Genomic DNA, 131,196 nt, shown 5'->3' on the forward strand with positions numbered 1-131,196 from the left:
ACACCGCCCTGCCCCACAGCATGCCTGGCAACCCCAGCCAGCGTATCAATGCCTCTTGCCTAGAAAGCCCAAGCTAGCGCCCCTCCGGGCGGGCATCTCCCCGTCTAGCCCCCCAACAAACATATGAGTGGCCCACTATCCACACCCTGCCCGGCCGGCCGCCTGTAAGAAAAGGAAGAGAAGAAGAAGAAAAAAAAAAAACATACCCCCAACATCAATATAAAAACATACCAAAACACAAAGAAAAAACCAACAATCAACAATAAGCAGTCACTTATCCCCCACCCAGCACTTCACGCAACCAACAAATGAGGGCGAACATACAACCGAAACCTCCTGGATTCCCACCTCCCAATACGCTTAACCGCCGCCTCATCCAGACCCCACCGGACCGCCTCAGTGGCCGCCCCAATGCGGAAGGAATGTGAGGAAAACTTTTGCCCCCCCAAACCCAAGGCCTGCAAGCATCGCTGAAAAATTGCAGAAAACTGGAAACGCGAGAGAAATTGCCCATCTTGATGCACCAAAAATGGCCCGGGGATAGCAGGGCGAACCGTCAAAAATTTTCGCACCAACCCAATCGGGCACAAAGGCGAACCCGGCAAGGCAAACACCTGCACCGACTTGCCCTTGCCCTGTTGATCCGTTTTTGAGCGGCATACCCGGATGGACAGCCTGTCCACCTCACACACCACCGCGTCCCAGCCCAAACCACCCTGCCGGCTCCGCGATGGGCTAATCAGCTCGCTAACCCGCAAAGCCCCAAAAAATGCCAAAGCAAAAGCCGCTCTGAACAAAACCACCTCGTATGTAGACGAACAGGCCCCCACCACCAACTCCAACAACCGGCCCAAAAGTTCGAACGAAACCGGGCGCCTAGAATCCCTCCGGACCTGAGAACGCCGATAACCCTTCATGGCCTGACTGACCAAGAAATCCTTTGTCGCGTCCGGCAAACCCTTGAGCTTGAACCAAAACGCCAACCCAGCCAATTTTTTAGTAAGCCCGGACGCAGACACCCCAGCCTCAAAGTTCCTGGCCACAAAATAAGCAACCAACAAGCGTAGATCCTGTTCCTCCTGACCCCCCGTGGCCTGCTGCATGAACGCAGCCCACTCACTCCACACCCTGCTGTATGCGGACCATGTCGCCTCGCTCACCGACCGCCGTATCCAGCCCGTTACTCGTCCAAGACAATCTTCCACAGCCATTCCGGACAAGGGACCCGTTGCTGTTCCGCCCCCGGTGCCAATTCCCGAAACCTGTCCCACTGGAAGCGAGACAAAGCATCAGCGATGACGTTTTCAACGCCTGGAAGGTGCACAGCATAAATAAACACATTCAACTGTAAGCAGCGCAACACAAGGTGCCTGAGCAACCGGACCACCGGCGGTGATGCCGCCGACACCTTGTTGATCACCTGCACCACCCCTAAATTGTCCCCATGAAAGCGCACCTTCAGATTCCGGAAAGCCTCCCCCCACAGTTCGACCGCCAAAACCACCGGAAAAAGCTCCAGCAGCAACATGTTTTTAACCAGGCCTGCCTCCTTCCACGCAGCCGGCCAAGGCCCCGCGCTCCACTTGCCCTGAAAAAAGGCACCGAAGCCCGCCGACCCCGCCGCATCCGTGTACAGTTCCAGATCAAAGTTGCTGACCGGGCCCGACATCCAGCAGCGATTGCAGCGGCCTAAGTTGAACCTTGCGTAATCCCAACATCCCGCGAATCTCCGCTTGGAGCGCCCGCAGTTTCTCCTCCGGCAACCTACACTCCATCCTCTCCGAGTCCAGCACAATGCCCAAGAAGCTCAACACCGTCCGCGGGCCCTCCGTCTTGTCCGGAGCCAAGGGAACGCCAAACTTGTCCGCAACGTGTTCCAGTGTAGCCAACAGTATCGCGCACAACTCCGAAGCAGGCGGGCCCACGCAGAGGAAGTCGTCCAGATAGTGGATCACTGAGTTCAATCCCGCGACGTCCCGCACCACCCACTCCAAGAAAGAGCTGAACCTCTCAAACAGAGCACACGATATGGAACATCCCATGGGCAGGCATCTATCGACGTAGAACCCCTCCTGCCAATGACAACCCAGCAATCGGAAGCTGTCCGGATGGACCGGGAGCAGCCGGAAGGCCGCTTCAATGTCAGTCTTAGCCATCAATGCCCCCTTCCCATACTTCCGGACCCAAAAGACTGCCGCGTCAAAGGACGTATAAGACGCCGCGCAAATCTCAGGGTCAATAGCATCATTCACCGATCCCCCTTTTGGATACGAAAGATGATGAATGAGCCGAAATTTATTAGGCTCCTTTTTGGGCACCACACCCAAGGGAGACACCACCAAATCTGGAATGGGCGCCGTCGGGAAGGGGCCGCTCATGCGCCCCAAAGCCACCTCCTTTTCCAGTTTTGCAGACACCACCTCGGCGTGAGCCAACGCCGAACGCAGATTACGAGCCAAAGGGGGTGCCACCCCCAGTTGTGCCGGAATATGAAAACCTTCCGCAAACCCCCGGGCCAGCAACTGCGCCGCTTCCCGATCCGGATACCTATCGAGAAAAGGCAGCATCTTTCCCACTTTCACCGGAGTTTTCCCCTTTTCCAGCCGCATCACCGGACTTGCCCTTTCCTTGCTTGAAACAGCGGGACGAAGGGTGACCCCCACCGCAGCCAGTGCATTCGTGCTTGTACTTGCCCGACCCCCCCCGAACCTACAGGACCCCTCGTTAACCGCCAACACACCCCTTTATTCTTTGTGGCCGGTTGTCCGGGGTTAGTGGACCCACCGGCCCCGCCTGGAAAAAACTGGCCAGTCGACCGCGCTGAAGTCATCAGGCGCATCCAAAGACTGATGTCCTTATGATCCCAACGTAAGGACGGGCGAATCGCCCTCCGCTGACTAATCTGTTCGTCGTAACGCAACCATGCCGTTCCCCCGTAGACCCGATAGGCTTCTCCCACGGCGTCCAAGTAGCAAAACAGCGCCGAGCAGTGCTCCGGGTTCCTCTCGCCTATCACACTAGCCAAAATCGCGAACGCCTGCAGCCAATTGGTAAGCGTCCTGGGAATGAGCCTGTACCGACGCTTTTCCTCATCCTCCTTCTTGTAATCCTCCGGCTTCACCCTATCCAGATTGAACTTCTCCAGCGGCAGCAGGGCGAAGATCTCCACATACTCACCCTTCCAGATCTTCTCGCGGACCTCAGGCTTCAAATGAGCCCCGAGGGGCCCCTCGAAGCAAACATATACCTCACATTGCGCTGCATCTGCTAAACGGACCAAGTCCTGTTTTTTGGAGGCCTCCGAAGCCGTCCCACCCCCAGCGGGTGCCGAACCCGCCCCAGGTCAGCCTCCGCAGCCCTCATCGTCGACCCCCCCCGCCCCCCAACGTCCACCCGGTCCCCCGTTCCCGGGGGCACCCAAGCCGACACCGGGGCCCCAGCCCCGCCCACTCCCGGTTCGAACCGATGGACCAGCTCCTTCAAACCCGCCAGAAAACCTCTCAACCCCTCATCCGCCGCCGCGCGGTCCGTGACCGCCGCGGTCGACGCAATGGGCGCGGCCCCCTCCGGCCGCCCCGCAACCACCCGACCCCCACCCGCCTTCCCCCCCAGATTGCCAGACATAGGATAACAAACATAAGCGGACTCACCGTGTTGCCTGGATGGAGTCCCACCAGCCGAGGGTCCCGGGTCCACTGCCGTCGGAATGCTGTGCCGTCCCTCGTCCTTCGACTGCGACAATTCTTCCTCCGAGCGGACGTCCGCCAACTCCGCCTCGCCTGCCGGCTGCCATCCATCAGAAACGTCACTGGGTGCCGGGGATCCGCGGAGCTCCCTGGTCTTCTGCAACCCGCCAGATCCGCCTGCCGACTTCCGCGAGGACTTGCCAGGGCCAGCTTGCCTTCGATCGCAGTGCCGCCCCAGACCACTGCAGGCAGCCGCCGTCTCTCCGCCGTCCGCCACAGCCCGCCGTCCCATAGGAGGGGACGGCTGCCGACCATCAACCCCAGGAGCGCCACCTGCCGTCAGTCCCCTGCGCCCGGCAGCCATCCTCCCGGGCGTCCCCGATGCCAGCCCCGCCCCCGCCGTCTCCAGGCCATGAGGTGGGGCCCTCCGCACAGTCCTGGGCCTCCTGCTCCCGTCCGCCACCGGCCGTGAACTTCCAGCACCCCCCCCCCACCTGGCTCTCACCAGCTCCATGGTCCCCCAGCTCCACAGTCCCCCCTGGCCGCTCCGCAGGCCGCGCCGCGCGTTTCGCGGGCGGGCCCGAGTGTCCCCTGCCATCCCTGCTGCTGCCTCCATGTGTCCCAGGTCAGGGGGGGGAAGGGGGGTCCGGTGCAAAGCGAGCCGGCGGCCGGGAGCGCTGTGCTCGCGCCCGCCCGCCACCTTCCCGCTCGGCCACCGGGGGTACCTCACCCAGCGCCGCCGCCAGCCTCGCCTCAAGCCATCCCGGTCCGCGGGATGCCGATTCGGCCTTCAGCCGCGCGAAAAGGTCCTCCACGGCCGCCATGTTGCAGCTCCCAGCCCAAGCTCGTTTCCCTGCAGACTGAGGAGGGGAGGAGCTGCCCACTCTAACACATTAACACTGCTCCTCCCCTCCCAGCCTCTGCATGGCAACGCCCCTTCAGGACACAGGACGTCTTCCCCAGTTAACCCTGTCATGCCCGCCCTCCGCCTATTTCTCTGTCTTGCTGCAGGCTCTCTTGTAGTTAAACCAGCAACTGTAGAAGGCAGCCCCATTTGAAGACTAAGAAGCAGCAAAACAATCTTCTAGGAACACTGGAAATGGAAACGGAAACAGAGGTGCCACTCTAAGTGCTTTAATAAAAACTTTAAATTTAGTACTCACAAAAGTACACTAGCAATAGGCGTGTAAACAAGAAATTACCAAACATCCATGGAGTGCAATCATTCTGTGAACTGGAGGACGGTGATATTCAGTAGAGCAAGCTGGAACATACACTGCTGACACTTCCGGTCAGTGGAACGCATGCCGACAACCAGGGGAATGACGTCACTATCAGAACCGGGCCATATGGCCAGGAAACGGCCCTGAATCACGCCTATTGCTAGTGTACTTTTGTGAGTACCAAATTTTACGTTTTTATTAAAGCACTCTTTTAATACTGGACTTAGAGTGGCGCCTGTTTCCATTTCCAGTGACGCTAGTTCTAGTGAACCTCGTGACAACCCCTCACTTGGAAGGATAACCTGTCTCTTGCTGTTTTAGCTATAGGACAGGAAGTGAAGGAAAGTCTTGCCAATGGGAAACAGATGGCAAAACAAACTGCCATTCCAAAACCACATAAAGATCCTCTGTTCTGTGAATTGTACTGTCCTATTTCTTTAATAAATTCCCATGTTAAAATTCTAGCCAAAGTTCTTGCCCATAGATTGAATGAGGTAATCTCTACTATTGTATGAGCCCAGGAAATATTAGTAACCTTATTCACACCTATGAGTTTTTGCGTGCAGGCACAGCAGCCCATTCAGCATATTCAAAGAAATGGGCTGCTGTGCCTGCGTTTCCGCAAAAAAAGTGCACGCACCATTATAAAAACATGGCCACAGGGAAATTACATAGCCTTCTTGACCATGTGATTTTCCTGCGTTTCCCGCACATGCACTGCAATTTTAAATGCTTGGGGGTGCCATTCAGAATGAATGCCAGCCCTGTACGTTTCTGCAGAGCAATGCATTTTCACTGTGGGTGCTTGCGATTCCCACAGCCACGCGCAGAAGTATGAACCTAGCCTTATGGATACTATAAGCAACCATGCTGATGCACATTACGCAGGGGTGGCCCACCACTGTCACCATCCAGAAACCTATCTTAAAGTGATATTAACCACCTTCAGACCGGACCATTTTGCTGGTAAATGACCAGAGGTCTTTTTACAATTTGGCACTGCGCTGCTTTAACTGGTAATTGCGCGGTCATGCAATGTTGTACCCAAACAAAATTTGCGTCCTTTTCTTCCCACAAATAGAGCTTTCTTTTGATGGTATTTGATTGCCTCTGCGATTTTTATTTTTTGCGATATAAACGTAAAAAGACCGCAAATTTTGAAAAAAAATGATATTTTCTACTTTTTGTTATTAGAAAAATCCAATAAACTCAATTTTAGTCATACATTTAGGCCAAAATGTATTCAGCCACATGTCTTTGGTAAAAAAAAAGTCAATAATTGTATATTTATTGGTTTGCGCAAAAGTTGTCACATCTACAAACTAAGGTACGTTTTCTGGAATTTACGCAGCTTTTAGTTTACGACTGCCTATCTCATTTCTTGAGGTGCTAAAATGGCAGGGCAGTACAAAACCCCCCCAAATGACCCCATTTTGGAAAGTAGACACCCTAAGGAAATTGATAAGTGGCATGTTGAGCCCATTGAATATTTTATTTTTTTGCCTCAAGCGATTGAATAATGACTTTTTTACACAAAGTTGTCACTAAATGATATATTGCTCACACATGCTATGGGCATATGTGAAATGACACCCCAAAATAAATTCTGCTGCTTCTCCTGAGTACGGGGATACCACATATGTGGGACTTTTTGGGAGCCTAGCCGCGTACGGGGCCCCGAAAACCAAGCACCGCCTTCAGGCTTTCTAAGGGCGTAAATTTTTGATTTCACTTCTCACTACCTATTACAGTTTTGAAGGCCATAAAATGCCAAGATGGCACAAAACCCCCACAAATGACCCCATTTTAGAAAGTAGACACCCCAAGCTATTTGCTGAGAGGCATTTTGAGTCCATGGAATATTTTATATTTTGCCACAAGTTGCGGGAAAATTACAAACTTTAATTTTTTTTTATTTTTTTTTCACAAAGTTGTCACTAAATGATATATTGCTCACACATGCTATGGGCATATGTGAAATGACACCCCAAAATAAATTCTGCTGCTTCTCCTGAGTACGGGGATACCACATATGTGGGACTTTTTGGGAGCCTAGCCGCGTACGGGGCCCCGAAAGCCAAGAACCGCCTTCAGGTTTTCTAAGGGCGTAAATATTTGACTTCACTCCTCACTACCTATTACAGTTTTGAAGGCCATAAAATGCCAAGATGGCACAAAACCCCCACAAATGACCCCATTTTAGAAAGTAGACACCCCAAGCTATTTGCTGAGAGGCATGTTGAGTCCATGGAATATTTTATATTTTGCCACAAGTTGCGGGAAAATTACAAACTTTATTTTTTTTTTTCACAAAGTTGTCACTAAATGATATATTGCTCACGCATGCCATGGGCATATGTGAAATGACACCCCAAAATAAATTCTGCTGCTTCTCCTGAGTACGGGGATACCACATATGTGGGACTTTTTGGGAGCCTAGCCGCGTACGGGGCCCCGAAAACCAAGCACCGCCTTCAGGCTTTCTAAGGGCGTTACAGTTTTGAAGGCCATAAAATGCCAAGATGGCACAAACCCCCCCCAAATGACCCCATTTTGGAAAGTAGACACCCCTAAATTTAGGGGTACACTAGTGAGACTAGGTAATAAATGGCGGGTGCCCTGAAACTATAAAAAAAATAACTAACCAACCAGCGTCACCTGTAACAGTTATATGGTGATCACTGGTGAAAGGGTTAACTAGGGGGCAATCAGGGGGCTTTATGCGGTAGTATATGGGGGTCCCTGGCGCTATAAAAAGCTGCGGCGAACCTAAATACCTACCTGCCTAACAAGCGTCACCTGTGACACTAATACAGTGATCAGAAAAACGATCGCTTATTAGGCTGGGTTCACACTGGAGCGATGCGGGAACGCCACGAATCCGCGGCGGGTTCCCGCATCACATGCCTCCCGGCGGCAGTTCACACTGCCCTATGCGAACTGCTGGGAGTGTCAGTGAAATGTTAATGACACCCCCAGATCAGTTCGCATATCGCAGTGCGATCTGCAAACTCGGATCGCATGGTGTGAACACCCATGCGATCCGATTCTGCTGCGGACCAAAAAAAGGGTCCCGTGCGAGTTTGCGGCGGGTGCGGCGGGTGCGACACGAATTCAGCCATACTATCTGTATGGCTGAACTCGAATCGCACAGAGATCGGATGTGATTTGCACTGCAGTGCGGTGCGAATCACATCCGTTCTCATAAACCGCTGCAATGAGAACCCAGCCTTAGTGACACTGGCGACGGGGGGTGATCACGGGGTTAAACCTTTATTGGGGGGGTTAGGGGGGCACATTAGAACTAAAGGGGGCTAACCCTAACTGCCCTAACAGTTACTACAGTCACAAATGACACCAAAAAAAAAGCAATTGGTGTCACTGTGACTGGGGGGGCAGGGGTAATTGGGGGGTGATCGGGGGTAAAGGGGGGGTGTGAGTGTGCCTGGCATGTTCTACTGTATGTGGGGTGTGTTGGTGCAACTCACCGAACCTCTCTCCTCGGTGCCGGAACGAAAACTACCGACACGGAGGAGAGAATACATCACTTCCTCTCCTGTGTTTACATTACAGGAGAGGAAGTGATGTCACCGGACATTTTCATTCGCCGGGAGCGATCGAGAGGGGGTGGCCATGAATGAATGGCCGTCCCCTCGTCCGGGATCACTCCCGAACGAATACCGACCGCCGCAGGGCAGGCAAGGAAGTACATGTAAGCCCTTATGCCTGCCCGTGCCATTCTGCCGACGTACATCGGCGTGCGGCGGTCGGCAAGTGGTTAAAGTTCATTTTATGCACATTAGCTATTTTCCTCTGGAACATTTAAATGTTCTACTTTGTGGGCTGAACTTGGAGTCTCCTATACAAACTACTACTTCCATCTCCTACTCCGCCTTACGGTTGCAGTTCAAATTAGGTTGCAGGATGTCCACCTTAAGCCTGAGCTTGAAACTGCGCTGATAGAAGACAACCATTCTCAGTTGATTTCTATTGATTTACTATTATTCTCTACACCTGACATGGATAAACTTAAAGCAGAGCTCCACCCAAAAGTGGAAGCCCTGCTTATCTGCTTCCTCCCCCCTCTAGTACCACACTTAGCACCTTTCAGGGGGAGGGGACGTGGATACCTGTCAAAAACAGGTACCCGATTCCACTTCCGTGTAAGGCCGCTGCGGCAACCCACATCATTTGCCGCTCCTCCTCATTCCCTCTGCCGCCTTCTGGGAGACACACAGCTCCCATAAGACAGCGTGACCACAAGGCTTCACTTCCTGTTTCCCTTGATAAGGACGTCGGCACCTGCCCCCGAAGCCGATGGATGGGTCGGCTTTGGGTGCCGACATCGCAGACTCCCTGGATGGGTAAGTATCCTTATATTAAAAGTCATCAGCTACATAATTTGTGGTTGCTGACTTTAATTTTTTTTAATACAGGCTGGACTTTCCCTTTAAGACTCAATGGCAAGAAGATATTGTGGCATTACAGGACAACACATGGGCGGAAGTGGTAGGGAGTCAATTATCTGGAGTTATGGCAGCTGGGGATAAGGTTATTCAACTAAAATGCCCACAGAGAATCTATTATACCCCTTTAAGATTATATATAAGGGGTAGGCTAGGCTCCTCGGGGTGTTACAGATATCATGAGAATACTGGTGACTTTTTTCATAAGATATGGGCTTGTCTCAGTGTAGGATGTTTCTGGTCCTCTATCGCTACTTTTAGGAAAGAAAAATTAGCTTTACCTAACATTTGTACCCCAAATACTGGTATATGTCTCCTAGGAGACTTAGAATATGAAGAGCTCCGAGAATCCTGAAAATCGACACTGTTCCAGGTTTAATTTTGTATGTTTATTTAAATTTAATAAAATTACCTTTAAGAAAAAAAATCTATTTTATTTTTTTGGCAAAAAAAATAAAATAAAATAAAAGATGGTGTACTTACAGTACCTGCTCTGCAATATTGCACAGAGTGACCCCTTACCTCCACTGGGTCTGTCCTTAGCTCCCAACTGTCCCTGATTTCAAGGGTCTGTCCCTGATTTGGAGCAATGTCCCTCTGTCCCTCATTCGTCCCTCATTTTAGTCTGATCCATATAGTTGTATACAGGCCCAGACTGGCCATAGGGCAGACCGGGCATTTGCCCGGCGGGCCGAGGCCGCCCGCTCCATAGAATGTTGCTGTTTAGGCCGCACAGCGGGAGGTAAACGGCTACCGTGGCCTGAACATGGTTAACACAGGTCGTGGCCACCGCTACCGCTATGTGGCCATTCCGTGTCTCCTCTGGCGGAACTGGCGGCTGCATGGGCTGAGCTGTGTGTCTCTCTCACATACAGCTCAGCCTCAGCGCCGCGCTGACAGTTCCGCTCTCTGCTCACAGGGGCTGCTCCTCCTCCTCCAGCCAAGGTGTCTGCACGGTGAGGCAAGGGGCGGGGCTGCTGTCAAGACGTTTCCCCCGCTCGCGCCCCCCTCCCCTTCTCTTGTCAGCAGCACATGTGAGGAGAAAGCTTCCCTCACCATTGGCCACAACAGAGGGCCAATCGGAGACCTAGAGGGGCATCATGGGAATTGTAGTCCCAGAGAAAGGTAGCCCAATTGTTTTCAGCAGGGAGCTGACTACACTCCCCAGCATGCACACTGCTGGGAGGAGGGAGATAAAAACCTGGAGACAAGCAGAAGTGCCTGTAGCAGCTACTACAGGAGACATAAAAAAATGAAAGAGAGGACTGTGCTGGGGAACTAATAGCCCCAGCACCACCAGAGAGAGCCACACTGCACCACACCACCAGAGAGAGAGCCACGCTGCACCGCACCACCAGAGAGAGAGAGCCACGCTGCACCGCACCACCAGAGAGAGAGAGCCACGCTGCACCGCACCACCAGAGAGAGAGAGCCACGCTGCACCGCACCACCAGAGAGAGAGAGCCACGCTGCACCGCACCACCAGAGAGAGAGCCACGCTGCACCGCACCACCAGAGAGAGAGCCACGCTGCACCGCACCACCAGAGAGAGGGCCACGCTGCACCGCACCACCAGAGAGAGGGCCACGCTGCACCACACCACCAGAGAGAGAGCCACGCTGCACCGCACCACCAGAGAGAGAGAGCCACGCTGCACCGCACCAACAGAGAGAGAGCCACGCTGCACCACCAGAGAGAGAGCCACACTGCACCACCAGAGAGAGAGCCACGCTGCACCACCAGAGAGAGAGCCACGCTGCACCACCAGAGAGGGAGCGCTACACTGCACCGCACCACCAGAGAGGGCCACACTGTACCGCACCACCAGAGAGGGCCACACTGTACCGCACCACCAGAGAGAGAGAGCCATGCTGTTCCTGCACCACCAGAGAGAGAACCACGCTGCACCACACCACCAAAAAGAGAGCAGGTCAGTGTCACTGGGCAGTGTGGGCACAATAGGAGACAGACAGTACTAGCGTTGTATGGCCACAATAGGACTGGGACACTGTAATATAAAGGGGACTGCACTGTAAAGGGGCACTGTAATTATTGCAGTGCCTCTTTACAGTGCAGTTCCCTTTATTTCACTGTGTCCCTGCACATTACAGTGTGGAGGACCGACACCAGCAACCCCCGCCAATGTCTACCAAAACCCCCTCCCGGTCCCTGGAAAAGTTGGCTGCCCAGTCTAAAATGCCCGGGCCTATTTTTTTTCCCAGTCCAGGCCTGAACGGATGAATACATTTCCATAAATATGGTGTATATCAAACACTATAGTAAGCGCTTAGCTATGATATTTAGCGAACGACATTTGGGATCAAATCTCACACGCATGTAAATTTAGTTTTTGGCCTCAGAACAGTAAAGGTTCTGAGGGGTAATTGTGTAGGTAGGCCTTAACACCAGCCTGGCCAGGCTATGTTTGGAAGTTCTGCCTGATTATGTGAACGGTGAGGTGCACATGACAGGCTAGAACCAAGTCTGGTTGGATGTTTAGGTATTGGCCTTCTCGGAGCCAACCAGTGGGAGTGCCAGGGCCCGCTGAGGAGTCTGGGAAGGGGTACTTAACCCCCCTGGCGGTGTTCCCGAGTCTGGCTCGGGGTGGAAGTTTTGTACCAAAAGCAGTAACCCCGAGCCAGACTCGGGACCACATCGCTGAATGCATGGAGAGGTTACTTACCTTGTCCCCTGGATCCAGCGATGTCCCCCCGCTGTACGAGCGGCTCGTCCTCCGCCAGATCTATCATGGAGCCAATCTCCGTTCCCTGTGAGCGTTGCGACGCACGGGGACGGAGATCGGCTCCAAATTCAAAAAGTGAAACACACAGTATACATACAGTATAATGTAATATTTCTGTAATCATAGCTGTATGTAATAATTTCACATCCCCTTTGTCCCTAGTGGTCTGTCCAGTGTCCTGCATGCAGTTTTAAATCATAAAAACTGTTCTTTATGCCTGGAAATTGGAGATTGTCCATAGCAACCAAAACTGTCACTTTACATCAAAAATGATTTTAGACCAGCTAGAAAACAGCGATAATAAATTGGAATCACTCGCAGAATTGAGGGATAGCGATTTGTGCGGAGATCCGTCATCAAATATTGAAAAGTAATGACAGCGACAATTCTGCAACTGAGCAAATTTCAGAGTTTTTGATTTGATTACATTATTGAATAATTTTTATTATTCAATACTAAGCAATTAAAGGATCTCATTGCGACAATACCAAGCCACCTACATTCAGAACTCATCAATGCAATTCCGGATAATCCAGAAATTGGAGACTTCTACATGCTGCCCAAGATTCACAAGCCAGGAAACCCAGGCAGACCCATTATAACAGGTATGAATACACTTACCGAGCATATCTCAGGCCTTGTAGAAAACATGTTAAAACCTTTAGTCATGAACACTGCGAGTTTCCTACAAGACACCACTGATTTTCTGAACAAGCTTAACAATATACAACAATTACCATCAAATACACTTCTAGTCACCATGGATGTAGAATCTCTGTACAGTAACATCCCTCACAAGGATGGGTTGTCGGCATGTCACAGATTCTTATCATCCTCACCATACCAGAAATACACTGCTGAGGATGTGACACAGCTCATCGAATTCATTCTTACACACAACTACTTCACTTTCAATAATGACATCTATCTCCAGTGTATGGGTACTGCCATGGGTAGCAAAATGGCACCCCAATATGCAAACTTATTTATGGCTGACCTGGAGGACAAATTTCTGAACAGCATACAACAAAAGCCATACAGATATTATCGCTATATTGATGATATCTTCATGATATGGACTGAAGGTGAAGAAAATCTAAACCAATTCTTCTCATTGATCAACACTTTTCACCCATCTATTAAACTAAAATTGGAGTATTCAAACACACATGTCAACTTCCTAGACACTACAGTATACATCAGGGACCACAAGCTTCACACTTCGATATACAGAAAACCGACTGACCGATGTAGCTATCTTCACAGTTCCAGTTTTCACCCGCAACACACTAAACGGGCCATCATACACAGCCAGGCCATCAGATACCACCGAATTTGTTCAGACCCAGAAGACAGAGATAAACATCTCAGAACACTGGCAGACTCCTTCCACAAGAAAGGTTACAAAGAGAAAACCATCAACAACAGCATAAACACAGCCTTGAAAACCCAAAGAGAAAATCTCCTCCAATACACAGAGAAAAAAACAAATAACCGAGTACCTCTAGTCACCACATACAACCCAACACTAGAAGGGATCAAAAAGATAATCAAAGATTTACAACCCATTATAACAGAGGATGACACTCTGAAAGGAATATTCCAACAACCCCCATTATTGGCTTTCAGACAACCACCCAACCTCAGACACAAACTAATCAGCAGGAAACTTCACTCTGATTATGATGACACAAATAATGGAAGCAAACCCTGCAATAAAAAGCGCTGCAAACTATGCAACCAGATCAATCCATCCAAAAGTGTCACACACACAAATGGGACCTTCAATATCATGGGATCTTACAACTGTACCTCCAGCAATGTTGTATACCTCATCCAATGCAAAAGGTGCAGCAAAGGATCTTATGTTGGTGAAACAGGACAGAAGTTGCAAACGAGGATGAATTTACACAGACACACCATCAAGGAACATAAAGAAGACAGTTTATGTACACCTGTTGGACATCACTTCTCACAACCGGACCACACTATAGAAGACCTCAATGTTTTAGTTCTTAAAGGGAATTTCAGAACTATCCAGGAAAGGAAAACCTTTGAACTAAGAATGATAATTCTTTTTGACACAAAAAATAATGGCCTGAATTTAGACATAGGTTTCCTCACTCATTATACTAAAGTTTTACAACCCCCTCTGTGACTAGCAACCCCCCCCCCTCCATTCCATAGCTCTCCCTCTGTCTTATCTCACTAACTCTTCTCTTATCTTTATTGCCCCATTGATTTGTATGTGTTTTTTTTTTTTTTTGTTTTCTCTCTTCTTTCCCTCAGAGGTGTTTTTTTTTTTTTTTTTTGTTTTTTTTTTTTGTTTTGGTTTTACATTCTGCTTAAAAATTTGTAAATCAGTACTGCTTGGACCTTGAAGAAGGGGACATACCCGAAAGCTTGTCCTGAAAAATTGTATGTTAGTGCAAATAAAAAAAGTATCACGGACAGTACTCAATTTTCTCTGTCACAATTGCACTAATACGGCTACTATCACATTAAGTATTATTGTTATATTATTATTTGGTATAATTATTTACAGGTCAAATTTGCAGCCACAAAATAATTAATAGCTGTGCAAACATAGTCCCACCACATGGCCAATGACATAACACATGTATGAGGTGAATCTGGGATCGACAACTACAAGCATTCTTTTTTTATATGGGAAATTGTTGTGACAATTCAGGACTGTGGAGCGCATGAAGGCAATGGAGGAGAGGGAAGGTCAGGGTAGGCAAAGAGGGTGCAGGAGGTGATCACCAGCAGCGTAACATACAGCAATGACACCTGCACCGTGATAGAGTCATCTGACAACAGCACCGTGATAGAGAGCACTGACATCAGCAGCGTGACATAAAGCACTAACACCAGCACCGTGACATACAGCACTGACAGCAGCAACGTGATAGAGAGTACTGACATCAGCACCGTGATATACAGCACTGACACCTGCACCGTAAGCAGCCCCAGGAGGAAATCAGCATAGCACAGGGATGGTGGGAGCCCCTCATAATGAGCATAGCACAGGGATGGTGGGAGCCCCTCATAATGAGCATAGCACAGGGATGGTGGGAGCCCCTCATAATGAGCATAGCACAGGGATGGTGGGAGCCCCTCATGATAAGCAGCCCCAGGAGGATGTCAGCATAGCACAGGGATGGTGGGAGCCCCTCATAATAAGCAGCCCCAGGAGGATGTCAGCATAGCACAGGGATGGTGGGAGCCCCTCATAATAAGCAGCCCCAGGAGGAAGTCAGCACAGCACAGGGATGGTGGGAGCGCCTCATAATAAGCATCCCCAGGAGGAAGTCAGCACAGCACAGGGATGGTGGGAGCCCTTCATAATGAGCATAGCACAGGGATGGTGGGAGCACCTCAAAATATGCACAGCAGAGGTACAGCCCCAGGAGGAAGTCAGCACAGCACAGGGATGGTGGGAGCCCCTCATAATATGCACAGCAGAGGTACAGCCCCAGGAGGATGTCAGAGGTCAGCAGTAGTGCACCTCAACCCTATGTATTGTGGACCTATACCAGTCCTTATAGAATAGCAGACTGTACCTCACTCAACCAGGCATGTACTGGCCATTGGGACTACCAGGAGTTTCCCGGTGGGCCGATGGCTCAGTGGGCCACTCTGATGTAAGGAGGTGCTGATGGGACACTCTGATGTTAGGGGGTGCTGATGGGACACTCTGATGTAAGGGGGTGCTGATGGGACACTCTGATGTAAGGGGGTGCTGATAGGACATTCTGATGTAAGGGGGTGCTGATGGGACACTCTGATGTAAGGGGGTGCTGATGGGACACTCTGATGTAAGGGGTGCTGGCGGGACACTCTGTTGTAAGGGGGCTGGTGATGGGACACTCTGTTGTAAGGGGGCTGGTGATGGGACACTCTGATGTAAGGGAGTGCTGATGGGACACTCAAACTGTAAGTGGGCCGGTCTGGATGAAGTCCTCGGCCAAATTTCTGTCCCAGTCCTGCCCTGCACTCAACCCTATGTACTGTAGTACCCTATACCTTACCAGTCCTTATAAGGACCTTTGTGGAACAAGTAGGTTGTGTGTGAGTGATTAGCAGACTGTACGTCAGTCCCTATACCGATGAAGGACTGCTGCAGTATAGGGCAGCGGTCAGCAGTAGTGCACCTCAACCCTATGTATTGTGGACCTATACCAGTCCTTATAGAATGGCAGTCTGTACCTCACTCAACCCTATGTACTATACCACCCTACACCAGGTTATTACCAGTCCTTATAAGGAGCTTTGTGGAACAAGTAGGTTGTGAATGATTAGCAGACTGCAGCAGAAGGGCAGCAGTCAAGTATAGTATTCTTTTTATATTTGGAAGAAAGAATATTATACGTGTACAAGCCTATTACCATACCACTGATACCAGTCCTGAAAAGAACCTTTGGGGACCTAATATAGTAACAGCTACTGATTAAACTGACCCTCACTGCCTCACACACTGCTTCCTGCCTGTCCCTATATACACTGACAAAACAGAGGCTACTGGAACAATAACTGGAATAGCACTTTTGTGGACCTGATAGTAACAGCTAATGACTAAACTGACTGTCCCTACAGTAGACATACCGTCCTGTCCCTTTCTCTAAACTGACAAAAGACACTCAGACTGCTGCAACAATCAGTAGCACAGCAAACCTATATCCTGAACTGTGAACTACACCTAACACCTATACCAGTCCTGAAAAGAACTTTTGTGTACCAAATAGCTAGCGATTTGGGTCACTGCAATCTCTCCCTGCTCCACACAGTAACCTCTCCCTATAGTGACAGAAGAAAAAATTTAAAATGGCCGCCGGATCGGGTCTATTTATAAGTTAGGGGGAATGTCCAAGTGTCCATGTGCTGTAATGTCTCAATTGGCTGTCCTGTACCCCATGATGGATGTGTCATCATAGGTCACACAGTAAACACGGAAGTCCGCCGGGCGAACGGCGCCAATAGTCCACCGAACGGGCGGTCCGCGAACAGCCGAAATTCGCCACGAAACGACCGCCAGGCGAACTGTTCGGCCATCACTATCCGGGTGTGCTCTCGGCTTGGAGGGACACCACAGCTCGTGGAAGTGACCGGGGGAGGACTCTTCGGAGGAGGGCCGGCTAGTGGCATCCTGAGAAGTGCCTGGTTACTGACTTGGGAATAGGGATGGCCTTGCGGTTCGCCCGGGGGTCGGTTCACGGCAAATTTTGCGTGTTCGTGATTCGCCAAACCGGTGGACTTCTGCCACTGTTTGTGTGGCGGACATATGCATTTACATTGTGAAAGAACTTTGACCCATGATGACACCTCTATCATGGGGTACAGGACAGCCAATTGAGACATTTCAGCACATGGACAATTGGACATTCCCCCTACATTATAAATAGACCTGATCTGGCGGCCATTTTACATTCTGTCTTTTGTCAGTGTAGGGAGAGGTTGCTGTGTGGAGCAGGGACAGACTGTAGTGATACAAATCGCTAGCTATTAGGTCCACCAAAGTCCTTTTAAGGACTGGTATAGGTGTACAGTATATAGGATTCTGGTGCACTGCTGCTGACTGCTGTGCTGCTGATTGCACTGCTGACCGATTCTGCAGCTGTCTTTTGTCAGTGTAGGGACAGGACGCTGTGTGGAGCAGGGACAGTCAGTTTAATCACTAGCTATTACTATTATGTCCACAAAAGTCCTTTTAAGGACTGGTATAGGTGTACAGTATATAGGGTTCTGGTGCACTGCTGCTGAATGCTGTGCTGCTGATTGCTGAGTGCACTGCTGACCGATTCTGCAGATGTCTTTTGTCAGTGTAGGGACAGGACGCTGTATGGAGCAGGGACAGTTAGTTTAATCACTAGCTATTACTATTAGGTCCACAAAGGTCCTTTTAAGGACTGAATATAGGGTTGTACACGTATAATATACGTTCTTTCAAATATAGAAAGCCTATTATACTTGACTGCTGAGCTGAGTGCTGACCGATTCTGCAGCTGTCTTTTATCAGTGTAGGGACTGAGGGACAGTCTGCAAATCACTAGCTACTAGGTCCGCAAAGGTCCTTTTAAGGACTGGCATAGGTGTACAGTATATAGGGTTGTACGCGTATAATATACTTTCTTTCAAATATAGAAAGCCTATTATACTTGACTGCTGAGCTGAGTGATGACCGATTCTGCAGCTGTCTTTTATCAGTGTAGGGACTGAGGGACAGTCTGCAAATCACTAGCTACTAGGTCCACAAAGGTCCTTTTAAGGACTGGCATAGGTGTACAGTATATAGGGTTGTACGCGTATAATATACTTTCTTTCAAATATAGAAAGCCTATTATACTTGACTGCTGAGCTGAGTGATGACCGATTCTGCAGCTGTCTTTTATCAGTGTAGGGACTGAGGGACAGTTTGTAAATCACTAGCTACTAGGTCCACAAAGGTCCTTTTAAGGACTGGTATAGGTGTACAGTATATAGGGTTGTACACGTATAATATACTTTCTTTCAAGTATAGAAAGCATATTATATATCACAGTGCTAATGTCAGTGCTCGCTATCATGGTGCTGGTGTCAGTGCTCTCTATCTCGGTGCTGGTGTCAGTGCTCTCTATCTCAGTGCTGGTGTCAGTGCTCTCTATCACGGTGCTGGTGTCAGTGCGCTCTATCTCGGGGCTGGTGTCAGTGCTCTATCTCTATCTCAGTGCTGGTGTGGTGTCAGTGCTCTCTATCTCGGTGCTGGTGTCAGTGCTCTCTATCACGGTGCTGGTGTCAGTGCTCTCTATCACGGTGCTGGTGTCAGTGCTCTCTATCTCGGGGCTGGTGTCAGTGCTCTCTCTCTATCTCAGTGCTGGTGTGGTGTCAGTGCTCTCTATCTCGGTGCTGGTATCAGTGCGCTCTATCTCGGTGCTGGTGTCAGTGCTCTCTATCACGGTGCTGGTGTCAGTGCTCTCTATCTCGGTGCTGGTGTCAGTGCTCTCTATCACGGTGCTGGTGTGGTGTCAGTGCTCTCTATTTCGCTGTTGGTGTCAGTGCTCTCTCTCCATCTCGGTGCTGGTGTCAGTGCTCTCTCTCTATCTCTGTGCTGGTGCTGGTGTCAGTGCTCTCTATCTCGGTGCTGGTGTCAGTGCTCTCTATCTCGGTGCTGGTGTCAGTGCTCTCTATCTCGGTGCTGGTGTCAGTGCTCTCTATCATGGTGCTGGTGTCAGTGCTCAGTCTCTATCACGGTGCTGGTTTCAGACAGTGAGGGAGATAGCAGCAGAGAAGCCAATCAGCAGGCAGTGCCAGCAACATGACTGAGGATCAGCACTGGACTGGCACCTCCGGACCACCGCAGTGGAGCCCTGCATAGGTGGGGGTAAGGGCCGGGCAGAGGGAGGGCTCAAGCACAGGTTGGCACACTGGGACACTGGCACAGGACTGCACTGCCCTCACTGTGGCACTGATCATCTCCTGCACCCTCTTCATAGCCTGCCCTGGCCTTGCCTCTCCTCCATGGCGTTCATGCGCTCCTGAATTGTCAAAATTTCACAGATAAAAAAAGAATGTTTGTCGTTGTCGATCCCAGATTCACTTAATAGTTTTGTTATGTCAGTGTCCATGTTGTGGGACTATGTGTGCACAACTAGTAAGTTTTTTGTGGCTGAAAATATGACCTGGAGGTTTTTAAGGTTCGCCTGCCATTAAATTCAATGGTGTCCGCAGCGAACTTTGCTGTTTACAAACTTTTGGCTGCGTTCGCGGTTCGCGTTCACGAAACGTCCTGTCGGAAGTTCATCCATCACTAGTTGGGAAGGACATTGACAAATTCACAATTTTCTAGTACCATAAAGGAGACAGGAGACATTCCAGGTACTGAGGAAAAAGGTTCCTGTTCACTCTTAGAAGGTTCTACTGCAAAATAAAACCTTTTTAAAAAGACTTCATCTGTGTCAGTGTACAAGTCGTTGGGTATCAACCCTGGGAACCCCTAGAAGTGGAAGAGCAGGCCAAGAGAAGGTGACCTGCCCGTGATAGAAAGCAGGAGACCGGGAGGCTGCCGCCGAGCAGGGGAAGCTGCCCGTGATGGAGAGCAGGAGACCGGGAGGCTGCCACCGAGCAGGGGAAGCTGCCGGTGGTGGGGTAAGTGCTACCAACGGACCGATGGGGGGGGGTGGCATACTGTTTGCCACCACTGCCTAGAAGCACTGATTACACCCCCCAAAAAAGGCCGTCACTTCACCACTTTACTCACTGACAGTACTTGTCTTTACCAGCCGAGACCCATTTTATCTTGTTCCGCCACTGGCTCTACACTGATTAGACACAAAAGGCGGGAATTATTATTTCTCCAATCACAAGCAGGTGAGGGAGATTGGGCCTCTCCAGACATTCTTGGCCAGGACAAGTACCGTCAGTGAGTAAAGCGGCAATGTGACAGCCTTTTTTGGGGGCATCAGCTTTCCCGGGGGGGGTTTCATTCTGGGACACTGCATTGTCCTGGAATGACCTGCAAAATGCGGGACTGCCCCGGGCAATCTGAGACATGTGGTCACCCTAGTTCCACCACTACCAAGTTTTCTAATTTGATAGAACGCCTGCAGTCAGAAGGCGGCGGCAGCCATCTTACTACACCCAACTAGGGCTTGAATTTCAGAATAATTTAGCAATAAAGTGAGCGTATATAAATAAATATAGTATATTGATATCTGTGATGCTTTTTTTATGTTAAATTTTGAAAGAAGCTGGACACCAGCATACCTTCCAACTTTTTGAGATGGGAATGAAAGACACCTATCAGCAAAAGTATGTAGGTATAGGACACACCCCTTACCACGCTCCCTTTAGGAGAATTAAACAAAAAACAAGATTGGTTAAACCCACAAGTGCTTTTTTTTACCACTAATATTCCTTTATATTGACTTTTGGAATGTGCAAATGCAGAAATTTAGAAATCAGATAGCTGTAGGAAGTGGCGGAGGCCATGTTGGTACACCCCGCATTACTCTGCACTAAACCTTTAGGCTTTCAAAATTAAACATCCAAACAGCATTGCAGATTTCAACATAAAATATTTATTTATATGCGCTCAGTTGATTGCTAAAATTACTCAGAAATTCAAGCCGTAGCTGGGTAAGATGTCTGATGCAGCTGTTCTGTCAGATTAGCAAACCCGTGGAATGAATACGTTGCTGACGGAACGTCCCTTCCGTTCGCCGATCTGATGGGTTCGCTAATCTCATAGAACATTGGCTATTGATTGGTCTGCTATGTAATACCACGCTGAACCACTTGGTGGCAGGATGTAGCAGTCCGATGTTTATGTTGAGGAGAGATTGTCTTAGCCCGCTAGTCAATAGAGTACTATGTAATACCGCGCTCAACCGCCTTGGTGGCAGGATGTTAGCAGTGTCAGAAAGGAACTGATGATAGAGTGCAGTTCATCAGTTGCTTCCGGCAGGAGGCGGGGACATTACACAAGCACACATGATTGTCGGCTGTCGTGAAATGGGCTAGAACGATTTCTTATTGGTCGGAAAACACAGAGGGGAGTATTATCGTGCATCCTGCAAGAGTAAAGTGTCCTTGACAGTGAGGAGTAGAGATGAGTGGCATGGAGCCCCCTGTGATCGATGGCTTCACCCCCGGTGCCCGGGTACAGGAAGAGGGTTTCAGGGGAAAGTTCTCGAGGAAAGTGAAGGAGAATCCCTTTGTACCGATCGGTAAGTAGGCGATGCCCACATGAGACGCGTGCGATTTGCAGTATAAACCAGGCGATCAGATGTTTTAGAGCATAGCGCCAACATATACCATAGCACAGTCTTTGCCACACTGAAGCTTACCACAGCTGTCAGTATTTTAAAGTAATACAAATGAATGAAGTGAGCAGAAGCCTGTAATATAAGTCCTACTTAGCTGTCCATTGTGGAGGGACATGGGAGAGCTCCACTCAGCTGTCATGCAGAGCCATGGCTGCTGTTGGTATCACTTTGGGATATGTCAGATCTGTGTGCCCTCTGGGGATCCACCTTGCTGTGTCGCTTACTACCATGTCCCCGGTGAGCTGTTGTGACCCCCATGTTGTGCAGCTGGGGACACAGATGCCTGACACAAGGCAGCGACAGTGCCTGTATCCAAAAGAACGCAGATTGGCGCTACCGCCTAGCAATCCTCTTCTTTTACAAGCTGTTGGGGATTTTTCTTTTTTGTATTGTCAAGTGTCAGGGTTGGAAAGTACACCTGCCGCCCCCATGGGTTCAGTTGTTTCTGACCGACCACAAGCAGACGCTGCCTCTGTATATTCCACAGCAAACAAAACTGGCATTTAAAGGCCTAGTCCACTTTTCTAAACAGGTTTGCTTTACACCTTCATTTAGGCTGTACCAGGAAGACCCTCTCCCACTTACATAAATTGTGGGGTATTTCTCCTTGGAGCGTCCTGTTGATATATATGAATTTGGTGGGGTATACACTACTAATTTTTTATATTTTTTTCCAGTTCAACCCATGGGTTGGACAAAAGAAAACTGTCCACTCCGGTTAGAGCCACTGTACTAACCATGGTTAGTTCAGCGATCATCCCCCCCCCCAGCATGAATGTCCGACAGAAGCTGGCCAGCTTCTTTTGGACAGACTGACTGTCTGACTATCTGGCTGTTGTCTCCTAACATTTGGCCTGTGTATACCAGGCTTTATGGTGGCTCTGCCAGATTGCCCTACATTTCTCACCACTGCACCCCTGTCCAATTTGGCTGCTGGGAGTGAAGAGAAATACCTGATACTTGTGGGTATAGGGGAGTATGTGACTCACCCCCCCCCCCCTTCCTCTTATGTGACAGTGCTGGAGCTTGGCAAGTGACTGCTGGAGTACTCCCCTTCCTCGCACGGGACAGTGCCAGAGCTTGGCAAGTGACTGCTCGAGTATGTGATTCACTCTCCTTCCTCCCACGGGACAGCGCCAGAGCTTGGCAAGTGACTGCTGGAGTACTCCCCTTCCTCGCACGGGACAGTGCCAGAGCTTGGCAAGTGACTGTTCGAGTATGTGATTCACTCTCCTTCCTCCCACGGGACAGCGCCAGAGTTTGGCAAGTGACTGCTCGAGTATGTGATTCACTGTCCTTCCTCCCACGGGACAGCGCCAGAGTTTGGCAAGTGACTGCTCGAGTATGTGATTCACTCTCCTTCCTCCCACGGGACAGCGCCAGAGCTTGGCAAGTGACTGCTCCAGTATGTGATTCACTCCCCTTCCTCCCACGGGAAAGCGCCGGGGCTTGGCAAGTGACTGCTCTGGCACTGCCACATGGGGACAGGGAGAACTTAGTCCTGTGTAAAGCCCTAGGTTGTCTTGTCATTTGCATAAGGCTGCTTCTTTTTTTACTTCCCTTGGCAAACAGATCGGTAGGCTGAGTGGAGAAAAAGTAATCATAAGCACTTGCTGAGGCCAGTAATAAAATGCTACTGTGCGCTCCATGGGAAAAGCACAGGTTCACTTTAATCCAGACCCCATGATGGTGATGTAACCAAATGTAGCAGCACAGTAAAAATGTATGGCAAGTAGGGCAGGTATTCAAAATGTCCCATAAAGTATAGTGTCTTGTATGTGTAGATTTCTATGTACACACCCACAAGCTGGTGCTAACTTTGAGGTAGGTGTAACCGGTATAGAAGAGTAAACATTTGGAAAGGGTCTTTCAGAAACAATACTGTGAAATAGTAGTGATTTCTTTTTAGTTTTTTCTTTACTGATTTCTACTGTGATTAAGCATATTTTCTTTACTGGTAAGAGTGGTCCTCAAACTGTGGGCCGCAGGCTAAATGTGGCCTTTGCCTTTGATCACCTGTTGGGGCACTATTCCTGCCAACTCTATCAGGTTGAACGGCACACAAACACAAATCTTCCAAATACAACACTTGCCCCAGTGGCAATTATCCAACGGGTGATTTTTCTTTAGTTTGGAGAAGTCCTTTTACTTCCTGAGAGGGTTCTTAACCATACACTAGTCTATCCAAAACCTAAAAACAGACTGGCTTTACACTTTACTTTAATTTTCATATCATTAGTAATAATGGGAAGTATTAGTTTAGGGCCCCAATTGAATTTTAAGCTTAAATACATTGCAGGAGCTTCAAAACAAAAAGGTGCTCTATGTCTTGCAGTTCATTTCCCCCCCTAAAACAACTACAGCCCAAGTAGAAAAGTCTGTCTCCTGTCAGCAGCTGCAGAGAAGGACCTTTGCTGTCTGTGTGGAAGCAGTGGTCTCCCTACAGAGGTCTGATGCACCCCCCTACTATGTCAGAACCAGTGCTGTCAGAAGGGACAATGAGCTGTGCTGAGCAATTGGTCTGACTCTGCAGGGACACTGAAGGTAAGGCTGTAGTTCAGCTATAAAAAAAAAAAAAAAAAAAAAAAGTCCTAAAATAATTTTTCAGTTTAGACATGTTGCGGAAGTGCTTGCTTTGTGAACCACTGTGCAGAAAAAAAAGATGCATGTGGGCAGGCTTATATAAGGCAGTTCAAGGTGAATATTACCAGTGCTGTGATCTTCATTAGTAGTCCAGCACGACGGGTGGTGGAGCAGTGGACAGAAGCAACGGATTTCCAGATCTTCACTGGAATACAATCTCCACCAAAAAAAAAGTAGGGTCCCAGCAGCTTTTAGCCATAATGTACTAGTATGCAGATTTCCCTGGCTAGTGATCCCCTCCAGCACTGTGTTGTCAGCTCTCCCACGGGTCATGGGTGCTGCCATCTTCTCCTGGTCTTCCCTCTGGGTTCGGACTCTTCAGGCACTTGATTTGGTGGATTGCAATGATGATACACACATGTGCCCAGCAGTCACAGCAAAGTGCCACAGCTCGGTGTATACAAGTGTTTATAGGCCAAGAGAAGGGTTTATGTCAGAAGAGATCAGTGGGGTCTCTTTTGTGAAAAAGATAAATTTTAAAAAAATAACGACCTTTCGTGTGTGTGTGTGTGTGTGTTTGTTTTTGTTTTTTTCTCTTCTATTATTAATGTTTCAGCAGGTAGAGAAATTGTATATTTAGCCTTCTAACTTAAGTTGACCCTTACCAATAATTTTCCTTTGCTGTCTCCACAGGGTGCCTTGCCACTGCTGGTGCTTTGACGTATGGGCTTATTGCTTTCAAGCAGGGAAAAACCCGCCAGTCCCAGCTTTTGATGCGCACCCGTATTGCTGCACAAGGATTCACAGTAGCAGCCATTATGTTTGGAGTCTATATGGCTGCTGCAAAATCCCCACCTCATCCTAATTGAAGTCCTGATATGTTGGTTAAAAGAAATGATACTTTGGCTCATCCCAAGGGATGGAGGACCTTATGGGGGGCAAGCTGAAGCCTATGGAAAAAGAGTTGGACTTTTTCTATTACCGGGTTATGGGATAAATGTTTGTGATCATAATAAATATCTACACTAAGTATACCTGAATCTTCATTGTGATGGTGGATATTATACAGCTACTAAAGCCAACCTACTTAGATGTGTGGGAATTCTGCATTCAGGGCTTTCTAGGTCAGAAGGGTATAACAAGGACCCGGGTGCTTCCAAAGTGGAGCGTATCATGGTGCAATGTATCCCTAAGTGATACCTTTTGAATTTGGTTTACGGGTTGTTTTCTCCTGGAGGGAATCTTTTTAAATCTTACATCACTGGTTTTGCTGGTTAGTAAGCATATATTGTCACTATATTTTTATTTTTTTTGTAAATAAAACTCAAAAAAAAAGTACTTTTTTTGTTTGTTTTGAATATAAAGAAACCTTAGGCTGGCCATACGTGGTCGAATTTCGAAAATAACTTTCTTTTGAATATCATAAAATTTGTGCGTTTTTGTGATCCGATGGTGCCACCATTGATTTTGAAATTCAGCCAACCAAGCCATCAAGTTCACCTCCTGTTACAGAAAAGCATTTTCGTGGCTGGGAATCTTCCTTTCTTTCTGGGAATTTTCTTTTTTGAGTTAAATTTTTCGCACAATTCTCCAATGATTGATTAGAAAATCGTTAGTTTTTCAAAAAATTTCCAACACGTCCAATTACTCAAATTTGATGGCCGTGCAAAAATCTGATGGTGCGAAATCCAAATGAAAATTCTTAGATAACATTTTTGAAATTCGACCCATGTATGGCCTGCCTTAGAGTATGAATGTATTAGAACTTGGGAGTCATCTGATCCTTTGTTACAGTAGATAACTGAATTCATAATGGCTTCTGATGAAGTCATATACCTACATGCTCTGCAGGACATCAAGTTGACCTGCATACATATCCATGACTGGTCTTACATGGATATTTAATACAGTATCATGGCTGTTACTCAGATTTTAACCTTGCGGACCGCCTGCCCACAATGTATTGCAGATGGGTGGCCCAAGCAGGCAAAGGGATGTACCCATACCTTGCTGCCTGCTTCCAGGTTTAGGATGTGCACCCCGCCCCCCACCGACACAATCACACTGGGATTCTGTCAGCAAGTCCTGGCCAATGATTCATGGCCAGGACCAGATGGTCAGCTGTGTATAATCACAACCTAGAGCCCTGTGTTGACAATCAACACAGGGCTCTGTACAGAGGGTGAGATCTCAGTTTTTTTTTATTCCTGCAATGCAGGCATAAGAAACTAAGACATTTAGTAAAAATCAGCACACATTTAACCACTTCGCCCTAGATGCTAACCCCTTCCCAGACAATGTCATTAGTAAACGGGCAGTGTATACTATTAGCACTGATCACTGTTTTGTGGCAGTCAGTTCCTCTCCCCCCCCAGAATAAGTTAGTTTTAGATTGCCCACTGCACTATCGCAGTTCCATTATAAGTCACTGATCACCACCATTACTAGAATAAAAAGTCCAATATATATCCCATAGTCTGTAGATGCTAGAGCTTTCACACAAACCAATCAATATACACTTACTGAGATTTTTGTTTTTACCAAAGATGTAGCAGAATATATTTTGGCCAAAATTTATGAAGAATTTTTTTTAAATATATTTTATAGCAGAAAGCAAATCTATATCTATATATATATATATCTATATATATATATATATATATATATATATATATATATATATATATACAGTGGTGTGAAAAAGTGTTTGCCCCCTTCCTCATTTCCTGTTCCTTTGCATGTTTGTCACACTTAAGTGTTTCGGAACATCAAACCAATTTAAACAATAGTCAAGGACAACACAAGTAAACACAAAATGCAATTTGTAAATGAAGGTGTTTATTATTAAAGGTGAAAAAAAATCCAAACCATCATGGCCCTGTGTGAAAAAGTGATTGCCCCCCTTGTTAAAACATACTATAACTGTGGTTGTCCACACCTGAGTTCAATTTCTCTAGCCACACCCAGGCCTGATTATTGCCACACCTGTTCACAATCAAGGCATCACTTAAATAGGAGCTGCTTGACACAGTAAGGTCCACCAGAAGATCCTTAAAAGCTACACATCATGCCGAGACCCAAAGAAATTCAGGAACAATTGAGAAAGAAAGTAATTGAGATCTATCAGTCTGGAAAGGGTTATAAAGCCATTTCCAAAGCTTTGGGAATCCAGCGAACCACAGTGAGAGCCATTATCCACAAATGGCGAAGACATGGAACAGTGGTGAACCTTCCCAGGAGTGGCCGGCCGCCCAAAATTACCCCAAGAGCGCAGCGACAACTCATCCAAGAGGTCACAAAAGACCCCACAACAACGTCCAAGGAACTGCAGGCCTCACTTGCCTCAGTTAAGGTCAGCGTTCATGCCTCCACCATCAGGAAAAGACTGGGCAAAAATGGCCTGCATGGCAGAGTTCCAAGGAGAAAACCACTGCTGAGCAAAAAGAACATCAAAGCTCGTCTCAATTTCTCCACAACACATCTTGATGATCCCCAAGACTTTTGGGACAACATTCTGTGGACCGATGAGACAAAAGTGGAACTCTTTGGAAGGTGTGTGTCCAAGTATATCTGGCGTAGAAGGAACACTGCATTTCAGAAAAAGAACATTATACCAACAGTAAAATATGGTGGTGGTAGTGTGATGGTCTGGGGCTGTTTTGCTGCTTCAGGACCTGGAAGACTTGCCTTGATAAAAGGAACTATGAATGCTGCTGTCTACCAAGAGATCCTGAAGGAGAATGTCCGACCATCTGTTCGTGTACTCAAGCTGAAATGAACTTGGGTTCTGCAGCAGGACAATGATCCTAAACACACCAGCAAGTCCACCACCGAATGGCTGAAGAAAAACAAAATGAAGACTTTGGAGTGGCCTAGCCAAAGTCCTGACCTGAATCCTATTGAGATGTTGTGGTATGACCTTAAAAAGGCCGTTCATGCTCGAAAACCCTCTAATGTAACTGAATTAGGACAATTCTGCAAAGATGAGTGGGCCAAAATTCCTCCAGGACGCTGTAAAAGCCTCATTGCACGTTATCGCAAACGATTGGTTGCAGTTGTTGCTGCTAAGGGTGGCCCAACCAGTTATTAGGTTTAGGGGGCAATCACTTTTTCACACAGGGCCATGATGGTTTGGATTTTTTTTCACCTTTAATAATAAACACCTTCATTTACAAATTGCATTTTGTGTTTACTTGTGTTGTCCTTGACTATTGTTTAAATTGGTTTGATGTTCCGAAACACTTAAGTGTGACAAACATGCAAAGGAACAGGAAATGAGGAAGGGGGCAAACACTTTTTCACACCACTGTATATATATATAATCTCTCAACATATTAGGTATTTTTCTTTTATATATCGCAAAAAAAAAAAAACGTGATGATCAAATACCACCAAAAGAAAGCTCTAGTTATGTACAACAAATTACCGTATTTATCGGCGTATAACATGCACCCCAAGTTTAGGAAGGCATTTTAAGGAAAAAAACTTGCATTTAAATGCTCATCAATGCAGCCTTGTGCATCATTGCAGAATGATCAGTGTCCATTTGCAGTCTTGCCCAGTGTCATTTGCGGCATGTAAATAGCCTTGCACAGTGTCATTTGCGGCACATTTATATTTCCCACCGCCGAGATAGACAGAAAGAGCCTGTGTACTCGTCTCGCAGTCCAGCCCAGTTTGCCGAGCCGAGTACACGGTACACTCGGCTCGGTCTTTTTCAGCAGCACTCGCTCCAGATACAGCAGAGAGGCAGGACGGCGTGACTGCGAGCGGAGCCGAGCACTCGGCTCGGTCTTTTTCGGCGGCGCTCTGTACTTTTCAGCGCCGATTGCTCTTTTTTGGCTCACAGACAGTGGGTATCGGCGTATAACATGCACCGATGATTTTCCCCCAATTTCAAAGGGAAAAAATAGCGTGTTATAGGTTGATAAATACGGTATATAAATTTAATTCGGGTACAGCATTACATGACCATGCGATTATCAGTTAAAATAGTGCAGTGCTAAATAGCACAAAATAGCCTGGTCATGAAGGGGAAGTAAAACTATCCAAAGCTCAAGTGGTTAAACAGATGCGTTTGCTTGTGGTTATTTCAGATCCATAGCTAGACCATGGATCGTTCCTCCATTCTCATTATGTCATTAAATAAAGCCAATTAACCTTCCTGGCGGTATGATTCAGTCTGGAATTAGGTGCTGGAAGTGGTACAATTATTTTGCATGGAAATCTTGCGTTTTGTTTTGTAGTCCTGTAATTCTTAGGAATAACGCTCTTAAATCTCTTCAAACCAGAGTCTAGCAGACATCCCGGGTATGATAAAGTTTATAATATAATAAAGAATAATAAAAATTATTCAATAATGTAATCAAATCCTAAAACACTAAAAAAGGGACACTTTCTGGTTGCTATGGACAATCTCCAAATTCCAGGCAGAAAAAACAGTATTTATAATATAAAAGTGCATGCAGGGCATTGCACAGACCACTAGGGACAAAGGGGGTGTGTAATTTTTAATACAGCACTGTAATCTGTAAGATTACAGTGCTGTGTGTGTTTTGTGTCTTTTTACTTTTTTGAATTTCCCGCCGTTCTCCGCTCCCGTGCGGCGTAACGTCGCAGGGAACGGAGCTCGGCGGCATTCGGCACTGTGAATCAAGCGGAGGACAGCTCAATCAAACAGCGCGGAGGACATCGCTGGATCCAGGGGACAAGGTAAGTAAGTCTCCCTGTGTCCTCCCCTGCATCCAGCGGTGCGATCCCGAGTCTGGCTCGGGGTTACCGCTCCTGCTAGTAAATTCCCAACCCGAGCCAGACTCGGGATTATCGCTAGGGAGGTTAAGGATGGAAGGTGAATGGGAAGATCCAGACGGGAAATGATTGAGAAGTGGACCCAGGAGCCTGGACAATGGGGCAGCGTCTGTGAACAGAGATAATGACTCTCCATAGAGTTCATTGTAGATGCTAAAGATCTAATGCCAGAAAGGAAAGATCTTGCTACATTTCCATCATATGTGTATGTAGGTACCTCCTGAATCAAATTCAATTTGGAACAATAGCATCATTTTCAAAATGCATCACACAGGAGCATTGAATGGCCCAAGTGGAGAAACATGGAAATCACAAGTGGTGAACCCACACACACGGGACAAAAGTATAACACATTATGAAAAGAGGATAATCTTTATAGATTATAATGTTATAATGCCAGGTAAAAAAGGTACTGGTGCAGTCTATACACTAGATAGGCAAAAGTTTAGAAGCATATTGATAAAGAGATCTGTATAATTGAATGTGCTAAAACAGGTAAATATAGACATGTTATCAGTGGATATCAAATTTTGAATGAAATATAACATGGGGGATACCCCTTTAAAATAGCAATAGAAATATCAAACAAGCAGACCAGCGAAGGGCTGTGTGTCAGGGAGACAGCAATGTTAAGAGGGCCCCATGCCACTAAGGGGCTCCATCAGGGTTTCCAGCCTCAATAAAACCAGGGACAGTATGTAAAAATCTGTGTTTATTTAAAAATCCCAAGATTATAGCTGCCCCACCTCTCCAGTACCTTTTCAGTGTGCGTATGTGTATACTGTGTGTGTATACTGTGTGGCCCCATAATCCTATTGCCCGGGGGCCCCATGAGTTGTGAGTCCGCCCCTGGATAGGAACAACTTTAATTATTCAAGGACCTCTGCAAGGCTTGTTTATTCTTAGGCCTCTTTCACACTGAGGTGCTTCTAAACTGCCAGTAAAACATTTGTTTTAGCGCTTTTGAAGAGCTTTTCAGGCACTTTTGAAGAGCTTTCCATTAATTTCAATGGAGAGGGGCGTTTTCTCACCGCCCTGCCAGCCCACTTCCCTAGTGTGAAAGCATTCATTGATTTTAATGGAAATAGGTTTTCGTGAGCTTTTTAGGTGCTTTTTTTTTAGCGTGAAAGCTCCTGAAAAGCGCCTCAGTGTGAAGAGGGTCTTAGAGTGAAGTTGCCATTGTCAGTTGGGTAAGTTGAAAGTTAACCCAGTAGTTGCAGGTTTCAGAGGCCAGTCAAGCAGTGTAATGTTAGTTCTCAAGTTCCGTAAAACAGTGGATTTACCTTTGTGGAAGCTCGGAGTTGAAAAAGGGAAACCCCATTGGTATTTGACGTTTTTAAAACATCTCAGTTATGGGTCTGGGCACTTTACGTAGGGTCAGGGTTTGATACAAGAGGTCAGGAAGGAGTATGACGGGGGTTTAGTTAAATCAGATAGTGTCCTGGGTTTTTGGCACTTGAAGTATCTCATCTTTAATTTTGTAGAAATAGATTCTGCAAATGATAAAAAGGATTTTTGGGACCTAAAGCTCTCTTAGGCTCAGTTTCCACTATTGCAACCCCAAAGTCTCGCAATTTTGCCCTTTTTTTTGCCGCGATTTTATCACAATTTTTGCCATGATTTTGATGCGACTTGAAGCAATGCCAGTGTATTTTTGAGGTCTATGGACCTCACGTCGCATCAAAGTGGGACTAAAGTAGTGCAGGGTCTACTTTGAAGTCGCACAGATAGGAATGGTACTCATTCCTATAAATGGGGTAAAACTTATCATGCGACTTTGCAATCCCAAGTCGCATGACAAGTCGCAGTAGTGGAAACCGAGCCTAAATCTCATAGTTACATAGTTGGTGAGGTTGAAAAAACACACAAGTCCATCAAGTCCAACCTATGTGTGATTATATGTCAGTATTACATTGTATATCCCTGTATGTTGCATCATTCAGGTGCTTATCTAATAGTTTTCTGAAACTTTCGATGCCCCCCGCTGAAATCTCAATAGGGTTTTTGGAGAAACTGATTGAAGATGGCCATGGTGGCAGAAGGTAGGTGTTTCATGTCAACCGATTCCGGGAGACCACAAATCCTTATTTTATTGTAGTGGTTTTGGTTCTCAATATCATTCTACTGGTATAACAGTTGATGTATAAGGACAGTGTGCTCATTCAGTGAAACCTCATGTGATTTCAGTGCTTCATGACATTCCTCTGAGGTTTTCCATTCTGGCTTCCATATCTATTTCAAGTCAGCAATCTCTTGTTTGTATGTGTGCTCTAGCCTTGTAATATAGGACTGAAAATCCCATATGGTGGGCAAAGATTTTATATAACTCTCCAAATCCCAGCCCTCTTTAGAGCATATTGAGGCTTGAGACATGCGCCTAGAAGAGCAAGATGACATTCTGTCTGAGGGTTAGGACAACGGCACTAGGAGCTCACCTGTACAGCTGAATCTGAGTGTGCTGGAGAAGATGGAGCCAGTACAATAAGATGGAAAATAGGAACAAATGAAAACGGGTTTTAACTTGTCGGGTGCTCTAAAGTGGAATTTCAGCTTACAGTTAGGTAGGCTTAAAAATGATCCCTTCTAAAACCTATGCTAACTGACCTGTATAAGAAAGATGTATATACTTACCTATTGTCAGACAGCATCAGCTGCAAGGGAGAGGAGAGAGCGCTCCAACAATGGATAGTAAAGCCTGGAGTGGTGATGTCACCCATAGGTTTCAGTGGCCCATCTGTTGTTGGGCTCTCCCTTCACTCACCTTGAAGCCACACTAGCTGGCACAGGGGAGCCAGATCACTGAACTAGAGCAGCCTGAAAATTGCATAGTATATACACTCACCTGCAACTTTATGAGGTACACCTTCTCTGTACTGGGTTGGACCACTTTTGCCTTCAAATCTGCCTTAATTCTTGATGGCATAGATTCAACAAGGTGTTGGAAGCATTCTCCCATTTTGGTCAATATTGACTAGGGGTGTTTAATATAATTGCAGCATTGATGCATTGCGATTCAGACATTCGTGATTCTGCATCGATGCTGAGAGTCGGGCTGACTCTATCGCCGATGACTTCATCCAGAGCTCTGCGCGGTTCTCTACCTCTCCTGGAGACACACAGAGGCAGAGCCTGATGAATAAAGCCCCTCCCCTTCCCTGCCCACTGCAGTATGCAGTGAGATGAACACTGAAGCAAAAAGTCAGCTGATGAGCTGACAGCCAGTAGAGTGAAGAGGGAGGAGCTTGAGGAGACCCCACGTCAGGAGAGGCATCACTAGCGGAGGGGGAAGAGAGGCAGAGACATACTGATCATGGAGGAAGGGGAATTGACTGTAACTGATCCCATCCCCCCATCACCATCCCTCTGCCTGATCCCAACCCTCCACCACCATCCCCCTGCCACCAATACCATCCCTCTGCCACTGATCCCTTCCCTCCACCACCATCCCTCTGCCACTGTTCTCCCCATCACCATCCCTCTGCCACTGATCCCATCCATCTCACCATCCCTCTGCCTGATCTCATCCCTCTCACCATTCCTCTGCCTCTGATCCTATCCATCCCACCATCCCTCTGCCTGATCCCATCCCTCCCACCATCCCTTTGCCACTGATCCCATCCATCCAACCATCCCTCTGCCCCTGATCCCATCCATCCCTCTTACACTTATCCCCATCACCATCCCCCTCCCACTGATCCCCCCTATCACCATCCCTCTGCAACTGCCCCCCACCCCCATCACCACCCCTCTGCCCCTGATCCCATCCATCCCACCAATCCTCTGCCCCTGATCCCACTATCCCTCTGCCACTGATCCCATCCATCCCACCATCCCTCTGCCACTGATCACATCCATTCCTCTGCGACTGATCCCATCCACCCAACCATCCCTCTGCCCCTGATCCCATCCATCCCTCTGCCACTGATCTCATCCATCCCTCTCCCACTGATCTCATCCATCCCTCAGCCCCTGATCCCATCCATCCCACCATCCCTCTGCCACTGACCCCCCCATCACCATCCCTCTGCCACTGCCCCCTTATCACCTTCCTTCTGCACCTGATCCCATCCATCCCACCATCCCTCTGCCACTGATCCCATCCATCCAACCATCCCTCTGGCACTGCTCTCATCCATCCCTCTGCCCTGGGTCCATCCATCCCACCATCCCTCTGCCCCTGATCCCATCCATCCCTCTGCCACTGATCCCACCATCCCTCTGCCACTGATCCCATCCATCCCACCATCCCTCTGCCACTGATCCCATCTATCCCACCATTCCTCTGCCACTGATCCCATCCATCCAACCATCCCTCTGCCGCTGATCTCATCCATCCCACCATCACCACCCTCTGCCACTGACCCCCAGCCAATCACCAGCCTTCTGCCCCTGGTTCCACCATCCATCTGCCCCTTATCCCATCCATCCCACCATCCCTCTGCCACTGATCCCATCCATCCCACCATCCCTCTGCCACTGATCCCATCCATCCACCCATCCCTCTGCCCCTGAACCCACCCATCCCTCTACCCCTGATCCCATCCATCCCTCTACCACTGATCCACCCATCGCCATCCTTATGTCCCTGATCCCATCCATCCCATAACCCTCTGCCACTGATCCCACCATTCCTCTGACACTGATCCCATCTATCCCACCATCCCTCTGGCACTGATCCCAACCATCCCTCTGCTCTTTATCTCATCCATCCCTCTGCCCCTGATCCCATCCATCCCTCTTCACTGATCTCATCCATCCCTCTGCCACTTATCTCATCCATCCCTCAGCCCCTGATCCCATCCATCCCACCAACCCTCTGCCACTGATCCCATCCATCCCACCATCCCTCTGCCACTGATCCCATCCATCCAACCATCCCTCTGCCACTGCTCTCATCTATCGCTCTGCCCCTGGGTCCATCCATCCCACCACTCCTCTGCCACTGATCCCCCTCCATCACCATCCCTCTGCCACTGACCCCCTCACCATCCCTCTGCCCCTGATTCCATCCATCCCACCATCCCTCTGCCACTGATCCCATGCATCCCAGCATCCCTCTGCCACTGATCCCATCCATCCACCCATCCCTCTGCCCCTGATCCCACCCATCCCTCTACCCCTGATCCCACCCATCCCTCTACCCCTGATCCCATCCATCCCTCTGCCACTGATCCACCCCCCCATCGCCATCCTTATGTCCCTGATCCCATCCATCCTATAACCCTCTGCCACTGATCCCACCATCCCTCTGACACTGATCCCATCTAGCCCACCATCCCTCTGCCACTGATCCCATCCATCCAACCATCCCTCTGCCCCTCATCTCATCCATCCCTCTGCCACTGCTCTCATCCATCCCTCTGCCCCTGGGTCCATCCTTCCCACCACTCCTCTGCCACTGATCCCCCTCCATCACCATCGCTCTGACACTGACCCCCTCCCCATCACCATCCTTCTGCCCCTGATCCCATCCATCCCTCTGCCACTGAATCCACCATCCCTCTGTCACTGATCCCATCCATCCCACCATCCCTTTGCCACTGATCCCATCCATCCCACCATCCCTCTGCCACTGATCCCATCCATCTCCCCATCCCTCTGCCACTGATCCCATCCATCCAACTATCCCTCTGCCACTGATCCCATCCATCCAACTATCCCTTTGCCACTAACCCCCCCATCACCACCCTTTGCCACTGTCCCCATCACCAGCCTTCTGCCCCTGATCCCGCCATCCATCTGCCCCTGATTCCATCCATCCCACCATCCCTCTGCCACTGATCCCATGCATCCCACCATCCCTCTGCCACTGATCCCATCCATCCACCCATCCCTCTGCCCCTGATCCCACCCATCCCTCTACCCCTGATCCCATCCATCCCTCTGCCACTGATCCACCCCCCCATCGCCATCCTTATGTCCCTGATCCCATCCATCCCATAACCCTCTGCCACTGATCCCACCATCCCTCCGACACTGATCCCATATAGCCCACCATCCCTCTGCCACTGATCCCGTCCATCCAACCATCCCTCTGCCACTGATCTCATCCATCCCTCTGCCCCTGAGCCCACCTATCCCACTATCCCTCTGCCACTGCCCCCCATCACCATCCCTCTGCCACTGCCCCCCCCATCACCATCCTTCTGCCCCTGATCCAACCCATCCCTCTGCCATTGATTCCACCATCCCTCTGCCATTGATCCCACCATCCCTCTGCCATTGATCCTATCCATCCCACCATCTCTCTGCCACTTCATCTCCTATACACTAGGACAGTGTGAACACAAGCAATACCACCTGGAGCGATAATTACCTTGATCTCTCTGCCACTGATCCCATCCATTCAACCATCCCTCTACCCCGATCACATCCATCCCTCTGCCACTGATCTCATCCATCCCTCTGCCCTTGATCTGATCCATCCCACCATACCTCTGCTACTGCCCCCCCCCCCCATCACCATCACCATTAATGCCCATAAAAACCATGGGCATTAATCGTGATGTATTGTGGAGTCAAATTGAATTTAATCATTGACAGGATAATCGTGATCAAATTGAATCATGAGACCAGTGACGACGGGCACCCCTAATATTGACATGGTAGCATCACGCAGTTCCTGCAGATTTGTCGGCTGCACACCCTTGATGCAAACCTTCCTTTTCACCACATCCCAAAGGTGCGCTATTGGATTGAGATCTGGTGACTGTGGAGGCCATTGGAGTACAGTGAACTCATTGTCATGTTCAAGAAACCAGTTTGAGATGATTTGAGCTTTGTGACATGGTGCATTATCCTGATGGAAGAAGCCATTAGAAGATGGGTACACTGCATTCATAAAGGAATGGGCATGGTCAGCAACCACATTCAGGCCGTGGTGTTTAAATGATGCTCAGTTGGTACTAAGGGGCCCAAAGTGTGGCAAGAAAAAGTCCCTCACATAAATACACCACCACCAGCAGCCTGAACTGTTGATACAAGGAGTGGAATAGCTAGCACCTCTGACACCCTCAAGAAAAAATGGTTTGTGGCAATATAGCAGAAGGGCCCAGGCAGGCTCATTATATGCAGACTCTGTGCTCATCATATGCAGCCCCTGTGCCAATCATATGCAGCCCCTGTGCCAATCATATGCAGACTCTGTGCCCATCATATGCAGACTCTGTTTCCATCATTTGCAGCCAACTGTGCCCATAATATGCAGCCTCTGTGCTCATCATATGCAGCCAACTGTGCCCATTATATGTAGCCTTTGTGCCCCCTCCCCGCTCACCCGCTGTCTGCCTGGCACTTACTTCATCATGGTGGGGGGTCAGACAGTGGGACAGGCAGCGAGCTGTGGGATGGTAGCATGGCGATGGCTCCTGTGTGTCCTCCGACTCCTCTGTGCGTGCCTTCTTCCTGTATTCCTTGGCGTCAAATATTCATTTGCTTTGCTAACACACCTGGGTGCACTGCGAGCGCAATGGATTGGGCTCACAGGTCACCTTTTTTGACACCTATTAGAGCCTGTGGCTCTAAGCAGATGCTTAAACCCCCCCCCCCCCACTATAATTTAGATACCTGCCACCCGAAAAGGGGCCAGACACCTGAATAGGGGGTGTATACAGTGGCCGTGGATAGATTCATGCAATGCATGAATCTATCCATAGTACACAGAGGGGGTGGCTGGAGAGTGCTGCTAGTGTCCCCCACATGGCTTCTCATGGCAAACTGCAAATGGGCCTTCTTATGGCTTTCTTTCAACAATCGTGACCAGTTGTGAAGGAGAGAGGACATGTACGAGAGCGCCCCTGCTTCCATGCTACCAAATCCCTGGTAATTCTGCTGAACTAGGCACCACCCTGCTTAGCAAGGCGCTGCCACAGGGTTAGGGACTCCCCCCCCCCCCCCCCCAATCCATCGTTGCCGTCCAAGGGTTGTTCAACCAAGAAACAGCCGCCTTCTAAGGCTCTGAGCTCCCCGGCCATCTTGCCTTCAGGGCAGGATGGGCTGTTTCGGGTGCAGACGGACCTGTGGCTGCTGATGGACATGGAGCAGGATGGAGGAGACATTTTGCAGCCTACAGGTCTGGAGCAGCCGGTGGCTACAGCCTCCACCTCAGCCATCCTGGCGGCCATAGAAGTGAGCAAACCCTGCCAGCTTTGCTGAAAAAATTCTTTGAGGATATCCTCACTTTGCAGCAAGTCTCCTCTGCATACATCATGGAGCGTGCCCATAGGATCCCAGCAGGCCCGAGGCAGCAAGATTTGACCCCAGGAGGTTCCTAGTTCACTTCCTGAACCATTGTGACAGAGTCCTCACCCTTGCTGAAGCTAGGAAAAAAAACATAGCTCTGATTTGAGAATACTAAGGTGCATTTCTTCCCGGATTTTTCCCTGGAGTTGCAAAAATGTTGACGCACATTCGTGGAGGTACGGGGCTAAAGGGGCTCACTTATGGCATGTTGTACCCCAGCAAGCTCGAGTTGAATATCGGGGCTCAGTAAAATTCTTTGAGGTTCCCTCAGATGTCTCCGATAGGGTGGATACCCTGAATGAATTTTTCTTTGGTAGGGAAAAGGTTATATTTTTTTTTGCTCTTATGGTCCTGTACCGGAGAGGCCAAACACATCCTTGCTTGCATGTTCCTCAGAGTTTATGGAGTGAATTTTCAAGAAGTACACTCCAGTTTTAAGTTATTTGTTTTTGGGATCAAGTACGCCTGCTGGTTATTGTTTTTATGTTTTTTATGCAAAACAGGGGCAAATGGACTATTTGTTGGGACTGTTCGAGTTTCTATTTTTTTTTGTTTTCTCCTTTTTTGTTCTTTTTAAAAAAATGTTTACCACTTCTGAGCAAGTGGTTTTGGGGTACCACCATGAGTTCCTCCCTGCTTATGGGAATGGTGGCTTCCAGAGACAAGCATTATTTCAATGTTGTATATGTTATTGTTTTACCTGTATTCTTCAGCATATTGTGTGGTTCTGTGTGACTCTGGACTTCAATTTTGATCCTTGGCTCCCATCTTGTGGCCTTTTTGAGAATTACAGTCATGTCTTTAAGGCTACTTTCACACACTTTACAGGCGCTATAACGCTAAAAATAGCGCCTTGAAAGAGCCTCTCCTCTCACTCAAGGGCTTTCACACTGGAGCGGTGCGCTGGCAGGATGGTAAAAATGAAAATCAATGGGCAGCGGCGCCGGGAACCTCTGCAAAAACGACAGTAAAGGGCTGCTAAAAATAGCGACGCCTTTCCGCCGATGCCCCCAATGCCCCAGTGTGAAAGTAGCCTAAATGTTACAGTTATTTCCTAGAATGTCAGGGGATTGAATTCTAAATTTAAGAGGGCCCTGGTTTTAAAATACTTAGACTCGTCACCCTCTCATTATGTTCTACACATTCAATGTTTTTACTTCTGTGCCTTGATGCACAGAGCCATACATGCCACATTTTCTTCCTATGCTAGAGGGGTGTCAATACTGCTACATAGGTTATTGCCTGTTCCATAGAGGAGGTAATTATTGATCCTGGAGGACGATATCAAGTAGTATTCATTGACGTTTACTCACATCGCTTAGCCTTGGTCAATATGTATTTTCCTCCTTTTTCTGGTAATATCCTTTATGAGGTACTGGAGAAACTGGCACCTCACAACCCGTTTAAATTGCTAGTGGCAGGAGATTTCAACAACATCTTAGACTACGTACTGGATGCTTCAAACCCACATAGGACCCCTAATCTTGATTTATTGCACTGGGCAGAGGCTACGGGTCTTACTGAACTTTGGTGGTGGAAGCATCCTATGGAAAAATGTTATTCATCTCTGTCTCCTGTATTTGCTTCCTCCACCAGGATTGATATGGCTTTTGCTAATGAGGCCCTTCTGCCCCTGGTATCTGAGACTTCATATCTCCCTGGGGGTGTCTCAGATCACACCCCATTAAAGAATATTCTGTAGTTTGGGTCTCATGGGTCTAGGGGGACTTGGTATCTATGCCCTGGTTGGGTGGGGGAACCCACTGTGGAAGAAGTGTTGAAGCCACACATAGACTCGTATTGGCAGACTAATGAGGGTTCTGCCACAATGCAAATAGAATTGGATGCCTTCAGTATTACTACCAGAGGGATGTACATATCAGCAATTAAAGCCCTTAGGAAGGAGTGCAATAGTATAGGGATAAATCTTCAGGATAAAGAACAGGAATGTGCACGGGTTCATGCTGACTCGCCCTCCCCAGATATGTTGGCTCAGTTGCAGTTTGCCATATTATCAAGACATGGCTACCTGTAATATGAAACAGAGTGCGGCACACATTTTTTAAAAAGGAGACAAAATATAGTAAACTACTAGCTCTATTGACGGCAGTGGATAAATCCATGACCGTAGACCCATGTATCTCTCCCCCATCGGGAATAATATTAAAAGACAGGGAGGCTATTATGTAGACATTTGTATCCTTATAGTGCTTTATGATGTGGAGGAACTTTTGGCTACCTTGGAGGCCTTGCATTTGCCTACGCTGCCTGATGATTCTAGAGATCTTTTAGATGCCCCATTTAGAGAGGAAGAAGTAGTTTCGGGCATAGGGTAATGGCTCCCGGCCCAGACAGTATTTCAATAGAGTGTTACCACCAATACTCAGAGGCCCTTGCACCCAGATTGTTACAGTTATATTTAGACTGTTTCCAGAAATGGAGCCTCTCTTCTTCCTTCTATGAGGCACACAGTGCTTTTGGCCAAGCCAGACAAAGATCATTTTACAGTGCTCATCATATAGACCTATATCATTGTTAATTATGGATTTCAAAATACTGACTAAATTGTTAGCTACCAGGCTTATGTCAGTCTTGCAACATGTTATTTCCCCTGACCAGACTGGTTTTATGCCTAAGAAGGCCACGGATATTAATCTACATAGGGTTTTTACGCATACTCAGGTCCAGATATTTCCAGTGGAGGGATATTGGTCTTCCTTGATTTTGAGAAGGCTTTTGATTCAGTTGATTGGAAATATATGACTACGGTGTTGGAAGTGTTTGGGTTTGGCCCTCACTTTAGAAAGTGGATTGACATTCTTTATCATTCCCCAACTGCAGCCATTAAATTGAACGAGAAGTTATCAGAGCTTTTTTCGGTGGGTAGGGACACTAGCAAAAGATGCACTATCTCACAGGGTCTTTTTTCCATAATGATTGAACCCTTGGCTGCTGCTTTAAGGGCTTCCACTAAGGTAAAGGGGATAACTGTGGGTAGTCTGAATGAACAAATAGCTCTGTATTCTGATGACATGGTTCTTTTTTTGCGTGACCTTACATGGATATATCTTTGACAGCGGCAATAGACATTTTAAATTCTTCCGCCAATTTTTCAGGACTGAAAGTAAATTGGAGTAAATCCCAGATTCTCCCACTCAGGACAGCGTCCCCTAATTGTACGGTTCCTGCAGACTGCCCCCCCAACAGGTAGAAGTTATCAAATATCTGGGTCTGTATATTTCCAACTCAATGTCAGACTTTATTACATTAAATGTCACTCCACTTTTGTCAAAGCTCAAATGTAGGCTACAGGCATGGCAGAATTTTATTTTTAACGCTTATTGGTAGGGTGAATTTATTAAAGATTACAATTTTGCCTCTTATTTCTATATATATTTTGGAACTCACCTGTCTGTAAACTGAGCTATATATTTAAATCGATTGATCAGCTGGTTACGACTTTCCTGTGGCAAGAGCGCCACCCTAGGATTAAACTCCAGGTGTTGCAATTGCCTTGGAAACCAGGCGGGGCAGGCAGTCCCTGATTTCTATCCTTATTTTCTGTGTAATAAGACTTCAGTTGCCCAACCTAAATAATCTTTAAAGTGAATCAATAAATCGCTAAATAAAATATAAATAAATATAGATGTGAACACAAAAATAAAAATAAATGAGCAGGTCAGCTGTTTTTAACGCAGACTGTTGGATGGGTTAATTTGGTCAGTTGGCAGACTGGTTGGTGAGTTGAGCTATGGAATGTTCTGTTTTTCTGTCTTTCATCCGTTTGCTCTTCCATGTGCTCCTTGCTGTGAAGGCCAGTTATAGGTGGGGGTAGGGGCCCTTTGTTACTGGTGTAGATGTGGTCTGGGGACACACCGGACACCTTTGCTGCCACTGCGCTACATGCTGGGTGTCCAGTGTGCTCTTGTTCCATTAAGGGGATTGGGCTGCCTCCAGGCCCTTTTATACAGGTAACAAGCTGAGATTAGGAGCACTCCCTTTAAGAGTGTGCTCCTAATCTCAGCTCGTTACCAGTATAGAAGACACCTGAGAGACAGAAATCTTGCTGATTGATAGGGGATCAAATACTTATTTCACTCATTAAAATGCAAATCAATTTATAACTTTTTTGGAATGCGTTTTTCTGGATATTTTTGTTGTTATTCTGTCTCTCACTGCTCAAATAAACGGACTATTAAAATTATTGACTGATCCTTTCTTTGTCAGTGGGCAAATGTACAAATTCAGTGGGGGGTCAAATACTTTTTTCCCTCACTGTATCATTTTCCTTTCACTTCACAATTATGTGCCACTTTGTGTTGGTCCATCACATAAAATCCCAATAAAATACAATTACGTTTTTGGTCGTAACATGAGAAAATGTGGAAAATTTCAAGGGGTATGAATACTCTTTCAAGGCACTGTATTTTCGTATTCACTACATTACTAGTTGGACTTTAATTTTATTATATATTTTTTTTGCACTTTTATATTCATCACCTAATTGGGATATCACATTTAAAATCTAGCGCAGCACCTTTTATTGTTTGGGTATGCAGGAACCAGCATTAGGTCTCTGGAGATCACGCTGTGTAAGGCCTCATGAACACTGGACGTTTGCCCAGCTCTCCTGAATGCCTTTCCCCTGGCAGGAGAAAAAGCAGAGTCAACAACGTGCAGAGTCAACATTTTTGTAAACTCGTGAAGCGCTTGAGACATTTCATTGGCCAGAATTTGGTTATTGAAATGAATTAACGTTCAAGCACTAAACATGCCTTTGCGTTAATGAGTGTTTAGAGGTGTTTGTTTACATGTGTTTAGGGCGCATTAAGTATTTTTCTACTGCTGCTCCTGACCTGAACGCGCTGACAGTGGGGTTTTATTTCTGCCTCTAAAGACCTGTAAATGCCTATGTGTGCATGGAACATTGAAGGACGTTTAAAGACAGAAAAATGCCAAACTCTCCTAAACATGGCGTTTTTAACACCCCATGTGCCTGAGGCCTACATGAAACAATTGTGATTCCAGCAAAACTCAAGCTGAAACTACAATGACTACTGCTGTTTTCTCAACTTACAAATCACATCAGCTCTGCAGATTTGTAAAAATCTCTGACCTTAAAGACATTCACATTGTGATGTAGATGCTAATAAAAAATGCTAACATAGGAAGGGGTTGATACAACTAGGAGAAGCATAAGGACCCAGGAGAGCCAAAAATGCTGGTTTTAACATTTATCTAAACCTCAAAACAAAAAAAATGATATATTACAGCTTTCCAGTAGATATGGTGGCTGCAAAAGTTTTCCTTTTTAAGCTAAGAATATTTTCAATAAGTACAGAAAATACCTGTTGATTTTGGCAGAAATTTAATATTCTTGTCACCTCCAGTGAGCTTAAAAGAAAGCACAAATAGTCTTATCTTTATTGTGTAAACTACAAGTCCCATCATTTTACCATCTAGTGGAGATGAACAAAGGTAGATATGTTTGAAGCCCAGCCTATGTGACATCCATAGATACAATGGAGAAATTAGTGTAGACATGAAAATACATGAACTAAGTTATTTTGCAGGAAGACCAGGCGAAAATAAAGAGGAAAAAAATAATCTATGGAGTGGTAAGCTGTAATATATATTTTTTTTTGTTTTTGAGGGTACATCGCAGATGTCATGTACTTTTGCAATTATAGATTACATTTCTTTATGTCACAAAAACACCACAACAAATTTACAGTTTATCATTTTAGATTTATTGATTTGGAAATGCATTGTGCACAGATCATATGTGTCCTTTACAATGCAGTACTTTCCCCCTGCTTTAAACTCTTGTTCATTATATAGTGAATCCAAATTGTATTGCCATAGCTATAAACAACATTCCACCAAGAGACAGATTGCCTTGATGATCTATAAGAGGATGTGCAACAGGAATCCTTTAAATACCATTCAGCAAAGCAGAACAGAATGCTTACATTCAGCATTATTGAACAGAATTGGAAAGATATAGTCCTCCACAGCAGCTGCTGCTGCATTTGCAAGTTGGCTTTAGAGAAGACCTGTCAGCATTTTTAAATGGAAGATATGAGATGAGACTGATAGGTATGTATCACTAAATTCTATTTGCGTCTGTCTGGCGGAACGTGTGTGTTGTGCATTATATTGTTCAGTTCTCCTGCAGCTGCATCTGGTTGGGTGTAGGAAACCGTGTACCTTATTGTATCCCATAAATATTTTAGACGAGGGGGTCTCCAAACTTTTTAGTGCAAGGGGCACATTGTGTATTTTACAAATATTTGTAGGCTGAAATGAGTCCTCCCTTATATTAGGGTTCCCATCAGGGTCCCCCTTTACATCGGGGTCCCTGTCACAGCCCCCCCTACTTTAGGAACCCCATTAGAGTCCCCTCTTACCTCAGAGTCCCCATCAGAGTGCCCAAATATATCAGGGTCCCCAACAAGGTTCCCTCTTTATATGATAGTCCCCATCAGAGTCCCTCTTACCACTGTAAAGCTTACAGGAAGACTGTAGCTGCAGGGCAGGAGCGGACATGCAGGGCAGGTCTGGACAGAGATAGTTCCTAGTGGTCCTAGCAACCAACAATGGGGATAATGACAACAAAACAGAGGGGGAAACCTGTCCTGGAGACTGGCGGAACCGAAGGCAGCCTCTACTGACCTGAATCCTCAATCTTGAGGATACACCACTGACTCTAACTGCGGCCTGGATATAACCTATGGGCTGTAGTTTGGAGACCTCTGTTTTAGACAGGGAGAGCTGGATGAAGTCTGGATCTAGAAGTACACAATGCAAAATTGTATATGGGCAACCACTGCAGGGAAGGAATCCTTGTTGATGGATAATACATCAGCATTTTACTTGCAATATATAGCATTTCAGCACTGCAAAAACAGACATGACTGAAAAAGAAGAACTACACCAACAAATGCAGCTCCGTAGTTTGATCCAGCAATAAAGACTTGTGCCAAATTATACTTAAGCGATTGGACAAAACTGCTGCTTTTCTAAAAGCAATACCGAAACATATCTGTAAATTATATGCAATATTGATAGTATCTCTCCCTTTAGAAATGAAAAAAAAGTCATGTTTGTTGACATAAAAATAAATTAAAAGATAATTTTAGAGACCGCATTTAAAATACTGGAATGACTGAGAGAAAAACAAAAAAAACCTCACAAAAGCCTTTGTTTAAAATAATACTGGATTAGAACAATTTTATGTTTTAATACTACCAATAAATATAGCAATAGGATAGATGCTTGAAAGATGTATTGTGTATTATTAGTTTTAAATTACAGCAATTTTTTTCTTTTTCCATTGAAAGAAAAAAGGCTTTGTAGATCCCAAAGTTGGTTTAATTGAAATCTGTACAAAGGCTGAATAAGTCACCACTACAGGTAACATACAAGTCAAATACTTCTCATATTACAACAGGTAGGTAGGATCAAAAATATAAGTGTTCTATAAAAGGCAAAGCCTAGTACACACGGCTGAGTGTCGGCCGGCAAACTGGTACACCGGTTCGGCCAGCTTCTGACAAAGGCTCATGACCGAAAAAGTTCTGCCAACCGTCTCCCGATCAGAGCTCTCAGCCAATGTCTGAGAGGGCTGACCGGAGTGTTCTGCCGGGGGGGCCCGTCCCTCTGTCAGAACACAATAGCACAGCAGGGGAGATCGCTGTACTAACATCAGATTGTTAGTACAGTGGCTCCAACCTGAGCTGTCACACTATACGTAGTGTATACGTGTACGTGTACGAGGCTTAAGTTTCACCATTCTGCTGAGGATTCCTCTAGCTTCCAGCTAAGTGTCTCTAGAAACTGGTGCAAGTCAGCCATTCTGAAATTGTTCTGTTACTGGTTATGACAGAACTCTCTCCCTTAGCTGCTATACAACTGAGAAGACCAATAAAGAAGATTGGTCTGTCAAGATACAGCTTACACATGTATTAAGAGACCAGTTAGATAGAAGATAGAGCCGGACAGAGAAACTTGTGCAGTCTTACTGGAAGTGTTGTACAACTAAAATATTACATTTTCTTTAAATAAAGGATCAGTTTTGTTAAAGAATGAACTTATTTGATGTTGGCTAACATGTTTCTATCAAGACTTTTGTCATAATGCCTCTGTGCAGTTTTTGTATCCTATTTAGAGGGGATTTACAGTACTTCGCACCTTGCCTCACAAGCTTTACTTTTCTCAGTTTATGACCAATATACAAGCAAGCATTCTAAAAAGACAGGCACACAGAAAAAAATCAAAATATCTCATAAGCTGCTCATCTACCCACCACATGCTTCTGTAACAACAGTCAGCATTCTTAAATTATCAAATCACAACTCAAAGCTGAAGTGGTGACGCTGTACTGTGAGTTGTAGTTTGAGTTCATTAATAGGTGTCTTAATGAGGGGACAATGCGGGATTGGTGCCTTGGTCATGTTTATAACATAAATGCATGGGCCTCCGACCAGTGTGGATGGATTCTTTGGTATAATGTGAAGCAGGGAGGTGAAGTGAGGTTGGATAGGAAAGGTTAGCGAGACAGAGGTGTCTGTTTCATGGAGATAAGCACGGATCTCATGCGGGACACATCTTTTGACTGCTTGCTGCTCTTGGGGTTGAAATCGCAAAGTCGGGCAACGCGTTCCCATTCAGTGCCGGTATCCTCATCCTTGGTCTCAGAGACAAGAACCTCATCTGATGCTCTGGTAGAAGAACAATAGAGAGGTTAGCAACAATACCTGTGCAGATTACCAGTGAGCATGCTTACTTCTAACATCTGCACATGTTTAGGTTAAATCTTTTCCAGGAAAAATATGGGAGCTGCCACTGTTAACCCCCTTCTAAAAATTCTACTTACCTAGCTGTTTTGCAACCAAAGTGAAACAATATGCAAAGGGACACAGAGGAAGATTTCTTTAATAATAAACATAATAAGCGCCATGTGATACCTGGTGCTATGTAATACTTTTAAAAGTTCAGTACAGGTATCGCTTGTGCTGGTGTCTACTCTCTTATGCCGCATACACACAAGCAGAATGTCTGACAGAAAAAGTCCAGCGGAATCTTTTCATCGTATATTTCTGATCGTGTGTGTGCATCATCTGACTTTTTTCATGAAAATTCTGGCGGACTTAGAAATAGAATGCTCGGAAGCAAGTACGAGATGGAGGCTATTGGCTATTGAACATTCTTTTACTAGTCCTGTCGTACGTGTTGTATGGCCCTGCGTTCTTAAGGATCGGACTTTAGTGTGATCGTGTGTACGCACGACAGTTTCAGCGGAACTCTGTCGGAAAAACCTTCGGCGTTTATTCCGACGGGAAAACCAGTCGTGTGCATGCGGCTTTAGTTGAACTCTTCTGCCCTCTGTCTCCCTCCCCATTCCTCTGCAGCAGTAATCTTCCAGTGCTGTGGGGGTTAATAGGAGCCACTGGACCTGTCATGGGTACTCATCAAAAGAACTGGTTATGCTGACCCTTTTGACCCACCTCCTTTATTCAAAGAAGCTGCACTTTAGATTCCAGCAATGAAAAGTGCTCTATGATCGGTCTGATTCCTCCATTCACAATTAGATTTTCACTGCTGGAAGCTAAAGTACATCTTCTGTAAATGAGAGATGGGTACAAAGAGGGCAGGTATAGACAGCACTCTTAATGAGTGCCTAAAGCTCACATTAACCCACCCCACAGCACCAGAAGATTACCGCTGTGGGGGTATGGGGCAGCAAAAGATGGAAGATTCCAACTAAGAGAGCAGCCACCAGCACAAGGAACACTTCTCATTTAATGAAAGTAATGTTCCTTGTTCTTGTATAACCTTAGAGAAATTAAGTCTACCATGTGGAGTTAGTGGTCATGTTGTCTCTTATAAACGATCAGTATTCAAGCATAGTTACTGATTGGCTGGCTTTACACAAAAATAAATGTCTCCATTACCCTTGGTAGAGACCACATGACTGGGGTTGGAAAGGTAAAGAACTGTAAGGGAACTTTCACACTGAGCAGCGCCGCTATTTTTAGCGGGTCTCTTTACCATCATTTTTGCAGCGCTTTTTGGCCGCTAGTGGGGTGCTTTTAACCCCCACTAACAGCTGAAAAATGGTTAAAAGCGCCGGCAAAGCGCAGCTGCCCATTTATTTCAATGGGCAGGGGCGCTTTAGGAGCAGTGTATACACTGCTCCTACAGCGCCTCAAAGATGATGTTTGCAGGATTTTTTTGAGCGTCCAGCCAGCGCACCGCTAGAGTGTGAAAGCCCTCGGGCTTTAAAATTGCAGTGAAAGGAGAGGTGCTTTGCAAGTGCTATTTTTAGCGCTATAGCGCCTGTAAAGCGCCTCAGTGTGAAAGGGGACTAAGTATGCCACAATGTTTTTCATGTTGGTCCTTTGCGTTTCTTAATTTTCCTAAGGGTAACATAATGCTTACTTTACAGTACAGGTCCACTGCCATGTTTTTTATGTCTATATTTACAACAGGATTCCCACACAAAATGAAGATGATCTAAAAGAAATGAACAACCTAACATTTTTTTGTTTTTTTTCCATTTAATAAATAGATCAGCTAGCATCATTAACTGATGTTCATTTAAGAACCAATGTTGTGAAAAATATTGCATTTTTATGAGTGAGAAATTAAAAAAGGAACCCATCTCTTGAATTCTATCACTGTATATTTTAACCCCAAACACCTATATACACAGATCAGTCACAACATTATGACCACTGACAGGTAAAGTGAATATCATTGATTATCTTGTTACAATGGCATCTGAATGTTGGTGGGATATATTAGACAGCAAGTAGGCATGCTATCCCTGAAGTTGATTTGTTGAAAGTAGAAGCAATGGGCAAGTGTAAGGATTTCAGCGACTTTGACAAGGACCAAATTGTAATGGCTAGACAACTGGATCAGAAGTCAGAGCATCTCCAAAACTGCAGCTCTTGTGGGATGTTCCCAGTCTTCAGTAGTCCGGACCTACCAAAGGTGGTCCAAGGAAGGAAAACAAGCGAACTGGCAACAGGGTCATGTGTGGTCAAGGCTCATTAATGTACGTGCAGAGAGAAGAATGGCCTGTGTAGTCTGATCCAACAGACGAAATTGCTGAAAAAGTTAATGTTCATAGTATCATAGTCAGTAAGGTTGAATAAAGACACCAGTCCATCCAGTTCAACCTGAGTGAGTGTCAGAATGTTGGTTCTGATAGAATAGCGTCAGAACACACAGTGAATGGCAGTTTTTTGTGTATGGGGATGTGTAGTTGCAGTCTGGTCAGGATGCCCATAATGATCCGTGTCACAAAAACACCTACAATGGGCAGGTGAGCATCAGAACTGGACCACAAGAGCAATGGAAGAAGGTGGACTGGTCTGATGAATTCACGAATGGTTTGAGGAACACAATAAAGACTGTGAGGTGTGCTGGAAAAACAAGTCTGATCCCTTTAGGACCCACCTCGCAACTTACAGAACTTAAAGGATCTGCTACTGACAGCTTGGTGACAGATACCACAGCATACCTTCAGAGGTCTAGTGGAGTCCATGCATCCATGGGTTTTGGTGAGTGGTCATAATGTTATAGCTTATCGGAGTATACAGCCTGCCATCCTCTCTTTTTCAAAATGCTAGTTGGACAAATCACTGCTTTGGAATAAACAAGCGGCAAAAGAAATCTGAGTAATCTGCCAACTTCATTTAGGTCAGTGTCTCCAAAAGTGTTAAAGCCACTGGATTAAATTGACAGGCAGGACACAAGCATTTTCAGAAATGAGTAAGCTTTGGCAACCATCATGTTTCTCTCATAACCACATCGTGACATTCTTCTCATGATGTGCATCTCTGCTGGGTCACATTCTTCTGAGCCCCTGAAAGTCATAAAAAGGGTAGGGCTAGAGCAGTGATTCTCAACTAGGGTTCCTCCAGAGGTTGCTAGGGGTTCCTTCAGTATTGAGCAATTTCTGCCTCTCAGATAAGTTCCCAATGACACCATTGATCTTTTTAGCTATCTGTAAGGAGGAAATTCTTCCCAATGACCACAAGTGTAAGGACCATTCCAAACACTGACCATCATGTTGTAGATTTCTAATTTTTAGCCGGGGTTCCTGAAGCCTGGAGAACTATTTCAAGGGTTCCTCTGTGTTGAAAAGTTTGAGAAATGCTGGGCTAGAGTATTCTATTGAACTCCACACATACCTGAGATAACCTTTGAAATAAATAACACTTTATATCAATTTATATTTGAACACATGAAATGTAATTTTACCTAAAATGCCAAGGAAACGAATAGGTTAAAAAACCGGGCATCCAACAGTAATATCATATAAATCCAGATGTACTACTACAGTATATACTATACTAGACAGACATACAAAGCTATGCACAAGAACCCGATTATAACATATGACCACTATACTGTGATATTGGTATTGGTTATCTAATCAGCAGAAGAAATATTACATCAAGAATTAAGAGATAAAGGATAGAATAAAGAGAACATACACGTAGCCAATGACTTCAGCATTAGGCTGGTGGTAAAATGCTTTGTCCGCAATCCTGGGTTAACAGCGTGCAAAAGACAATAAGAGAGAAAGACGTGAAGAAGAAAACAGAGAGTTAGTGCACACTAATGTCAAGTTAAAGCAGCTGTAACCAAAAGCTGAACATAGACTTTAAGGACCCGTTTTGCCTCTTATAGCATCAAAAAGCACATGTAAAATAGCCCCCTTTAAATGCTTACATCTGTGCACTGCATTTTTATACACTGCTCTGCGCTAGCTGCACCTTCCATTATAGTTAATGAAAGTGCACGAAAAAACTCAAAATTATTTTTATTAGTCCTTTTTTTGGAGTTATTGTCCATTTTTCCCAGGTGACTGAGGGAGAAAAACGCATGCAAAATGCATACAAAACACAAAACCCACTATAAAAATGTGACATGCAGTTTCAAGAAAGTGAATATTGCATTTTTTGGCAGCAAATTTTGATTTAGTTTCAGTCTTAGCACTAAAATTAATTAATTAAAATTACATTTTAGTTTTAGTCCCAATTTAGTCTTCTGCAATTGTTTTAGTTTTAGTCGTATTTAGTCGACTAAATCTCCAGTACCTTTTAGTCGATTAAAACTAATTTGAATCGTCTGAAATCGAATGGGTGTAATTAAATTGTAATGCATTAGTTAACATTTCTCAAAAAATTTCCAAACTCATTATATCCTGCTGGAGTGAAAAATCTCATATGTTATTATTTAAGGTATTGAGGTATGAACATGCACTAAAGGCCAGTGTTAATTTTGAAGTCAAATTTCAATTTAGTTTTAGTCTTAAGCCCCATACACACTATCACATTTTCTACTGATTTTTTCCTTCAGATTTACCAAAACCATATAATATGATATCAAACCTTAGGAGTTTTAGTGTGGATTCAATCAGGCAGGCCCTTGCACTACATCGTTTTGGTAAATCTGAAGACAAAAAACAGCAGTAAATCTGATAGTGTGTATGGGGCTTTAGTCTTTTGACTAAAATGCCATTTTAGTTTTAGTCGTATTTTAGTCGTTTCAACTGTTTTAGTTTTAGTCCTATTTTAATCAACTAAAATAGTATTAATTTAGTCGACTAAAATGTTTTAGTCATTTTAGTCGATGAAATTAACACTGTTTAGGTGGAGGCATCAAAATAATGAGACATAAAATATCAAAGTTTTTATATATTTCATTATCATTTAAATAATTATCTGAGCCATGTGACTATTCCTTTCCTTACCTATTGTTAGACTTGTTATTATTGGCTCTATCCACAGTATCTACAGTAATATATATATTTTTTTTTAGATTACTGAATATCTGACCTTTTGCTTGCCTATTCCCATTTGTGAAGTCTGTAATACAAAGGCCTTGCTGTATTATACCAATGAAACAATTTGTAATAAAAACGCAATTTAAAAGAAAAAAAAAATGATAAAAGATTTAAAGAACACAGCATATAAAGGCCTGCAGGCTTGATTGTATTCCCTGTGCCCAATATACATATCTATGTTGGGTTTTTGGTTGTAGCTGCTTTTTCAAATGTCTGAATGTGGGACGATTAAGGGGAATCCTACCCACAGACAATTAAAAAAAAAAAATTGATATTAAAGTTATACCGCTGACCAAATGTTACTGATTTGAACAAGAACAAGTGGTGATTTGCTAAAACTGGTGTACACAGAATCTGATTCAGCTGTGCATAGGAACCAATCATTTCTAAATGAATATTTGAATGAAAATTCTGAATACATTCGATGACCTGATGAATGTCGTTTGAAAGTACTAGTAATATAAAGTAATATATTTGCTTTTAACATTTGATTTTGGATTTTGGAGTGAACAGATTTTCCCAAAAACAAAGACTACATACACTGTTAGAAGATACCGTATATACTCGAGTATAAGCCGAGATTTTCAGCCTCTTTTTTGAGGCTGAAAGTGCCCCCCTCGGCTTATACTCGAGTCATCGCTGTCTGCCCGCTCGATCAGCGTGTCGAGCAGACAGACAGCGGCCATTCTATAATTCAAAAGCCGCGCCTCCGGCGCCGCCTTCGCCTGTGATAGGCGGAACACTGAATTTCCCAGCAGCCTGTGTTCCGCCTATCACGGACATCGTATCATCCTCGTACTACGGACGAGGATGATACGATGTCCGTGATAGGCGGAACACAGGCTGCTGGGAAATTCAGTGTTCCGCCTATCACAGGCGAAGGCGGAGGCGCGGCTTTTGAATTTTACAATGGCCGCCGAGGCGCCGACGAAGAGGGCACGGGACGGAGGCAAGGGAAGGCACGGCACGGGACGGGACGGAGGCAAGGCAAGGCACGACACGGGACGGAGGCAAGGCACGGCACGGCACGGGACGGAGGCAAGGCACGGGACGGAGGCTCGGGACAAAGGCTCGGGACACAGGTAGGCTGGACACACACACACACACACACACACACACACACACACACACACACACACACACACACACACACACACAGAGACACACACAGGGATGGATGGATGGATGGAGACACACACACACAGGGATGGATGGATGGATGGATGGAGACACACACACACAGGGATGGATGGATGGATGGACACACACACACACAGGGATGGATGGACGGACACACAGGGATGGACGGACACACAGGGATGGACGGACACACAGGGATGGACGGACACACAGGGATGGACGGACACACACACAGGGATGGACAGGCATGTCCCACCCTCGGCTTATACACGAGTCAATAAGTTTGCCAGTTTTTTTGGGGGTAAATTGGGGGCCTCGGCTTATATTCGGGTCGGCCTATACTCGAGTATATACGGTAGTTTGTTTGAAAAATGCAGTGATTACCTGTGGATGGCTGGCCCTGGACGCAGACAAACTGCATCCAGGGTCAATAATTTGCAAGTTATCGCTGCATAAGTGATTACATACGATTGGCCGCGAATAGCTGTCAGCCTCCCATTGCTTTCAATTGGGCTGTCCACCCACAGCTAAATCGCAGGGAACCCACAATATGTCCCCTGCAGCTAATTACAGTCAGCTGTGAATGGGGGCTTAGGCAGGCCATACACAGAGCGAATTTCTTTCCTGTAACCACGGGTTGCAGGAAAGAAATTTGCTAGATTCCCCCATCAACACTGACAGGGGAATCCCTCCAGCTGATCCATTTTATTCTCCCAGACAGGGGTCAGGAGAAGCCACCCCACTAGGAGAAGACAGTTATTATTGTTGGAGAATTTTGATCAGTGTAATGCCCCATACACACGGTCGGACATTCCGACCACAAAATCCGTCGGATTTTTTCTCACGGATTTTGGCCGAAACTTGTCTTGCATACACACAAAGTTGTCGGAAAATTCGATCGTTCGGAACGAGGTGACGTACAAAACGTATGATGGGACTACATAGACGCCAGTAGCCAATGGCTTTATTCTCCAAATTTTTTCTGAGCATGTGTTGCACTTTATGCATTGGAATTCTCTACACTCGATCGGAAAAAGTCAGATCAGATTTTGTTGTCGGAACATTTTAGATCCAGCTCTCTTTTTAAGTTGGAAATTCCGTCAGAAAACATCCGATAGAGCTCACACATGATCGGATTTTCCGACAACATAATCCGATCTCACTTTTTCCGTTGGAATTTCCGACTGTGTGTATGGGGCATAAGACCAGCTTTAGTTGGACAGCATGGTACAAAACAGTGGAGCCTTGACAGGTTTACAGCACTGCCCCTTCCACTCCCAGACCAAATGCTGCTGAAGAGGATTACAGGAGGCTGTTATTAGCTGAGATTCTGGATGTTTTGCCAGCTCTGTGTAGAAATATGTTTAATGATCGTTCATGAAACAATAATTGAATTAAATAATGTCTTTTTATATCTGCTGAATTTTCCGCTGACTCCTGAACTGGACTGAATCCAAATTTCTGCATTAATTCCTGTTCAGCTAGTTCCAGTTGTCTTCAATTTAACTCTAGTGACCTCAACACCTACAGTGCTCCATTATGTACATACTGACTTTAATTAGAAGAATGGAACCCTTTTCTGCCCCTTACTACTGCCCAATTACTCATAGTGAGGTGCCTGAAAATGATCAAAGCCATAACTTGCTTTTATTGTTTGATTAAATATGATTTCCAAGGAAAATAAAAGTCCACCCTTACAGTGGGGCTACCTTGCTTAGTGTAGGACAGGGGTCTCCAAACTTTTCAAAGGGCCAGTTTATTGTCCTTTAGAATTTAGGAGGGCGGATTGTGGTCAGTGGGTGGAGAAAATGTCCCAGGTCCAGCATCAGTGAGAATAAATATGGCCTCAGGGTTGGTGGTCATTAGGAGGAGTAGTGCCCCTATCAGTAGGAGGAATAGTATCCCATCATTGGTATCAGTGGAAGATATAGTGCCCCTTTGTTGGTGTCAGTAGGAGGAATAGTGCCCCAAGGGCCGGATAAAGGATAGCAAAGGGCTACATCTGGCCCTCGGGCTGCAGTTTGGAGACCCTTGGTCTAGGACAGTGATGGCGAATCTTGGCACCCCAGATGTTTTGGAACTACATTTCCCATGATGCTCAACTACACTGCAGAGTGCATGAGCATCATGGGAAATGTAGTTCCAAAACATTTGGGGTGCCAAGGTTTGCCATCACTGGTCTAGGAGATGGAAAAGCCCTTTTAGTTATTTGGTTCTTCACTTTCCCAGTAGATGGTACTCTGGCAGTGGACTGTCCCTCAATATCCTCACGTCCAATGTCAGAGGACCTTATCCCAGACCACCAGAGTGCAGGAGAAGGGGCCAAAGGGATCAGTCTAGCAGCACTGCACATAGGATCCTGGGGGATCGAAGGATCAGGTAAGTAAATCTGCTTTTCTCTGTGCCATAGAGTGCCTTGAAAAAGTATTCATACTCCTTGAAATTCTCCACATTTTGTCGTTATAGCCAAAAACATAAATGTATTTTACTTGGATTTTATGTGATAGACCAACTCAAAGTGGCAAATAACTGTGAAGTGGAAGGAAAATAATAAATGGTTTTCCATTTTTTTTTACAAATAATATATGAAAAGGTGTGGCGTGCTCCTGTATTCAGCCCCCCTGAGTCAATACTTGGTAGAACAACCTTTTGCTGCAATTACAGCTGCAAGATTTTTTGGGATGTCTCTACCAGCTTTGCACATCTAGAGAGTGACATTTTTGTTTCTTCTTTGCAAAATAGCTCAAGCTCTGTCAGATTGGATGAAGAGCATCTGAGAACAGCAATTTTTAAGTCTTACCACAGATTCTCAATTGGATTTAGATCTGGACTTTGACTGGGCCATTCTAACACATGAATATGCTTTGATCTAAACCATTCCATTGTAGATCTGGCTGTATGTTTTGGGTTGTTGTCTGCTGGAAGGTGAACCTCTGCCCCAGTCTCAAGTCTTTTGCAGGCTTTAACAGGTTTTCTTCTAATGCCGCGTACACACGGTCGAACTGTTTGACGTACTTAGTCCGTCATACAATCCGACGGACAATCCGTCGTACTTTCCACTGAACGGACTTGACCACACACGGATACCCAAACAGTCCAACGAAAGTTTGCGCGATGACATACAGCACGTACGACGGGACTAGAAATAGGAAGTCCAAGACACAGCAAAGCCCTGTAAATCCTTTCTGGGCATGCGCCATTCTTAGTCCGTCAGACTAGCATACTGACGACCGTATTGTCCGCTGAAACCAAAGTACGACGGACAGATTTTTGGAAAAACCGAAATTCTTAGTACTCCGGACTGCACGCTGAAAAAGTCAGCTGAAGCCCACACACGAGCGGATTGTCCGCTGAAATGTGTTTCAACGGACTAAGTACGTCAAACAGTTCGACCGTGTGTACGCGGCATTAGATTTCCCTGTATTTGGCTCCATCCATCTTTCCATCAACTCTGACCATGTGATGTGCAGTGTTAGTTTTCTGCCACACATAGCTTTTTGCTTTTAAGCCAAAAAATTCAATTTTGGTCTCATCTAAGCAGAGCACCTTCTTTCACACGTTTGCTGTGTCCCCCACATGGCTTTCCACAAACTGCAAACAGGACTTCTTATGGCTTTATTTCAACAATGGCTTTCTTCTTGCCACTCTTCTATAAAGGCCAGATTTATGGAGTGGGTGATTAATAGATTCTCCCACCTGAGCTGTGGGTCTCTGCAGCTCCTCCAGAGTTACCAAGGGCCTCTTGGCTGCTTCTCCAAATGATGCTCTCCTTGCCCGACCTGTCAGTTTAGGTGGACAGACATGTCTTGGTAGGTTTGCAGCTGTGCCATACTCTTTTCATTTTTGGATGATGGATTGAACAGTGCTCTGTGAGATGTTCAAAGCTTGGGATACTTGTTTATAACCTAACCCTGCTTTAAACTTCTCCACAACTTTATCCCTGACCTGTCTGGTGTATTCTTTGGCCTTCATGATGCTGTTTGTTCACTAAGGTTCTCTAACAAACCTCTGAGGGCTTCACGGAACAGCTGTAATTATACTAAGATTACATTATACACAGGGGGACTCCATTTACAAATTATGTGACTTCTGAAGGCAATTGGTTTCAGTAGATTTTAGTTTGGGGTATCAGAGTAAAGGGGGCTGAATACAAATGCAGATATTTATTTGTAAACAATTTTGAAAACCACTTATAATTTTCCTTCCACTTCACAATTATGTGCCACTTTGTGTTGGTCGATCACATACAATCCCAATAAAATAAATTTACGTTTTTGGTTGTAACATGACAAAATGTGGAAAATTTTAAGGGGTATGAATACTTTTTCAAGGCACTGCAAGTACAAACAAGCAGTTAACCCCTGAAGTGCAGGTGCAGACTTTTAGTTTTTCCAGAGTTCCAGTTTTAAAGTGGAACTTTATTCAGAAAATGAAGCCCCGTATGCAGGTATAGCTGCAAAACATTACAAATAAGTGTCTATATTGTTTAAAATCAAATAATACACCTCGCTCTGCACATGCTCATGTGCAATCTATTTTTGACACTGTGCTAAAAATCAGAGCCACAGGAGCAGGCAGGTCCAAACTTTAATGTGGCCCCACTGGTAATTTGGATATATATATATCTTTTGTGGCCCCCAACGAATGCCCAAGCGCCGCATAGCGCTCTGGGATTCGTTGAGGGCCCACAAAAAATATACAACGTATTTATCGTTCTGGCAGCCTTGGAGGGGACAGGGAGGGGGCGGAACGAGTGCCGTCAGTTTACATACAGGAGAATCTCCTGTTTACTCGGAGGCCTCTGTAATAGGAAGTCCCATCTCCTGGGCTGGCATTGGACAACTGTTCTGTCTATCATAGGAGATGGGACTTTGTATTAAAGAGGCCACAGAGTAAACAGGAGATTCTACTGTATGTAATCTGGTGCTCATCCCGTCCCCCTCCCCGTTCCCTCTGAGGCTGCAGATGGGCATGGATCAGGCTGCACTGATGGCAATGGTGTGGCTGCATTCATGGCAATGGTGTGGCTGCATTCATGGCAATGGTGAGGCTGCATTCATGGCAATGGTGAGGCTGCATTCATGGCAATGGTGTGGCTGCATTCATGGCAATGGTGTGGCTGCATTCATGGCAATGGTGAGGCTGCATTGAGAGCCTGCATTCATGGCAGTGGTGAGGCTGCATTCATGGCAATGGTGAGGCTGCATTCATGGCAATGGTGTGGCTGCATTCAAAGGCTGCATTCATGGCAATGGTGAGGCTGCATTCATGGCAACGGTGTGGCTGCATTCAGAGGCTGCATTCATGGCAATGGTGAGGCTGCATTCATGGCAATGGCGTGGCTGCATTCAGAGGCTGCATTCATGGCAATGGTGAGGCTGCATTCATGGTAATGGTGTGGCTGCATTCATGGCAATGGTGAGGCTGCATTCAAGGCAATGGTGTGGCTGCATTCAAAGGCTGCATTCATGGCAATGGTGAGGCTGCATTCGTGGCAATGGTGTGGCTGCATTCAGAGGCTGCATTCATGTCAATGGTGAGACTGCATTCATGGCAATGGTGAGGCTGCATTCATGGCAATGGTGAGGCTGCATTCATGGCAATTGTGTGGCTGCATTCAGAGGCTGCATTCATGGCAATGGTGAGGCTGCCTTCATGTCAATGGTGAGGCTACATTCATGGCAATGGTGTGGCTGCATTCAAAGGCTGCATTCATGGCAATGGTGAGGCTGCATTCATGGCAATGGTGAGGCTGCATTCATGGCAATGGTGAAGCTGCATTCATGGCAATGGTGAAGCTGCATTCAGAGGCTGCATTCATGGCAATGGTGAGGCTGCATTCATGGCAATGGCGAGGCTGCATTCAGAGGGGCTGCATTCATGTCAATGTGGTGAGGCTGCATTCTTAGCAATGGTGAGGCTGCATTCATGGCAATGTTGAGGCTCTATTCATGGCAATGGTGAGGCTTCAGATTGGCACTGATTAGGCTTCATTAATGGGCACTGACCCTTATTTCGTTCACAGTCCTTTATTTAAAATTGAATTTTTTTTCCTGAAACTTCCCTCTTAAAGTGAAGGCGCATGTTATACGCCGATAAATACGGTATATGCAAATAACACGCTTGAGCTCAACCTTAGACTCTTCACCGCAAACAGCCACAAAGGCAAGATAATTCTTGTTGGGCAGTGTATTAGTTCATATACATTTCATTTTAATGGTTCAAAAAATGTCAGGCAAAATGGTCGGTCCTCATGCATGTTCACTTCATCAAATCTGGCCCTCTTTGAAAAAAGTTTGGACACCCCTGCACTAGAGGCTGATCTGCTGACAGCCTAAAGATTTACTGCTGCTCAGGCGCTCTGGCTTCAGCAAAATGGCAGCCTCCGGTAAAAAGAAACAGGTGCAAATCTGAAAATTTACAGCATACACTAATTTTGGTGGCATAATTATTATGGAATGTATGTTCCTGGCTAAAAAACATGATTTTTTTTATCAAGTTGTTACAGGTAAAGTTGTGCTTTAACTTTTTTTTTTAATTAACATTTGTAATAGTCTTTCACTATTATTCTCACTAAACTACAGCCTGCATTACTGAAAGTACATTCAAGTTTATTAAAATAAATGTAAACCTAATCACTAAAATCTTATATTAGCTAACATACATTTTTATAAGTCATTCTCATATTTTAAATCTGTAGCTTTCATCTAAATAATACCTAGCAATCCTATCTTAAAGGTTCTTGTTTACACATTTCCTGTTATAGGGCGACAATGCCATTTCCCTGTTTCCCAACTGCACTCTTACATTGTCATCCTGTGCTTTTAGACAGGGGACTGTATACAAATGGTTGTTTAGATACATTATGCAGGTATAGTCCACTGTTTTGACCATCAAGAAACCCACCCTGAGAAATGCCATGCATCCATTACTGAAATACACGCAAGCAGACATAAAGTGGCTGCAAAAATGGTGTAGCAAATCAGCAGTAAGACTGGCCATACATTATACAATTTTCTTGTACATTTTTACTTTCGATTTACCAAAACCATATAATATGAGATCAAACCAAAACACTTTCAACATGTATGCAATCAGGCAGGCCCTTGCACTACATAGTTGAAGGTAAATCTAAAGGAAATTGAATAGTAAAATTGTATAATGTATGGCCAGCTTTAATCATGTGGAGCCTAGGTTCAAATTGGCCCAGTTTGGAATGCGATTTGACATTTCAAATCGCATGCCAAATCGGTGGCTTTTGCCGTCATTGGCACTGTCCTAAGCCTGTGCCACACTGATTCCCAAAAGGAGTTCCTGTACTACTTTTGGCGACTTCGGGGAGGCGATTAGTATAGACATCTGTGCAGCAACCCCCACAGATGTCTCTGAAATCGCTCCCGAAGTAGGAATGACATGCGGGTATGAAATTGTGTGAGTTCAGCTGAATCAGCATGATTTCCAACCTGTAGTCAGTGTGAACCTGGGCGGAATGCAACTTTACAAAGTTCCTGCAATCTATGCTGCTTGGCTAACTCTTTGATCATGCTTTTACTGCATATACAAAAATGGGTGTTGCCTTACAGAACAACTGACTTTAGCTTAATGATTAACTCTGGCGTCTATTAGTGTTAGTTCATTGTCTCGTACACACCTTACTACTACCTAGTACAAAGTACAAACAAGACAAAAAAGGAGCAGAGTGCAAGAATTATACCGGCCATACGCAGCAATCTTCAGGCAATTGAAACTTCTTCCATCCACCTTATAAGCACACAATGACAGAACATATCAATGCGACCTACCACCAACAGTTTAGATCATTTCATGGCTTCAACTGTAACTGCTGGAGGAAGGTTGCATTGATCTGGCACAGTACATTTCAATGATCTCAGCATGATCTGAGCGGGAATCTGTCACATCTTCTTGGATGACTGCTGGAATAAAGGCTTACATCCCATACACACCATTAAATTTTTGTCTTCAGATTTACCAAAAACATATAATATGTGGTCAAACATTAAGGCTCCATACACACCATTAGATTTTCGGCCGATTTTTATCTTCAGATTTACCAAAACCATGTAGTGCAAGGGCCTGCCTGATTGCATCCACATTGAAACTCTTATATGACTGCTGGAATAAAGGCTTACATCCCATACACACCATTAAATTTTTGTCTTCAGATTTACCAAAAACATATAATATGTGGTCAAACATTAAGGCTCCATACACACTATCAGATTTTCTGCTGAGTTTTTCCTTCAGATTTACCAAAACCATATAATATGAGGTCAAACCTTAGGAGTTTCAATGTGTATGCAATCAGGCAGGCCCTTGTACTAAATGGTTTTGGTAAACCTGAAGGAAAAACTCAGCAGAGCTTTGCCTTTGCTGTAACAGAATTATCGATCTCCATGGTGTAATAAGAAACACTGCAGCACCTCTGCTATGATAAATATTTAAAGCTCTAAGATGAAATGTGCAATGCAGTCTATTTAATGACACTGCCAGGGATGCCCTATACCAAACAGGATGCTTTATGTAATTTAGGGTGTGCACACTGAGACGCCCATCCATTTGCGCTAAAGCAGCGCTTGCTGTAACACTGTTTAAGTGGCGCTTTTTAAGCGGGGCACTTTTAACTCCAAAAAAAGGATTAAAAAAACTCCTGTTTTGCAGCGCTTTCAACGCACTTTAAAGGCGATTTGAAAGTGCTGCCCATTCCTTCCAATGGGCAGGGCGTTTGGGGATTGTTAAATACAGCGTTTGCGAACGGACCCCAAAGATGCTGCTTGCAGGACTTTTTGGAATGTCCTGCAGGAACGGGAAGCGCTTTGCAGAGGCTATTTCTAGTGCTAAAGCGCATGAAAACCGCCCCAGTGTGAAAGGGGTCTTACTGAACTGTGCCCGAGTTTGATTTTCTCCCCTCCCCACTCCCCTGCTGGTTTTCACTCTCACCCGACTGTAAGGAAGTGTTGCCATGAACACCTACAAATGTTTCCAGGTACATGTAGGGTTGCCACCTCATCTATTTAAACCCAAACACATATGAATTACACAGGTTCTGTGGCTGATTAACCTCCCTGGCGGTATGATTCAGTCTGGAATAAGGTGCTGAAAGCGGTACAATTATTTTGCATGGAAATCTGGCTTTTATTTTGTAGTCCTGTAATTCTTAGGAATAACGCTCTGAAATCTCTTCAAGTCTAGCGGACATCCCGGGTATGATAAAGTTTATAATATAATAAAGAATAATAAAAATTATTCAATAATGTAATCAAATCCAAAAAAAAACTGAAAAAGGGACATGTTTTGGTTGCTATGGACAATCTCCAAATTCCAAGCAGTAAAAAACTGTATTTATAATATAAAAGTGCATGCACGGCATTGCACAAACCACTAGGGACAAAGGGGGTGTGTATTTTTTACTACAGCACTGTAATCTGTAAGATTACAGTACTGTGTGTGTTTTGTGTGTTTTTACTTTTTTGAATTTGCCGCCGTTCTCCGCTCCCGTGCATCGTAACGCCACAGGGAACGGAGCTCGGCGGCATTCGGCACTGTGAATCAAGCGGAGGACAGCTCGATCACACAGCGCGGCGGACAAGGTAAGTAACGATCCCTGTGTCCTCCCCTGCATCGAGCGGTGCAAACCCGAGTCTGGCTCGGGGTTACCGCTATTGTAATGAAATTCCCAACCCGAGCCAGACTCGGGATTACCGCTAGGGAGGTTAAGGTGGTAATTCGACTTGGTGCCTTATCTGCATTAAATTAGCCTCAGAACCCATGTACTTCATATGTGTTCGAGTTTAAAGGCATGAGGTGGCAACCCTAGGTACATTCCCCTGCCAACAAGCCAGCTAGACAATCATGACTCTAGGCCGAAATGGAAAGGTGATTCTGCTAACATTAAAGTGGAGGTCCGCCCACCCCTGCAAAAATTAAAAGTCAGCAGCTACACATACTGCAGTTGCTGACTTTTAATAATAGGACACTTACCTGTCCTGGAGTCCAGTGATGTCGGCACCGCAGCTGCCGTTTCCATTAGCTGTCGGTGCTGCCGCCACAAATAGCCAGTAAGGGAACCCGGTAGTGAAGCATTACAACTTCATGCCGGGTCCCTACTACGCATGCGCGAGTCACCTGCTGCGATCTCCAACTGGCCTGGCGGCGGGGGATGGAGGAGGGAGCCCAGCGGTGATATCATCAGCTGCGGTCGAGACTCCCGGAAGTGGGCACAGGATACCTATCAAAGACAAGTATACGCTCCCTATGAAAGGTGCCAAATGTGGCACCGGAGGGGGCAAGGAGACTAATGGGTGGAAGTTCCACTTTTGGGCGGAACTCTGCTTTAAATAGTGAATTGGATTGTAGAGCAATTATATAATTTTTTTAAACAAGCTTTGTTTTTCCTTTTAGTTTAAAGGCTTCTATGGGGGTCATACTCAGAATATATACAGCCCCTTAGAAGTCCATGGGAAGCTAGAATTCTACATGGTAATATATGGAGAATATTCCCTGGGGAGGAGGAGAGGCAGGAAACGTGACTGTATCTGATTTAGGGAGAGCTCATGGTGGGTGATCAATCTTTACACCACTCCATTCAAAAGTCAAAGAGCTTTAGATGGAGTTGCTATTTAAATGTAAATACAGGCATTTGTAGAAAAGAATTAGTGAATAGGCAGTCAGGCTACTGACCTGTTTGTAATCTTATTCTTCTCTATCTGCTCGCTCTGTCTCTGGTACCACTCCTCCAGATCTTTCTTGGCTTTCTCTCTCCATTCCTGTTCCGTCACCTTGGCAGCCGCATCTGTTACATACAAGTGACAAACATAATGGTAAATTGTGTAAAAGGAGACAAGAGCACTTAGGAAAGTTGGCTGGATTATTTTATTTGCTGAAAGAAAAGAATGTTAGCATTTTAAATCAATTTAGCTTTTCTATTTTTTTTTATCTGCACTGGAAAATATTATGTCGACTTAGATAAGCTGACAATGTATATGTTCCAGAGTAGGGGGAACATATATGTAGGGGGGCAATGCATACAGAACCTGGATGACAAGATTGTTTAACAATACTTTTTTTTTTATTGGTCCCGGATTAAAAGAAATATATTGCCAATGTTTACTTACATTCTCCTTGATCCAACGGTGCCCCCGATTTCCCCCTCTGTCTAACGCTGGCAATCTTTCTCTGGGAAGGACGACACTCTGTCCTGTCATTCAGCCTATTTCCTGTGAGCCCAGCCTATAATTCACATGCCCCCCCCCCCCCCTTTTCCAAGGGACACAGGTATTTACGAAAGTGGAAAGTGCATTTGAAATTGCACTGAAAGTGCACTTGGAAGCACAGCCACTGTAAATTTAAGGGGTAGAAATGAAGGGAAGCTCTGCTGATTTTATTATCCAATCATGTGCAAGCTAAAATGCTATTTTTTCATTTCCTTGCATGCCCCCCTCAGATCTACAGCAACTTTACTTCCAAGTGCACTTTCAGTGCAATTTCAAGTGTACTTTGCACTTGTAGTGCAAAGTGGATTTGCCTTTAGTAAATAACCCCCACAGCATCACACAAGCTGGGCTTACATTACTATAGGACCAAGCTGCGCTCATGCATTATTACAAGAGTTTAACTCAGTCCTGAAAAAAAGGCCTCCAGCAAGCTGCTGCCACAAAAAAAATAAGACGCTAAGGATGATGTCCCAGGATGAGCAAAAAGATATCAGGAAAAAAAGTTATAAGGACTTGGGGAGGGGTACCAGGGGAAATATTGGAGTTCCACCTTAAATAGTGTTACTAAGTTGATATGATGGATTCATTCGTAGAGTAGAAATGTACCTAACATCACAACTATAACGCATAGAATCTGCAACTAAAACTGGGTATTTACTAGTAAAACTTTGAATGAAAATTTTTAAGACAATTCTCAGTACATGCAAATGTCGTTTAAAAGTAGTTTAAAGTGTTACTAAACCCACACCAGTAAAATCAGTGTGTATATGCTGTAAAGCAGGCTTGCTATACTCACTGTGGAACTTAAGGGGTTAATCCTTTGCATTGTGTAGAAAGGCTATTTGAGCCTGTCTCCTGATCCTCCTCTTCTAAGCCCACGTACACACGGTCGGAGATTTCCACAACCAAATCCGACCGTTTAGTCCGACCGTGTTGCATACACACGGTCGGACTAAGTTGTCGGAAAAATCCGATCTTTCAGAACGTGATGACATAATTTCGTTACGATGGGACTACATTCAGGCTAGTAGCCAATAGCTTTGATGTAGGAATTTGATCTGAGCATGCGTGGCACTTGGTCCGATCAAAATTCTCTACACATGATCGGATTACGTCCGACCGGCCCAGTTGGTCGGGAAATATTTCCAACATGTTGGAAAATTGGGTCCGACGGAGATTGGGACGGAATCAGTCCGATGCATACCACACACAGTCGGATTATCTGACGACACGGTCCGATAAGACGCATTCCGACGGATTCTCCGACCGTGTGTACGCGGCATAACATTGTCTCAAAAAAATAACTTGGAATTTACAGAGCCAGTGGATGGGCTGCACATGCACAATTTGGTTTGTATTGCTAGAGTGTTTTTTTCTTCTTGTGATCAGCATGTGATCAGCACAGGGCCAATCAGCACTGTCCAGACAGAGTATCAGGGGAGAATGAAAACTCCTCCTACAAGGTTTACTAGGAACTGATAGAAGTCACAAGGATGCTATATACTGCTGATGGGAAATTATATTTAGCAATTTATATTTACTAAAATAATTTAATTTCCATGTTGTGTTTACTGTAGGATACCTGATATAGTGAATGCAGGTTCTGGATTTAGTAACACTTTAAAATTTCCTTTACTTTGGACTTTACCAAACGAAAACCACATACACTGCTAGAAATAAGTACATCCCAATACATAAATAAGTACATTTTCTCGCCATTGCAGTTGAAAACTTTTTTAATCTGACCCCACTAATGATTAGAAAAATGAAATTCTGCTCGTGTATATCTAGTAAGTAAAGAGAACACTGACACACAGTTGCAATAATAATTTATGTCGAGCTCATGTGAATATGTGAAGTATTATAATGAGACAGTATTGAGGAGTATTTACTAAAACTGGAGAGTTCAAAATCTGGAGCATCTCTGCATAGAAACCAATCAGCTTCCAGGTTTTATTGAACAATGCTGAAGTTAAAAGCTGATTGGGTACTATACACAGCTGCACCAGATTTTGAGTGCTCCGGTTTTAGTAAATCTCCCCGTGTTCCATGCAGTTCTCTGCCCAGCATCCCCCTGCAATATTGTAGCCTATCCTATTCCCTCCAATCTGTTCACCGCTGGGAGTGAAGAGAAATACCCAGTATTTCCAGGTATTATTAGGATCATGCAACTCAATATGTTCCTCCAGTGTGACAGCCCTGATGTTTGCTGGTTCAGTGCTGAGCATGAGGGCCCTGTGTAGTACCCAATTGGCACCTGACTTGGGGCCTGTTCACACCAGGACACGGGTGTGCGCTGGTTAGTGTTCATCTGCACTGCCATCATCACATTAAGTCCTACATGCCACAGTGTGATGCAAAGTGGTGGATTACATTGCACCATGCTGTGCTGAAAAAAAATCTGCCACCCTTTTTAATAGGGCACATCATTGCAGCAAGGGGGGGGGGGGGGATTGGGTTGTGCAGTCCCAACATATCGGATGTGATGCGGCCCTAAATCTTACATGGGATTTCTTCTCCTTTCACCCAGCAGTGAAGGACATGATGGGGGAGTTGATTTCTGATGCAATTTTTACAGTACTTGGTGAGTAGAAAGTTTTATTTACAGCTATGGTACCATTAAAATTTGAGAATCCTAAAAGTGGTGATACATTACTTATTTAGTATGGAATGTATAAATAAACTGTGCTGTTTTTCGTACAGTCCATCAGTCTATCCAATCATCATTTTCCAGTACAGATTAAAGAGAAAACAAGTTGCTATGGGCAACAGTGACAGTTCTTTCAGGCAGTTTCAGAAATCAGAACTGACACCATTGTGACAAGTTTATAAACTAGAGCAGTGGTCTCCAAACTGTGGCCCTTCGCTTGCCTTAATCCAGGTTTTGGGGCACTAATCCTCCCATTGATACGAGGTACTAATCCTCCCACTGATACCAACTGGGGGACATTATTCATCCTACTGACACCTATGATGGAGCACTATTCCTCCCAGTGGCACCATTCCTCCCACAGACACCAATTATGGGGCACCATTCCTCCCACTGACACCAATGATGGGGCATTATTCTTCCCACTGACACCAATTATGGGGCACCATTCCTCCCACTGACACCAATGATGGGGCAGAATTCCTCCCACTGACATCAATGATGGGGTACCATTCCACCTACTGACACCAATGATGCAGCAGTATTCCTCCTCCTATTGACCAAAGGCGCAATGTCGTTTTTTTTAATTTTCTACTCTCACAGGTCACAATCGGACCCCCTAAAGCCCTTTGTTTTGTGAATTTAAAAAAGCAGCGTTCACATAAGGGTTACAGTAAATTCAAGTCAGGAGGCAAATGTTGGTGCTCAGGCTCCAAGTGTCCCCATTCATGTCAAATGCAAAAGAATATAGGGAGCCAGCAACTCAAAGCATCTTTACTCGCTTTAGGCAACTGGCCGAAACATGTAAGTTGTTTTTATCTATCAACACTTTGTAGGAAAAAAAGATCTAACATGGATGCTTCAAGTTTCCTGCACCCTATATTTGGTTACCCTTTGTTTAGAGCGTTTGGAGACCCCTGAACTAGAGAAAGAGAAGACACAAGTTGTTGCCCAGGTAAAGCAGACTTGATCTGGCATTTGGTGTTTTAATTAGATCCATATTTTTAAATAAGCACCACCATGAAGTGAAACCATTACAAATCTTACCCAGCTCCTCCAATCGCTCTTTCTGCTCTTCTCTCCATTTGCGGAGACTTTCTGGCTCCTGAGTGAGGCGGTCAGCCTGTGCTATAGCTGCATATCCATCGTATGTTGAAGAATCCTAGAACAGGTACAGCATGTCATGTTATTTCTTCCACATATTTATCGTATGCAGTGCTGAGATCCAGAGAACTACCCCCCGTAGGCCTATTTTACTGTGCATTCTCCATGAACTCAGATCTTTGCAGCCATACAATGGCAGGGAGCTCATAACAAATAGTGTATTCTCCTTCTAATGAGTAACATGCTTGCCTCATCACCATTACATTGATCTCCTAAGCCAATGGTCTCCAAAACTGCAGCCCTGTGCTTGCCTTTATCAGACCCTTGGGGCACTGTTCCTCTTACTGATACGAGGCACTACTCTTCCTAGTGACACCAACTATGGGGCACTATTCTTTCTACTGACAACAATTATGGGGTGTTATTCTTCCTACTGATATCAATAATGAGGCACTATTCATCCCACTGATACCTAGGCTACGGTAGTATTTTCTCCCACTGACACCAATGATGGGGTACTATTCCTTCCACTATCAATGATTGGGCACTATTTATCCCACTGACACCAATGACAGGGTACTATTCTTCCTACTGATACCAATAATGAGGCACTATTCACCCCACTGATACCTACGATGCGGCAGTATTTTCTCCCACTAATGATGGGGTACTATTCCTCCCACTGACACCAACAGTGGGGTAATATTAGCATCAATAATGGGGTACTTTTCCTCCCACTGACACCAATGATAGGGCACTATTTTTTCCACTGACACCAATGATGGGGTACTATTCCTCCCACTGACACCAACAGTGGGGTAATATTCCTTTCACTATCAATAATGGGGTACTATTCCTCCCACTGACACCGATGACAGGGCACTATTTTTCCCACTGACACCAATGATGGGGCACTATTCCTCCCACTGACACCAACAATGAGGTTCTATTCCTCCCACTGACACCAACATCCTGCCTTCTTAAAGTCTGAAGGACAGTAAACTGGCCCTTTGTTTAAAACATTTGGAGATCTCTGTCCTAAAACTAGGCATATGTGACCTTTCTACAAATCTGGGCCTGCTTGAGGGTCTATTGGAAATAAATGAATCAAAATTCCAGCCAAATATAACAAGATAAAAATGAATAGCCTTTAAAAAGATAAAACAATAAATAAGCCTTTGTTGCAATTTTCAGTTTCAATCCAGAGATTTCCTGTGCAGTATTTGTTTCTACAACTTGATGTCCTCAGTCTAATGTCCAGCATCATTCAACCCACTTCCTCTGAGCCCAGGTGATTCTGCATCTTCCCCCATTCTGTGACTGGACAGTGAAAGGAAAAATAGCACAGCAATAAGCTAATTTCTCTGTCACTCTGCTGTCAGCATACAAACTGATTGGCTCCTTGTTCTGCTTCTAATGCCCCCTACACACGATCGGACTTCCGTCCTTTGACAACTTTTTTGTTCGAAGGATGTTGGCTCCAATTTGTCTTGCATACACACGGTCACACAAATCTTGGCCAACAATTACAAATGTGGGAACATGGTGACATACAAAACGTACGACGAGCCGAGAAAAAGGAAGTTCAATAGCCAGTGCGGCTCCTTCTGCTTGATTCTGAGCATGTGTGAATTTTTGTGCGTCGGACTTGTGTACATACGATCGGAAATTCCGACAGGAAAGTTTTGTTGGCAGAAAATTTGAGAACCTGCTATCAAACATTTGTTGGCGAAAAAGTCAGACGGCAAATGTTCAATGGAGTATATACATGGTCAGGCTTTCAGCCAACAAGCTTACATCCAACATTTCCCGACGGAAAATCCAACCGTGTGTATCGGGCATAAGTGTCACACTCCAGCTCTGCTATACAGAGACTGCAACAAGCTGATACCAGGTCAAACCTTCTACGTTCTACATTATCACTTGGCAGCGTTAGTATTTGGGAACACTTCTATGAGAAAGGTATACAATGGTTTGTGTTTTAACCCTTGCCCCATATTTTACACTCACCTGATGAAAATCTCCGTTCACTGGAGTAGTTACCAGGTCATCATACCCACCTGAAAGAAAAAAAATATAGCAATAAATTACCATAAGTAATAAAAAAAAGTGCACATAGCAAACATCCCAGAAGAATTGCAAGTTGCTCTGCCATATACAGTGAAGAAATAAACATGGTGCTCATTCCTAACATGTCTGTGAATCCCTTTTGCAATTTTTATGATTTACATCAGCCATTCTCAATCAGGGTTCCTTCAGAGGTGGCTAGGGGTTCCTTGAGCTGTGGCTGATTTACCTCCTGTTTGATGGTGCCTACATAGTTCTGAGCCAATGCCACTTGGAGGAGCCAGTGCTATGACACCAATGATCTTTATAGCTCTCTGTAAGTAAGGAGGCCATTCTTACCATCACTGTAAAAAAAGGGCATTCTTCTCACTGAACACCAAAGTAAGGGGCATTGTACGCACTGACCCCCCAATGAATGGGTTTTATCAGGGGTTCCTCGAGACCTGAAAGTTATTTTAAGGGTTCCCCTGGGGTAAAAAGGTTGAGAAAGGCTGATTTACATACCGTATTTATCGGCGTATAACACGCACTTTTTTCCCCTTAAAATCAGGGGAAAATCATGGGTGCGTGTTATATGCCGATCCTCTGCGATTTCTAGGCTCTGGGCGTCTTTCAGCTGCCTTCGGCCCTTCTCGGCGGCTTTCGGCCGCCTTCGGCCCTTCTCGCAGCTTACGGCCGCCTTCGGCCTTTCTCGGCAGCTTTCCGCCACCTTCGCCCCTTCTCGGCAGCCGAAAACCGCCGAGAAGGGCAGAGAGCGGCGAAGGCGGCCTAAAGCCGCCGAGTACGGCCGAAGGCGGCCGAAAGCCGCCGAGTACGGCCGCAGGCGGCCAAAAGCAGCCGAGAACGGCCGAAGGCGGGCGAAAGCCGCCGAGTACGGCCAAAGGCGGCCAAAAGCCGCCGAGTACGGCCGAAGGCGGCCAAAAGCCGCCGAGTACGGCCGAAGGCGGGCAAAAGCCGCCGAGAACGGCCGAAGGCAGCCGAGAACTACTGGGCGCCGCCGAGATACACAGGACATCTCGGCGGCGCCATTTTTAAAAATAAAACCTAACACTGAGGGGACAACAATGCACAGGCTGCATGACAAGGCTGCAATGAAGACAGGCTGCAATGAGGACAGACTGCAATGAGGACAGGCTGCATGACAAGGCTGCATGACAAGGCTGCAATGAGGACAGGCTGCATGACAAGGCTGCATGACAAGGCTGCAATGAGGACAGGCTGCATGACAAGACTGCAATGAGGACAGGCTGCAATGACAAGGCTGCAAATGACACTGACAAGGCTTCAGATGGACACTGATAAGGCTGCATTGATGGGCATTTAAATGTAAGTTTTTTTTCCTTAAATTTCCCTCCTAAAAGTTTTTTTCCTTAAAATTCTCTCCTAAACTTGCGTGTTATACGCCAGCGCATGTTATACGCCGATAAATACGGTAGTTAGTATATCCATAGGAAGGAAACCTGCCCTGAAAGAAATACAAAGGTTGCAGATGGAAAACGTTCCTAGTTGCCTTGCTATCTCTGACCTCAATACGTGATGAGTCACTGACCTGAAACAAGCATGCTGCAAGTAAAGTCAGAACTCCTGAGTTTCAGACTTGTTCTGGATCATTGACTTGTAACATTGTGAAGCCTTTGGATCAGCCTGTCAGTTGGGCAACTAGCATTTCCAAAAGTAGATTTCAGCATTAGCAACCTACATATTTTACCAGTATAGGTTTTCTTTATAAAAGAAAACAACGGCCAAGTATTGTCACAGAGCCTTAATAAACTATCCTGACATATCTATGACTGTGAATTAAAAGTGGCCTCAAGCAGATTAAAACAATTGTATGTTCACTCTTCCAATCAACACTGATTATTTTTAATCCTCATGCTGCTGAATAGATAGGAAAGTATATATTTACTTGTTTTAACCTTTTTTTTTTTTTGTACATTTTCTTTAGTTACTTCCTGGTTTCTTTCCTAGGCAAATTATGTCAGACATCCCAGGAGTCTGGGGTGCCATGCCAAAGCCATGGTTTTACTACATAAATATGTCTTAAAATATATTTGTCAAAATCTGCTTACAGGCAAATGCCTAGGGCTGATGTCAGACGGGTGACCACCAGTGATTCTGCCGAAGTCGATGGGTTGCAGGGCAGGATTGCTAATAGGCTGCCTGTTGTCCCTATGTAATCATTCCTTTGATAGCTCAGAATAGCTGAGAGCGATTCCAAAGGGACAGAGAGGGAGCTGCCAATTTTGTCACTAGTTGTCCATATGACATCAGCCTTAGGCTACCTTCACACTAGCCTCCAGCATTTAGGTAATTTAAATATAGGAGAAATGATGTGGGAAGTAAAAACGTTATGGTTCCCAGAAGTTCTGCTGCACTTTAATGTACCTGCCATTACATGCAATTATGATTTGCATTCAATAACATGTTCAGCATATCTAATAGGCCTCTGGTGCACAGAATTTTATTTTCTCTAAATACACCTAAACGCAGGTAAATACACAGTAAAGGTAGATTTAGACATGTGTCTAAGGATGGGTTCACACTGGGTGTGGCCGTGGGGCACAGCAGGGGGTCCAGAGCGTCCCCATTCACTGTTTCTGGTCCGAATTAAGTCCAAATTTTTGGCTTAATTCAGACCTGATATGGACCAGTAGATGTACAGGACTCTTCTGCTGTGCACTCCGTGGCCGCCCTAGAGATATGTAACCTGGCTCCATTGAGAGCCGGTCACACTCTCCTGTCATGCAAATTGGAATGCGGGGAGAACCTGCATCCAATTCGCACTAGTGTGAACCCAGCTTAAATCTTACTTGCCTCTGAAGCCTAGTTTGTGTTCGGATTGTTCTCCAGAGGCTACTGGCGGGCAGTGAGGAAGTGATGCAACACCTCCTTACCGCCTGTTTCAACCTAATTTTTGCCAATAGATGCGCTGCAACAAACGTACTTGAATGTGTAGTACTTGGTGGGCTTGCCGCCTGCCGATCGCTACAAGACGGGTCAACTTTACCACAGGCCCAAAGCATCACGGCTGCAGCATGTAAAAAGCATCACGGCTGCAGCATGTAAACATCCCTGCCTGCTGCAGGTTAAGAGGGGAGGGGGGAATAGTTGGTGGGCGGCAAAAACATGGCTCAACCATGCATTTTCAAACCACAAGTCTAAGCAGGGCCTTAGAATGTTTTTTTAAACATATTGGAAAAAACATTGCACATATTTATTTGCATTTAGAACTGTCCCATAAACACATATAATTGCTGGTTTGTCCATGCTAATGTGAATGGTAGCGAACCAACACACTTCCTAGATGGTATCAACGCTAATATGGTAATATATATAAGGCTACATTTGCACATGCACTTTGCCACAGTGTGAATCCCAGCGGCCGGAATCTACTGATTCCTAATGAGTGGCTAGCTGTGCCTGCTGAGTCTTTAAAACGTAATGTCAGCTGTCAGTGGCTATTTGTGACCGTTCACACTGCCAGCGAATACCTACCATGATTATGCTTTGCGTGTGTCCAGCTGCAATCATCACAGGCGATTGCTGGCTCTGAGAATAGGCACGAAAAGCTGTAGTTGCTAGTAGTTGTAGTTGCACTGTTATTACAGTGTATGGGCTCGATGGCCACAGGTGTCAAACTCAGCATCAGGAATTTGTAGATTCGCATTGCAAAACACCTGTGTAGCCCTAACCACAATTAGAACTAAGAGGCGGTTCACACAGGGGCGACTCAGATCCGACTTCAGGTCGCCCCTAGTTGCCTTAAGTCGCGCTACATGTAAAAATCAATGTAAGTGAATGAGAGCCATCTTAATGCACACTACTGAAGTCGCTCCGACTTCATAAAAGGTTCCTGTACTACTTCAATCCGACTTGTAGGCGACTGGTACCCATTGAGTTCAATGGAGGTCGCCTCCAAGTCGGATCTCCGTCTATATGGAGGCGACTCTCACAGAATTATCAGCTCTCGAGAGGGAATTCCACGCCAAATGTATTAAAAAAAATTGGCGTGGGTTCCCCCTCCAAGGGCATACCAGGCCCTTAGGTCTGGTATGGATTTTAAGGGGAACCCCCTACGCCGAAAAAACAGCGTGGGGGTCCCCCCCAGATCCTTATCCGAGCGCGCTACCCAGCCGGCCAGGAAAGGGGGTGGGGACGAGCAAGCGCCCCCCCCCCCTCCTGAGCCGTACCAGGCCGCGTGCCCTCAACATGGGGGGCCCAAAGCACCTTGTCCTCATGTTGATGAGGACAAGGGCCTCTTCCCGACAACCCTGGCCGTTGGTTGTCGGGGTCTGCGGGCTTATCGGAATCCGTGAGCCCCCTTTAATAAGGGGGCCCTCGGATCCCGGCCCCCCACCCTATGTGAATGAGTATGGGGTACAATGTACCCCTTCCCATTCACCTGTGAAAAAATGTAAAAAAATAAATAAACACAACACACAAGGGTTAAAATAGTTTATTGCACAGCTCCGGGGGTCTTTTCCGTCTTCGGGGGTCTTCTTGCCGGACTCCGCTATCTTCTGCTAGCTCTTTTACTAGCAGAGGAGCCGCCGCCCTCTTCTTCCAACTTCGGGGGTCTTGTCCCCCTCTTCGGTTCTTCTTGCCGGGCCACCGCGCCTTCTTCTAGCTCTTTTACAAGCAGTGGCCTGGTCTTCTGTCGCCGCCGTCTTCTGTTCTTCTCTTCTGGAGATGTTGCCTCGTCGCTGTCTCCGGTCACTATGAATGGACACGTGGTGTGCTGTGACTTATATAGGGACTTCACCGGATGATATCCCCGCCCATTATGATGTCAGAGTCCCAGAGGATGCTGGGACAGTGACATCATAATGGGCGGGGACATCATCCGGTGATGTCCCTATATAAGTCGCCGCACATCCTGTCATAGTGACCAGAGACAGCGACGAGGCAACATCTCCAGAAGAGAAGAACAGAAGACGGCGGTGGGGACGGCGGCGGCGGCGACAAAAGACCGGGCCACCGCTTGTAAAAGAGCTAGAAGAAGGCGCGGTGGCCCGGCAAGAAGAACCAAAGAGGGGGACAAGACCCCCGAAGAGGGGGACAAGACCCCCGAAGTCGTAAGAAGTGGGCGGCGGCGGCGGCGAAGAAGAAAGCTGGGCTCATCTGCTACTAAAAGAGCTAGCAGAAGATAGCGGAGGAGTCCGGCGAGAAGACCCCTGAAGACGGAAAAGACCCCCGGAGCTGTGCAATAAACTATTTTAACCCTTGTGTGTTGTGTTTTTTTTTTTTACATTTTTTTTCACAGGTGAATGGGTAGGGGTGCATTGTACCCCATACTCATTCACATAGGGTGGGGGGCCGAGATCCGGGGGCCCCCTTATTAAAGGGGGCTCACGGATTCCGATAAGCCTCCCCGCCCGCAGACCCCGACAACTAACGGCCAGAGTTGTAGGGAAGAGGCCCTTGTCCTCATCAACATGAGGACAAGGTGCTTTGGGGTGTGGGGGCCATGCGGCCCCCCTTCCCCAAGGCACCCCCCCATGTTGAGGGTACGCGGCCTGGTGCGGCTCAGGAGGGGGGGGGGGGGCGCTCGCTCGTCCCCACCCCCTTTCGGATAGCGTGCTCAGCTCAGATAAGGGTCTGGTATGGATCTGGGGGGGGCCCCCACGCCATTTTTTCGGCGTAGGGGTTCCCCTTAAAATCCATACCAGACCTAAGGGCCTGGTATGCCCTCGGAGGGGGAACCCACGCCAATTTTTTTTACTAAATTTGGCGTGGAATTCCCTCTCGAGAGCTGATAATTCTGTGAGAGTCGCCTCCGTATAGACGGAGATCTGACTTGGAGGCGACCTCCGTTGAAATCAATGGGTACCAGTCGCCTACAAGTCGGATTGAAGTAGTATAGGAACCTTTTCTGAAGTCGGAGCGACTTCAGTAGTGTGCATTAAGACGGCTCTCATTCACTTACATTGATTTTTACATGTAGCGTGACTTAAGGGCGACTAGGGGCGACCTGAAGTCGGATCTGAGTCGCCCCTGTGTGAACCGGCTCTCAAGCCTGTGGCTGGATGAAGCTTGCTGTGCACTGGATGAATATAAGGCCCCATGCACACTGAGTGTTTAGCTGCAATGCATGGGGCTTCACTGCAGGGGGAGGACACAGGTACACCACCCAGCCCCGCTGCTGGTATCCTGCCAATCTCTATGAGAGACGGACAGCTGCAGCAGCTGGACGGTGCGACTAGCGGTACGAATGTTTAGTGCAGTATGTACTCAGAGATGAATGCCCAGAAGGAAGACTGCTTGTGTTCCAGGCATTCGCCCCTGGTTGCATAAACATTCAGACCAATAGATGCACTGTCCAGCCTCTCATAGAGTTTGACAGGTTGCTGACAGTGAGGCTGGACAGTGCACTTCTGCCCTCTACATGCAGCTAAATGCCAGAGCCTCATGCATTGGGGGCCAAACGTCCACTTTGCATGGGGCCTAAGTAAGTTTTATTGCAGGTTTGCTAACTTATCAGGGCACCAAGATGAGAAGCGTTTAAAAAAAAAAATGACAAAAAAAAAAAGTTGGGAATAACAGGGAACTGCTTGGAAGACAAAAGAAGCAAAACTGGAGAAACAAAGTTTTGTGAAACTTGCTGTCATGATTTTATCCTTTTGTGTTTTTTTAACATTAAAGTGTAAGCTACCCCAACATTTCATATTTCTGATATGTGTCTGTTGTACTATGTACTTGGGTTAAAAAAGAATCCTGTGCACTCCCTACTGGGGGGATCAGCTGTCTTGTTATTTACATGTACAACAATAAAAATTATTGTACCAAAAAAAACAACCTGTTTGTTTGTTTTTCTTCTTTTGGTGAAATATTTGGTAATCCTGCTAATTCCACTGCTTTTCTATTTCGAACTGACCACGCCAGGGATGAGAGCACATCCATCGCAGAGGGGTCAGTTTTCTGGTTCTGCTGGGAGCACAGCCTGCATGTCCTCCAGTGATCAAGACTGGCACTGACACACCCCCTTGCACTGCTCTTCATTGGGAAAATCAGTGTATTGCTCTCTCTGCTTCCTGTTGGTACGCCCCTTGTAGTCTCCACCCCTACCTCTCCAAGCCGCTTATGCAGCTGAGAACCAAGGTTGTGTGCTCAGTCAGGAAAAAAATAAACATTTTATACTGTATTTATACATGTTTTGCCCTGCATTTCCATTTTAACCACTTCCCACCCAAAAACGTCATATGACGTCGTTGACTGAGTGGGAAAATCTGAACGATGCCAGCTACAGGCATCATTCAGATATCATCTTTTACAGCCGGCGATTCCCTGCACCGTAAGAACAATCATAGCGACTTGATCACTCTTACAGGCAGCGGGAGGAGACGACCCCCCCCCTCCAGTGTTTTTTCTGTTAGCCTGTACGATCAGCGAGGAGAAGGAATCGGTCCATGCCAGAAGTTGACCATAGAGAATCCAGCGGGCCAGATGGCCCCCCAGACATCTCTATGATCTTTCAGAGGCCGGGTGCAATGTTATGACGTCACGTCTGGCCTCTGCATTTGAAAAAATGATGCCGCCTCGGCTGGGAAGCCAGGTTCATTTTTTGATTTTTTTTTTTCATGCTTCCCAGCCTAGAGGCGAGATGTGGGGGATTTATAGACCCCAGATCTCACTGTAAAGAGGACCTATCACACACTATTCCTATTACAAGGGATGTTTACATTCCTTGTAATAGGAATAAAAGTGTTAAAAAAAAAAAGAAAAGAAAAAAGACAGTGTCAAAATAGAAAAATAAAAGTAAAATAAACAATAACAAAAATAATTAAAAGCTCCCCTGTCTTGTGTGCTGCTACAAAAGCAGGTCCATTTTCAACTACAAAATCTTCTTCCTCTTTAAAAACACAGAATTCTCACTATCTTTATTCATAATGCCACTTTTATTTATTTTCATTCTTGGATATAACCTTTAAGACATATTAACATCACCAACAATACAGATATCTGTTCTGAAATCTGGGAGCATTTGCCATGCCTATTCAAATTCTGTACAGGCTGTGCTCCAACTTGTTATAATGTAAATTGCCACCCACTTCCTGAAATTAATGCAAAGTGAGCTGCTATGTACAAAAAGACACTAATGTGCTGAAACAATACAGCAGTGATTCTCAACCAGGGTTCCGTAGGGTTCCCCGAGGTTCCTCCAGGGGTTGCTAGGGGTTCCTTCATTATTGGGCAATTTCTGCCTCTCAGATAAGTTCCCACTGACACCATTGATCTTTTTAGCTATCTGTAAGGAGGTAATTCTTCCCAATGACCACAAGTGTAAGGACCATTCTTCCCACTGATCATCACACTAATGTATCATGAGTTGTAGAATTCTAATTTTTAGCGGGGGTTCCCTGAGACTGGAGAACTATTTCAAGGGTTCCTCTGTGTTGAAAGGGTTGAGAAAGGCTGCAATACAGTGTATATCTCTGTGATGTGTTGGCTATGTGTGGCTCAATCCTGGACGGCTTTGTTTGCAGAATGTATGGAAAAGCTACCCATGCATAACATCCAACACAATTAGGAGCAGCTCGGTCCCTACTCAGTCCTTCAACCTCTATGGTGGGGGGGGGGGGGGGGGGTGCAGAACAGCACTGCTCCCTGCAGATACAAATAAAGAAGATGCGTTGCAAATGCTTAGTAATGGCTGGACTTTTGTGACAATAAACCATGATATGCACTGGTTTCTGATAAATATGGGGCAATATAATAACATAGAGGTGCTGGTGTAAGAAATACTATTAAAGTGGTTTAAACAATGCCAATTACTGGGCTTACCAATTCTTTAATAAGGTGGCTGCATTTGTTTTTTTTTCCTTTATGTTCACCTGGTGATCTGGCCAGTACACCTTCCTGTCTTAAGGTGTCTCCACTCTGGATGAAGGACCAAGAGACACCTTTGGACAACAGCATTCTCAGTCTGTAGACATGGTATTGTTATCTGCACTGGCAGGCTTAGATGGACTAATCAATTAAAAACAAACTCCAGATAACACTTGTTAAGCAGTTACATCAGTGGTCTCCAAAATGGTGGCTTTATCTGGCCCTTGGGCCACTATGTCATTAATTGACACCAATTCTTCCTACTGACACCATCGAATACTAATCTTCTCATTGATATCAACAATGATATCAACTCATTGATATCAACTATTTATCACATTAAAGAGGAAGAACCTGCAAGGCAAAGGCATAATGAGCTAGTATGCATAGCATACTATGCATTCTATACTATGCTATGCATACTAGCTCATTATGAATAACTTACCTGAGATCGAAGCCCACCGAAGCGGTTTTCCCTCTTCATCTTCGCCGCTGCCATGTATCCCGGAGAGACTTCCGGGTCTCGCTGCTCCGGCGCTGTGATTCGCCGGAGCCGCGATGACGTCACTCCCGCGCATGCGCACGGGAGCCGACACGAGCGGCATATCGCAGTGATCTGCGGCCTGCTCAGTACGCCTGCGCGCCGCTGTCTATGGCACATGCGCTGTAGACAGCAGTGCCTTTCTTTTTGTAAATATCTCCTAAACTAAATAGGTTTAGGATATATTTCTTGGACCTACAGGTAAGCCTTAATCTAGGCTTACCTGTAGGTCAAAGTGGTTTGTAAGGGTTTACAACCACTTTAAAACTGATGATGGGGCACTGGTGCCAGGGCATTCTCTACTCTCACTGGACACAGTCCCCGCCCTCAAAGCCCGAAGCACAGAAAACTGGCCATTTGCTTGGAAAGTTTAGAGACCCCTAAGTTACATTTTCCTTTTGGGAAAAAGGTTTTACACACACTAATTAAATGAGAAGTATAGGTTTATGAAAAAATACAATTCTATACTCACCTCCATGTTGTGCCTGTTCCACGTCAGCTCTAAGATCTAGAACTGAGCGAGCACACGACTGCTGATCACTCAGTTCTCCGTCAGTACTGAGCAGAGAGCTATGACTGTCAGTGGAGTGCCGAGCTGGGGTGGAGGCGGGGCCAGCTATCAATTAGGCACCTGAGTTGATCCTAACAATACTGTTTGAATCCTTCCAGAGCCTGGAGTGGTTCTGCTCCATTAGCTGATAGCAGACAATAACCCAATATAAACTGACATTGGGTCACAGGAGTACAAAAGTAAGGCTCCATGCACACTGGATGGTAAAATAACATTATAAAAACACCGGTGGCTTTGCAGTCTTTCAATGTTTTTTAACGTTTTTGCAATAGCGTTTATTAGCGTTTTTCTGCGTTAGCATTTTTTGGGTTTTTTTTTAATTCATTTATTTTTTTCAATGGATTAAAAACTTTAAAAAACGCTGGTGAGCCACGTTTTTGAGCGTTTATCAGCGTTTGGCGTTTTTTGTGGTCAGAAAAACTACTCCTGAACGCGATTTTATGGCGTTTAAAAAACAGCCCATAAACTACACTACTGATAAAAGTTCAAAAACGTCCATGTGTGCATGGACACATAGGATAGAGTGGAATTTATGGGCTGTTTAAAAAAACACCCAAACTCCAAAAAACATCAGTTTATGATCTCCAGTGTGCATGGAGCCTAAGGCCCGGTTCCCACTAGTGCGATGCCAGACATCGCTTGCAATTCGCAGCGCACTGCTGTTCACATTACATGCGATGCCTGTGCGGTGTGATGTTAGCCATACAGATAGTATGGTTGATATCGCTCCGCATTCGGTCCAAACACGCACAGGACCCTTTTTTCTGTTCGGACCAGAATCGTATCGCATGTGTGTTCACAACTGTCAGTTCGCAGTGCGATACACGAGCTGAAATGGGGGTGTCATTAACATATAATGACACTCCCCAGCAGTTCGCATATGGCAGTGTGAACTGCCGTGCATGTCGGGTACGATGCGGGAACCCGCAGTTGATTCACAGTCTTCTCACATTGCACAAGTGTGAACCGGGCCGAAGTGTACTCCTGTGACCCATAAGAGAAGTACTGTATGACTAAAAAAGCTTTGGCTTCTAACTGCTACTTTGCCCAGACAGCTTGGTCTGTTTAAAGGAAGTTAAAAAAATAACAGACTCACTGACTGGATCACCTGGTGAAAATAAAGGAAAAGAGCCTACAAAAAAATGAATCCAGCCTCTACATATAAGAACTGGTAAACTGCATTATTATGAATTCAGTTTTTTGGAATTACCGCTTTAAATGGGAAAGTTGGAAATTTACAAAAAATTCTATTGTTTTTATTGTGAATCGAACATTTAGGTACACTACGGAAAACAATTAAATTCAGTTATGTATTTTATTTTAAAAGAGAACATATTCATGTAAATTCCATAAAGGATAACTCCACTTCTATTGAGGAAAAAAACATTCTGGGTAATCTATGTACATTTCACTGATTTTAACACATTTTATTGCAGATTCCTGCCTTGTGTTATTCTGAAGAAATCCCTTTTGTTCCTCTGTGCCCTGTTCTGGGTGAGTCTAATGGGAGTGGTTTCATAATTATCAATCAGCTGTGCACCTGCAGGGCACTAATGAGGAAATATGCTGGGCCTGCATCCCTTTAGACGTGTTTCTATTGGGAGTATCTCACCAAAAATGAAATTGGATGCCCGAAATCTGACTTGTATCATAGTGTAGACTTCTGGGAAAATCGATGAGCCAATCACACAAGCAGAAAATTATGTTTCTGTGGGATGTTCTGTATACATTCTGTGTACTGAACACCTCCAGATTGCCATATGGCATTGCATTTACAGAAAATTACAGTGGCTGCAGATTGAATAGGAAAGGTAATTTTTTAGGGTTGCACCAATGACACTTTTTTAAGACAGAGTACAAGTACCGATACTTTTTTTTCAAGTACTCGCTTATATAGAATCTTTTTTTTTTTCAATGTCATGTGACAGTAGCACTAATGGGCACTGGTAGGTGGCACTAATGAGTCAACTGTGTCAGTAGTATATTTTCATTTATTTTTTTTTACAATTTTATTTTTTACCATTTTTATATTTTTTGTTATTTTTCTTACAATGCTTGGAGTGGGCAGTGTCAGTGTTTTTTTGTTTATGTATTATTTTTACAATTTTACGTTTAAATATTTATTTATTACAATTTTCCTTTTTTTATCAACCCTGTTGGGGGGGCTTTGGTGAGATATCAGGAGTCTAAACAGACCCCTGAAATCTCCCCTTTGAGACAGAGAAAGGGACTAAGGACACAGATTCCCCAGTCCCTTTCTCTGCAGCCTTAGCACTAAAGGTGAATGGACAGGAGACAGAGGCTATCCTCCATTCATAAACTGAAGCAACTGATGCTCATTTCTCAATGGACAGTCAGTGCATTCGGAAAAGGAAGGAGTCGGCAAATTACAGATTTACCGGCTCCTTCCTCCACTCTCCACCCTGACAGATCTGGGACACGGGGGACCCGAGGAGGACACGGAGGGGGAGCGGAGAAGGACTGCAGGACATGGTGGGGGACGGGGGACAGAGGGGGACTGAAGAAGGACATGGCCGGGGACCTAAGGGCCATGGAGGAGGACAGAGGGGACAGTCAGGGGTGATCGGTGCAGCACTAGGGGCCGATACAAGCACCGATCTCCCTGTATAGATTTCCATAATGCAGCTGAAAGCCACGAGAGGGAGAGGAGGAGAAGCAGCTGTCAGCTGCTTTATTGAAATCTATACAGGGATATCGATGCTTGCAACGGCCCCCACCAACGCACTGATCATCCCTTGACTGCCCAGGTATCGGATAAGGCATCGGAGCATTTGCACGAGTACAAGTAATCGTGAAAATGCTCGGTAGCAGCACCAATACTGATACTAGTATCAGTATTAGTGCAACCCTAGTAATTTTTAATAACATTCAATTACAACATGACTTGTGTCGCAACTGTATACGCTATATTTTTTCTTTGCTATTTTTTTTCCCACGAAAGTGGAGTTACCCTTTAAACTGAACCTAAACCTTCCTATCAATTTCAGCCAGGGAAGCTGCCACCTTCAACTGCCATGGTGCTGCACATGTGATCAGTTATGACAGTAAAGAAGCAAAACTGCGCTATTCAAAAAACCCACCCAATGAGCAGCAGTTCAAATCGTTACTGAAGGAGCAATTCAATAGGGCCAGACAGGTGGCCTTTTGTCACTGGTGGTTTATTGCTTGCGGCAGAATTGTTCCTCAGGCCTAACAGAAGTACAGTAGAATTGTGAATTCATTTCCTCACATTTAAGGCCTAATACTATTGGGGGTTCAACTTAGCGTCCTGAAAGAACATGGTCAGTCGGTGTATAGTTATGTCACTACTGTACTTCATGTATTTCAAATGATGAAAAAAAAAAACTATCTGAATCTAAAAAGTCGCTATATACAGAATGTGTTTCTTTTACAGAATTCTTTCTGACAAAAAGGCATGTTAAATCCACCCTACCAAATCCCGAATAAGTGCAGCCAAGCAAGAGCCACACTAAGCACAGAACTGAACATTGCATTGTGTAAGGGTGCAAAAGTGCTGATGTGTTTATACAACACTACATGAGCTGCTCAATTGTACGCACATCCTCCAGTGTACACAGGCTTGTTCATATAAGAGAATGTCTATTATTTCAGTTGTCTCTCAGGATGACTTGTTGAAAAACAAAACCTCATTGTTACAGAACAGCTCATATCAGCTTTGTGTTGGGTATTCCTTTGTTTTGAGACAACCCCTCCGCTGATTCTGTTTCAATCCACTGAATCCCCTCCCCTGACGCTGTTTAGATCCATTGCAGCCCCACCTTCGGCTCTGTTTAGATCCACTGAACCCCAAACTTCAACTAGATCCACTGAACCCCAACCTTCAACTTTATTTAGAGCCACTGAACCCCAACCTTCGACTGCTTGGAACCACTGAACTCTCATCTCTAACTCGGTTTACATCTAATGAACTCCCACCTTTGTCTCGGTTTAGATCCACTGAACCCCCACCTCTTACTCTGTCTTGATTCATTGAAGCCCCACCTCCGATTCAGTTTAGATTTACTGAACTCCCACCTTTCACACTGTTCAGATCCATTGAACCCCACCTTCCGACTCTGTTTAGATCCATTGAACCCCACCTCCGACTCTGTTTAGATCCATTGAACACCACCTCCGACTCCGTTTATATCCATTGAACCCCCACCTCTGACTCTGTCTTTATTCGTTGAACCCCCACCTCCGTTTCAGTTTAGATCCACTGAACCCCCACCTTTTACACTGTTCAGATTCATTGAACCCAACCTCCAACTCTGTTTAGATCCATTAAACCCCCACCTCTGACTCTATTTAGATCCATTAAACCCCCACCTCTGACTCTGTTTAGATCCATTGAACCCCACCTCTGACTCTGTTTAGATCCATATGCTAGCCATTTAGTGCCACAAATAATAAAACATGAGAAAAATTAGATGAAAGCAAAATGTTTGTGTTCTTCAATCTTTAGACAACACACCCTTTTTGCCTACTGTTTTTTTTTTTATATAAGCACATGGTGACATATAGTAGTGGCTTCCTTTCTGTGCTTAGGGAGCCACAGTTGGCATGAACAACGTATCTCAGTGCTGTTGATCAATGCAAACCGATCAAAGATATACCGTTCTGGCTGATCGACTTAAGATTGTTTGAATCCAATCAAAATTGAGTCTAAATTGATCGGGAAGAGAAGTTATGTTCTATTTTATTAATTGTTCTGATTGAATCAATTGAATATTTGTGTGGCCACCATTATGCACAGTTATTACCCCTGTGATATGTGTCCCACTGGGGAGATTTCCACTCCCTTCCTCTCTCATAGCCATTCCCTACTATTCTTTTTCTGGTGAAAAAAATGTGAAAAAATGTGGGATTTTCTTTCACTTTTAATATCATAATGAAAGTCACCAGGACAAATAGAGAGGGGATCTAGACAACAATCAAAACATGACAGGGGTTCTAATTCCTCTACAGTCACTCTATCCAAAAAAAAACAAAAAATGGCTGCAGTTGAATTTTAACATTGGAATAGTTGAATTCTCACATAAGCCTAATTGTGACTGGTTCTCTAAGTCGTCATAACTGCAACACTCAGCTCCGTGGATGCAGGTGGCTGGATTGTGTTTGAAAGAAATTGGCTAATCAAGGTGTGTATATTATCCCACCCCATGCATGGCCTCCTCCCTTCATTATAAATACAAACATGTTTTATAGCATTCCAGTTCCTACCCCTCCCTGCTCAGCTCTGCTACAACCTTCTGCTTTGTGTTGTCCAAGCTGCGTTCAGCTATTGTACGCTCAGTAACCACAGGAATCAGACGATATGTACCCCAAACCCACAGACCCCTCTGGCTGACGAATGCCAAGGGAAGTTTCCTGTTTGTTTTACAAAGAGTTATATTTTTATTTTTTTTACGTTTTTAAAATGAATACAAACAAACAGCATGCACTTCCGCCTAGCAGCACTAGGGTTTCAGGTTCGAATCCTAACTACGACACCACCTGCCTGGAGTTTGCATGTTCTCCCTGTGTCTACGTGGGTTTCCTCCCACACTCCAAAGACATGCTGGTAGGTTAATTGTATCTTATCTAAATTGACCCTAGTGTATTCATGTATGAATGTGAGTCAGGGATCTTAGATTTTAAGCTCCTATAAGTTAGGGACATGTGAATGTACAATATATATGTGAAGTGCTGCATAAATGGACAGCGCTATATAAGTACCTGTAAAAATAAAAGCACAGTAAAAAAGTGCAAATAGTCTAGTACAGAAAGGCACATCCCATTGGGAACTACAGTGTCACAGTTGCATATATCGATGATAGATCAAAATTGCTACCAATGAATGCACATGGAGATAAGAACCAAAGAGAACAATGAAGTGCAATGGTCAATGAAGGAAGATCTTTGCCATTGATAGCCAACACTTTAAAGCAGTGGTCTCAAACTGGTGGCCCTCCAGCTGTCAGTTTTAGACTCCCGCTTTAAAGCCTGGAACACACAGGCCAAATTGCCATATATATATATATATATATATATATATATATATATATATATATATATCTCAGCAGTGGTGTACGAGTGGGGGGCGGGCAGCCCCAGGTGACAGGCCGGCGCCTCCCCCCCCGTGTCTGTAGGGGGTGATAGAGGGGTGGGTTTAGGCAGCGGCGCGGTGACAGGGCAGGTTAGAGCACAGGGAGGCGAGCTGCAGTGGCATTGCAAAGGGAAGGGTGAAGGCCGCACCCGGATGACACCCGCCAGAGGGGTGACACCCACCGGCAGGGCCCAGGGCAACACCACTGCACCAACGATCCCCTTCTCTAATGGCCACGGGCTGTCTGAGCGGCTCTAAGTAGTCCCAGGCAGAGTGAAGCCCCTCCTCTCTGTTTATCTCTACACAGGGGGAGGGGACCTGCTGTGCATGTCCCTTGCTGATCTGAGGTACATTATGGGTCTGACTGTACTGAAGGGGGGGTCTGTACTGAAGGGGGGTCTGCACTGAATGGGGAGTCTGCACTGAATGGGGGGGTCTGTACTGAATGGGGGGTTTGTACCGAAAGGGGGGGTCTGTACTGAAGGGGGGGTCTGTACTTTGGGAGGGGGGTCTGTACTGATCAGAGGGGTCTGACTTTATGGAGGGGTGTCTGTATTGTGGGGGGACTATAGTTGGTGGAGGGGGGTGATGCCACTGTATATCAGTACTGTGTGTAAGGACCCCAAGAGGGGCTATTACTTTGTCCTATAGTATTTGGGTTTTGTTGATATGCTATTTTTAGTGATACTGGGCACAGAAGACATAGGATTATTAGCGGCTATAACAGCTGCTAGCAATAATCGCAAGATAATCCATCATGCTAGTGGTGGTACCCAAGTTAATCAATCGATCAACTTGGTACATACAGCCTGCCCATTAACGGTTGAAATTTCAGCCGAGATTCGAACCATGTATGGCTGGCCTAAGTCACTATTCTTAGGAACCACATTGTAATTCCAGCTTAGGCACAAAAGACAAATATAATTCCTCCAGCAGCCCTGATTAATGACAAAAAATCCCTATAGAAAACATTTACATTGGGGTGGATTTAAAGTGCACTTTGCAAATGCAGTTACACTCTGCAAGTGCAGTTGCCCCAGAGCTTAGTAAATGAGGGGGAGCTTTACTTTGCCAAGAACATCCATTCACATAAGGAAAATAATAAAACAGAATTTTTGCTTGCACATGACTGGATGATGGAAGTTACATATTACATAGGTGAGGTTGAAAAAAGGCACAAGTCCATCAAGTCCATCCTATGTGTGTGATTATATGTCAGCAGAGCTTCCCCCTCATTTCCTTAGCTCCAGAGCAACTGCACTTGCAGAATGCAATCTATTTTTTTGCCTTTAGTAAATCAACCTCATTGTGTTCACATAAAAGTAAAAAACTGTTCAGATGCTGTACTCAAACACCAACTGAAAATAAAACAAAGCCTGACAACGGAGCCAGGAAGTGAGTAGTCAAAATATGAGTTTGAATCAAGTGTAAAGTAAAGAACACATTTTCAGTCTGATTGTGGCCTGAATGCTGAGATGTAAATAAGCTTGTAATACTTTTAGTAACCTGGCGGTATGATTCAGCCTGGATTTAGGTGCTGAAAGCGGTACAATTATTTTGCATGGAAATTTGGCGTCTTATATTGTAGTCCTGTAATTCTTAGGAATAACTCTCTTAAATATGTTCAAACCAGAGTCTAGCAGACATCCCGGGTATGATAAAGTTTATAATATAATATAATAAAGAATAATAAAAAAATATTCAATAATGTATTCAAATCCTAAAACACTGAAAAAGGGACAGTTTTTGGTTGCTATGGACAATCTACAAATTCCAGGCAGAAAAAACAGTATTTATAATATAAAAGTGCATGCAGGGCACTGCACAGACCACTAGGGACAAAGGGGGTGTGTCATTTTGTAATACAGCACTGTAATCTTACAGATTACAGTGCTGTGTGTGTTTTATGTACTTTTACTTTTTTTAATTTGCGGCCGTTCTCCGATCCCGTGCGCCGTAACGCCGCAGGGAACGGAGCTCGGCGGCATTTGGCACTGTAAATCGAGCGGAGGACAGCTCGATCACACAGCACGGAGGACATCGCTGGATCCAGGGGACAAGGTAAGTTAGTCTCACTGTGTCCTCCCCTGCATCCAGCAAAGCGATCCCGAGTCTGGCTCGGGGTTACCGCTCCTATCAGTATATTCCTACCCCGAGCCAGACTCTGGATTACTGCTAGGGGGGTTAATCAGTAATTCCTGGAGGCTAATATCCCACAGTCAGGGAAGAAACTAAAAGCTAAAATGAGACTAGATTGTCCAACAGGATCAGCCTCCAGAACACTTCTCAAAATTAAAAAATAAAAGATTAAAAAAGTTGTAAACGCAGAAATTTTTTTTATCTTAATGTATTCTATGCAATACGATAAAAAACCTTTTGTGTGTAGCAGCCTCCCTAGCACCCCCTAATTACTTACCTGAGCCCCTTCTCTCACCTTCGATGTCCACAAATGTCTAAGCCGTCCAGGACACTCCTCCTGATTGACTGAGACACAGCAGCGGCGCCATTGGCACCTGAGGCTGTCAATTAAAGACAGTCAGCCAATCACAGAATAGATGGGGCGGGCCGGGTTGGGACTCCATCTCTGAATGGACACACAGGGCTGTAAGGCTCCAGTGCCCCCATAGGAAGCTACTGATTGTGGGGGCACTCGATAGGCAGAAGATGCCAGGAGCAGCAAAGAGGGACCCAAGAAGAGGAGAATCTGGGCTGCTCTGTGCAAAACCAACTGCACAGAGGAGGTAAGTATAATATGTTTGTTATTTTTTTATTTATTTTTTTAAAGGAGAATTTAAGACTCATTCACATCTATGTATTGTGGTATGGTAAAATGCACATTTCATTGTATATTATCAATGTGCAATAAAGTATGCACCACTGACTAGTGATTAGGAAAAAATAAAAATATGAATGTTACAATAAAAAAATTCACTCAAAATTTTACTAGTTTATACCCAGCTTTTACACAGTGGGGGTTATTTACAAAAGGCAAATCCACTTTGCACTACAAGTGCACTTGAAAGTGCAGTCACTGTAAATCTGAGGGGTAGATCAGAAATGAGGGGAAGCTCTGCTGATTTTATCATCCAATCATGTGAAAACTAAAATGCTGTTTTTTTATTTTCCTTGCATGTCCCCCTCGGATCTACAGCGACTTTACTTCCAAGTGCACTTTCAGTGCAATTTCAAGCGCACTTGCAGTGCACTTGTAGTGTGCAAAGTGGATTTGCCTTTCAGAAATAACCCCCACAGTGAGGTTATCAAACGAATGATATATTTTTTTGCATGCTATTGAAAATGAAGATTAAATTCTCATATGACAGAACAAAAATTCATAAGTGATGTAATGTATTGTATTTGTGTTGTATTTTTGGACAAAAACTGTACTGATTAAAAGAAAAACCTATTATCATCATTATTATACAGGTTGTATATAGTGCTAACAGTTTGTGCAGCACTTTAAAACATGAGGGCAGACAGTACAATTACAATACAATTCAATACAGGAGGAATCAGGGGGCCCTGCTTGTTAGTACTACTTGACCCTCCCGCCTAGATTGTAAGCTCTAAGTACTAAGTACTAAGTAGTCAAAGGTAATAAGTGTAAGAGATGAGCTGATGGAGAAAATAGGCTTCTCTGAAGAGAAGGGTTTTCAGGGAGCGTCTAAAAGTAAACAGATTAGGAGATATTCAGGCAGCTAGGTGTAGGGAGTACCATAGGATAGGAGAGGCTCAGGAAAAGTTCTGGAGGCGAGCATGGGAAGAGGTAAAGAGGGAGCTAGAGATCAGGAGGTCTTGGGAGGAACACAGAGAACGAGTGGGTTAACTTAGATTCAAGTGAACTTTGCCATAGACTTCTATGGAGGCTTTGTAGACGCTTCATAGCACAACTAAAGCAACATGGGGTATCATTTTTGAAGCAAAGCCAAAGCAAAGCAAGGTGTAAACAGGACTGTAAGCTAACCATTTTATTTTAGTGACAGGAGCTTTGACTGGCGTTCAGAGAGCTTTAACAAAGCATGTCCGAAGCCTTATTTTGAAGCAAGTGTAAATGAGCCCTTAATGTGTGCTGAAGCCTAAGCAAGTGTAAATGAGCCCTTACTGTAGTATATAATGTAAAAGGTGTGAGTTTCTGTAAACCAATTGTGTCACATAACTTCCTATGGTGCCGATCAGCGCTTGCCGATAAGCGGTCTTCCCCGCCACGAGCACTGCAGAGGAAGGGGAGCCCAAGACCCCCCTTGCTGACAGCTGGCAGAAGAGGATAGCAGCGGGGGATCAGTGAGATCAGAGGAGAGCAGCGGGGGATCAGTTGACTAAATTATATTACAGAAACACACACCTTTTACATTATATAATACTGTAATAGAGTGGATCCCAGAAGTTTACAAACACTTTAAACTTGGGCTTATTTTCGGGGTAGGGCTTATATTGCAACCCTCCCCGAAAATCACAGTAGGTCTTATTTTCAGGGTAGGTCTTACTTTCAGGGAAACACGGTATCAGATGAACTTTCGTGATCGGCTCTCAAAGGCTGTGCACTAATGATCAGATTATCGGAAGGTTAATTCGAAAGCAGTATTTTTTGTACAATTTTCTGATCATGTGTACAGGCCTTTAGTCATTCTTTACTGACTAAAGGCCTGTTGAGGTTGAAAGACAGAGGGTCAGTATGACCTCCAGGCAATTAGTATTTTCAGGATAAGAAACTAGCAATGGCACCCTCCATTTTTTTTCTGGGAAGCTTTCCTATTAAAACCTCTCTTTGTTAACGTTGAAACCACAAAGCACAAAAACACAGAAAAAATGAATAAATCAATTAAATGAAAGTAAAATAAATGAAAAAGAGGAAACATTTAGCCTGCTTGCACCAGGAAACAAGATAAAATGTTTGAATGTGTCACACAGATCCATACTGGGTTCCTGATGTCAGTAAATAAATGACTACTAGCTGAATGCCTCGTGTTGCCCATACAAGCTGACTTCCTGCACTACATTGCTTGTCATTTGATCAAATAAATTTGAGCTAGCCAAGGCTTTTCAAGACCAGTTACTATACAAACATTGCAAGACAACACCTCTATGGAAATTTACATTTACCAAGTCATTTTGTGTTTATATTATACTCCTTACTGGACAAATATGAGTGTCCTATTGCCCCTGCTTTAAGTATGTCCATGTGGAAGCTAATTGAGGAAAATGACATTAGACCTTCATTTTAAAAATGGAGGTTATAGAATAAAAAATAATGATTTGGTGCTATAGGCAACAATCATATATTTCCACTGCCCCGCTCCAGCTTTCAAGTCTTTTATCTCTGGACTGCAGTTGGCAAATGTATGGGCTGCAGATGGATGAGATATCCATTGGGAAAGGGGTCATTCGGTTATATTACGCAGCTAATTAGGGTAACAGCTGCAGGAATCACCTTGTGTATAACAGTCCTATTGTGTGTGCAGTGCAGGATTATTGGTCTGTCTATGAGACGAGGTCCAGCGCATAGATCTTGTAAAAGGATGTGCTTAAAGAAGATATCAGATGTCCTACACATGGAGTCAAATCTCCATACCATACCAACAACTCACAGTGTAGCTGTGTACAGGAAAACAATGACCACACAAACTCAGACTGGATTGTTCACACCTTTTATATTTTCTTGTTATGCAGAAATCAGCCTACATTAGGCGACCTATTTCTAAAACATTTGTTGGATGAATGTCACACACATTAATGCAAGGTGCACACATTCTGCCCATCATTTTTGTAATAGATTAATTACTATGATCATCGCCAAAATGCGCCATTGTTTTTTTTTTAATACCTCAATGAGAAAACATACTGCATTTTGACTACTAAAAGTTGATGATCATAGGAATTAATCTAATACAGAGATTAAAGTGGTTGTAAACCTCAGACGTGAAAGATGAACAACGCATATCTCTCTATAGCAGGGGTCTCAAACTGGTGGCCCCCCAGCAAGTCCCATGAGGCATGGCAAGGATGACCATTACAAGCATGACTCCCACAGGCAGAGGCATGATGGGACTTGTAGTTTCGCAATAGCTGGAGGGCCACCAGTTTGAGATCCCTGCTCTATAGTGTGTACTTGTATCACTAAAGATCGCAAGGGGGGTTATTTACGAAAGGTATTTCCACTTTGCACTGAAAGTGCACTTGGAAGTGCACTCGCTCTAAATCTAAGGGGTAGATCTGAAATGAGGGGAAGCTCTGCTGATTTTATCATCCAATCATGTGCAAGCTAAAATGCTGTTTTTTATTTTCCTTGCATGTCCCCCTCGGATCTACAGCGACTTTACTTCCAAGTGCACTTTCAGGGCAAAGTTGATTTTCAAAGTTGCGTTCACGTACGACAAAAATGTTGTAGTCTGCACATCCAGCTTTTGTCTGATGAAAAACAAGAATCAGCTGTCAAAAGCACCATACTAACGATCCGAAAATCGGCAGATCGTTAGGTGGATGAAATTTTATTTCCGATTTTCGTGTCGTGTGTATGGGCCTTAACTTCAGTTCTCCGCCACCTGTTTTTTGACAACTCAGACAAACTTGTATAAATTATGTACTTTGAAAGACTATAGAGAAAAGGAAACTGCAGATAAAAAAAAGGTACAACTTATGTAGTAGTATTTGTTTCATCTCTGTATTGGGATTGGCAGGAAATTTGGGATTTAGTGCCCTGCCGCTATATGTATGAGTCCACAGCGGCCTGAGGTTCTGTGCTGAGAGCATGCTGACCAAGCTGTCTCTGGCAGCTGTCTGCCATGGCTTCTGATTGAGAGCGAGCAGGACGGGCTCCAATTTTGTAAGAACCAACCACAGCAATCATATGATAGAGGAGCTGTGCCGCCTCCTGGTATTAAAGCCCACTTAAAGGGCTGCTGGGAGACAGTGTTAAGAAAATTGTATATTTTTACACATATTTTGGGAACGCGAAAAAACAGCTCCTACATGGCAAGAGGCTAAAAACTCTTATTAACAGCTTGGTTGGCAAACAGGTCAATTTAAAACCCATTCTATTGCATGTATTAATAGTGAGGGAGGGGGCACAATTCTTGATCCTTGCCCTGGACGCTGGACAACCCTATCCCCGTACTTACTACCTGACTTGCCTTTATTTTTGGTAAATTGAATACATACTATATGTGTAGTCACTCACTGAACCATTGCCCTACATTGGAAATCAACAACCATTCCATTCTAACAAATGATAGCAAGATTAGCTGATATTATGTTAAAGGAAAAAATTCACTCTACATAGCTGTAGATGGCTATTTGATTCTAAATCGGATGCGTGGTTCTTATAAAGACTTCCAAATGATGCTTTATCATCATAATCTTGAATTTGAACATTTTAATTATGTAATCGTTATTTTTTTTCTACATGCAGTACCTTATTGTTGAGTCATTGCAGTTACCTTTCTCTTTTTTACATGTGATACTTATACCTACTTTGTACCTTATTTTATTATTTTCTCCCCCTTTTTTTTAGATATATACTTGAATATATATCTTTGAGATATAACAAAATAATATATATTATGCAGTGGTGTCACTGGGGGGGGCAAAGGGGGCCATGGCCCCCCAAACATTATACTGTGCCCCCATGTTATTATGTTATGGTGTACACTGCTAAGAATCACAAGAAATATTTAGAGAATTTTGGGTGGGGTGGATGTACTATTCATCAGAGATACCAGATTATTGAGTATATCCTCTTTTAAACCTCATGGAAACCTATTTGTATTTTTTGAACCAGATGTTCATCATGATTTACCCCCACTTTTTAAACTTTACAATACCTGGGTGATAGTAGGTAATGCCTTCTTCTTACTCTTTTTCTTCCATCCCTTTTAATCCTCCTTTTTCTTTTGGTTCTCTGGGGTATTCCAGGTAATGAGCTACCATCTTTTCTCTTCACTCTATTTATATGTACTTTGGCATATGATGTAGTTTCAGAAGCACTTTGTTTACTAAGCTTTGTCTACTCGTTATGTACATGTCATGCTGTACGCTGTATGTTCCCAGAGAACAATTGAAATTGTACATAAAGTGACTGTAAATGATCACTTTGTAAAACAATCCATTCAGTTTACAATAGAAATTAAATGCAAAACATTTGTGTATAGATATTAAAAAACAACATTATAAATACCTTGTCTTCCCTTTTTTTATTAGTGATCACATTCCTTCTGTTCTGAGCTGGGGGGAGGAGAAGCAGCAGCACACTTAGCTTTTCAGTGAATGGCTGTGCAGTGGGGGGGGGGGGGGGGGTGTCAGGACAAGTCTGACCATTGGAGGAGAGCACACAGAGTTCCCAGCATAGCTAGAAAACTGACCACAATGTGCTCTCCTGCTTAGCGTGGACAGTTGTTCATAGGAAAGCAAGCGTACTGACAGGAACACCAGGGATTTCACACAAAGGAAGCAATACAAAGAGATAAGAAATATAAAGTGTTGGGGTAACAAATGCTTAAAGTGGTTGTAAACCCTTACAAACCATTTTGACCTACAGGTAAGCCTAGATTAAGGCTTACCTGTAGGTCCAAGAAATATCTCCTAAACCTACATGGTTTAGGAGATATTTACAAAAAGAGAGGCACCGCTGTCTACGGCGCATGCGCCGTAGACAGCGGTGCGCAGGCGCACTATCGCCGTTAGCAGCATGTCGCTGCTAACGGTGATATGCAGTTAGTGGCGGCTCCCGTGCACATGCGCGGTAGTGACATCATTGCTGCTCCGGCGCTGTGGGTGGCCGGAGCAGCGATACCCGGAAGAAGATGGAAGCTCCGGACTACAGGGGACAGCGGTGACATTGCTGGCTCCTGTGTTAGGTAAGTGACACATAATGGGCTACTATGCGATGCATAGTAGCCCATTATGCTTTACCTTTGCAGGGAAACAAAGAAGTAAACCCATCAGGGTTTACTTCCTCTTTAAAAAGTTTTGTTCCTTTTCTATGGTTTGAAAATCAATAAAACGTAATTATACAAACAAACAAAAAAAAAGAATATATAATATATTATGAATATGCACCGATTGTATGCTATTTCCTGGATGTACTATGCTTGTTACTTCTCATTTTGTTATATAAACTACTCTTCATAAAAGTTTGTAAACAAAAAAGAAAAAGAAAAGAAAAGATATATAAACAAAAAATAAATAAACAAAATGTGGGTTTTATAAATTGTGGAGGGGCAAAGGGTTCCAAGGTTGGGAGTGAGGCTGGGTTCACACTGGTGGGCTGTGCAAGATCGCATGTGATGGAGGCTCTTTACCATGTGATCAGCCGTGTCCAATCATGGCTGATCACGATGTAAACAGGAAGAGCCATTGATTGGCTTTTCCTCACTCGCGTCTGACAGACACGAGTAGAGGAGAGTCGATTGGCTGCTCTCCTGACAGGGGGGTCTGTGCTGATTGTTTATTAGCACTGTCACCCCTCGGATGGCCACCCAGAATCACCAGGATGCTGCCAGGACCACCAAGGATGTCACCACACTGGACCACCAAGTATGCGACCCTAGACCACCAGGGAAATGCCAATCAGTGCCCATCCCCAATGCCTGCCAGTGCCATCAGTGATGCCTATCAATGTCATCTATCAGTGCCGCATATCAGTGTCCATCAGTGCCACGAATCAGTGCCCAGCAGTGCCGCCTATCAGTGCTACCCATAAGTACCCATCAGTGCAGTCTTTCAGTGCCCATCAGTGTCGCCTATCAGAGCCCACCAGTGCCACCCATGAGTGCCCATCAGTGGTGCATATCAGTACCACCCATCAGTGCCTATTGTCAGTGCCCATAGTCAGTGGCCATCGGTGCCGCCTTATCAGTGCCCATCAGTGAAAGAGAACATGTACTTATTTACAAAATTTTATAACAGAAACAAAAGAAAAACTTTTTTGTTTCAAAATTTTCGGTCTTTTTGTTTGTTTAGTAAAAAATAAAAACCCCAGAGGTGATTAAATACCACCAAAAGAAAGCTCTATTTGCGGTAACAAAGTGTAGCATGACCGCGCAATTGTCATTTAAACAGCGACAGCGCTGAAAGCTGAAAATTGGCTTGGGCAGTAAGGGGGTGTAAGTGGCTGGTATTGAAACAGTTAAAGGAACAACACGTCAGCTGAAAATTTCCATATTGACTACCTTTCCCGGTGTCTGATCCCAAAAAACATCCAATTTGATCTCAAATAAGAAATAGAAATGCCATGTACTGATTAATATAAAAAAGGGACGGGCATCTTAGGAGCCATCCCATCACAGTGACGGCCTTTGTGGGAGGCAGGAGGGGTGATAATGTGCAATGCAGAAAATAGAAGACAATATGAGGCATAAGGGTTGTCATTTGGGATTTCCTCCCATAAGACATGACTATGGTAATAGTAGGGGCTATCTTCTACAATAGCCCCCCATCCACCCATGATCCAGGGAGAAAGGATGCTGATAGGATGGGATCAGCTCCATGTTCCCCCATCTACATCCTGTACAGGATCCTGCACCTGCTCTCCTGTGACCTTGACAAAAGCGGCCAGCACAAAATGTCAGCTCTGCGGCCAAGCAGATCCATGACTCACCCAGGTCGGACTGCTCTATGGAGGAGGCTTGGCTGGTGACCAGCACGGCTCCGAAGCCCTCGTCATTCTCGATGCCGGCGATCTCGCTCTCTTGTTGGGCCAGGAAAGCGGCAGCTGGGTCTTCTTCTGTCTCTGCTGGGGCCCCGGCACTCTCCGAGGAGGAGAAGAAGCCGAAATCGTCAGACATGTTTACCGAGATGTGATCCTTCCCGTTCTCTGTGTGTGTCACCTGCTGGATCTACAGATCGGGCCAGATCCTAACAGGAGGTCCGAGCCATTCCCAGTCTATACAGCACCCAGCCCTGTGACTACTGATCTCCCATCAAGAGGCAGGACTATGACATCAGGACTGACACCTCCAACACCAGGCCGCCAGGTGGCGTTCTTCTCTTCTCCAGGACTATCCTGTGCCCAGAGAGAATAGGGCTGTGTCATGCAGTATAGGCATAGGAGGCATCACAGGGCCTGCAACAAGATTATTCCTACTGAGATAATGTGCTGCCTTCCAAAATCTCACATCCTCAGCCTTCTTCTTCTTCTGGAGCCTAATGCCGCGTACACACGATGGGACTTTCCGGCGGACATAGAATCCGTCGGAAACAATTCGATCGTGTGTGGGCTCCAGCGGACCTTTTTTTTCCCAAAAGTCAGATGGACCTAGAAATAAAACGTATTTCAAATCTATCCGACAGACTAAAAATCGGGAAAACAGTCTGTGTGCTGGTCTGACAGACCAAATACGACGCAAGGGCAGCTATTGGCTACTGGCTATTGAACTTCCTTGTTTAGTCCCGTTTATGTCATCATGTTCAAAACAAACAGACTTTCAAACTGACTTAGCCCAGTCGTGTGTGGCCAAGTCCGTTTCATTCAGAAAGTCCGTCGGACCTCCGCCGAACATCTGTCGGGAAGACCATCTGACCTAGTCTGCCGTAAAGTCCGGTCATATGTACGCGGCATTACTGTTGCTTATCCAGACATACCAAGTCAGACGTCCCAACCTGAAAAAACTAATTTTAGGGAGGTGGCAAACTAATTTCAGGGAGGTAGCGCTTCCTGCCCTCCAGGGCCATCTTTAATATTGATTGGACCCTGGGCAAAACCTTTCTTGCCCCCCCCCCCCAATGCAGTTTTTCTCTCCACCTGCTCTGAGACATAAAATAAATAGCAGCTAGACTCAAAATCAGTTTACGGAATCAGATCAGGCAGCTATTGCGATTGGTTGCCAGAGGTTACAGTGTATCATTACCGCTCACTGACTGGTTGCTAGAGGTTACAGCACACATTACGGCTCACTGATTAGTTACTAGAGGTTACAGCACATGATTTCTGCTTGTTGACTGGTTGCTAGAGATTACTGTGGATATGACCTCAGGGGGGCATGATATACATATCAATGCTGCCGGCCACTGCAATTCACATATGAATTAGATTTTTTACATTTTTTTATTGGATATGTTTTATAGCAAAAAGTAAAAATATATATATATATTTTTTTTAATTTGTCACTCTTTTTTTTTGTTTCTAGCACAAAAAATAAAAAACGCAGAGGTGATCAAATACCACCAAAAGAAAGCTCTACTTGTGGGAAAAAAGGACATACATTTTATTTTGGTATATTATTATTATTAATATTATTATTCAGGATTTATATAGCGCCAACAGTTTGCGCAGCGCTTATCATCACACGACCACACAATTTTCAGTTAACCACTTCAGCCCCCCGAACCATTTGGCTGGCCAAAGACCAGACCACTTTTTGGGATTCGGCACTGCATCGCTTTAACTGACAATTGCACGGTCGTGCGACGTGGCTCCCAAACAAAATTGACGTCCTTTTTTTCCCATAGTTAGAGCTTTCTTTTGTGGTATTTGATCACTTCTGTGGTTTTTATTTTTTGTGCTATAAACAAAACAAATTATATTTTTTTTTTCCTCAGTTTAGGCTGATACATATTCTTCTACATATTTTTGGTAAAAAAAATTGCAATAAGCGTATATTGATTGGTTTGCGCAAAAGTTATAGCATCTACAAAATAGCTGATCGTTTTATGGCTTTTTTATTTATTTATTTTACTAGTAATTGCGGCGATCAGAGATTTTTTTATCATGACTGCGACATTTTGGCAGACACGTCGGACAATTTTGATACATTTTTGGGACCATTTGGCATTAATACAGTGATCAGTGCGATTAAAATTGCATTGATTACTGTAAAAATTTCACGGGCAGTGAAGGGGTTAATATGTATCCTAGGGATTGTTCTAACTGAAGGTGGGAGAGGACTGTGCAGGGAAACTAACAGATCACTGTCCATACTCTGTATGAACAGACGATCTGTCAGTTCACTGCTCAGAGAACCGGAAACTGTGTGTTTACACACACAGCTTCCGGTTCTCCGTGTGCCCCGAGCGATCGTGGGAGCCGGTGGCAATCAAGACCGCCGGGCACTCCCATCGGCTCGGGGAGTGACCAGGGCCTCTGGCAGTGCGCAAGCGCCCCCTAGTGGCCGTTTATGCTACCGGCATAGCATAACGACAATTCGCACAGCTGAGCCATGCTGCAGTACAACTGCATGGCTGGTCGGCAAGTGGTTAAAGTAACGCAGTGTTGTATCGCAAAAAAATGTCCTGGTCATGAAGGGGGTAAAACCTTCTGGGGCTGAAGTGGTAATGCAAAACGGTCCTTTTTTTGCTTTTTGGTTCAATAGACTTTAATGGAGAAGCTGCAGAAAGGCTCCATTCACACCTATGCATGTTGCTTTTGTTTTTGTGCTTTTTGTTGTGTTTTCCACGTTTTTGGACATGTGTTTTTGATGCGTTTTTATTTGGCCAATTTGTTGGGCAGATTAAATAATGCAAAACGAGTTAAAAACTTGATAAAAAAACACACTGCATGCTTTTCTGCAGCATCTCCATTGAACTCTATTGAACCAAAAAAGCGAAACAAAAAAAGTAGCATTTCACGTTTAAAGTGGTTGTATGCTCAATTTTTTAACTTTTACCTACAGGAAAGCCTATAATAAGGCTTACCTGTAGGTAAAAAAAATATCTCCTAAACCTGCACGGTTTAGGAGATATTCCCCTCGGTATGCGCCGCTGACTGCAGCGGCGCATGCGCACAAGGGGGTTCTCGCCGTGAAAATCCGGCAGCGGCCGACCGGCCGGACTGAAGTCTCCCGCGCGCATGCGCGGGAGTGACCATATCGCGGCTCCGGCCACTCACAGTGCCAGAGCCGCGATACCCGGAAGAAACGCCGAGGGAGCATGTCAGCTCCCTCGGCGTGGATCGGGCCAGATGTCGGGGCCTCGTTCTAAGGTAAGTATTTCATAATGAGCTAGTATGCGGTGCATACTAGCTCATTATGCCTTTTGCTTTGCAGGTTTAAAAAAAAATAAAAAAAAATTGCGGGTTTACTACCGCTTTAAAAAAAGTCCCTAACCCTTTTCAAAAAAGAAGAGGCACAAAAATGCATTAATGTGAACTTGTTCCAAAGGGACCTATGTTAAAAAACATGTCCTCCGTTTCTGCAAGAAAGCATGAAAAAAACGCATTGGTGTGAATGGAGCCAAAAGCATGTAGCACATTTTTGCCACGATTTGTGTTTTTGAATCTGCCTCACAACAAATTGGCCCAAAAAAAAGCATAACAAATGCAAAACGCATGAAATTAAAAATGTAAAACGCACCACAAAAAGCACCGCAGAAACAATCAAAAGCAAACTTCATAGATGTGGCCCGAGCCTTGAGGGGGCGTGCATAACAATGTAGCATGTTTGCATTTTCATGCAGCGGGCATACATAGATCATCGAATTTCAACCAAACACAGCAGCCATCAGCACAGGGAATATTCTTTCATGATAAGCACGGCTCCTAGTAATGTTTTTTTTTTTTTTATTATTCACAAAACTTTGATTTTAAATTATTGTGATCATGCATAAATGGATCCATAGTATATATTTATTTCTGCTGGTGATGGGAAAATGTGTAGCCAATAATTATATACAGTAGAACTGTTTTCCAAAAAATTGCAAGCCTGTGTAAAAATTAATATTTTTATATTTGTATTGCAAATAAGGAAAAACAGTTAGTGTCGGTTCACACTGGGGCAATTTGTCAGACGACTTAGTCGTCTGACAAGTCGTGCTCTATTCAGTGCAAAGGAGCCGTTCTAATAGGAGCGACTAAAGTCGCTCCGACTTAGAAAAGGGTTCCTGCATTACTTGGAGGTGACTTCGGAGTAGCTTGCATTGACTTCTATTAAAGAAGTCCTTTGCAAGCTGCGCTGAAGTTGCACTGTGCGGGGCGGCTTCAGAGTCGGGCGACTTTAAAGCCACCCCAGTGTGAAGTGAAATGGATATTTTGATGATAGGCAACTCCTATCCTCATATTGATTAGTGGTTCCAAATTAATAACTACTGCAGTAGGGAACAGACACAAAAGATACGCTCAGCATCTTTCCAAATAACCGTTCTCCTTTATTATGACGCATGTGAAGGTTTTTATACACATGATTACGTAGATATCACATTAATATTACAATTGTACGTTTATGGTAACAAGGGGCGTTACATAGGCAGGCTTATTCTAATCAGAACTCGAAAGAATGCAAAACATGTACTGAAAACATTATTAGTGCCGTGTGCACAGTGAGGGCATCGTGCAATACATATATAATAGAAAACAATTTATATACAGAACCTACAAATTTCCATTACAGAAGCAAGCCTAACAAGTTTTTTTTTTTTTTTTTGCAACTTGTGTTCACTGTTCCCTGCACAGCCAGTTAGAATGTTTGCCCAGCTGACTCACTAAAGGGGATTTAGGTCCCTCTTGTATACCAACTGAAGCAGAGCATTGTAAATAAAATACTTGAAAAAGTTTATTACATATATATATATATATATATATATATATATATATATATATATATGTAATAAACTTTTTCAAGTATTTTATTTACAATGCTCTGCTTCAGTTGGTATACAGTACCGTCAAAGTCCAATATAGCCTCCCCATTCCAATTTTCTCTTCATATTGTCGGGAAGAAGGCAACAAATACTATTGTTATGGCATTCCTCTACACATCTCTCCTATGTTAGAATGTGAATAAATACCATATAAATATGAAGTGCTTAAAAGTAAACCAGTACTCTAAATGAACCTACTGTATATACAAATATATATTATTATTATTATACAGGATTTATATAGCGCCAACAGTTTGCGCAGAGCTTTACAATCTAGAGGGGGGACCGGACAATTACAATACAGAAGTACATAAATATTTCATACACCTTAAATAATAAATCCACATAGACATTTAACAGGCTCTGTGCCCAAATGCAGTTGTGATCTTGATAAGGCAAGCTTAAATGTGCTGTTTCCATGCAGGTGTGAAAATGCTCCCCCTCCAAAACCGCACTTGCCAAAATGTAAGATCCCTTTAGGTCAGATAGAGATTTGCAAAGGTAACTCCTCTGGTTGTTAGCAGCAAATAAGGGCTCCTCCTCTTTTAAAAAAAAGTAGTAGATGGGAGGAAGAAATACCCAAAGGGGCCTTCCAAATCTTGGACAAAGTGTCTGGTACAACATCCTAATGTCATGTACACACTGTCAGACTTTCCGGCATAAAAGGTCAGACGGAATCATTTCATCGGATAATCCGATCGTGTGTTCATCTGACTTTTTCTTTTGAAAATTCTGACGGACCTAGAAATAGAACATGTTTTAAATCTTTACGACGGAATCAATTCCTATCGGGAAAACCATTCGTGTGTATGCTGTTCCGACGGACCAAAAGCTACGCAAGGGCAGCTATTGGCTACTGGCCAATGAACTTCCTTTTACTAATCTCGTCGTACGTGCTGTACGTCACCGCGTTCTTAACGATCGGACTTTGGTGTGATTGTGTATACGCACAACAGTTTCAGCGTTCCGCTGAAGGTTTTTCCTCTTCAAAGGTTTTTCTGACGGAGTTCCGACAGCGTTCTGCTGTCGGAACTCCGTCAGAAAAACCTTCGAAGTTTAGTCTGACGGGAAAACCGGTCGTGTGTATAAGGCCGCGTACACACGGGCGGACTGTTCGCCCAACTTTGTCCGCTGAACAGTGTTTGGGCGGACAGTCCGCTCGTGTGTGGGCTTTCAGCGGACAGTTTCAGCGGACAGTTGGACGGACAAGGTTTTTTTCCGAATTTCCGAAAAACTGTCCGCTGAAACCTTGTTTGAGCGAACAGTCCGCCCGTGTGTAGGCTTGTTCGTCAAACAAAGTTGCGCGCATGCTCAGAAAGGATTTTCACGCCGAAAGCTATAATGCAGTGTATAGGACGTCGTATTTTTCGTCCCGTCGTACGTGCCGTTCACGTCATCGCGCACGGTTTCAGCAAACTGTTCGTCCGTCGTGTGTGGCCATGTCCGTCCATGCTAAGTTTGAGCGGACTGTTTGCCGAAACTGTTGGACGGACAAAGTTGGGCGAACAGTCCGCGCGTGTGTACGCGGCCTAAGAGGCATAAGAGAAATTTGTACAAAAAAACCCCCTAGAAACTAAATGAACGCCTTAAGTATGATAAAATATCAAATATTTATTATACAAAGATTAAAAACATGTAAACAGTGAAAAGACTCATACAGTGGGGAAAATAATTATTTGATCCCCTGCAGATTTTGCCCACATACAAAGAAGTGAAGGGTCTATAATTTTTAGCATATTTTAAATGATAGAAACAGAACATCAACCAAAAATCAAGAAAAAAAACCATGATATAAATGTTATAAATTGAGTTGCAGTTCAGTGAATTAAATACTTGATCCCCAAGCAAAGCATGACTTAGTACTTGGTGAAGAAACCATTATTGGCAAGCACAGAGGTAAGACGTTTCTTGCAGTTAGTTACCAGGTTTGCATACATCTCAGGAGGGATTTTGGTCCAACTTTTCTTTACAGATCGGAAAAAACAAATCGAAACGGTTAACGCTGCACTGCATAATCGATATGTTATTGCAAAAAATAAATCAAATATCTTTAAATAAAGCTGCCAGCACCAAAAGTCCTAAATACAAAACTTTAAAACAGTGGAAAATATGGGGTGGGTGCAGCGCTAATAAATTAATCTAAATTGTGAAATTCAGAAAATAAAAAATGAATTCAAAAATATTCAGAAGTGGTGAATAACCTGAAATTAAAAAACTAAAAAGCAGAGTCCACATGGTGAAATTCAGAAAAAAAAATACAATTATTTAAAAGGTGTTTAGAAATGGTGAAAAATCTAAATTAAAAGTGAAAGACTAAAGCAGAGTCCCAATTGCTCAAATTGAGAAACTGCATGTACAATGTTACGTTTGAATGATATCAAACCTATTTCAATAATATCAAACTAAATAGATATCATAATAATATGCTCTGAGTGCAGAATAAATTAGTGATGTGACACCAAAAAAAATCTTTACAGATCTTCTGTAAATCCTTAAGGTTTCTTGCCTGTGGTTTGGCAACTCGATTACAGGTTCTTCTATACATTTTCTATAGGATTAAGGTCTGGAGACTGGCTAGGCCACTCCATGACCTTAATGTGCTTTGGTGTATGTTTTGGGTCATTGTCATGCTAGAAGGCCCATCTTCAGAGTTATGGCTAAGGTTAAATCATCCCAGATTTAACATTAAATGGCCCCGCCCATAGGCCCCACAATGCGGCAAAGTCAACCTGTACCTTTAACAGAGAAACAGCCCCAAAGCATAATGTTTCCACCTCCGTGATTCTTGAGACCATCCTTGTTGCTTTGGCAGTATGTTTTGGGTCATTGTCATGCTAGAAGGCCCATATTCAGAGTTCTGGCTAAGGTTAAATCATCCCAGATTTGACAATAAATTTCCCCGCCCATAGGCCTCTCAATGTGGCAAAGTCAACTTGTACCTTTAGCAGAGAAACAGCCCCAAAGCATCATGTTTCCACCTCCGTGCTTGACTGTAGGGATGGTGTTCTTAGGGTCATAGTCAGCCTTTTTCTTCCTCCAAACACCGAGAGTCGTGTTATAGCCAAAGAGCTCAATTTTGTTGTCATCACAGCACTTTCTCTGCCATGGATTGAAATTCTGCAGCACCCGCAAGACCCCCCTCCTCAAGAAGGCACATGTACTTGTCTTTGAGGCTTCAACCGTGGCATATGGTGACACATTGGACATATGCCTGACAAACTGTCCTATCTGTTATAAAAGTTGACAACGACTGGTCATAGTACTATTGTGTTTCTTTGTATGCTTATTTATACTTATATGATAGGTATGTAGACAGGCCCAGATTTTCTTCCCTTTGCCGCCCCGAGGCTGGGTCCTTCAATGCACACACACACACAACACCATTCTCGTCCTTTATCGATGACTGCTACAATAGATCAATTAAAAACATATCTCCACACAGGAGAACACTGAAAATACCTGGCTTTAATTGTACAGACTGAAAATACTCTGTAATGCAGAAAATGCCTTTTAAAGATTATAGCAGTAAGAAACTCCCTACAATTTTTTAATTCCAACTTTTCTTTTGGCAAACTCATCGATAATATCTTTGTAGGACAGAGTATTTAAAAGTTCTGACTCAATGGCAAGTAAAGCTAAATTGTTCAGTCTTTCTTGACCCAAAGATGATCGATAATGCTGCCACTGTGCCCATTAAACGCTGCCACTGTGCCCATTAAATGCTGCCACTGTGCCAATTAAACACTGCCACACTGCCATCAAACGCTGTAAGTGTGCCCATCATATGCTGCCAGTGTGCCCATCAAATGCAGCCAGTTTGCACATTAAATTTTAAAACTTTGAACTTTTATAGATCTACACAACCGGTGCGGGAGCTGGAGAGGAGAAAGAAGACCTACCTTGTCCTCCTGGCCAGCTCAGTTGCAAATCTGATCAATTCCTCCACACTGTTGCTGCTAGTTTCATTTGACCCCACTCCAATCTGCACCACAGTCAGACTCCTCCTACTGAGGCCTCTGTTCCTCCGTGTCCGATCACGCTTGCTTGCAGGCAGCATAGCAAGGGGCGGGGCCAGAATGTCAGTGGAGCTCAAGGCCCCGCCCACGGCCAGCTCCTAAAAAGCAGCACTGGCACTGTATGTGTGTTGGCTGTCTGATGACTGTCTGACAGACAGTGGGGATTTTCAGTGGGCATGCGGCCCTGCCCCTGCACCACTGCCACCCCGAGGCCTGGCCTCATGGCCTTGTGGGAAATCTGGCCCTGTATGTAGAGCATCTATTCCATCTGGTGCAAGAAGCTATATTGAATAGCCTTTGTACTGAAGTTGACAATCATATATATTTTTTATTAGTATAGAGCTTGGCTGTAGTGTTCTTCCTGATGAAGAGGGCAGTGGCCCATGAAACACGTCAAAGTCACAGCAAGCAACCCATCATCCGATTATAGAAGGGATGATGAGGAAACTACCATAGAGTATCATACAACGCTTTGCACTTGTGTGATGTTTGTATTGGTATATGAGTCTTTTCACTGTTTACATGGCATTAATCTTTGCATAATAAATATTTGATATTTTTTTCATACTTAAAGCGGTACTGTTAAAGTCTTTAATTTTGTTTCTAGTTTCTATTTCCTTTTTTGTGGTGAAGGGCTCCTGCTCCTCACTCCCTTTATCAATCTTCCATTATTTAGAAACCAGGGCCGGATGGAATGAAATGAACAAAAAGCAAGCTTCCATACCATTATACCATTGATTTTTATTATAAAAAAGTATAAATATGCACATGCAACATACAGTATTAGATGTATGGGGCTTTAAGAAATGGCTGGGATGCTCTACACTCCCCAGACAAGAACCGAAAGTACTGCAATGACGTAAATGGCTCCCAACGCATTTCATCAAAGTGACATCATCAGGAGTAGCCTTAAAAAGCTAAATATACCTTGCTTCTCTGCACAGCCGGGCAGACAACACCTTTGTTTTATGGTTTAGATTTGCACTTTCTTACGTCACCCCCTCCCCGCCATCTCCAGCCTGGGCATAAGATAATTAATCTTTATCATCACACTTCTGTTATATTTTTCAGTGAACAGGCAGGTAACATAGGAAGCTGATCTAGAATGCTGTGGGTTTATCTTCCTGGCTGTGCAGTGTGGAAGCATTATATGAATCACAAGACTGGCAGAACAAAATTACAAAAACAGTCCCCATGAAAGTACACTTCAAGCTGTCTGCCTGTGGTTTAGAAATCTGTTGTCAGATGTTGATTATCCCATAGACAAAAAGCAGCAGAGCGTGGATTATCAACCGATGAAATGTTTTATAATTTGTATAGACTCACTCATTAAATATTTACTGCACTTAATAAGCAAGTGAGTCTGGTTTGCCACCAGACTTATAAACTGCTGTGTTCAAGCAGCCCCAAAAAAATTCAGTGTATTAAAGATCAGTAGAAGTAGTTATTATTCTGCATGCTCCCACTTAGAAGAGAAGTATAGGAATTTTTAATTTAATCATACTTACCTAGGTGGATGCAGCATCGGTGTGATGCTGCATCTGTCCCCTGCCGGCTCTAAGGCTGGGTTCACACTGCTGCGGGTGGAAGATCCGAATGTGATTCGCACCGCACTGCAGTGCAAATCACATCCGATCTCTGTAGCGATGCGAGTTCAGCCATACAGATAGTATGGCTGAATTCGCATCGCACCCGCCGCAAACTCGCACGGGACCCTTTTTTTGGTCCGCAGCAGAATCGGATCGCATGGGTGTTCACACCATGTGATCCGATTCCTGTCCGAGTGTGCAGATCGCACTGCGATATGCGGACGGATCTGGGGGTGTCATTAACATTTCATTGACACTCCCAGCAGTCCGCATAGGGCAGTGTGAACTGCCGGCGGGAGGCATGTGATGCGGGAAAACGCCGCGGATTCGCGGTGTTCCCGCATCGCTATGGTGTGAACCTAGCCTAAGGCTGAGAACCAAGTGATCAAACATCGCAGATCGTTCGTTTCTCAGTGCTCCTTGAGCAGAGAGCTGCTGACTGTCAGTCACTGACATCTGCTCTGCCCCCCCCCCCCCCCCCCCGGCGCGCGCTCACTGGAGTGCTGGGCTGGGGAAGGGGGCGGGAGCGGCCGGCTCTCAGGCTCTCAGAGACTTGCTGAAAGTCTGAGCAGGGTGCCGGTCCAGGCACGTGGGTGGATTCCGACCATATGGTCGCCTCTGTGATGGGTCGCAGGAGTGCAAAACAATCTGCACTTCTGTGATCCACATGAGAAGTACAGCCAAACAAGCTTTGGCTGTACTCCTCCTTTAACATCATTGCACTAATATTTTTGTTGGGGGGGGGGGCATCTCCTGACACCTCCAGCACTCTCACTCTCAGATGAAAATTAGCTTTTGGAATACTGATATCATGCATCCCAAAAGGCCCTGGAGTCCTCTACAGCAGGGGTTGCCAACTAGTGGTCTATGGACCACTGATGACCCACAAGAAAATTTTGGTGGACCCCAGGGGTTCTGCCGCAAATCAACCTTTTGCAGCCCAACATTGTGTCCAATGTTTTTCTCAAAGCACGCTCACAATCAATACTGTCATCAGAGGAATGGGAGTAGATCGAGCTGGGCTGACTCTGCCAGTCAGTGTTGTAGATTAGTAGTGTGTGGTCAGAGGGAAAGAATTTGTTTCCAGAGGTTCATGCCCAGTCTGGAAAATAGTGGTGATGAGCCCTGTTAGGGTTTGGGCTGCTACCTCGGTGTGCGTCCTTATGGTCGACTCTGCGTTTAATGTAGAAAAAATTAGGATAAAGGAGCATGTGGTGATCAAAGAGGTAAGTAATTTATATTTTATTTGAACTTTCAGCAATAAAAATAGTCCAATGCATTTCGGGGGACTAAAGACTCCCCCAGTTCATTCATCAGGGCTGCTAGCAAACATAGTTGTGGGATGATCCTGGTGGAGCGTGCCTTTGGCACATGGATCTGGACTGTTAGAAGTCCTCAGCACTGGCTGTGTGTTCAAAGGCAGCCTCTTGCTGAAACTTCAAATAAAATAGCATTTACTTACCTCTTTGGTCACCGGGCGCTCCTTTATCCTCATTTCTTCTACTGTCATCGGGCATTGAGATCCGATGCCTCCTCTGCAAGTGTGAACGGGAGGGGACGGGAGTAGTGCGGATGGTGGGTGGTGAAGAAGAAGGGGACTTCCAATGGCAGTGCTGATCACAGACTGTGGGAGAGAGCACAGAGCTTGAGAACATGGCTGGATAAGGAAGAGAGATCCAATGAGGAGTCTGTGTAAGGTAAGGCACCAGTGTGAAGCAGAGTGCGGGGGGGGGGGGGGGGGAGCAGAGAGCTGGAGCATTGTGTGTATAAGGCAGCAGCGTGATCCAGGGGGAGCAGTGTGATCCAGGGGGAGTGGGGTAGAGAGACAGAGAATTGTGTGTATAAGGCATGAAAATTCATGTTAATGGTCCACAGCATTCAAGATTGTGAATTTAGTGGTCCATGAGGACTGAAAGGTTGGCAACGACTGTTATACAGCATATATGCTGACACACAGCATCAGGGCTCACAGTCTTCTCCTGGTTCTTGCAGATGGCCCGTTGATGGTGTATACTGGTCATCATTGGGCCATCTGCAAGAACCCAGAGCAGAGATTGGTCCCACGGAAACTTAAAGCGGAGGTCCACCCTAAAGTGGACCTTCCGCTCATTGGAATCCTCCCCCCTCCGGCGCCACAATTGGCACCTTTCAGGGGGGAGGGGGGTGCAGATACCTGTACAGTACAGGTATCTGCACCCACTTCCGGCATAGCTATCTGCGGAAAGGGGCGTAGATTACGCCCCTTTCCGAAAGTCGCCCGCGGCCTGCTGGGAAACACACGGATCCCAGAGGCAGCGGGACCATCCTTATTGCACAGCGCGACTCGCGCATGCGCAGTAGGGAACCGGGAAATGAAGCTGAAAGGCTCCACTTCCTGATTCCCATACCCAAGATGGCGGCGGCAGCACCCGAGAGACGATCGAGAGATCGGCTTCGGGTGCCGACATCGCGGGCGCGCTGGGCGGGTAAGTGTCCTTATTTTAAAAGTCAGCAGCTGCAGTATTTGTAGAAAAAAAACGACGGGACTCCCGCTTTAAGTATTTAACATGTTGGCATGGGACCTGGGGTGTAACAACGGATTGGTAGATTGCAGCACAACACTGAATTTCCTGCACACGTGAGTACCGTATGGACAACACAGAAAACCAGGAAAGAGATGATTTAAAAAATATATATGTGGAAGGGGGAGGTTGAAGTTCCTCTTTAAAGAGCAATTTAACTTTTGGCTTCATGTTTATCAAAATTGCAAAGCAATCAAAAACATAAAATGGTGGTTTTGATCAGCCACAAGGAGATGGGATTGAAATTGCCCAGTGGATCTTTGCATAAAAAACAGGTCGCTTTCTTATGCCGCGTACACACGATTGGAATTTCGGGCCAGCAAAAGACCCAGGAGAGCTTTTCATTGGAAAATGCGACCGTGTGTATGCTCCATCAGAATTTAGCTGGCGGAATTACCGCCAGCAAAAATTTGAGCGCATGTTCTCAATTTTTCAGACGGAATTTCCGATCGCGTGGATGCAGTTCCGACGCGCAAAAACTCACGCATGCTCAGATTCAACTACGAGATGGATGCTATTGGCTACTGGGTATGGAACTTCCTTTTTATAGTCCCGTTGTACGTGTTGTACGTCACCGCATTCTGGACGGTCGGAATTTGGTGTAACCGTGTGTATGCAAGACAGCTTGAGCGAAATCCCATCGGAATTCCAACGGGAAAACCATCAGAGCTTTTTCCAACCAAAATTCCGATCTTGTGTACGCGGCATAAGACTTTTTTTTTGTCATGTAGCACAGATTAGGAACCTGTGGTGTAAAAACAGGTGGGAGAAATTAGCATAGACATGAAGGGACAGGAACTGTGTTATTTGCAGGATCACAGGGAGAAAATTAAGTAAATAAATCCTGAAAATAATGCAACCACCACACTCAAAGACTGTTAAACTGCAGTATATTATATTTGTGTTTTTGGGTTTAGATACTTTGGGTTTAAATAAGTACAAGAACAAATAAGTACAAGAACATTTTTGGACTGAAGTTCTTCCTTGGGTCTGGTTCACACCTTTTTTTTTTTTTTGCAGAAACGCACTACAGTCCAATTAACATGGGTTCCTATGGGACACATTCACAATTATGCTTTGTTCAGCCACTGTGTTTTTGGAAAGGGTCAGGGACTTTTTTAAACTCAAAACCGTGCCTTTTGGTTCAAAAGACTTCAATAGAGAAGCTGCAGAAAAGCATGTAGTGCATTTTTTCTGCAATTTTGCTGCATTTTGCATTTTTAATCTGCATAACAACAAATTGGACAAAAAAAAAGCATAAAAACACAAAACGCAGGAAAAACGCTTGTGCAAAATTGCAAAACACACTGCAAAAAGCACTGCAGAAACAGGTCAAAAACAAACTTCATAGGCGTGAACCAGACCTTAACCTTTTCGCTGCCAAAGACATTCTTTTTTTCCCCCCAAAAAAAGCTTTATTGGAAACAAGTAAATACAACAGTTGGTACAATGATAGAATATGTGAAGCCAAAAGCAAAATCAAACACAGGTTTGGTCTGGGTGTAATAGATTGTTTCAGATGCCAATGGTATATTCAAACATAAATTCATATTGAAGGACTAAAATAGGGTAGTCAAAAACTTCACACTGGACAAACTTACATCTCATACTAAATGTAAAGAACACCGAACAAATTGGTCGGGATCCTAGAAATAGAACAAGGTAAGACAAGATCAACTTTTAGCTACGGAAGGTTTAATTGGCCTCTAGGAAATGTTGCGCACCGATATAATGGTGGTCAATATTCTCCGGGTGAGCTGGGTCTGGGTTTTATCCAACCAGCCTCTAATTAATTCAGCAATCCAATATAGGAGCAAGAATACAAAAAAGCTCTAAGATAATAAAAATAAAACCCCATATACAGGGTCAGTATAATTAGGCCTGGTTCGCACCTATGCATTCTTTTACTTTGTTTTCAGTTTTGCAGAAACACACTACAGTCTATTTAACATGGTTTCCTATGGATGTAGTTCACATCTGTGCATTTTATGGAAAGGGCCAGGGACGTTTTTCAGATTTTTGGTTCCATAGACTTCAATGGATGAAAAGCATGTATTGAAAAACCCACAATGCACCTGCAATATGCAAACTGCACCCTGCATAGGTGTGAATCGGGCCTAAGTATGAACGCTTTTTGGGCTTCACTGTGGTGTGTATGTAGATTGTTGAATTGTGCCCACAACAGAGTAGGAATCAAGACTCATGTATCAGAGACATAGATCGGAGTAAGAAGTATATAAAGGCAAGGACAGGATGTATGGGTGGGTGAGGAAGGGGGGTGGAGAGGAGGCATAAGGGGTTGAGGAAAAGATGTAGAGGAAAAGTTGGAAGTGTGCCAAGGTGGGGGATAGGGAGACACAGGGATCCCATCCTCCTCATTGAATGCGCAATGAATGAGTTGGTCCTTGAAAGCTCTAGCTTAAGACTTTGGTATATTCATCTGCCAACAGGACCAGGGGCGGACTGACAACTCATGGGGCCCCCGGGCAATAGGAGATTATGGGGCCCCCAGGCAATCAGAGATTATGGGGCCACACAGTATACACACACACAGTATACAATCACACAGTATACACATACATGTACACACAGCAGGGCTCGACAAATCCCGGGCGCCAGGTCGCATTTGCGACTAGAATTAGCGACCTGGCGCCTGGGGCAGCACAGCTGGGGGTATGCTGTCTCCGCGGACCCCCCCGGCGCAATCGCGTCGGGCCGCGCCGCCGGCGGCCGGTAATTGAGCCCCCGGCTTTGAGGCCTTCTACGATCCTATGGTTCCTTCTGGAATCTGGCGCCCTCTTGTGGTGGCCGTTGGAATTACAACCAGCAATGCTAATGGATGCAATGCTAATTCCCCTGCCTGCCAGTCTATGTTCCTTCCCTTTACTAAGAACCCCTAAATATTATATTATATTATATATATATATATATATATATATATATATATATATATAGATAGATATATAAAAATAGATATATATTATATTATAATATTATATTTTATATATAATTATATATATATATATATATATATATATATATATATATATATATATATATATATATATATATATATATATATATATATATATAATTTTTTTTTTTTTTTAAGAATATTTTTTTATTGAAAGGCTTGCAGGGTACAAAAAAGAAACTGATAGTCATTATATATATATATATTATTCTAACACCCTAGAGAATAAAATGGTGGTCGTTGCAATACTGTCTGTCACACCGTATTTGCACAGCGGACTTACAAGCGCACTTTTTTGGGGAAAATGTATTTAATAAAAAAAAAAAAATAAGACAACAGTAAAGTTAGCCCAATTTTTTTTTATATTGTGAAAGATAATGTTACGTCGAGTAAATCGATACCCAACATGTCATGCTTCAAAATTGTGCCCGCTCATGGAATGGCGACAAACTTTTACCCTTTAAAATCTCCATAGGCGACGTTTAAAAAATTCTACAGGTTGCACTTTTTAAGTTACAGAGGAGGTCTGGGGGTAGAATTATTGCTATCACTCTACCGATCGCAGCGATACCTCACATGTGTGGTTTGAACATTGCTTTCATATATGCGTTCGCTTCTGCACGCAAGCTTGGCCGGACAGGGCGCGTTTAAAATATTTTAGTTTTTTATTATTTTAACTTTTATTTTTATTTTTTTCACTGTTCTTTAAAAAAAAAAAAAAAAAAAAAATTGTGTCACTTTTATTCCTATTACAAAGAATGTAAAAATCCCTTGTAATAGAAAAAAGCATGACAGGTCCTCTTATATATGAGATCCGGGGGGGGGGGGTCAGAGAGAAAAAAATGTGTCATTTGAAAAAAATAAAAAGTCCCTCTAAGAGCTATGGGCAATGACTTGGAAACAGGTGGGGGGCGCTATCTTCCCCTCACTCGTCTCCATGTCAGGCCAGGGACAGGTCCAGATCGCCGCCACGGACCTGGCTCCTAACTTTTTTAGCTGGCTCCTAGAATCCAAGCAAATTTGTCAACCCCTGACACACAGTATACACAGACATGTTTCTATTGGCTGAGAAGGTACTGGAGAGGTGGGGCAGCTATAATCTCAGGATTTTTAGACCAAAAGGATGTCGGTAAGGGACATTTCAGAGATAGATGTAAAAAAAACACAGCTTTTACATACTGTCCCTGGTTTTACTGAGGCTGGCAACCCTGATGGGGCCCCCTAGTGGCCTGAGGCCCTCGGGCAATGCCCGAGTGGCCAAATGGTCAGTCCGCCCCTGAACAGGACCAAGTTTTCCTGAATTTGGATGGTGCTTCCTTGGCTTGGTGACAGAGTCTTCCATTTTGCCTATTTTTCTTACTCATTGGAACCATTCCGCAATAGTTGGTGGACAGGTTACCTGCCATCGTGCAGGAATACACATTTTAGCCGCATTGACTAGATTCATAGCTAGGGAGCGAAAGTAAGCAGATTTTGGTAGGGATGAGTGGTGTAACAGAAATTGAGCTGGGGAGTAGTCGAGCGAGTAGGTAGTGATCTGGTTTATGAGATATGGACTTCCTTCCAAAAGGGTCGGATAAGTAGACATGACCACCAGATGTGTAAGAGCGAACCCAACTCTTCCTTGACACGCCAACATTCAGGGGAGATTGCAGGGGGGATTTTATGTAGCTTAAAGGGGGTTTTGTACCACCTTGAGAAAACCTTACCCATTTTCCTGTGCATAGACATTAATTGTTCCTTTGTGTATATATATGTAGCGCCGCCTCCTGAAGATCACGTGCTATGTTTTTGAAATTTAAGGTTACACCTGAACTACAGTTTGGTTTGGGTATAATTTTTCCAAATTTTGACCTCGGCATCAGTCTAATTGGACTATAGGGTGTTCAGCCTGGCCACCGGGGGCACTGTCGCTTCTGGCAGGCATGGAACCACAGTCTGGTTGGGTGCTTTAAGGTTACTTTCTCTCAGAGCCCACTCAGTGGGAGTGTCACTCTTGCTGTGCTTTCTGGGAGAGGGTACTTAAGATGTGGATGTCACATGGTTCAAGGTTCCGGCCGAGAAGTATGTTCTGACTAAATGGTCCTGGTCCTCCTGACCAGACCCCAGGAAGGCTATGGCCTGGGGTGTGGATCCACCCAATTTTATGTCTCGGGGCTGGCTAGCCCGAGGCAAGGAAACTAAAGAAAGGATTCTGAGGTGGTCCGGTGCTGTCTCTGGTCGTGGAGAGGCCCAGCGACTTCGTAGCTATCCAGGGGAGGACTCTTCAGAAGAAGGCCACGTACGGGTTGGCTTCTTAGCAAGAGCCTGGTAGGGCTGAAGTACCTAAGTGAATGCAATCTCGTGGGTATCGCCAAACCAGCTGAAAGATCCAGGTATTACACGGGTGTTCTACAAGTTCTAGTTTCCTACATGTTCTACAACAACGTCTGTGGCAGAGACTTGTTCCTGATTTAAGCACCTTGTTGGCTGCTAGGCCTTGTGAGAGAGGGACTATCCAAATTGAGTGGACATCCAGCTGTGAATGGCTATTCTCTGGATTTAGTCGAAGTAAGCAAGTTCTTTATTATTGACTTTGACACTAAGAGTACCTTAACCTTTCCTCCTAACCCTCTGATCCTATACTAAGGGACTGTTCATTAACTATGTTTTTTGCAAATAAAAATCCCTTTAAGCAGACTGTTGTCAGTCTCTAAAGTTTCTGGGCCATCTACCACGGGAACCCCTAGACACAAATAGAGGTTAAGAAGGTAACAGTAAGCCCAATCAAACCAGCAGCTCCTTCGGGGGTTAGTGCAACATATATATATAAATGGTGTCCCGGTCGGCTTCAGAAAGGTCTATTGTGAGTTTTTGTTCCCACTGGTGGCTAGCAATATTGTTTTTGGAAATGTAGTCATAGAATAGTGTGAGTATAGCGTGAGAGTAAATGTCAGAGACAAGGTGTCTTTGAGGTTCTGTTTTCAACCACATTATGACCTTTGGGGTGCTAGTTTAGGGTTGCCAAGGACGTATCTGATTTGGATGTAGGTCCAAAAGGGAAAGGAGTGGTTTGCCATCTGAGAGGAAAGCGAGGGGAAAGTTATGAGCCTGCCCTTATTGAAGAAATGTTTCTCATACACAGTGGCGTGGGTGAGGCCAAATATCAGATAAGATTTCTAACTGGGCGAGAAATCCAGATTAAAGTGAATGGGGGTTAAAGGCCCCTGTGAAGACGAGATCTTGTACTTTGTACAGGCTGCCTAGAAAGTTTGTAATGTTGTACCTATGAAAAGATTGTGAAAAAGATTGTGGAATACTGCCTTAGACAATCCACAGGCTATGAGAAAGGGGTACAGGGGGGAAAGAGTGTTCCAGCCAGAGCCATTTTTGCCTTTTTGTTTACAAATGTCTAAATAATTTTAGGTTTGAAGATTAGTTAAACCCCCCCCCCCCCCAAATATTACTGTATAGTTTTTCGGAAAGCAGCGCTGATCACATGCATCCTCCCAAGAAAAAAAAACAACTCTCTATCAATACTCACCAAACTGAGCATGTGCAGTTTACCCCCTATCCTCTGTCCTATCAGGAGATGGTTTGAGGACTGTGTGAAGAAGGGGGATCAGAGAAGACGGGATCGAACAGCCTTTATATGCAATGCAGAGGATTAACCCCTTAGGTTCCACAGTGAATATAACAAGCATGCTTTACCACAGACAGATTTTGGAACACTTTCATTTTAATGCACATAATACAATATATTACCCAAGTGTTTGTTAAAATATAAAAGAAGAGATTGTGCTAAGTAAATAGATACCCAACACGTCAAGCTTTAGATTTGCACGCACCCAAAAAAAGGTTACAAACTTTGGTACTCTATATTTTCCATAAGCAATGCTTTAAAAGCCCATACAGGTCATCAGTTTAAAGAGGAAGTAAACCCTGATGGGTTTACTTCCTCTTTGTCTCCCTGCAAAGGTAAAGCATAATGGGCTACTATGCATCGCATAGTAGCCCATTATGTGTCACTTACCTGACACAGGAGCCAGCGATGTTACTGTTGTCCCCTGTAGCACGAAGCGTCCACAGTGGCGGAGCAGCGATGACGTCACTCTCACGCATGCGCATGAGAGCCGCCACTAACGGCATATTGCCGTTAGCATCGGCATGCCCAGTGCACATGCGTGCCGCTGCCTGCCTTTTTGTAAATATCTCCTAAACCATGTAGGTTTAGGAGATATTTCTTGGACCTACTGGTAAGCCTTAATCTAGGCTTACCTGTAGGTCAAAGTGGTTTGTAAGGGTTTACAACCACTTTAAATTTAACCATGAATAATGGGTGTAGAATTATTGCTCTCAGTCTGGTGTGCGCGGTTATATGCAATATGTATTGCAAGCAATATTTTTGTGTTTGTGTGTGCATGTTCGTGGGGGCGATATGGGCTCAACATTTTTTTTAAGGGGGTTTTACGTGTTTGGGTGTAATCTTGTATTTTGACAATATTTTTTTTTTTTTTTACTCTTACTAAAACTTTATATCACATAAGCCTATGTGATATATATTTTTAAGACTGAGAAATCAGGAGTCTTTTATACCTCTGTCTCACCTGCTAATGGTGCACCTGAACGCTGTTGGATCGTTTTCAAAAGTAAGGTTATATAATGGTGATGTGTAAAATTTTAATTGACTTACTTTGTATGTGTTTTTTTGTGTTGCAGATTCCAGATCATTCTTGAGTATAAAAAGTACCATAGACAAATGAACAAGGTGATGTGTATTGCCTGCGCAGCCTATAGCTATGGATGATACCGTACAATTAACTTCAGTCAAGCTTTGCTTGCCATTATGCTGCCAAAACATCCCTTGTAGTAAAGCTATAAAGTACATAGTAAAGCTGGCCATACATTGTTCGATTTCTTTCCTTCAGCCTGTTTGCCATGATTTATCTTGCAGTGCTTTGTGTTTATATAGAAAAATGTGTTTCCTTTTGGATTCATCCATTAAGTTAATTCTGCTTAGTCATATTCATTATGTTAGAATGATTTGTGTTCAGAACGCGTTTTGTATATTCGGATTCGTTTTGTTTATTCGTTATTTCCAAATCAATTCAAAATTAGACATTTGAAATTCGAATTTCAGAACATGGATATATATTCATTCTATTTTATTGTATTCTGATCCAGCCACTTCAGCTCCAGAAGATTGAATACCCCTGCCCCCCCCCCCCCCCCCCTCCTGACCATGTAATTTTTTTGTGATGCGGCACTGCGATACTTTAACTGACAGTTGCACACCAGTGCGACGCTGTACCCAAATAAAATGTATGTAATTTTTTCCCACAAATAGAGCTTTCTCTTGGTGGTTTTTGGTCACCTGCAGTTTTTATTTTCTGTGCTATAATCAAAAAAAGACCGACAATTTTGCAAAAACAAAACAAAACAAAAAACAATATTTTTTACTTTTTGCTATAATACATATCCAAAAAAATCTATATAAAAAAAATGTACTTATCGGTTTAGGCCAATATGTATTCTACTACATATTTTTGGTTTAAAAAAAACAAAACAATAAGTGTGTATTGATTGGTTTGCGCATAAGTTAAGGGATATATTTATGGAATTTTTTTTTTTTTCTAGAAACGGTGGCAATCAGCGACTTATAGCGTGACTGCGATGATGTGGCTGACAAATTGGACACTAGAGGGTTTCATTTACTAAGATTTCCGGCAAGTACTGGCGCTCTACATGTAATAGCGCCAATTTGAGGCAATTAAGAGTTCAACTAGGTGAACATGTGCCTGAAAAATTGCGCTATGAGCTGCAAACATATCTTAGTAAATTCGGAATCGGTGCTAATCGGCCGATTCTGCGGATCTGCAATTGTGAACCCTGTTGAAGTCTATGGGAGCCTAACAGGAAAAATCAAACCTCAAACAACGGAAAAGTTCTGCCCCGAATGGCAAACCCTATTGAAGTCTATGGGAGCCAAACATGAGAAATCAAAAGTGCCCATTTTGAAGGCTTATATGCAAGCAATTGGCCATAAAAGGGACAATCAGGGTTTGGGTACTGCCCTGGGAGACATGTAGTAATAAAACAAAATAAAATAAAAAAGATAGTTTTTTCAGGAGCAGTTAATGATGCTTAACCACTTGAGGACCGCCGTATTGCCATTGTACGTCAGCACAATGGCACAGGCAGGCATAATCACGTACATCTACGTGATTGCCTTCCAGCGGGTGGGGGGTCCGATCGGACCCCCTCCCGCTGGTTACGGCGGTCCGATTCGGTCCAGGAGCGCTCCGTGATGAGGGGATGGCCGTTGGTTTTCGGCCACCCCCTCTGGATCGCTCCTGGCCAATGAGAAGCTTCCTCCCCTGTGTATTGTTTACACAGGAAGGAGGAAGTGATGTCATTCTCCTCGGGGCGGTCTTTTTGACCGGACTACGAGGAGAACAGTAAAAGTAAGTGTGCACCAACACTACACTGACATGTAGGTACACACAGGCACACAAACCCCCCCCGATCCCCCCCCCGATCGCCCCCCGATCCCCCCCCGCCCCCCCTCCCCCCCCAGTCACAGTGTCACTGATTGCATTGATCATTTCTTTACTGATCAATGCATTCAGTGTCAGTTGTGACAGTAAAAACTGTCAGGACAGTTAGTGTTAGGTCCAGGGTAGCCCCCTATCACCCCCCAATAAAGATTTAACCCCCTGATTGCCCCTAGAGTTAACCCTTTCACCCCCTTTTGCCAGTGTCACTAAGCGATCATTTTTCTGATCGCTGCATGTGTCGCTAGTGTCGCTAGGTAGCTAGTTATTTTTTTAGGTTCACCGCCAGGTTTTTATATCGCTAGGTACCCCGATATACTACCCAATAATGTTTTTAACCCCCTGATTGCCGCTAGTTAACCCTTTCACCCCCTTTTGCCAGTGTCACTAAGCGATCGTTTTTCTGATCGCTGCATTAGTGTCGCTACAGTCGCTAGGTAGCTAGTTATTTTTTTAGGTTCACCGCCAGGTTTTTATAGCGCTAGGTACCCCGATATACTACCCAATAATGTTTTTAACCCCCTGATTGCCGCTAGTTAACCCTTTCACCCCCTTTTGCCAGTGTCACTAAGCGATCATTTTTCTGATCGCTGCATGTGTCACTAGGTAGCTAGTTATTTTTTTAGGTTCACCGCCAGGTTTTTATATCGCTAGGTACCCCGATATACTACCCAATAATGTTTTTAACCCCCTGATTGCCGCTAGTTAACCCTTTCACCCCCTTTTGCCAGTGTCACTAAGCGATCGTTTTTCTGATCGCTGCATTAGTGTCGCTACAGTCGCTAGGTAGCTAGTTATTTTTTTAGGTTCACCGCCAGGTTTTTATAGCGCTAGGTACCCCGATATACTACCCAATAATGGTTTTAACCCCCTGATTTCCGCTAGTTAACCCTTTCACCCCCTTTTGCCAGTGTCACTAAGCGATAATTTTTCTGAACGCTGCATCAGTGTCGCTAGTGTCGCTAGGTAGCTAGTTATTTTTTTAGGTTCACCGCCAGGTTTTTATAGCGCTAGGTACCCCGATATACTACCCAATAATGGTTTTAACCCCCTGATTGCTGCTAGTTAACCCTTTCACCCCCTTTCACCAGCGATCACAGTATAAGTGTCACTGGTGACGCTGGTTAGCCAGTTAGTTATTTAGGTTCCCCGTCAGGTTTTTATATAGCGCCAGGGACCCCCATATACTACCTAATAAAAATTTGAACCACCTGATTGCCCTAGTTAACCCTTTCACCACTGATCACCGTATAAGTGTTACGGGTGACTCTGGTTAGTTTGTTTTTTATAGCATTTTATATTCAAATCCGGAAGGCAGTGCTTGGTTTTCGGGGTCCCGTACGTGGCTAGGCTCCCAAAAAGTCCCCCACATGTGGTATCCCCGTACTCGGGAGAAGCAGCAGAATTTATTTTGGGGTGTAATTTGACTTCTGCCCATAGCATGTGTGAGCAATATATCATTTAGTGACAACTTTGTGCAAAAAAAAAAAAGTTTGTAATATTCCCGCAACTTTTGGCAAAATATAAAATATTCCATGGACTCAACATGCCTCTCAGTAAATAGCTTGGGGTGTCTACTTTCCAAAATGGGGTCATTTGGGGGGGTTTTGTGCTATTTTGGCATTTTATGGCCTTCGAAACTGTGATAGGTAGTGAGGAGTTAAATCAAAAATTTGCACCCTTAGAAATCCTGAAGGTGGTGATTGGTTTTCGGGGTGCCGTGCGCGACTAGACTCCCAAAAAGTCCCACACATGTGGTATCCCCGTACTCGGGAGAAGCAGCAGAATGTATTTTGGGGTGCAATTCCACATATAACCATGGCATGTGTGAGCAATATATCATTTAGTGACAACTTTTTGTAAAAAAAATTTTTTTTTTTTTTTTTTTTGTCATTATTCAATCCCTTAGGACAAAAAAAATAAATATTCAATGGGCTCAACATACCCATCAGCAATTTCCTTGGGGTGTCTACTTTCCAAAATGGGGTCATTTGGGGGGGATTTGTACTGCCCTGCCATTTTAGCACCTCAAGAAATGAGATCGGCAGTCATAAATTAAAAGCTGTGTAAATTCCAGAAAATGTACTCTAGTTTGTAGACGCTATAACTTTTGCGCAAACCAAAAAATATTCGCTTATTGACATTTTTTTTACTAAAGACATGTGGCTGAATACATTTTGCCCTCAATGTATGACTAAAATTTAGTTTATTCGATTTTTCTTATAACAAAAAGAAGAAAATATCTTTTTTTTTCAAAATTTTCGCTCTTTTTCCATTTATATCGCAAAAAAAAAAAATCGCAGAGGCAATCAAATACCATCAAAAGAAAGCTCTATTTGTGGGAAGAAAAGGACGCAAATTTCGTTTGGGTGCAATATTGCATGACCGCGCAATTACCAGTTAAAGCAGCGCAGTGCGAAATTGCAAAAAGACCTCTGGTCCTTAAGGTATTTATTGGTCCGAGGCTGAAGTGGTTAAAGTGCAACAATGAAAATCAAAAATTCTTTTAAATATCATGCCTGGGAGGGGAGGGTCCCTCTAATGTGCCTGTAAAGTGGCACATTTGTAGCATATACAGAACATGCTACAGCAAAAGTGACATTTCCACCCCCTTGTGACATAAAGCCATGTGACACCGCCCCTTGTCCCTATATAAGTGGCAGCGCAGCGTGTCCCTGGCATTGCGGCCGGAGAGATCGTCGAGTCAACATCTCCTGGAGAAGAAGAAGAAGAAGAAGAAGAAGAAGAACGGAAGGCGGCGGCGGCGGCGACAGAAGACCGGGCCACCGCCTGTAAAAGAGCTATAAGAAGGCGCGGTGGCCCGGCAGAAGAACCGAAGAGGGGGACAAGACCCCCGAAGTCGGAAGAAGAGGCCGGCGGCGAGGAAGAAAGCCGGGCTCCTCCGCTAGTAAAAGAGCTACAAGAAGATAGCGGAGGAGTCCGGCGAGAAGACCCCCGAAGACGGAAGACCCCTGGAGCTGTGCAATAAAGTATTTTATCTCGTGTGTTGTGTTTTTTTTGTACTTTTATTTTACAGGTGAATGGGTAGGGGTACATTGTACCCCATACTCATTCACATAGGGTGGGGGGCCGGTATCCGGGGGCCCCCTTATTAAAGGGGGCTCCCGGATTCCAATAAGCCCCCCGCCCGCAGACCCCGACAACCAACGGCCAGGGTTGTCGGGAAGAGGCCCTTGTCCTCATCAACATGGGGACAAGGTGCTTTGGGGTGGGGGGGCCGCGCGGCCCCCCCTTCCCCACGGCACCCCCCATGTTGAGGGCACGCGGCCTGGTACGGCTCAGGAGGGGGGGTGCTCGCTCGCCCCCCCTTTCCTGGCCGGCCGGGTAGCGTGCTCGGACAAGGGTCTGTTGTGGACTTGGGGGGGACCCCCACGCCGATTTTTTTTCGGCTTTGGGGTTCCCCTTTAAGTTCATACCAGGCGGCGGGGCCAGCGACGTCTCCTTCGCGGGCCCCGCCTACCTGGAGACCCGCTCGAAATGAGCGGACTTTTCTCCGGGCGGGAAAAGTCCGCTCATTTCAAAAGTACGGCGGACTGGCATACACACGACCGGATTGTCCGCCGAAATGCGAGTCCGGCGGGAAGATTGGAGTGCAACACGGCATTCTAAGTCCGCCGTACTTTCGGGTCAAAAAAAGTATGCCGGAGGCTACACACGGGGGGATTGTTTGGCGGACTTGAGTTTGCCGGACTTTTCCACCGGATTGTTTGATCGTGTGTACGCGGCATAAGAAGAAAAGAGGAACCGCTGCAAATCCAGGTTCCAAATGCCTTTATTTGAAATCACCATGATAACACCAAGGACACCAAAAAAGCAGTCACGTAGACGCGTTTCACACAAACAACTTGTGCTTAAGTAATGATTAAGCACAAGTTGTTTGTGTGAAACGCATCTACATGACTGTTTCAATTAAACTATGGAAGCGAGCCGTGGTGTGCACTCCTATCAGGTCCCAGTTGAGGTACTACATACACCTGGAGCAGCGGATCCCTTTTTCCCTTCCTTTTCTAAAGTGCACAATCGCTACTGATCTGAACTATGTTTACTCTGCTTCCGTTTATGAATGAACAGGAGCAACTGTCTCCTGTCCATTCATCTTCAGTGCTGAGAAAGGGACTGGAGAATCTCTGTCCTCAGTCCCCTTTTCTGTCTCAAAGAGGAGATGACAGGGGTCTGTTTAGACCCCTGATATCCCTCCAAAGCCCACCAACAGGGCTGATAAAATAAAAAATACAATAGATATAAAAAAAAATTGTAAATAAATTTAAAAAAATTTAATTGTAAAAAAATGTAATAAAAAACTACTTTTACCACTCCTCCCTGCTCTACCAACACTGCCCACTGCCCCAAACCCCTCCCCCAAAATAGCACTGTGAAAAAAAAAATTGTAAAAAAATCAATACGTAAAAATAATCAACTACTGACACCAGACACTGCTTTACTGACACTGTCCACTGCTACATACTTTCCCCAGAAGCACTGTAAAAAAACTATTTAAAAAATAAACAACAAAAAACATTCTTGGAACGATTTTACTTTTTTTTTTTGCGTAATTGTGTATAGTTTATATAATGAAGTCCAGGCCCAATTTTTTGTCCCAATCCGGCCCTGCCTCATACCAAAAAAAAAAAATTGGCATGGGCCTCGCTCGTCCCCCCCCTATTCTGACCTCCAGGTTGCATGCTTCGATAAAGGTGTGGTATGGATGTTCCCCTTAAAATCTTTGGCAGACCCAAAGGGCCTGATATGGATTTTGGTTGGGGGGCTTCACGCCAAATTTTGTTTAAACTATTGTTTTTGTGGTATTTTTTTCTTAATTTGGTGCTTAGAGAGAATGCACATTTAGTTGACACATTTAATGGCTTACCTAGTCCACAAAATAATTAGTAGAGCCCTAAAATTCATCTTTGGAGCAGGATTTCCTTTTTTTGGGGGGGGGGGGGGGTCTTCCCCCTCTCCTCATTACACTTTGTAATCAAGAAAAAGCATGTGAGCACAAACAAATAAATACTTTTATATGCAACTAGATTTATTACAGATTTGAAGGGGTATGAATTGTTTGCACTTATAAAATATGTCTTTTGAGTCTGCAATTGGTGGGCACAGTGAGGCTGCATTCATGGGCACAGAGAAGCTGCATTGGTGGGCACAGCAATGCTGCATTCATGGGCATAGCGAGGCTGCAATGAAGTGAAGCTGCATTGGTAAGCACAGCGAAGCTGCATTGGTGGGCACAGCGAGGCTGCATTGGTGAGCACAGCGAGGCTGCAATGATGGGCACAGAGAGGCTGCAATGATGGGCACAGGAAGGTTGCATTTATGGGTACAGGGAGGCTACATTGGTGGGCACAGGGAGGCTGCATTGGTGGGCACAGGGAGGCTGCATTAGTGGGCACAGGGATACTGCATTCATGGGCACCTTAAAGCTGCATTTGATGGGCACTGTGAGGCTGCAATGACTGGCACAGTGAGGCTGCATTGGTGGGCACGGCGAGGCTGCATTGATGGGCACAGTGAGAGTGCATTGATGGGCACAGTGAGGCTACAATGATGGGTACCATAAAGTTGCATTTGATGAGCACAGTGAGGCTGAAATGATGGGCACAGTGAGGCTGCATTTGATGGGCACTGATCAATCTTGTATGTTGTTAGGCATGTGGAGGGTCCAAATCAGGCAATGAGAACTTTGTAAGGGCTGTTTCACACAAATTGGTGACAAAGCGCATTTGTCATTCTTCATAAGCATACAACATTAAAATATGTGTGAAGGATCAAACCAGACTTATACATCCATATCTGGGCTAAAACACCCCAGTTCTAGATATGGTGCAAACCCACACTTGCTTGATTTATAATGTGATTTCTTGGGGTTCCATTATGTGAAACCCATCAAAAATGTCATCACTGGTGAAAAAGGAACTTTTACAGCACAACAGAGGAAGAACACAGAAACTTCTAGCCAGGTAGCGGGATTAGGATTCAAACCGAGAAACTGTCAGAAACCATGAAATTAGACCGAGACAGAAGTACAGTTAAATCACACTTGTTTAATAATAAAGGAAAAAAGAACAAACGTAGTGAAAACATAGCCAAAGTTCAGTAACCGTAACGGATAGTAAGCCAAGCCAGGAGTCAGGAATCAAAGTAGTGGAACAGCAAGCAGGATCTGTAGCCAGAAGGGATGTCAGCAAAGCCAGTCTTTAAAGAGGAACGCATGCAATAGTTTCTTGTGATGTGACTAAGGTGAAGGCAGAGTTCCTCTGGACTGGACGGCTCAAGTAGGCAGGACTGACGAGCAGGATCAACTTCAGCTGGGTAACTGTGGTGAGAGATGGGTGCTGGCAATTAGCTGACAACTGAGCAGCCAGCTCAGTGAAGGAAGGGCTAAGCCCAACCCTGACAGAACCTTAATATTCCTTGGCAGAAGTGCTAACCTGTTAGCCACTGTGCTGCTACATGTTTGTAGGCCGCATCTGTGTGGTGTCAAACTGTCCTAAGTACCAGGGATGCAAGAAGTTAATCCATGCAGATGTACTGTGGAAGGCCAGAGAGCCATTGAGCAACCTGTTTCTGGCATATGCCATCTGATTTGAAGACTGTTTATGGCTGATTACTGTCATCATGCTGAGAGATAAACAGCTGTCATTTTGTGGGTTTTGGCTTGGTAAGAGGCTGGAATTACTGCTGGTGGGGAAATGTTAAAGCTGATTATAGTCCTTGCCCGTGGAAAACAGATGGCATGATTTGCAATGGTGGTGGAACCCTCCTACACATACATATTACATTTAGACATCATTTATGGAAGGACCTGAGTTAGGAGTTATGCTTAACAACATAGGGAGAACAGACAATTTCTCTACATGAAGTGGCATGTTTGGGACACAAACCAGCAACCCCAGCGCTGCTAAGCAGAAGTGCTAACCTGTTAGCCACAGTGCTGCTACATGTGAAGCCCTCCTACACATAAATACTGCATTTCTTTGGACATATAGGTGGTGGAATTACATTAGGCAGGAGTTATTCTTCTTGATTTATTAAGTGAAAATTGGATGGTTCCTCTGAATTTTTGGGAATTACATTTTGATTTCTGATGTTGGTACACATATCACATTTTTTGGGCTCAAATTATGATCATTTGGAAATAATAAAAAACACAAAATTGTGACTCATTTTAAATTTGCATCAGCAATTGTATTGTGTGTGGTTTGTAAAGACACCAATGTGAGTTTGGGTAAAGATTTTTGTGAGATGGACAGCAACAAGTCAGAGATACAGAGAAAAATGTGTTTTATCAAAACATTAAAACATTCCACAATCTAGCATTCTTAAAAACAAAATAGATGAAGAAGAAGCAACATTGTTGCAAGGACAATTTCTTTGCGAGAAAGACACATTTCATCTCAACATGAAAAGTATTTATTTGAGGCATTGGGCTACATAACTCATTTTCATTCCCCAAAAAACTGTTTAACCCAGCACTCATTTTGGTATTTACTATAACTCTTGGTAAAAAAAAAAGGCATGGGAGTTAAAATGAGAGTAGTCTGCATGTCTGAGCATGCTCAGTTGTGCTGACACCTAGTTGTAAAGAGATGGAGAATTTATCTCTTATCAGTCTTTTAAAGATATTTCAGTGTATATAACACTTTTTTCAAGCAGTTTAAAAGCAGATTATCTTTAAATATCTTTAAATATATACCACATATATCAGTATTATTTAGACAATCATATCATGCTCTGAACATTATTTCCATGTGCAATACTCCAGGTTCTAGCAGAGTAAGGCTTAATGTATACGGGACATTTTACAACCTCTCCTGAACGATTTAACTTGATACATAGTAACCGACATTTAAAAATGTCAGTTTTGCCACGTTTGCATGGAACGTTTAGCTGCATTTGCATTTAGAAGTGTTTTTTTTTCAAATAGTCAAACATTAAAAACGCCTGTAAACAAAACACGGCTAAATGTGAATTACCACATTTACAAGCTGTTACAGGCATTTCAAGTGCCTCTGAATATCCGTCCTGAACGCATTTTTTTGCGTTCCAAAAAATGCTTCTAAACTCAACTGCCTATAAACAACCCTGTGTACGTGTACTGATAAGAGAACGTAGAGTAGAGTTCAGGGGCAGCTGAAAATAATGCCCAACTACTTCTAAACGTACGTTTAGCAGCAGCTGTGTACATGAAGCCTAAGGTTTTGGGCACTGTCTGTTTTCTGGGACCTAATAGTGAATTCCGTTTTTGCATTAATTACTGCGGTAATTTGAACGCTAATTATCGGTAATTAGCGCGCATCGCTATAGTAAATGACACCCTAATTTTTGACACTTTTGACACTTTTTTTGAGACCAGTCCCATTATTACAGTGATCAGTTCTAAAAATATGCACTGTCACTGTACTAATAACACTGGCTGAGAGGGGGGTTAACATCAGGGGTGATCAAAGGGTTAACTGTGTGCCTAGCTTCTGTTTTACTTTAGTGTGGGAGGTGCTTTTACTAGCGGAAGGTATAGATCCGTGTCCCTGCTTTGCAGGAATGCAAAAAAAGTCACTACTCTCAGCTACAATGAATTGTCGGTCCGCAATACACATATAAGTTCATTAATAAAAACGGCAAATTTTTTTTTTTAAATGCGTGGGGGTCCCCCTAAATTCCATACCAGGCCCTTCAGGTCTGGTATGGATATTAAGGGGAACCCCGCACCAAAATTGAAAAAAAACAGCGTGGGGTCCCCCCAAAAATCCATACCAGACCCTTATACGAGCACACAACCTGGCAGGCTGCAGGAAAAGGGGGGGCGAGAGAGTGCCCCCCTCCTGAACCGTACCAGGCCACATGCCCTCAACATTAGGAGGGTGCTTTGAGGTAGCCCCTCAAAGCACCTTGTCCCCATGTTGAAGGGCCTCATCCCCACAACCCTTGCCCGGTGGTTCTGGGGGTCTGCAGGCAGGGGGGCTTATCGGGGGCTAAAGTCTTTTAGTAAAACAAAATAAAGGCCATCTAGTAGTTGAACACCCAGATACATGTATCTTGCCCATATTCATTGTCTTCTCACCACTGCATCAGAATATCAAATTAAATGTATCCAACACCTGCGGGAGGGAAGAGGAACCTGAGCACGTTCTTCAAAACAGTTTGATGGAAAGCAGTGACAGAGAGAGACAATCATTTGTACTAGCTGGAAGTGAGAAGGGCCTAAAGAAAAAAACAGATAAAAAAAAAATGTCTGCGTTAATCGCTGCTTCCAACATTCATCTGTCATAAAACAAACATATTTAATACAAGGCCACTTGTGTGTCTCCATTTGTTAATGTGAATGTGGGACACTCGTGCCTAAGGCCGCGTACACACGGGCGGACTGTTCGTCCAACTAGGTTCGTCAAACAGTTTGACAAACAGTCCGTTCAAAATTTGCATGAGCGGACTTGACCACACACGACGAACGAACAGTCCGCTGAAAACTTGCGCGATGACGTGAAGGGCACGTACGACGGGACGAGAAATTCGGCGTCCGATACACTGCAATGCAACCTTCGCCGTGTAAATCCTTTCTGAGCATGCGCGGAACTTAGTTTGACGAACAAGCCTACACATGAGCGGACTGTCCGCTCAAACCAAGTTTCAGCGGACAGTCTTACGGAAATTCCGAAAAACTTTGTTCGTCAGACTGTCCGCTGAAACTGTCCGCTGAAGCCCACACACGAGCGGACTGTCCGCTGAAACACTGTTCAGCGGACAAAGTTGGACGAACAGTCCGCCCGTGTGTACGCGGCCTAAGGGTCAGTGAATGGAAGTTTGAAGAAACTGAACTGTAAACAGTACCATTGTAGGGAACTGCATTGGGGAGGGGATTTTCCCCAATCCAACTTGAAATCTTTCAAGCTAAGTAGTAAAAATCATATTTTTTTTTCAAAGTAATAAGCATTGTTTACAGAAAGGCTTGTACAGTGCATGGAAAGGGTCATTAAAATTCTCAACGATTCTCAAAAGCTGAATGTTGAAAGATGCTTAAGCAGCACATCAAAGGCTCCTTGGATGCTCATAAAAACAAGAACAGAATATACAGGCAATTCTCTGTGTTTGCTGTTACATTTTATTGATGGCTTCATTGGCTTAGATATGTAAAAGGGATAGTTTACTTCATGTGCTTCATCTACAGTATGTATGGCATGATATAACAGATGTGTTGTTAAAGGGTTGATCTATAGCTGGCCATACACTAGTAGATTTTGGAAAATTCTCAGTACATTTAATGACTTGACAAATGTTGTTTGAAAGTACTTAACAATTTTGTCTGCTTTTACCATTCAATTTCTGAACAAACAGATGTTACCCAACCTAATGCACCCTTAGAAATTTGTTTGAGAAAAATTTTCCAGCTTGCTTCTTTAATTTTTCTTGTCACTGTGATGAAAAATAAATATCAGTTTGACTCCAATTAGGGAATCGAAAGAACATTCATTCCTAAAAGGTAAAATTTTGGCTGAAATTCTTCTAGTGTATGGTCAGCTGTAGCAAGACTTTCGGGATGCAGCCTGGTGGACTAAATCATTTGTTTGCTTCTTATATCTCTGGCAGCAAGATCTCATTTCTATAGTTCTGGCTCTTTTGCCACCCACCTTGGTATGCAGAGTGTTATCGTCCACCCATTTCTACACTATAACAAATATTAAAGTATATCTAAAACTAGGGTTACACTGACACCGGTGACGGTGCCAATACATTTCATTTTGTATCTTTCTGTTTATTCATCTACAGATTAAAGGGATGAACATCGATCTGCAGATGAGGTCAGTTTGAAGAGCTTGTAAACTATTGATGGAAAAAATTATTCCGCGCTAGGAAAGAAACATGAAAGCAAATAAAATGTGAAATAGGCAGCAGCAATAGATGTGATGTAACACCAAACAAATATGCAGAAATAAAAAACTGCGCCAACCCTATAATAAAAAATGTCTAAAAGTAATATCAAAATAAATAGATATTAACTTTAAATAATTATCACAATGAAAAAAACACCTTAAGTGCATAAAAAACAAAGCAATATGTAAAGTGAAAAAACAATATAAAAAATAATATAAATCAAAGTCCATTCAAAGAAAGTTCATGTGTGAATCCAAATAAGAGTCGGTGACACCGCGGTGATTTAAACACGATCCAAAAACTCTTAAAAGTGCCCGTCACCATACAATGAATGTGCTTACCAGAAAAATAAGCAATTTGAGCGTTTGTGAATAATAGATGGATCCCGTCAAAAGATATCCTCCTTTTAA

At 44.6% G+C, this 131,196-nt stretch overlaps 2 protein-coding genes across 3 annotated transcripts; one reads left to right on the plus strand and one right to left on the minus strand.

The window, feature by feature from the left end:
* Window positions 1-21,565: 21,565 nt before the first annotated feature.
* Window positions 21,566-25,536, plus strand: HIGD2A (HIG1 hypoxia inducible domain family member 2A). The gene is made up of 2 exons (XM_077472388.1): window positions 21,566-21,822; window positions 25,198-25,536. Exons 1-2 carry the CDS (start codon window positions 21,705-21,707, stop codon window positions 25,371-25,373), a joined length of 294 nt encoding a protein of 97 aa, XP_077328514.1. The 5' UTR covers window positions 21,566-21,704; the 3' UTR covers window positions 25,374-25,536.
* An 18,744-nt stretch (window positions 25,537-44,280) lies between these two features.
* On the minus strand, window positions 44,281-97,600 carry CLTB (clathrin light chain B). Of its 2 annotated transcripts, XM_077472389.1 has the most exons (6): window positions 97,251-97,600; window positions 70,556-70,605; window positions 68,489-68,603; window positions 64,259-64,370; window positions 51,066-51,119; window positions 44,281-47,276 (listed from the first exon to the last, which is right to left on the minus strand). In XM_077472389.1, exons 1-6 carry the CDS (start codon window positions 97,435-97,437, stop codon window positions 47,105-47,107), a joined length of 690 nt encoding a protein of 229 aa, XP_077328515.1. In that variant the 5' UTR covers window positions 97,438-97,600; the 3' UTR covers window positions 44,281-47,104. The 2 variants fall into 2 exon arrangements, with proteins under 2 accessions (XP_077328515.1, XP_077328516.1); XM_077472390.1 differs by lacking the exon at window positions 51,066-51,119 and having other exon boundaries at window positions 97,251-97,598.
* Window positions 97,601-131,196: the final 33,596 nt, after the last annotated feature.

Source organism: Lithobates pipiens, unplaced genomic scaffold (assembly GCF_037356315.1).
Source record: "Lithobates pipiens isolate NorthernLeopardFrog02 unplaced genomic scaffold, aLitPip1_a1.2 Scaffold_8, whole genome shotgun sequence".
NCBI classification, from domain to species: Eukaryota; Metazoa; Chordata; class Amphibia; order Anura; family Ranidae; genus Lithobates; species Lithobates pipiens.

Excerpts from the sequence above, each read along its gene's own strand:
- HIGD2A (XM_077472388.1), top strand. The coding sequence starts at position 21,705 with ATGAGTGGCATGGAGCCCCCTGTGATCGATGGCTTCACCCCCGGTGCC. Across the intron at positions 21,823-25,197 it reads GAATCCCTTTGTACCGATCG|GGTGCCTTGCCACTGCTGGT; the intron begins GTAAGTAGGCGA and ends CTGTCTCCACAG.
- CLTB (XM_077472389.1), bottom strand. The coding sequence starts at position 97,437 with ATGTCTGACGATTTCGGCTTCTTCTCCTCCTCGGAGAGTGCCGGGGCC. Across the intron at positions 68,604-70,555 it reads TGAACGGAGATTTTCATCAG|GATTCTTCAACATACGATGG; the intron begins GTGAGTGTAAAA and ends TACCTGTTCTAG. Across the intron at positions 51,120-64,258 it reads AAGAATAAGATTACAAACAG|GATTGCGGACAAAGCATTTT; the intron begins GTCAGTAGCCTG and ends CTGTTAACCCAG.